The 144,179-nt window shown below is 37.6% G+C and overlaps 1 protein-coding gene across 1 annotated transcript; it reads right to left on the bottom strand.

Moving 5' to 3' along the window:
- Window positions 1–99,500: 99,500 nt before the first annotated feature.
- On the bottom strand, window positions 99,501–143,294 carry AKR1D1 (aldo-keto reductase family 1 member D1). The gene is made up of 9 exons (XM_036079763.2): window positions 143,137–143,294; window positions 130,714–130,881; window positions 127,019–127,135; window positions 121,126–121,203; window positions 117,468–117,590; window positions 112,096–112,205; window positions 110,933–111,098; window positions 103,050–103,132; window positions 99,501–101,082 (listed from the first exon to the last, which is right to left on the bottom strand). The coding sequence occupies exons 1-9, from the start codon at window positions 143,227–143,229 to the stop codon at window positions 101,040–101,042; spliced, it is 981 nt and encodes a 326-aa protein (XP_035935656.1). The 5' UTR covers window positions 143,230–143,294; the 3' UTR covers window positions 99,501–101,039.
- Window positions 143,295–144,179: the final 885 nt, after the last annotated feature.

The following is a 144,179-nucleotide window of genomic DNA, read 5'->3' as shown; positions in this document are numbered from 1 at the left end:
TCAGACAACAAAATAAATAAAAGACATTCAAATTGGCAAAGAAGAAGTCAAACTCTCACTCTGCAGATGACATGATACTTGATGTGGAAAACCCAAAAGACCCCACCCCAAAATTGCTAGAACTCATACAGGAATTCAGCAAAGTGGCAGGATATAAAATCAATGCACAGAAATCAGTTGCATTTCTATACACTAACAATGAGACAGAAGAAAGAGAAATTAAGGAATCGATCCCATTTACAATTGCAGCAAAAACTATAAGATACCTAGAAATAAACCTAACCAAAGAGGTAAAGGGTCTGTACTCCAGAAACTACAGAACACTTATGAAAGAAATTGAGGAAGACACAGAGAAATGGAAAAACATTCCATGCTCATGGATTGGAAGAATAAATATTGTTAAAATGTCTATGCTGCCCAGAGCAATCTACACATTCAAAGCAATCCCTATCAAAATATAACCAACTTTTTTTCACAGAGCTGGATCAAATAATCCTAAAATTTGTATGGAACCAGAAAAGATCCTGAATAGTGAGAGAAATGTTGAAAAAAGGAAAGCAAAGCTGGAGGCATCACAATTCTGTACTTCAAGCTATATTGCAAAGCTGTAATCATCAAGGCAGTATGGTACTAGCACAAAAACAGACACATAGATCAATGGAACAGAATAGAAAATCCAGAAATGAGCCCACAACTATATGGTCAACTAATCTTTGACAAGCAAGAAAGAATATCCAATGAAAAAAGGACAGTCTCTTCAACAAATGGTGCTGGGAAAATTGGACAGCCACATGTAGAAGAAAGAAACTGGATCATTCTTTTACACAATACACAAAGATAAACTCAAAATGAATGAAAGACCTAAATGTGAGACCGGAATCCATCAAAATCCTAGAGGAGAACACAGGCAGAAACTTCTGTGACCTCGGCCACAGCAACTTCTTGCTAGACATGTCTCCAAAAGCAAGGGAAACAAAAGCAAAAATGAACTATTGGGACTTCATCAAGATAAAAAGCTTTTGCACAGCAAAGGAAACAGTCGACAAAACTAAAAGGCAACCTACAGAATGGGAGAAGTTATTTGCAAATGACATATCAGATAAGGGGTTAGTATCCATGATGTATAAAGAACTTTTCAAATTTGACACCCCCAAAACAAATAATCCAGTTAAGAAATGGGCAGAAGACATGAACAGATATTTCTCCAAAGAAGACATCCAAATGGCCAACAGACTCATGAAAAAATCCTCAACATCCCTTGGCATCAGGGAATACAAATCAAAACCACATGAGATACCGCACACCAGTCAGAATGGCTAAAATTAGAGTCAGGAACTGACAGATGTTGGTGAGGATTCGGAGAAAAGGGAACCCTCTTACACTGTTGGTAGGAATATAAGCTGGAACAGCCACTCTAGAAAACATTATGGAGGTTCCTCAAAAAGTTGAAAATAGAGCTACCCTATGACCCAGCAACTGCACTACTGGGTATTTACCCTAAAGATACAAATGTAGTGATCTGAAGGGGCATCTACACCCCAATATTTATAGCAGCAATGTCCGCAATAGCTGAACTATGGAAAGACCCCAGATGTCCATCAACAGATAAACAAGATGTAGTATATATATATATATACACAATGGAATATTACTCAACCATCAGAGAGGATGAATACTTACCATTTACATTGATGTGGATGGAACTAGAGGGTATTATGATGAGCAGAATCAGTCAGTCAATCAGAGAAAGAATTATCATATGGTTTTACTCATGTGTGGAATATAAGAAACAGCGCAGAGGATCATAGGGGAAGGGAGGGAAAACCGAGTGGGAAGTCATCAGAGTGGGAGAAAAACCATGAGAGACTCTTAACTATAGGAAACAAACAGGATTGCTGGAAGGGAGGTGAGTGGGGGGGGATGGGGTGCCTGGGTGATGGGCATTAAGGAGGTCATGTGATGTGATGACCACTGGGTGTTATACACAACTGATGAATTATTGAACACTACATCTGAAACTAATGATGTACTATATGTTGGCTAATTGAATTTAAATTCAAAAAAATAATAAAACACTGAAAATGAAAATGGAATATATTGAATGTATGAAGAAAGTTGAAATGATTACAATATTAATGAAGTACTTAAAAATTCTTAATTGTTGGAGCGCCTGGGTGGCTCAGTTGGTTAAGCGACTGCCTTCGGCTCAGGTCATGATCCTGGAGTCCCTGGATCGAGTCCTGCATTGGGCTCCCTGCTCGGCAGGGAGTCTGCTTCTCCCTCTGACCCTCCCCCCTCTCATGTGCTCTCTCTCATTCTCTCTCTCTCAAATAAATAAATAAAATCTTTAAAAAAAAATTCTTAATTGTTGAAACTTGTGGATTTATAAATAGCATAATAAGACTTAAAAATCTAAGCCTAAGAAAGAACTAAGTTTTGAATTTGCAAATTCAATAAAATAAATACTGAATTGAAAGCCAAAATGGCCCCTGGAATAATCTTTTTACAAAAAGCTACCTTTAAGGACACCGAAAAACTCACATTGACTTTTTATTAGAGATATTAATCTTGTCTTTTCATAGAACACATTGTTAGGTTCCCTAACATGCTGTTAGGAAGATGAGGGTTAAGATCCTTTTTCTCACTTTTTATTTTGAAACCTGACCTTCAGTTTCCTTCAAAATCTCTATTTCTGGGCTTTCCGTATGAACATGGTGATTTAAGTCACATATGTGCCCTTTTAGTCCTAAAAATAATACAAAGCAATAGGAGAATAAAACCAACCCTGCAAATTCAATTTTCAGTGACACTAGGAGACATAAAAAATCTGCATACTCCAAAATACATGTAAAGCCTTCAAAATCAATTGAGTTTGGCAGTACCCTCAGGAAAGAAAATGAAGAAGCGGAATGAATTTCAAAAGAGCCTGGGGGGTGGGGCAGATCTTAGAATATTCCAGCAATAACACCATCCTGATGCTGAGAGGCCCACTCTGAAGTACAAATATTGCATCCCTTATTTTTGGCAATGAGTGAAGCAGGTGGGATGAATAGGTGATAGAAGCCTTAGTGGAACCAGGCTGATTAGGGAGCAGAGTAGTTGAGAATACAGAGTCAATAGCCACCATATTTATATAGAGCAGTGTGTCTCTGAGGTTAAAATGGAAGAGTAAATTGGGTTATCAGTATTCAACACAGGAAGTTATTGGGGTGGCATCTTCAAAGTAACATGGCAAGAAAGCACGTAAACTAGATTTTAAATCTGATCATGTCTTTCAAGCCTAAAAGCAGAAGATGGTGTAACATGCAATAATTCAAGAAATGTTATGGCTGTCAAAACTTCCTTAAAGAAACTTCCAGAAGATAAATTTTAACCATCCAAAATGTGATTGAGGGAACTATTACAAATGAACTGACAAGAAACATTGAATCTATTCAACTCTAGAACTGAAACTAAAAGAAATATGAAGGTTAGAATTGTAGATAAGAATGTAAATAGTATACACTTTGAAAATTAGGAGGGGAAGGGAGGAGATAGAATAAATTCTGAAGTAGAGTAAGTTCAATCATTGATTACCTTATCTATGTTTACTAGGAGTCGACACATATAATTTAAGAGTGACAAATCAAATAATGAAATTATAAGCATTTTAAATAGCAGATATGCTAAAAGTATAACATTGACTAGTATCAGAAGTAGAGAAGGGATGGGAAAGAAAAAAGAAAAAAACAACAGTAAAGTCATTATTCCTCATTTTAGTATAACCATTAAACAGGAAGAAGCAACTATGATGTGTACTTAAAACTAAAGGGATGAGATAAGTATTTGAGATGAGATAATATAAATAGGTGGTCAGCCTCATTAGTTAGGAGAGAATTGCAAATTTAAATAATTGTGCAATGTGGCTACATACCCACAAGGATGGTTAAAATGAAAGAGGGAGGCAATACCTAATATTGGTGAAGATGTAGCATGATTGGAACTTTCATCATGGTTGATGGGAATGTAAACTGGTACAGCCACTTTGGTAAAACTAGCAGTACATACTAATGTTCACATAAGCACATCTGTGACTCAGCGGTGGCACTCCTGGATACATATACCCAAAAGAAATGCATACTCTGTTCACCAGGTGAAACATACAAGAATGTTTACAATAGCACTGTTCAAGGCCAAATCTGGAAACTACTCAAACGTTCATGACCAATGGAATGGGTACATGGTATATTCCCACAACACTATACTATACAGCAACTAGAATGAACAAGTTACAAATAGATACAACAATGACAAATCTTACAGGTATAAGGTTGGGCCAAGGAAGTCCCACATAAAAAAACTGTATTTTTCTATGTATATAAAATACAAAATAGGCAGAACTAATTTACGACCTTAGAAGGATAACCTTGACAGAGTGGTGACTGCAAGGGGACAAGCCAGGGGATCCTGGGGTGTCACTCATATTGTGATTCTTGACGGGGTGATAATTATATAGGAATGTGTTCACTTGAAAATTCATCAGGCTTAGGATTTTGTACTTTTCTGTATGTATGTTATACTTTATTAACAAGTATAACAACAACAAAATAGAAGGAATTTAATGCAGTAAATTGATTACATAGGTGATAGAGGAGTTAAAAACTAAACAAAGGTTGGCAACTCAGAGATCAGCAACAACACAAAGCAACTACCCCTCCAAGACTGGAGGTGCAAAGGTGATATTATTGGAGTCCAATTATGACCTTCAGTCAGACTCCTTTGAGTTCTCTTTGCCCCCCACCCCTCCTGCCCCATGTCCGGCCAGTTGAGCCCAATTTTATCAAGAATCCTGTCAAGTGAGTTCAGTGAAACCCTCCCCCCAACCCTTGATATCTGATCAAATTCCTCATTCTTCACCCTTGATATCTAAATCCTTGGTCTGACTTTAGCAAAAATCCTGTTAAACCAGTTGAGCAAGAATTCCCCCTACTCTTGATTCTAATCAAGTTCCTTTTAGTACTTTTCCATTCACTGACCCTTTCACTGCCTGTTGGCTATAAATCCCCAGCTATTTTTGCTGTACTTGGAGTTGAGCTCAGTTCTATACTGAAGTCTCTCTCCCCAGTGCAGTAGCTTGAATAAAATGTGCCCTGCTATTTTAAAGTACTGTTTGGGGTATAATTTTTCTTTTACTCTATGGACTGGGGTCATCCTGTAGAAGTGGAAACTGTAGCAGTCATGTTTGGAGACCCAGAAATGAAGCCACTGCCAGAGCTGCTGCAGTGGGGTAGAGAGAGCTGTAGCAGAGGGAAAAGAGTCTTTCTTCTACACATCTTAGGTCTTCCAGCTGGGCTCCCCCCACCTTTTTTTAAAAAGGTTTAATTAAAAAAATTTTTTTTAAATTTTTTTTTATTTTATTTTTAAGGTTTTATTTATTTATTTGAGAGAGAGAGAGATTGAGCATGTACCAGTGGGGGTGGGTGTAGGGGTAGAGGGAGAGTCGGAGAGAGAAGCAGACTCCCTGCTGAGCAGGGAGCCTGATCAGGGTTGGGGAGGGCTCGATCCCAGGACCCTGAGATTATGACCTGAGCTGAAAGCAGACACTTAACTGACTGAGCCACCCAGGCACCCTTTAAAGATTTTATTTTTAAGTAATCTCTACACCCAACATGGAGCTCAAGCTTACAACACTGAGATCAAGAGTCACGTGCTCTATGGGCTGAGCCAGCCAGGTACCCCCAGCCCTTTAAATTAGACTGGCCAAAGACAAATTAATGAAAGAAAACAAAGAAAAGTTTATTAGCATGTGCATGGTGCTTACATATGGGAGTACCCAGAGATGAGTAACTCAACAGGGTGGCTAGAACTTGGGTTTAAGTACCAATAAAAGAGAAAGAGATTTGGGATTCTGGGCAGGAGAGACAAGTTATGGGAAGGTGACCAGGAAAAGCCTGGTAACAAGAGTTGTTTAGTAAAATGTGCTAGGCAGATTTAAGTCCATGCCTTCTTCATTGATAAGACTTGTGAGTTCTCCTCTTCCTGGTATGGAAGAAGAGGCAGGCTTATAAATGGAAAATGACTTTATAAATGTAAATTTCCTTTACAAAAGAAAAACTTGTGCCTTGTTTTTAGAGCTTTTCTTGTGCCTATTGGTTTCCAATGGCCTTTAGCTCTACATAACTCATATGCCGAAGAGGCATATTTTGGGGCAGCATATTCTGGTACCCTGCACAAGGCAGGAGGCACACTCAAGCTTCCCCCTTTTGTCTCCATTTTCTGACCTCCAGTTTCCTGCCAGTGTTTCTTATGGGCTGAATCCAGAGGGAGACCAGCCAACATGGGTCTAGTAACATATTAACTTGATTTTAGCTTTCTTATCTATTCTTTCAATCTATTTTTTGTATCTTTTCCTGCTCCATTACCAATTCTACCCATGTAGACACCACTTCCTTGCCTGAAAAATCAAATTCTTTCTTCTTAGAAAGTTTAAGGGGTGGAGACATCTGAAGCGTTGTCCAAAATGTTGAAGAAAAATATCACTATTAAGAAAAAAAAAAAGCCTGTTTTTTGAAGGTCAATAGCATCAAGTTGGAAGATGACAGAAAGAAACTTGAATTCAAATCCTGTTTTACTTCTGTTTTCTATGAGGAATGTTTGTAGGAAGATGGTAGGAGAAAAGTGAAATTGAAAATGGGTAAAGAGATTATAAGAGAGAATCTTGATCTAAAATGAGTTTTCAAACCTCACTCAATTCTATTATGAATGCTTAAAAAACTTGTAATTAAATTAACAAGAAGATCTAAGATGGGAAATGTTTAAATGTTCACAATATGTGCTATGTGTTATGTATTACTTAGCAGCATTTCAATTAACCCCAAACAAGATTTAAGAACAGTTTATTTAAAAAATTATTAAACAAGAAAGTACTAGTCATTTAGATCAAACATGAGATGCCTAAAAACACGTATCAGCTTCATCTAATGCTTTACTTTGACCAGTTTATAGGCATGGTTGTAGAGAAATGAAGATTTTGCTTATGGACTTCACCTTGATTTCAGCAAGGAATTCCTTCTTTTCTTGTGAATAACTTACAGTAATATTTAAATGCTGATACATTTAGCCAGATTAGTAATTGGTTAATCAACCATACCCAGAATTTAGTGATTAGTGGTGGATATCCACCTAGAGATTTTTATCAGCCTGAAGCCAAGTTCTTTCCCTGGCCTGATAATTGGTTTCCTTTTAAAATCAATTCTTGGATAAATAGATGATGACATTATAAATTGTTTGGATGATGATACCAAGGGGTTGGGCCTAGATCTCTTTATGCCACCAGATGGAGAGCTTGTGGGGGCATGTGGGGGCTTGTGGGCATAGTGCTTGCCTGATCCTGGCCCTACAGGTGAATGTAGGAGAGCTGACAACACAGACTCCATCTTTGGCCCTCCATCTTGTTCATGACCTCCCTGGAGGCTATGTGTTCCAGGCCCTATGGAGGTTAATGTATGCCCTGATTGGAATGCAGGAAGGCTGGTTCTCATCTTCCCTAAAGTGGCACACAGAAACCTCCACTTTAGATAACTATAGAGATGACCAGTGCACAGAAGGCCCCACTTTAGATAACTACCCCAGGACCTCACCACCATGCCTCTTGCCCTATAAAAGCTGTGACTTGCAGTCCAGCTGGGGTGGAGAATAGTTGTGAAGAAAGGGGGATGGCGAGGGCCACGTGGCACCAGGATCGTCCATCGGCTCAATGCCTCCTGTTGGTAAGTTACCCTGAAAAAACTCTGTGTAAACAGTATGGAATGGCTTGCTTTGTTTTTCGGTCTTAAAGTGTCTTCTCAGTCTGGAGGATACTTTACTGACCCTCCTCTACCTTCTAACAGTGGATTGGCCTGCCTTTTGGCTTCACAGGTATGGAGCAGGTGTATAGTCAGCATGTCTGGACTTCCCTGCTGCTACTTTGAGCGTATTAGTCTGCCTGCGTGTGCCCCAGTTGTGGACTGGGGGCTGGAACAACCTGGTGCTTTGGTATGGTTGCTGATGCAGGTGAATTTGACTCTCTGTGGTGCTCTGGTTTTGGAGAAGGAGTGTGATTGCCTGTGGGGCTTTGCTGCTGCTGCTGCTGTAAACAGATTGGACCACGTGCTGATGCCTAATTGTGGAGCAGGGGCTGATATGGTTGGGGCTTTCCCCCCTTCATTTTTCCCTTCCTTCTCCTAATGTCCTCCATGCTATTCCTTATGTTCCACAAATAAGTGAAACCATATGATAATTGACTTTCTCTGCTTGACTTATTTCACTTAGCATAATCTCCTCCAGTCCCATCCATGTTGATGTAAAAGTTGGGTATTCATCCTTTCTGATGGCTGAGTGATATTCCATTGTATATATGGACCACATCTTCTTTATCCATTCATCTGTTGAAGGGCATCTCGGCTCTTTCCACAGTTTGGCTATTGCAGACATTGCAGCTATGAACATTGGGGTGCATATGGCCCTTCTTTTCACTACATCTGTGTCTTTGGGGTAAATACCCAGGAGTGCAATTGCTGGGTCATAGGGTAGCTCTATTTTTAATTTTTTGAGGCACCTGCACACTGTCTTCCAAAGTGGCTGTACCAACTTGTAGTCCCACCAACAGTGTAAGAGGGTTCCCCTTTCTCCACAACCTCTCCGACATTTGTTGTTTCTTGCCTTGTCAATTTTTGCCATTCTAATTGGTGTAAGGTGGTATCTCAATGTGGTTTTGATTTGAATTTCCCTGATGGCTAATGATGATGAACATTTTTTCATGGGTCTGTTAGCCATTTGTATGTATTCTTTGGAGAAGTGTCTGTTCATGTCTTCTGCCCATTTTTTGACTGGATTGTTTTTTGGGTGTTGAGTTTGAGAAGTTCTTGATAGATCTTGGATACCAGCCCTTTATCTGTAGTGTCATTTGCAAATATCTTCTCCCATTCTGTGGGTTGCCTCTTAGTTTTGTTGACTGTTTCCTTTGCTGTGCAGAAGCTTTTTATCTTGATGAAGTCCCAAAAGTTCATTTTTGCTTTTGTTTCATGAATCTTGAAAGAAGTTGCTGTGGCCAATGTCAAAGAGGTTACTGCCTATGTTCTCCTCTAGGATTTTGATGGATTCTTGTCTCATATTGAGGTCTTTCATCTGTTTTGAGTTTATTTTTGTGTATGGTGTTAGAGAATGGTCGAGTTTCATTCTTCTGTATATAGCTGTCCGATTTTGAGCCTGGGAATAAATCTAACAAAGATGTGCAAGTACTCCATGGGGATGATTATGAAACTTTACTGAGGGACATTAAAGAAACCTATTTGAATGAAGAGATGTGTCATGTTCATGATTTAGAATACTAAATATTGGGGGTGCCTGGCTGGCTCGGTCAGTAGAAAAGTGACTCTTGATCTCAGCGTTCTGAATTTGAGCACCACATTGAGTGTAGAGATTACTTAAAAATAAATTTAAAAATAAAAATAAAATACTTAATATTTAAAGTTCAATTTTTCCTAAATTGATCTACAGATTCAAAGCAATGTGTATATATATTGACAGTCTGATTCTAAAATTTGTGAAAATGTGGAAGTGATAAGAACAGCTAAGGCTATTTTGAATAAGAACAAAATTTGAAGTCTTATTCTGTCATCAGCTATCATTACTTATTATAAAACTATGGTCATTGTGATAGTGTGGTATTACTGCAGTGGTAGAGAACTTGAACAATGAGATAGAACGGAAAACCCAGAAACAGATTCCTGCATATATAAACACTTGATTTATGAGAAACTTGGCACTACAGAATTGGTCTGTTAAATAAATAGTACTGAAACAATTGGGTATCTATAAAAAAATGAAATAAAATTGAATCCATACACGGCACCACATCAAAATTTAATTGTAGGAGGATTATTGACCCAAACATGACAAGCAAAACTGGAAAGCTTTTAGAAGGTTATATAAAAGCAAATCTTCATGACCTCAGCATTGGGAAAGTTTTCTTAAACAGGATACACCAACCATTAATGTTAAAATTGATAAATTAAGCTACATTAAAATGAAGACCTTCTGATCATCAAACATACAATAAAGATAGTAAAAATAAAGACAATTAGATAAAATATTTGAAAACTTATAACCAACAGAAGAATTGTACTTTGAAGATATAATGGTCTCCTACAAATTAACAAGGAAAAAACAACTCAGTTAAAAATGGGTTCAATATTTGGACAATTCTTTAAGTGAAAAGAAATGCAAATGAGCAATGAACACGTGAAAAGATGCTGTCTCAATGTTAAAAAAACACAAGTTAAAACTACAAAGAGATGCTCTTACATACACATTAGATTGAAAACAGAAAATCTGGCAATAATATGTTGACCGAGAAGGTGGAGCAAGTAGAACCTTCATACACTATTGATGGGAATGTAATTTTGAATAACCACTTTGGAAAACCATTTTGCATTACCTAGTCAAGCTTAAGATGCACATATCCACTGACTCAGCAATTTCATTCTTGCATATGTACCCTGGAGAGATGTGTGCACATGTGTCCAAGTATACATAAATAACAATATTCATGGTAGAGTTCATAATGGCCCCTAAATTGGAAACAACCCAAATGCTTATTCATTGTATATTCATACAATGAAAATGAATTACAGCCACAGGAAATGTGGGTGAATCTTATAAACACAATGCTGAACAAAAGAAGCAAGACACAATTGAATACAAAGAGACTGTTTCCATTTATGTAAAGTACATCAGTTAACACTAAACCATGGATTTTGGGATGGTTACTGTGGTAGGCATAATAATGTCCCCTTCCCCCAAAGATGTTCACAATCTAATCTCAGAATTTGTGAATATGTTACTTTATACAGAAAAAGGACTATGCAGAAGTTATTAAGGTTATAGACCTTGAGATGGAAGAGATTATCCTGAATTATCCTGGTGGACTCGATATAATCACAAGCATCCTTTGCATCAAGAATTAAGAATCAGAGAAAATGTGACAATGGAATGAGGATCAGAGAGATGCTACATTACTCATTTTGAAGATGGAGGAAGGGAGCTGTAGCCAAGGAATTTGGGCAGCTACTAGAAGCTGGAAAAAACAAGGAAATGGATTCTCCCCTAGAGTCTCCAGAAAGAAACACAGCCCTTGATGTTAGCCGTGCAAGACTGGTGTTGAATTGGTAACTTACAGAACCCTAAAACAATAAATTTGTATTGTTTCAAGCTCCTGAGTTTGTGGTACTTTGTTACAGTAGCAATAGGAAACAAATTCAGGTATAAGAGTTGTAAAATTATAAATAAAGATAAGGAAATGGTTGCTGTAAGTTGTGATAGAGATCATCTCTGAGAGGGGGTTGAAAGGTGGTGTGAACAGGAAAGGGCCCTTGGAAGATGGGGGTGCTGGCAATGTTGTCTGTCTTGACTTGAGTTGTTAGTTACCTGGGACTTTGCTTTCTAACTATTCTTTATACCTTATACATTTATATTTTGTGCCCTTTTATGTCCATGGGTTATATATCACATTTGTTTTTTTTGTTTTTGTTTTTGTTTTTTTTAAAGATTTTATTTATTTATTTGACAGAGGGAGACACAGTGAGAGAGGGAACACAAGCAGGGGGAGTGGGAGAAGGAGAAGCAGGCTTCCCGCCGAGCAGGGAGCCCGATGCGGGGCTCAATCCCAGGACCTTGGGATCATGACCCGAACCGAAGGTAGGCGCTTAACGACTGAGCCACCCAGGTGCCCCTTGTTTTTGTTTTTTTTTTTTTAGAGAAGGCAAAAGAAGTTCTCTACCCTCATGGGTAAGAGATAAAGTTCTTTAAAAGCGATGACTTCTGAGGGCCCCTGGGTGGCTCAGTCTGTTAAGCATCTGACTTCTGCTCAGGTCATGATCTCTGGGTCCTGGAATCAAGCCCCAAGTGGGGCTCTGCACTCAGCCAGGAGTTTGTTTGTCCCTCTGCCTCTCCCCACCACTTATGTACTCTCTCTCTCTCTCAAATAAATAAAATAAGATCTTAAAAAAATAAAAATAAAACGACTTCTGATACTGAAAATCTTGAGGACCCTTTCCAGGGGACAACTGGGAAGCCAGACATGGGCATTCTCTATGCTCCTAGGGAGAAGGACAAGTGAAGGCCATCAATCAGTTTACCCAAGTGGGTTCCTCAGCTTCTCCAATATCCAATTCCTGCTCAGTGTTTCTTGTTCTGTAAACCCTCTGGCCAGCATTTCAGCATATATAGGGTTGATGCCACCATCTGGCTGAACATAGCTCAGAATGGTCCTATTCCCACTTCTTTAAATAGTGTTTTATCTGGTCCTCATGATTGCAACCCATTTTTAGTTTAAACAGATTCCAGTTTGCTAGCTGCTTAGCTTACATAATGGTCTGCACCAATAGTTAAAATTCATTCATTCATTCCAATAACCTTTTCTTTAGTATCATGATTGCAACCCATTTTTAGTTTAAACAGATTCCAGTTTGCTAGCTGCTTAGTTTACATAATGGTCTGCACCAATAGTTAAAATTCATTCATTCATTCCAATAACCTTTCCTTTAGTATCCTGTCTGTTCCAGGTACCATGCTAGGCTCTGGGATGCAGAGACAAATAAATTATAGTATTTCCCTCATGGGAATTCTTGAGTCATAGGGAAAGGTATAAGAGTAGATAAATGGCCATGTGAAAATTACCCCATGATCAAGACCCTAAGGGAACACAGGAAGAAACGACTAATGTTACCAGGGAGATTAAGAAAGCCTTTCTGTAGGAGATAAATGGAATTAAAGAGTCAGTGTGGGTTGACTAAGTTGGCTTAGTAGGGAAGAAGTTTCAGGCAAAGAGAGAGCTTGTGACAAGTCAGTGATGTAAGTAGGATCATGGGCCATTTAGGGACTCGCTTTAATTCTGTTGGTTAGCTGGGACTGAAAGGCGTGGAGGAGACTGCAGAATGCACATGCAAAGTCTGGGCATCAGGTTAGAAATCAAGGTGTCTGTGCCAAAACACTAGCCACTAGGGCATGCTGGTTATAAGGAGAAGCCAGGAGCATATTATAGGAATCTAAAGTCAACAATAGAGATGTTGCCAGCAGAATTTATATCAATATCAGGGTCAAATAACTGGTTAGACATAGTGTTTTCCTCAGTGGTGATTTTCTGGCTATTCATTTAGTTCCCTTTAGTTTTCCCTTAGTTTATTCATTCAACAAATATTTATTGAATGCTGCGTATACATTAGGCACTAGGTAGTGGGTAAACAGTGGTGAATGAAGTATCCAGAGTGTACTATTGGAGCTTGCTTTTCATTTTGTGAAGGTGTGGGAGTTTCCACTCAGCAGAAAAGGCTGGTGATGGGTTTGAGCCCTGAGGATGGGGTAGGTGTGCCAAATCTTCTACTTCTCTGGTCCAGACCATACCATTTCTTGCTTGACTGCTATTTTCTCTGCTTCTCCTCTTGCCTGGTCCCCTAACTAGAGTAATTTATTCAACCATTGAGTCAAGTCCCATTATTTCTCTACTCAAAACCCTCCTACATGGTCTTACATAAATTTAGAACTCCTTCACCTTTCTGATTTCATCTGCTGCTTTGCTTCAGTGGTAGCAACTTCCTGGCTGCACATCAGATCCCATCATTTTCTTGCTTGCAGCTTTCGATAACTTAATAACTTACTATGACACACTGTATGAGTCAGCCTGGGCTGCCATAACGAAGTACCATAGACTGGGTGGCTTAAACAACAGAAATTTATTTTCTCACAGTTCTGGAGGCTAGAATTCCCAGATCAAGGTGCCAGCTGATCCACTTCCTGGTCAGAGCTCTCTTCTTGGCTTGCAGATGGCCGCCTTCTTGCCAAATCCTCACATGGCCTTTCTTCTGTAGTGTGGAGAGTGAGCTGGAGAGGGAGAGATCTCTTTCCATTCTTAGAAGACCAGCAGTCCTATTGGATTGGGGCCCCACCCTTAGACCTCATTCACCCTTACTTACATCCTAATTACTCTATCTCTAAATATAGTCATACTGAGAATTAGAGCTTCGACATGAATTTGGAGGGGGACACAATTCAGTCCATAGCATGTGTGCAGAATAAAATCAAGCCTAGAAGCCTGGGAGCCTTGCATGATCTGGTTCCTGCTTGCATCTCCAATTCGATCTCTTACCTCTCCCCCACTGTTACTTCACTGTAGGTACACAGGGGCAATTCATGGCACATGCTAGAACCCTCACCAAGATGTTGTATCTGCATCAGTTCAATTTAGATCTTCCCCTGAAGGAGCTCCAGTCACAGTGATAGCATCCGACACCTCCAATAACACTTGAAGGACAACCTGTCCTCAGATACAGATGGAACTTAGTATGGCCTGGTGGTGCTTTCTGTCCTTGGCAGCTATTCCTGCTAAATGTACAACTGAGCCAGAGAATGCCTTGCCAACAGAAGGGTCTCCCGGGAGTGACAAATAATTTCAACAGTGCCCTATATTCCAGTAGGGGTTACATATCAAGAGCCATAAATATATTCATGCACTCTGACCCACTTTGGTAATTCCACAACTGGAGTTTTGTCTAAGTAATTTAAAATAAGAAAAAAGAGGTATATGTATGAAGATGTTGATAGCACATAATTTGAAACTGCCAAAAATGAAAACATGTTAAACTCTAAATACCCTAAATTTTAAGGAACGGAGAAATGCATATAAATTATAAAATATCAATATGTTGGAATATTTTAGTCATTAAAATAAAAAAACGGTTGTCATGGAACACATGGAAAACAGTTTTGAAACAAGTTTAGATAAATAAAAAATTTAGAACTCAAGATTAACCTGCATTATAATTCGACTGTATAAAAACTTTGTGTACATTCATAGTGGACAATAATTTTTACTAGCTGCACTTTGTTGAGTGTTTCCCAGAAGCCATTCTAAGCCCTTACCTCATCTTTTATCCTTACAAAAATATTTCAAAATAGACATTATTGTCTCCAAATAACAAATAAGAGGCTCAGTTAACAGAGGTTAATTTAATAAGCAAGTGGGAGAACAGATTTTGAATCCAGATTTGTCTGATTTAAAATCTTATGCATTTTCCCTTCCCAAAGGTACTTTTCCAAAGTTGGAAAGGACGAACAAAGAAAAAACAAGAACAGGAAGAATCTAGTTATCATATAAAGGTAGCGTGATTATAAGACAAAATTTTATTTTTGTATTTTATTGTATTTTTATTACATTTTGAAATTGGTTTAATACTTTTTGTAAAAGGAACTCACTATGCAGTCTGGGTCCTCACACAAAACAGTAAGAGTGGTATCTATGAATTGCCTGAAACATTCCAGGTACAATGTGTGTTTTCCTCAACTCCATTTACATTTGAATTCACATTCACCAACCAGTGACCAAGAGCAGTAGGTTATAGGCATTATTGTAGGAGTACAAATCCTTTTCTGAAGACAAACCAGGCTATGGTCCTAAGTTCTGTCATGCAAACTTCTAACAGAGATAGTCTCTGAGGATCTTTTCCTACATATCAAGCCAGAAGAAGGAAGGATTACTAACGCTGCTTCAGGCCAACAGAAGAGAGCTTCAGCAACATTACTTGGAAAAATTAGGGATCTCTACACGAAGGGGAAAAGGACATTTCCTTCTCCTGCCTGATGACTCATAAACTGCAAAAACTCATGGACTCAGCCTGGTGAAGCCTGGTGTAGATTGGTGAGAAGGTTCTTGGGAGAGTTTGATCTGTGTGCCCTGGAATCTGGGAGCATCTGTGAGCCTAGAAACTGGTGCTTCATTCTCGACTAGAGAACGGAAGGCATGGGGAGCTGCCTACATAGTGACCACCTTGCATTGCAAGTTTACATGTGTTGCCCTTAGGTTAAATGGACATCAAAGAATGATAACTGGGTTTGTGGTGATCTTGTAAGTAGCCTGTCCCAGAGGGAAGCCTGCTAGGGTGAGGGGACCTCAGCAAAAGGAGACTGTGAGTCCCACCACCATGGGCAGTTGTTAAGGGGGAGCAGCATTAGAAGGGTATAGGCAGAAGGTATGTTGCACATGTCAGGGTCTGAGCAGAGCCTCTTAAAGAACTCATAACCTGCATCCTAACAAGAGAGCCAGTATTTGGGATGCACTGCCAGCCAAATTACAATAGCACCAATTAGGTAAGTAATTAGTCCCATCTTCTCTGATTCTTCCTCATCTAACTTGACCCTGAAGAAGCCAGAAGCAGCAAAGGAAATAAAGTGGATGTATGACTGGTTCAGGGTCTCTCATGATGTTTCAGTCTAGGTGTTGGTTAGGGTTGCAGATATCTGAAGGCTTGACTGGGGCTGAAGAATCTGCTTCCTGGGTGACTCACTCATGTGCCTGGTGAGTTGGTGCTGGCTGTTGGCAGGAGGCCTCAGTTCTTCACCACATGGAACTCTCCATAAGGCTGCCTCAGGGTATTTAAGACATGATTGCTGGTGTCCCCAGAGCAAGCAAATCAAGAGAGCATGTCAGAAGCCAAAATATGTTCTACAACCTGACCTTGAAAGTTGTATGCCATCATTTCTGCAATACCCTTATACAAGTCAGACATAATTTGTGTGGGAGGGGATTGCACAAGTGTGTGAATACTGGGAGGTGAGAATCAATGAAGGGAGAGATAGTGTTAGGACAGAGCTAGAGTTAGGAAAAGGAGAGAGGCTTTGAATAGGACACATGATTGAATGTGTAATTTAGACCACACTGGACTTTTTAATACCCGGAAGTGAACATACTTACGGAAATGGACTTATAATGGAAAAATTATGGAAAGAATTACAACTAGTGTTAGGTCATTTTCTAAAACTAGAAGTACTAGCACTTTGACATTTGCCTCCTGGATATGTGTGGGATCTCCTCCAGGTATCACAGTAACTTTATCTAACATATAAATGACATGGTAATGCTGTGTAATATTTGCTACCAAGTTATGCAATTTAAACTACTAATATGTTACACTTGAGAGTGTTTCTAGGTTTCATATATGATATGGCTACAGTCCTCTAAAGTTCAGCACCTGTAAATAGAGAATATGGACTCCTGTTGTCTGGATTGGGACGTTTATGGAGACCTCTCTGTTATATGATTATTGCCTGGATGGGCAGTGTGGGATGTCAGGACAAGAAGGCCTTTTGAATACTGAGAACTAGTCAGTGAAAGAAAGGACCATTCCAAAGCTAAGAGTTATCAGCAAAGTAGGAAGTTAAGCATTCAGTTGGCCAAGCCTATTGTAGGTTGTCCCCTGTACGCTGGATGATTTCCTTAGCCCCCAGCTTGTGCTTGTGATTATACTTCCATTGGAATCTTGATCCTCTTTTCTGCAAACCTCAGGAACATGTGCACTCCAAGGAAATAGCCTTTTACATTATTAAACATTTACCATCTCTAACCAAAGAACAAAGTAGGGATACATGCCTTACATTTGTGTAACTATAGGAAATGCGTCAGCTTATCTATTTGGCTCCACCTCAGAAATAAATCAAGATTCAACACCTCTCACCTCTCTTGGGCTCCCATTCTGGGTGAGCTATGATTTTCCTGTGTGGACTTCTGGGATGGGTCTGGAGGCTTCCCTTTCGGTCCCGAGTCTCATCTCCTTACAAAGCCAGAGGGGTCCTTCTAAAACACATCAGAATCATGTCACCGCCTTGCTCAAACCCCTCCAATGGCTTTCCTTCTTCCTTAGTAAAATCTAATCTTTAAAATACCATTCTTTGATCTGGAAATTCCATTTTGGGGCATATACTTAAAAGATTTGACAGTAAAGACTCAAATATTTGTACATCCATGTTCATAGAAGCATTATTCACAATAGCCAAAAGGTGGAAGCAACCAAGTACCATTGACAGATGAATGAATAAACAAAATGTGCTATTACAGATATAACAAAATATTATCCAGCCTTAAAAAGGAAGGAAATTCTGGCATATGCTACAGCATGGATAAACTTTGAAGACATTATGCTAAGTGAAATAAGCTAGGCAAAAAAGGAAAATAAATAACCATTCTTTAGCCAGGAAAAAAGAAATCATCTTACCAAGTACCTCACTATACAAACCTCTGTAAACAGCTTCCAAGAAGCCAACCAAATGTTGGAAGAAAATATTTTGTTAACATGTGGCTTATTTGGTTACAGTGTCTCTCCAATGTTCAGGAATATCTAAAACTTGGAAATTGGGCAGAAAGCTGCATGACATTTTAACGAACAAGCCACTGAAGTGTCCTCAGCCTCTGAGAATATAATGCAAGTTGACTTGGAATCTTTTTCTACAATTCTATCAAGTTAAAGTTTAACTTATAAAAAAAAACAATAAGAGGAGGTGTTATTCTTTGTATTTACAGAAAACATTACCCTAAAGGTTTGGGTTTATTGCCTTGTAGTTCATTAATCAATTTTGTATCCAATTTGTCAATCTTATTTTTAGAATTCCTCTTCCGCTTATTAATCCACTTTCTCATATCCTCCCAGAACCTGCATTGTCACCCAGCTGGTTCCCTCATTATTGAATTGATTAAAACATTGACATGGGTTTACTATTTGTATGAAGGTATGTTTATAGCATCTTTTCTAATACATAATTTTAATTTCATGTTTATTCAAAGAGCTCTCAGATTTCTTTAGGCATAGCTTTTTATTATATATCACAAAAGGGAAATATAAGTGAAAGCAATTAGTTAAAGAATTTCTAAATCCTCTTTATATTCACAGGTTAACTCTTCTAATACACTTTCCAACTCAGAGTCATCAATGTTTGTGTTTTTCCACAGGTAGTGGTGATAGTAACATTTCTTAAAATTATGCTTCTGAATTGAGTCATTTCCTGAATACTGCAATTCAGCAAGTTTTAAAGCTTGCATTTTTTGGTTTTGCATGTGATTAGTAATTTTTCTTCAAATATTTTAGTAATGAAGTATAATACAGCTTTATCTACAAGATCTTTTCCCACATATCCTATAAAACATTATATTATTGCTTTGCAGGACAGTGTGGAATTGTGGTCATTCTATTTCTCCAGGGAAAATACTTACTTCATTACTATTGAATTAATGTCCTCACCTTTTATTTTTGTGCTTTTCTCTATATACATTAACTTTGTGTATCTAATAACTTTACTGGGGTTTAATTAACATACACAAACCTGCATAGGTTTAAAGTGTACAATTTGGTAAGATTTGACACATATGTATGCCTACGAAACTATCACCAGAATCAGATAATGAATGTATTCGTCATCCCCCCAAAGTTTCTATGGTGTATTTATCACATTTTGAGCATTACACTTTGACACTAATATGAAGAAGCTTTCAATATAAATTGTAAATAAATAATGAGTAAACTGTGAAAGAAATTCCATAGCTACCATCTTAAAGAGGGAAGAAGGATCTTGTATTAGTTTCCTTGTTATTGCTGTAACAAATTATCACTAACTTAGTGGCTTAAAACAACAGAACTTATTTTCTTACAGTTCTGGACATCAGAGGTTCAAAATCGGTTTCACTGACCTAAAGCCAAGATGTCGGCAGAGCTGTTGGAGCCTCTGAGGAGAGAATCTCTTTCCTTGCCTTTATCAGCTTCTAGTGATCACCTACATTCCTTGGCTTGTGGCCCCTTCCCCATCACTGCAATCTCTGCGTCTACCATTATGTCACTTTCTGACTCGGACTCTCCTTCCTCCCTCCTATAAGGATAACTGTGATTACATTGGACTCACACTGATAATTCAGGATAATCTTCCCAACTCAAGATCCTGAGCTCAATCACATCAGCTAAGTCCCTTTTTTGAAGTAAGGTAATGTTCACAGGTTCTGGGAATTAGTATATGGACATCTTTGGTGGTGGTGGTGGTGGGGGGGGATGTTGCATTATTCAGTTCACCACAGATCTCAAGGAGTTAGTTAAGCCCATCTCTATCCTCTACCACCCATGCCTCCATGTAGGAGCACCCCCTCAACATTCTGCTGTCTGTCCAGGACTCCTATTGGGCTTATGAGAAACCTAAAGTGTCTCTAAGAGTGCAAGAGGCAGTGGGGCAAAACCTCTCTGTCCAGGTGGAGTTTCTCTAGTTGGTGACTAGTTCTTAGGGTATAGATATTGAGGGCAAGAAGTTTCTTCTCCCATGGAAGACTCAACTCTACTTCTGGGTGAAGCTGGTAAGAACATGTGTCCTTGTAGTGTTCTTTCTCTTGGCATGCTCTGTGATCACTCCACTAGTTCTCTTTTCCCTTGTCCTCCATCTACTTCTTTCTATCCCCCTCATCACCTCCATGTCCTGTATGGTGCTACCCACTCTTTCTTTGTTCTCAAGAAAAAACTCCTTGCCCTTATTTTCTTTCTTAATAGCTCTCAGGAAGAGCCTAAATCTTTAGCATGGAAAAGATATTTCCTTTTCTTCAAGGGCAGGGAAGATTCTACCAATTTGTATAATCCATCCAAGAGAAGAGAGAGGTTTCCCCTCCATCCTGGAGAATAGTTCTGAATGATTCTACTAAAGAAAACAAAAGAGCAAAGCAAATATTTTACATACTCAAAAACAGTGGAATAATAATAAGTGCAATCTTGAAAACTCAAACAGGAGGGAGCATAATAAAAGTTTTTTTTTGGTGACTGTTAAGTCATGTTAAAAATAGAAATGCAGAGGGGGAGATTCTTCCGGTATGTTTCCAACATTTGAATAGCATCAAATGAGGATGTATCCCAACTTCATTTCCAGAATTCCAGTCCCACATATCCAACACCTTATGGAGCATTTTCACTTGTATTCATTGTAAGGGTTAAATTTTCTTTTTCTTTTTTTTTTGAAGAGGGAAGCCACCTCACTCTCCCCTCCTTGGAGTGTCTCCTTGAACACATAATAAGCTCCATAAGAGGCCCTTATCTTTGGGTTTTATAATGCAAGATCAGGACCTTGTGATCCTTGGAGCTGTAAAAACCTACCTCTGAAATTGATTCAGAAATCTCTCAGGAGGGAAGAGGAGATACTCACAGGCACATCCATTTATCTCCTAAGGAGATAAGAGACTTTTTTTTTTTTTTAGATTTTATATATTCATTTTGAGAGAGAGAGAGAGGCAGAGAGAGAGCATGAGCGGGGGGAGAGGCAGGGGTAGAGGGAGAAGCAGACTCCCCGCTGGGCTGGGAGTCTGACGTAGGGCTTGATCTCAGGATCTGGAGATCATGACCTGAGTCGAAGGCAGATACTTAACCATCTGAGCCACCCAGGCACCTCTTTTCATTGTTCTTTCTTCTATGGTGCTGTATAAAATTGTGTGATATTCGAGCCAGGCTTTGTAATCATTTTCATGTTACCTTCCATGTGTGTAAATCTAATCATGCTTAGTAATCAATTGTTTCTCTGTTTCTTCTATCTTGGTACTGTTAAAGTAAACAGATTGGGCCCAAGAGGCACTCATGCTAAGCCCCATGTCAGCAAACCAAAACTTAACTAAGTTTTTATACTGGCTCTCCCAGAAAAGGAAGGCCCAGATCAATCAATCAGCATTTGCCTGCTCAACACAAGGTACCTGACTTGGCCATGAGCCTTCCCTTTACTTTATATGAGGGGAGTAACTCTGCTTTAGTCAATCAGCAAATGCCCAAAGTAACTTCCTTGTTCCTGTTCACTTTGGTCTATAAAAATCTCTCACCTTGTACAGCTCTTCAGAACCCCTTTCTATCTGCTAGGTTGAATGCTCCTCAATTCATGAATGCTGAATAAAGCCAATAAGATCTTTAAAATTTGCTCAGTAGAATTACGTTCTTTAACAGTACAGAGAGCTGTTTATTGGCAGGTGTTGAGGAGGAAAATTTTTTCTCTATTATTTTAGGTTCTGGTTCTTTTGGCTGGTCTATTAATTAAGTTGACATAAGACAGATTAATGGGAGAAAAACAAATTTAATTACCTATGTATGGGAGCCACATAAGAATATGAGATCCACAGGCAGTCAGGCAATTGAGGTTTACATGCCAACCATTCTGAGCTAAGGAGAAAGGGGTAGGGGTCTGTGGCTCCAAAGGGGATGAAGACAGTTCACAGGAAGATGGGAAGAGCAAATATTTGGTAAACAAATGTTCACCATGCCATACACAGACAATGGGACACAAAAGAATTTGGTCTCCAGACCTGCTGAGCTTCCCCCCAGCTTATCACACTAACCCCATATTCTTTGTAGTTATCTGTGGTGATAGTTCTCTTCCTGGACCAGGCCCTTTATCTAAATTCTATTAAGCAGTTAAGGGGGAGGTAAAAGCTCTGTCTGAGTCTCTTGGGTCTTGACTGACTTCAACCTGAAGTTATCCACAAGCCCAAATCACACATTTTGGGGTAGCTCATTCTGAACCCCTTCACAGGACTGTTCTGTTCCCTTAAAATGTGTCAAACACCTCAAACTCAATGTGCTCAAACCAGAATTTACCAATTTCCTACTTCCTCTGACCCAAACTTCCTCTTTTTTTTTTTTTTAAAGATTTTATTTATTTATTTGAGAGAGAGAATGAGAGATAGAGAGCACGAGAGGGAAGAGGGTCAGAGGGAGAAGCAGACTCCCTGCTGAGCAGGGAGCCCGATGTGGGACTCGATCCCAGGACTCCAGGATCATGACCTGAGCCGAAGGCAGTCGCTTAACCAACTGAGCCACCCAGGCGCCCCCTGCCCCAAACTTCCTCTTACTCAAACTTCCTCTTAGGCCTAAAATTAGCAGTCTGATAAGAGGTTTTAAAAGGCTTCCTGAATCTCCTCACACTGCAGCTAGTGGTCTTTCCGTGCTTTCTTCCTCTTCCTCCACTATGTCCTCTCCTTTCTCTTCCTTCTATTTCTTCTTAATGAAAAGAACTTGGCTGATTGTTCTGCTTCTAAAAATGCTGTGTGCTTATTATAACAAATTCAAACAGAATGGACAAATTTTTTTTTAAGTAAAAGTTGAATGAAATCTCCTGGGTAACAGTTTGGTACATCTTACTAGTATTTTGGTAAATACAGAGAGGGTTCTCAGAATACAAATCTACTTGTCTACTCCTTGAGTTGAAGCCCTTTAATACCTTTTCATTTTCCTTTGGATAAAATTCATACCCTCTATATTGAGTTCTTTCTCTTCATTACTTCTCCATCCTGCTCTCTTTCCAGACCCCCAGTGCTCCATTGTCTCTCACCCAGCTAAGACTTCCCTGTAGCCACTCAGAACCTCTGCACCTGATTTAGCATCCTTGTTTAATATCCAGCCCTCCCTGTGGACTGAGAGCTTGGGCAAGAGAGAGTCTTGTTTGCCTTAGAACCCCAGCACCTAGCCCCCTGCAAGGTACATAAGAGGCACAATCAATATTTTTGAATGAATGTATGAGAGAGCTTTGATTCTAGGTAACCCATTCAAGACACATTTAAGTGTCAACTGGATGACAGAGTCTTTCTGTTATCATGAAGATAAAAAATCCATAAGACAAGGCTCTCCTCAAGGTTTTCATACTCTCCTGCTAGTCCTTCAGCCAGAAATGTCTCTAAACTAGAGAGAGACAGTTCTTTGGGCTGTGTCAGTTTGATACCAATCCCCTTTAAAGATATCACCCGTAGCTGTAATTCTGGGATTCTAAACACTTTTACGATCTGCTATTTTGTCTATATCCACTTCAAGATAAATTAGTGCAATGAGGCTATCCTCCCCATTCTTTTTATCATGGTAAAATGTATATAACATTAAATTTGCCTTTTTAACCATTTTAAGTGTACAATTCAGTGGCATTGATTACATTCTCAATGTTGTGCAACCACCACCAACACCATCTATTTCCAAAACTTTTCATCACCCCAAACAGAAACTCTGTACCCATTAAGCAATAACTCCCCACTCTCCTTCCCTTCAGCCCCTGGTAACCTCTAATCTACTTTCTGTCTTCGTGAATTTGTCTGTTCTAGCAATTTCACATAAGTGGAATCATGCAATATTTGTCCTTTGCTGTCTGGTTTATTTCAATCAGCATAATGCTTTCAAGGTTGCAATGAATCTTTTTATTTTCATTTTCACTTTTTTTTTTAATATGGGGGAAATGTTTGGTCTACTACCCATATAGAAATAAATCAGAGAGGGGCGCCTGGGTGGCTCAGTCGTTAAGCGTCTGCCTTCAGCTCAGGTCATGATCCTAGGGTCCTGGGATCGAGCCCCGCATCAGGCTCCCTGCTCAGCAGGAAGCCTGCTTTTCCCTCTCTCCCTCCCCCTGCTTGTGTTCCCTCTCTCACTGTCTCTCTCTCTGTCAAATAAATGAATAAAATCTTTAAAAAAAAATAAATCGGAGAAACAATGTTTTCTACTTTCATTTTGCTTGGACTATCTTTTATTACAAGGAGTAAATTCTTATAAACCCTATTAGTTTTTTTTCCTTCTTCTTTTGGAGAAAATTTAATTGGTTTTTGGCTCACATATTTACAGTATATTCTCTCTTCATGGGAGTTATTCTACCTCACACCCCCACTCCACAATTTTCCTGCTCCTGTGGAGATTTGCTAACACTAACCAGAGTACAAGAGTTCTTGACCATAGGCTGATGGAACAGATGACATTACTTATTAGTATCTTGTTCCTTCTCTCCAAATCTGAGAAGGGAATATTTTGAAGTTGGGGCTAAGAAAAAATTTTGGTTTGCCTGCTGTTCCTTGCCCTCTAGTTGCATTTCATTTTCAGTCATAATTTTTCTATCAGTGGTCAAGGCCATGATTGTGACCATCTCTTTAGGTTCTTCAGTTGCCTTTTTAACCATTCTAAGTGTTTTATTATCAGTTTTCTTAAGCCTGGCCACAGCTGGCTAGCATAGAAAAAGCTAAGATTCCTCCACTGTGTCTTCTTAGCTGGCTTACTCTGGCCTCTACTTTAACTCTTTATCTCTTTTGGCAACATCAACAAAATAATACTAGTGATACTTGTATAGGAAAGGAAAAATAATTTCCCCTGTACCCTTCATTGTTTTTGGCCAAGATCTTTCCATCCCGTATTAAAGGATGGGTTAACAAGAGAAAAACAAAAAGTTTAATAACATATACTTCATGTATATGTGGGAGATACCTAGGAAAACGGAGTCAGAGTCCCCAAAATGACCCACACCACTACCTTAAATGTCATCTTCAGCTAAAGACAAAAGAAAGATGTTGGGAAGGGGGACAGTCTAGTTATGGGAAATTTCCAGGAAAGCACAGTGAAAAAGGATAAGGTTTGTTGTGAAGATTTAAGTGGGTGCCTCCTCCATTGACAAGATTCTCCTGTGATTTAGAATCATTCTTCTTTTGCTGGTACAGAGAGAGAGAGAGAGAGAGAGAGAGAGAAAGACATGTACAGAAGGAGATTTCCTTTATAAATTTTCTTTACAAAAGGGTAACTTTTATGTTTTTGGATTCTCCTCCGTCTCTCTTTTCTCAGAAATAATCAGCTCAAAATAATCCATATGCCAGAGAGACATATTTTGGGGTGACATATTCTGCTACCCTTCACTTGGCTTTATAGTGTTTTACATTTTCTTTTTTTTAGTCTTTTAAAAAAAAAAGATTTGCTTATTTATTTTGGACAAAGAGCATGCATAGGATGAAGAGGCTCAGAAGGAGAGGGAGAATCTCAAGCAGACTCTGTGCTGAGTGCGGAGCCCAATGGGGGGCTCGATCTCACCACCCTGAGATCAGGACCTGAGCTGAAACCAAGAGTTGGGCACTTAACTGACTGTCCCACCGAGGCACCCCAGTGTTTTACATTTGCAATGTGATTTCCTATGAAGTTGGGGAGGAAAATATTTCCTTCTACTCTTTCAGGTTCTGTAGCCAGGTTGCAGGGGTGCAAGAGTACCTGGCTTTGGGGGTCCGAAACAGACCAGATTTGACCACTTGCTGACAAAATCCAAAGGTAGAAAAATGAGTGGTAGTGAAATAAGAAAGGAATTCATTTCAGTGAGGCCAACACAGGGAAGAGAGCAGACTAGTGTCTCAAAGACTATTTCCAAAGTGCTGAAAATACTTCAAGGTTTATATAAAAAAAAATGTGAGGCAAAGTTGAGTGGGTACACACAGGTGGGCAGTGAAAGTCAAATTGATCATTGTCTTGGAGTCAATCATGGGCAGGGCCTTGCTGGCTCAGGGAAGTCTTTATGCTTGAGGGGGTAGTTTCACTTCCTATCAGGGGATGCTTTGCCCTCAGGGTCTTCTGCCTGAGTCAAGAGACAAGCTGGAAAGAAGAACCCAACTGGAAAGTTTGAGGTCAAAATGAAGGCAGCTGAAGTCTTCTTTCAGTTCTGTAGTTGCTAAAAGAATTAAATTGACATAAGACAGATTAAACAGGAGAAAAAAAACCCCAATTTTAATTATGTATATACACACTGGGGCGCCACAAAGATATAAGCCACTGCCAAAGGTGACCAGGTGATGGAAACTTCTATACATACCATCCTGAACTAAGAAAAGAGATAGAAGTTTGGGGCTTTTAGGTGGGGGGAGGCAATTCACAGGAAGGTGAGAGGAGAAAATGTATGGTAAACAAAGTATGCTTATTATAACAAATTCAAACAGAATGGACAAATTTTTTTAAGTAAAAGTTGAATGAAATCTCCTGGGTAACAGTTTGGTACATCTTACTAGTAAATACAGCGAGGGTTCTCTGTAGGTAAGTCTCAAAGGTGAAAAAGTTATTTCTGCTAGTAGCTCTCTTCCTGGTACCCAGGGAGAAACACTGTTAGAATGGAGATTTCCTTTGTAAATGGAGATTTCCTTTACAAATAGAAATTTCCCCTACAAAGGGTAACTTTTACTCTGTTTTCAGAGCTTCTCCCTCGTCTGCTTTTTTCAAAATAATATTTCAAAGTAATCCTTATGATAAAGACGCATATTTTGGGATGGCATACTCTGGTACTCTTCACTACGCATCTATTTTATCCTGGAAACAGTCTCACAAAGGACGTAAGGTGGGGTTTATTTTTCTCCCTTTACAAATGAAGAGACTTTAAATATAGAGAATTTAGGTGATCTGCACAAATTCATGCAGCTAATAAGTGGCAGAGCATGAATGGCAACTGTGATTTGTAGTTGGTTGCCAGGCCCTGTCTCAGTCAGACAAAGAGAGCACTCAATAAATATTTGTTGAATGAATGAATGATGTGCTTGCATTTGCTCTTGTCTGACTGACCATTCTGTTGGCAGCCTCTACAAAAAGCCCCCTGTTTCTTCCAGTAAGCAGAGCTTTCCCACTCCAACTTACTTCCCAGTGTCTCTGTAATACTGTTATTCAGACAAACTTTTAGATGGATAGTTTACCTTTCCAAGCACCAGAATATCATTAACTTATAAAAATTCTCAGAAAATTGTTATAGGAGAATAACATGTGAGAAAGTGGAGGACTTGGTTCACTATTCATTCATAAAACACTTATAATTAAGAACATATAACCAACACATTAGAATAGGAAGGAAAGGGGCTAAGGGAGTTGAATTTGGACCAAAAGGAGAAAATATATTTATAATTAAATAGAAGAAAGCTACTCATGGATCTATGGTGATAATGAACTATGAACTGAAGAATATGGTAAACTTTGTACCTGAGATCCAAAAGGAAAAAAAACACTCTACATATTTCTTTCACTCCTCTCCTCCAGGCAATAATGGAAGGGAAAAAATTAAAAATATATGTCCATCTAAAGCAGTGTTGTTTTTGAATGTCACTTTTATTTTGTAAGTAGCATCCTTTTGGAGAAGTGCAATCTCCAAAGCGAGAGCTGCACTTCGAAAATGCAAGCCATTTCTGCCAGTTGCTTGCAGATCTTCTCTGCCACCTGGGGAGTTGCTCTCAATTTTATTGACTTTCTGTGACCTTCCTTTATCATGCAAACCAAGGCAGTCTAATTGACTGAGCTGGGTCCTCCCCAATCCCCAGCAGATGGTCATTACTCATAGCAAGTGAATGGTAGGATTACTGTTGGGCTCCAGCTCTCCCTACCACTCTGTAAACCAGTAAACAGGTTCAAGGTCCCAAGATTAGACAGATATTTACAATGGCTGATGTTCTATCATTCTTTCTGGAATAGATTTCTATTCTGAAAGCTTTAAATTTTCTGAATCCCAGGTGAAGAATGATGCAAAATATTATATACAACTTGGTCTAAATTTTTAAATCATTTATGTGTAACAGTAAAAACAAAATGCTATTTCAATATTGGTCATGAAAGAAAATAGAAGACAGACTTAAAAAATTCTTTATTTTGAAAGCTTTTATGAAAAACTGTTTTAACACAGATAACATGTTTTCTGATTCTAAGATACCTTCTCTGTAAAAAACTGGAAAACAGGAATCACAAATAAAAAAAATCTGAGAATCACATCATCCAGAGAAAAATAACCTTTAGTTGAATTGTATTTCTTTCCAATTTCTTGTCTTTACACTTGTGTTTTTATTAAATTAGAATTTACTAAATATTCATTTTTTATTTTTGCTTTATTTCCCTGAATATTATGAATCATTAGCATTTTTCATATTACTAATAACGTCATTCACTGTTTTTGAGTACTGCTTTATGGTTTATTGTGTGGATATGCCATTAAAAAAAGATCAAGTTATTAAGTGTTAAAAGAAAAGTTCCCACAGACAATGTACTGATATAGTAGGCTTTTATTCAGTGTTTCCTGAATTGGGCCATATCCAATCTAGCAGATAGAAAGGAGCTCCAAGAGCTGCACAAGGCAAGAGATTTTTATAACCCAAAGTGAACAGGAGTAAGGGATATTTCTGGACACCATTAAGGACTTTATTCAGTTGGAGTAGGTAAACAGAGTTTGATGGTGGTACATGTTTATTTGGTCTAATTTCAGTTAAACACTTACGACTTAGTTTAAATTCTTTTAAAAGATTGACACAAGTACAGAGAACCATATAACCAATATATTTTTATCCATTACTCAGAATTAACCAATGCTTATGTTTTGTCATTTTTCTCCAAAAATTTTAATAAAAGAAATGGGCTATTACAGAGATAGTTGAATTCTACTTTATTTTCCCCTACATCTCTTCATTATAAATCTGATGTAGAGTTAATCCATCTTTTTACACTTTCTGTAGATATATATTGTATTTTCTGATTTAAAAATTACATAATGGTATCACAGCACGCATGTGCTTCTGCAACCTGCATCTATCCCTCAGTATTATCTTTTGAGAACTACTCATAGTACATAGATTGTTTCATTGAAATGGTAATCCATATAGAATTCTACTCTATAAATATGCCACAATTTGTCCATCTGCCAACTGACAGATAATGAGTTGTTTGAAAATTGTTTTCCTTGTTACAAATAATAGAGCATATTTAAGTCTCCTTGTATAGATGTGCCAGAGACACTAAAAAAGTGAAATTTCTTGGTCATAGGGTGTGCTAATTTCAATGTAATAGCTATTACTACAGGAATTTTTTAAACAGGTCCTAGCAATTTATGTTTCCCCTTCCTTGCATCCTTGTAAACACTTAATATTATAAGACTTTTTAAATTTTATCACTCTGATAGATATAAAATATTTCTATGTGTTTCATTTTGTACTTCCTTTGTTACTAACAAGGTTGAAGATCTTTCTATATGTCTATTGGTTATTCTTCATTTGTGAACTGCCTGCTCAATTCTTTGTCTTTAAGGAAAAAAAAAACCAATAATGTCCACTGTCTCTTTGTCTCTTTTCATTGATTGTTCTTTTAATATTCTGAATACTAATCCTTTGTGGCTTGTCTTGTAACAACGCTTATGACATTGATTTTGTTTGGAAGTTTCAATCTTGATGTACCAAAATTTATACATTTTTTTTCTTTATGATCTCTGTTTTTAAAAACTTTATTTTGTTATTAAGAAATCCTTTATTACTCCAAAGCTATAAACATAGTTTTTTCTTCTGAAATTATTAAATAATTATTTTTACAATTAAGTCCATAAATCTTCTGGAGTTTTTATCCTACCCGTGGTATGAAAGGAAAATCTTTCAATGTTTCCCATTTGGAAATCCAGTTGACTCAGGACCATTTTTTGACTTGTCCGTTATTTTTCTAGTTATTTGTAGTGACATCTCTTTAACATTTGAAGGCCTCATATGTGACTGGGCTTGTTCCTGAGGTCTTTTATATATTTATTGGTTCCTATATCATACTGTCTTTATTTATATGACTCTATAGTAAATTTAGGTATTCTACCTTTTAGTTTCCAGGATTATTTTAGACTCTTATTCTTGCATATGAATTTACCAACCCATTGATATTGCCTTCTATTTCTACTTTGCTGAGTTTTTATCATGAATGAATATTGAGTTTTACTGAGTGCTTTCATCTCAATCTGTTGAAAAGATTATATCGACTTTTTTGTTTTTAAATTTAACACGGTAAATTATATTGATAGTTTCATGTTGACCATCATTATATCGATGAAACTTTACCTGATTATGATATGTTTTGTACCTACACACACCATATTTATATTATACATACAGTTAATTCTCATTACCCATTGCAGTTACAGTCTATATAGTTGCTATAAACACTGAATAAGTATATACTGAATCATTGTTCCTAGAAGAAATACACAGTTAGGTTCCTCCAGGACTCTGGAGACCTTTAAGTCAACAGAACAATATATAATCTTATTGTATGTGTGTTTTGTCTAAAGACACCTTATTTAATGTATATTCTTAATTCATTAACATTGAACTCATGGCCAATAATACTATAACTCATGCCCAAATAATGCCTATCTAGCTCATGTATTTTCTCTGTAAGTCACATCACAACCCTTTGTGCCAAGAACACTAGATAGTACTTTAGTGCTAGGCTATTTTAAGCAGCAAAATCACCAACAAAAAGCACAAAAATGTGAAAAATGTGGCACTAAATAGACCACAAAAAGTGGTCTACTTGTTTACTGCAAAATTACTAAAACAGAAGGCAGAATATTGCCTTATTTAACCTTAGCTGGGAACATGTGAGTCATGCAACTCAAATTTTTTGCAACTCTGCACATTTCTGTGAATGACCATGAAAGCACTTTGAGTATTGATTTTGGTGTTACAAATACATTTTGACAAGTAGGTGAATTCATAAATATGGAATCTACAAATAATGAGGATTGGGTATACTACAGAATTTGATTTGTTATTTTTGCATCTGTGTTCATAAGTGAAATTATATAGTCCATGTTCTTTTTGACGTCAATGTAAATTGAACTTGGTGATTTTTCCTCTATTTTCTCTGAAACATGTTGTATGAAATAGGGATTATGTATTTTTCTTGATAAAACATACATTTTCACCTTGAAAAATTGTTTTTTGGAACAGGGAGGGGAACTTTTGACAACTTTTTAACTTCTTTATGTTTATTAGTTTATTCATCTTCTGTTTTCAATCAAATTTGTTAACTTGTATTTTAAAATTTTTTTTGTTTTTTAGAAAATTGTCCATTGTATCTAAGGTTTAAAATGTATTGGTTAAAACTTTTGGTCAATTTTTTAAAGTATTTCATTATAGGGGTGCCTGGGTGGCTCAGTCTGTTAAGCATCTGCCTTCTGGCTTGGGTCATGATCTCAGGGTCCTGGGGTTGAGCCCCGCATTGGGATCCCTGCTCAGCAGGGAGTCTGCTTCTGCTTCTCCCTTTCCCTCTGTGCTCACTCTCTCTCAAATAAATAAATAAAATCTTAAAAAAACATTTGATTATATGCTAAAGATAATGACAACTAAATGCAATACCTACCTCTAAACTGGATGCTGTGCTGGAGGGAAAAAAGTGCTATAAAGGATATTATTAGATCAACTGACAAAATTTGAATATAGACAGTAAAGTATCAATATAAGAATTTATAAAGTTGGTAACTGTATGGGGGTACTATGAGAGAATATTCTTATTTTTAGGAAATATACATTGAGGTATTTAAGGGTTAATGACCACAGTGTATGTAACTTATACTCCAAAGATTCAGGAAAAAATTTATACACACATACACACAGAAAATGATAAAACAAATGGTAAAATGTTAACAATAGGTGAATCTGAGTAGAAGCTATACAGATGTTCTTTGTACTATTTCTATTTTTTCATATCTAACTTTCTGCATATTTAAAATATTTCCAAATAAAAAGTTTTAAAAAGTGTTTTATGGTTCCTCAAAAAGAATGTGCATTTTCTGTTGGGTGTAGTATTTTGTATGTAGCAGATGAATCTTCTTAGCTATGTTATTCACATCTTCTGTACCCTTAATAACGGTCCTCTTGGTCTGCTTCATCCATCAGATTCAGAGAGTTACATAAAAAAAAAAAAATCCCAATAGCTTTATATGATTTGAGCTCCTAGTTAGGTTTTGCTTTATACATTTTGAAAATATATTGCTAGAAACATCATTATTTTTCTCTTTATTTTGAACTTTTATGTAATTTCACCTACTATAAAAGCAAACAGAAAACAAGGGACACCCACTGGCCAAATCTGGAATAAGTTGCATAGCAAAGTAAATAATAATAGATCATAACTTGGGTGCCTGGGTGGCTCAGTTGTTGGGCGTCTGCCTTCGGCTCAGGTCATGGTCCCGGGGTCCTGGGATCGAGCCCCGCATCGGGCTCCCTGCTCAGTGGGAAGCCTGCTTCTCCCTCTCCCACTCCCCATGCTTGTGTTCCTGCTCTCCCTGTCTCTCTCTCTGTCAAATAAATAAATAAAATCTTTAAAATAATAATAATAATAATAGATCATAAGGAATAAAGAATCCATGAGTCCCTGGTGATTTAGATAAATAATGAAATAAACAATTAGGAGAGAGGGGAAAGGTCATCTTCACATTAAAATGTCAACTAATTAATGTAGAACAGATGATTCAGTTAGAAATGGTCATTTGGCAGCCACCATAGAACAATTATATTAGGGAAGAATCATCAAGGGAGGCTAAAGTGAATGGGTGAGTTTGATGACAAACAGGATATTTACATAATCTCAAAGTTTATCTCCCTGTAAGTATGTATTAATTACAAAGGGAACATAGTAACTTCATAGTGGAGAAACTTGATAGACACCATCTTGACTATATGATCAAGTTAAGTTCACTAGAAATGGGATAAATCAGTATTTTGCCATCTAGGTCATGAAACATCTCCAATTTATACTTAGAGGCGTGTATCCATTACATGATATTTTCCCATGGGCTGTGCACATAAATCCATAGATTCCTGGTTTATTAATCATAAGAAATCCAACAAACCAGGTTCATCCTGTTAAAAGCATTCCAAAGATAAGGCCTTCCCTGTTAGCAAATACTTTTAACTCTTTCACTAGGATATTCATTAGCATTTTCACAAGGAGATTAGGCCTAGACATCTGCCTTATTTCTGCCCCCACTCTTTTCTCCCAATAAAAGGAGAGGAAAAAAACTGTAGACCTACTGCTTAACCCTTTTCTTCCTATAGACAACAAAAATATATGCACATATTCTCCTTTATAATTTTACTCCTGGTGTCCCTCATTGAATAGAAATCCTTGGTCTTGATATAATTGTATTCAACAACAGTTTCCTCTATGGCTTGTATTTTTTAATTGTTTATGAAATTGCTCCCCACCTCGGTCACAAAGATATTCTCCTTTATATTCTTCTCTCAACTTTATTGGATAATGTTTCCAAATCTTTATTTCAGAGTTGGTGCAGCCGTCCCAATCTCCTGGCTTAATGCACATGGCCCTGGTCCAGCTCCCTGTGCACAGGGTGTGGGTTGCCCTCTCCTTCCTGAGCAGGTGCCCTCCCTCAAGGCCCAGCATTTAAGGTTCTATTTGCTCTAAGAACTCCATTTTGGCTTCCATGTCTTTGTGCTGCTTAGCCTTAAATTTCACTCTCTTTGGCACCTTGGGTTTTTACTTTAAGCTAGGCTATGTTTTTCCCTTCTCCCTATTTTTTTTTTTTAAGTAAAATTTTTGCAGCATTTCTATGCATGCAGCCATGGTGATAAGCAATCTTTCCACATAAACCTTGCCTTTAGTATATATTAATTAAGCAGTTACAATTTTTTTCCCCTTGTAACATCATAGGAAAGAAACCCAGTACCTTTGAGGATAAGAAACTTTGTGGGAAATAACAGAAATATCTAAGGAATTTTATCAAGTTTTGGTCTACTGTGATATATGATGTGACTTTTCTTCAATGGATCTCCCCCAATCTTCAGGAAAATATTCTCTTTTCTTCAGTGCCTTTCATCAGTAGCCTGAACTTGCATGTGGGTAAGGACAGAAGCTGTTCGTAGAATTCATCAAGTTACAGTTTGAGGGGCGCCTGGGTGGCTCAGTTGTTAAGCATCTGCCTTTGGCTCAGGTCATGATCCCAGGGTCCTGGCATCGAGCCCCTCATCGGGCTCCCTGCTCAGCGGGAAGCCTGCTGCTTCTTCCTCCCCCACTCCTCCTGCTTGTGTTCCCTCTCTCGCTGTCTCTCTCTCTGTCAAATAAATAAATAAAATCTTAAAAAAAAGTTACAGTTTGAGGTTCAGGGGCGCCTGGGTGGCTCAGTCGGTTAAGCGTCTCCCTTCAGCTCAGGTCATGATCCCAGGGTCCTGGGATTGAGCCCTGCTTTGGGCTCCCTGCTCAGCAATATGCCTACTTCTGCGCTCTCTCTCTCTCTCTCTCTGTGTCAAATAAATAAATCTTAAAAAAACAAACAAACAAACAACAACAAAAAAAACAATTGAGGTTCAAATTCCACTTCTATTAATAGCTGTGTGACCTTGGACAAATTATGTAACTTCTCAGTCTTAGTTTCCTTATTGCTTTCATCAGGACAATAATATGCACCTCGTAAGATTTTTTTGTGTTCAATGAGGAAGGTCATATACATGCCTTTCTCCCCTCTCACCCCCCAACTGAGCAAAAGCAGAATAGTAGGATGGAAAGATTTCAGGGAAGGTCTGATTTGTTACTAACTCACATTACAGCTTTGTCAGCCTCAACCTACCAGTTTCGCCATATACAAAATAGTCTCTAAGATTTTTTCCAAATTAAAAAGTCCATGACTTAAGGTTTTACAATTGCATTTAAGATAAAAGCCTAGCAGGGGCGCCTGGGTGGCTCAGTCATTAAGCGTCTGCCTTCGGCTCAGGTCAGGATCCCAGGGTCCTGGGATTGAGCCCCACATCAGGCTCCCTGCTCGGTGGGAGGCCTGCTTCTCCCTCTCCCACTCCCCCTGCTTGTGTTCCCTCTCTCGCTGTGTCTCTCTCTCTGTCAAATAAATAAATAAAATCTTAAAAAAAAAAAAGATAAAAGCCTGGCAAAGCTCCTGTGTAGTTCAATTTTTCTTTGCAAATATTTATATTTATAAATATATTTATATTTATTATTATATTTATATTTGGAGAAGTGATTTGATTTATGAGCTTAATGTCTCACGAGGTAGCATATTTGAGTTTTCTGCTTCATCCCTGTACACAGGTATGTTGTAACCAATTGCAAGAGGTATGTCAGATAATTTGTTCCTAAAATTACTAATTAAAGTGATCAGTACAATGGAAGGAAAAAGGAGAGCCAGGATCAGAAATGCTGAATAGATATTTGGATGGGCAGGGGGACATTGACTAAAATCTGCTTTTACTTTGTTGGAAGTTTATTTAAACATTTAGTCCTTAAAAGACAACAATGAAACTAATTTAAGTCTTCTGGTTTTAATTTGCCCAGTTTGATGATCACTGAAAGTTCTGGTTACCAGCAGAAACCAGTTTTTCCTTCTAGCTCCCAATGACAAAGAACTGAGTGAGATAGAATGGATAAGGGCTCTGTGTGTATTTTTACTCTTTTACAAGTCATCAATCTTCAACGAGATTCGTTTTCCTACAGGCAATCTAAATTGATCCATGGTGATTGGAAAATAACAGGCTATTCTTAAATAACTGTGAACAGGAGGCTCAGAAGTAGCTCCTGTTGGAAACAGTTGCAGAATGTTCAAGAAATATGCACATGCACACACACAAAGAGGCCTCTTCCAGAAATGGAGGAGCAGCTAGACTGCATTGCTGCAGAAGGCCATCGATCACATTTATTACACTGCAGACAGCAGCAATTTTAAGTGAGGCTGGGTTTCCCAAATGAATTCCAATAATTCAAGTTATGATTCCTAAACTGTGTGTCAGACTAATTCAATATTACTTGTGTGCCAAAAAAAAAAAAAAAAGTTTAAAGTATTAGTCATATAATATGGGTAAAAGAACTTAATTTTATTACCTTACTCATTAATAAAGATATTACAAACTATTTGGTGATTTTTAAAAAAATAAAATAATGAGAGAAATTGTGCAAACCCTAGGAACTATATCACAATTGCATAAATGGTCAGGTATTTTTTTGTTTGTTTTACATCAGAAATAGATTTACTTTGGAGTAGACTTTGAACTTTGAGGAACACTTTTTTTTTTTTTTGAGGTTTTTGTTTTTGTTTTGTTTTGTTTCCAAAATGGAAATGTTTTCATTGTTTTTGTGGATTCTAAAAGTAACTCATGGTCATGAAAAAGAAAAGAATACAAGGTACATAAAGTGAAATTTTCCCCAGATAACACCATTTTTGGATATGTAATTTTTTTCAAAAAGGTGTATGTTTTCCAGATTTTTAACATAGATCTTTTCGCCCATCCATCCATCCATCCATTGATGCATCTTTCCATATTGAAAAGTAGAGAGTTGGGGAGAAGGCAGGACAGAGGGGTTCCCTTTCCCATGGAGTGAAAGACTCACACATCTCACGTAATCAGGGCACTACTCAGGATCCCCTGTGAACGAGAAAGGCAGCCCTGCTATGGGGTATACAGAGCTGTGTGTTGGGAGTTTGGGTCTCCATGTCCTCATTTCTGCTTGGTTTCCAACTAGTGTGCAACCTCATTATAAAATGTACGTTCTTTGCATGTTAGTCCACCTTCAATTATTTTCTGCTTTATAACTGGGTTTTGAGAAAGGGATCGTTAATTCTTTTTAACCAATGTGGGGCTTGAACTCACGACCCTGAGATCAAGAGTCTCACGCTCTAGCGGCTGAGCCAGCCAGGCACCCGGGATCACTAATTTTTTATGAAAGATGATTTTTATTTATAGGATTGATCATTTGGTGGGTGCTCTGAAATACTCTAACCAGTTAAAGAATAAAAACCTCAAAATGACTACTCAACTAGCCTCCTTTAAGGTAGGCTTAAAACACTTGATGTTTTTGAGGAATAGAGTGAAACAGATGCCCCTGTTGGTTCTGAGAAAATGCTTCAAAAAATTGATCATGTCTGGTCATTGATAAGATGATAGTAGCATTAGGATTAGTAACACAGACAAGGGTTTGGGAGTGGTTGTCTATGCAGGCTGAATTTCAAAGATGTGGTTTTCAGGAATACAGAGGGTTTTGTATAGAGCTGAATGAACCTTCCACAGTCTGAAAGCTCATCTTTGGGAAACAAATATCTGGTTGCCATGGAGACACTCAAGGTGGATGAAGGATGGATTAATCAAAATACAGTAAATCCTTTTTACGAGCTTCCTAAGAAATCTAGTGTGACATGAACCTTCTGGTCTGTCTCCTCCTGTTCTTCCCTCCATCACACAGGAAATCCACTATGGAAGGACAATGACACACATTTATTGTACTGAGTTCTCTGTACATACTAGTGAATGACACCCTCTCTTGCTTGGAAGGCATCATCATCCAAGCACAAGTGTTTCTCAAACATTTATTTTTCAAAATAATTTTTGAAATTTCAGGAAAAAATTTATCTTGCCCTCTCTGCGACAAAAAGAAGAGTGGTTAAAAATAGCCTCTGAAAATTGTGATTATTTATTAACTGAGCTATATTCTCTGGAGAATAAAGAATATGAAACAATTTGTACTGAGATAGAAGCGGCATTCAGCTTGAGTCTAAAAAGACTCCTAATCTGATCATTTTAACTGTTTAATTTAGTCCAAAGCAAGTTATCTCAGTCTAAATATTAGTTAAGTAAATAAATGAATGAATCTAAATAAATTATTAAGTTGAATAAATTAAGTGAATAAATAAATTAAATGACTATTCCCGTCCTTCCCAACAAACTGACGGGTCAAATTAATCAAAATAGTTAATCCAGTTGTGGGAGACATTTCCAGAAGCCTCCAGTAAATCATTCTTGGGCAGCCAATTCGATTTTAACCTCTGGTCTTGGATAGCCACTGCATCCAGTAGATTGGATGAGCTAGCACACAGAATCAAGCTGATGTAAGTAGGTTCTGGACACCCTCCAACAACGGATAAAGGCTCGCAGTGAGGATGCTGGTTACTGCAGGCACGGAGCTGACGGGAAGTCCAGAGGGACCCAGGAGAGTATGCAGGCGGGGAGGTTTTCCACATCAGCACGCCGAATCTGAGATACCATGTGTTCTCACAGACTGAAAGGCAGACAGGGGGATGCAAATTGCAAAGGAATGTAGCATAGGGTGAAACAGTGGTTCTCAGCTAGAGACGATTTTGTCATGACTGGGGGTAGGGAAGGCCGGGAGTGAGCGCTACGCATCTAGTGAATAGAAGCCAGAGATGCTGCTGAACATCCTACAGTGCACAGGACAGCCTCCTGGGGAAAAAAAAAGTCAATGGTGCTGAGATTAAGAAATCCTGCAGTAGAAGAAATAGTCAACAGATTCCAAGCAGTACTTTAGATGGAGCACCAATTCATAGATTTACATGAGCAGGACAAAAGGGCTATAGCTTCTGAGTCGAGCAATAAGTAATCAGCTCTGGACTTGGAATTTGAGGACCTGGATCTCTATCTAAGCCTTGCTATTTATTATTACCTATAACATGTCAGCCTCTTTGAGGCTCACTTGCTTAATTTGTTAAATGGTTATAGTAATATCGGCCTACCTTCTCATACTGAGTGAGATAACATGTGTGAAAGCATGGAATACAGAGTCAGTGTTCAAGAAATAATGACTGGAAACAAGCCAGTTTATCTTATCCTTATTTTAAAAAATTATTATTTTTCATTTTAATTTAACTTTATTTTGAGGCAAAGCTAGTCAATTTTTTCTAAAAGATTTTATTTATTTCTTTGACAGAGAGAAAGCGAGCACAAGCAGGGGAAGCAGCAGAGGGAGAGGGAGAAGCAGGCTCCCTGCTGAGCAGGTAGCCTGATGCAAGACCCCAGGATCATGACCTGAGCCGAAGGCAGACCCTTAACTGACTGAGCCACCAAGGCACCCCAAGGCCAGTCAGTTTTGACCAATGGTGACAAAAAGAAAAAAATGATTTAAAATTCATTTTTTATTTTGGATCTTAATGTATTGTAGGGGAGGAAAAAGTTTTCTTCAACCCTCTTGGGTCCCTGGCTGGATCTGAAAATTAAACTGATATAAAACAAATTAACAGGAGAAACACATACACATTTCATTGGATATTTACATGTACATGGGAGCCTTCACAAGAGAATGAAGATCCAAAGCAGTGACTAGAGTAGGGAGCTTTAAACCTTCAGACAAAGAAATAATGGATCTGTGAGGAATTGACAAGACTTGGGCTAGGGGTGGTCAATGGTGAAGTAACTAGGAAGATAAGGGTTAGTTTAACAAGGTTTATTTATCAGATTTCTCAGCCCCCATTTCCCTGTCTCTGGTGATAAGCATGTCTTCCTCCCTCCTGGTACAGGGAGGGGACCTTTCACTTGGGAGATTTATGACCTGTTTCAGGGAAAAAGGGGAAGTGGGGGAGGTCAGAGTGACCTTCTTGCTTCTGAGGTTTTCTCAGACTCCTTCACTTTAAGATATCCAATGTGCCAAGGTGCCATATTTTGGGGTGGCATGTCTTGAACCCATCAGTATGAAATACCATTTTTTTGCTTAGAGGCTGCTTGGTGTGAGGCTTCAACACTGCAGAAGGCTGTATTTCTTTGCATTAGGAAAAAGAAGATAGGGAAAGTGTGTGGGAAGGCTGGATAGGAGCGTGGGGTGTGGGTATTTACTGGGATCTCAAAGATGATTTGCTGTGGGATATGCAGTGTAACCCTCTCCTCCACGTCACTGCAAAATCATCAGTAAAGTCTTCTTTACTCCTTTGTGATTCGTGGGTTAAAATTTGTTTTGTTTTGTTTTTGATATCACCAGTGCTGAATCCTGCTTCATTGTGAATATACAGGGCTATCATTAGCCCATGTGAAGAAAAATTATCCCAAACTTGGAAATAAATCAAAAGGTGATTAATGTCATGTTAAGAACATTTTTAAACAAGCCCACCTAAGGGTCATCTCTCTCTGGGAACTTAAGCTTGTTCATACAATTCATTAGAACCCAGAGATTTTAAAATTCTGAAAGCTGATTTGGGGTCATGATTTTCTTTTTTGTTTGGTAGGAAGGATAAACCTGAAGGTTATGGTTTTATTACCCTGTAGGATTTTAACCACTGTATACCTTTGTCTAAATTAACAATTTTATTTCAACATGACTTTTCTCCCCACTTATTGTAAAAATCCCAGTTTCTTAAACTCTCCTTTGAACTGTTTTTGTCATCCTGTTGGTTTCCTTATTAATAGGTTTAATAAATCTTTGATATGGGCTTATTATCTATTTATATAAGAATTATGTTTTTAACATTTTGAGACTATGCTTTGGTACCCATATGCAGCCTTTGTGTGAATTAGGAAAAAAGTGTCCTTTCCTTAAATACAGTTAGTTTCTTTTCCTCAAGTACAATTTTTAGAAGATAGTATATTATTTATTTTTTAATAATAAAATTTACAGTAAGTCTGAGTTCATTCTATATAAATTATACAAATTAAATTATTGAACACACAATAAAGGAAGTACAAATTTTTAATCATAATAATAACTCACTAGAATACTTAAGAAACCAGTAGGATTTAATCATTAGTTATAAAATAGTTTTACATCTTGCTTTCACAGAGATAAAATTCTTTATGACAGTTTCAGTGCCTATTGGCTTTAGTGTCTTGTTTTCTAAAGAAATGAAATAGTTTTTCTCATGACATTGTATACATTTAATAAATTTTATTTTCACGAAGCCATAAAATTGTCCATTGGCAATTGCAACTGCAACGTGAAATTTATCCTGGGAGCTACAAAACATTATTGGAAATGTGTCATATAAATCATTGTTGCAAATATATTGCGATACTTCAACTAGAGTGTTCTAAGTGTAGATTTTAGAAATCAACTTAGGATTTTAGCTTCCTATACGTTGAATTCCCATCAGTATCATTTCCCTTATTTGGTTCACCAGGCAATTTCAACTATTAGTCAATAGCTCCTATTCATTGGAATCTGTAACACTGAGAGGCCATTATATTCTTTCAGCATTTTAAGACTTTCCTTTGAAGAAAATATTGTTATAGCTAGTTTAGAAAAAAGAAAATTAAATTTGGAATTGAATTTTGGAGTGTAGATGGAATTCTTTTTTTTTTTTTTAAGATTTTGTTTATTTGTAGATGGACTTCTAAGTTGACACTTCTTACTCCTTTTTTGGTAGTGCTTATGCTGGGAGAGTTGCCATCAATGTCAAGAGATTCTGCAGTTTGTTCAGTATCAATATATTTTTCATAAACATTATTGCTTTGTCTTCAAAATATGTATAATTCTTTTGATGCTTACAAATGCATCACGTACACTGAATTTTTCCTGTGTCATTTTGCATTTAACATCAAATTTTACCCAAACTATTATGCCAAATCAGTACTGAGCAAAGAAATGTAAAACTGGTTATTTTCAAGACCAACTTTTATTTGTGTTGCCGAAATATGTAACAATTAATGTCACAAAAATTTCTTTTTTAAAAAATTTAAAAGATTTTATTTATTTATTTGAGAGAGAGAGAGAGCGTGTGTGAGAGGGGGCACAAGCAGAGGGAGCAGCAGAAGTAGAGGTAGAAGCAGGCTCCTGGCTGAGCAGAGAAGCCATCTCGGGGCTCAATCCCAGGACCCTGGGATCATGACCTGAGCCCAAGGCAGACGCTTAACCCACTGAGCCACCCAGGTGCCCTATCACAATAATTTCTAACAGAGCATTGCCTTCTTCCCTTAAGTGAGTTTCTTTACTTCTTCTTTTTTTTTTTTTTTTAAGATTTATTTATTTTTTGGGTGGGGGGTGGAGGGGCAGAAGGATAGGGAGAGAAATCTTCAAGCAGACTTCTCACCAAGTGCAGAGGCTGATGCAGGGCTCAATCCCAGGACCCTGAGATCATGACCTGAGCTAAAATCAAGAGTAGGACACTTAACTGACTGAGCCACTCAGGCGCCCCCACCTTAATTGAGTTTTTAGTGTCATGATAGCTTCAGCTTGACTTTCTCAGCATTTTTTCAAAAATGGCTTCAAATTTCAATCAACACTAACACAGAAGCCAAAAAAGTTGTTGCATGTTTTCTATCAAGTTTAAATAAAACAAGGAATATAGAATGTTTTGTAAATTTTCTTCATGATTTGCTGCTGTAATCCCTTATGTTTCCCATGTATATTTGTGGCATTGTCATATCCCCTAGTCATTCATATTATTTTGTCTAAATTCAGTTTTTGTAGACATTCTGCTGAGAACCGATATTATCTGTGTCAACATAACATAACTGTTTTTCTCCAAGAAATCCTAGCCTAGGAAGATAAGATTGAATACCAATAAATAACTAACTTCATCATTTGCTTCAGGAAATTCCTGCAAACCAATTTATCAAGGCAAACAGTTGTCTCATTGTGGCAAAGAGCTAGTCTTATCAAAAAAACTGTGTGCTCACCTGCACAAACAGCTTCCTTATCAGGACAAGAATTTGTTTATCCAGACTTGTTTTAAGACCTGCTGTGTCAACCAATCCTAAAGTATTACATCACAGACTTTGGCCAATCTTCATTTCCCTGCCTTAAAGGACTTGCCTTAAATTACCTGAGCCCAGACCCAAAAGCATTCCCCTGCTGAGACACTAAGACTGTTAAGATGGTGCTCTCCCTTGCTGTCTTAAGCCTAATACACTTGATTTTGCTTGACCAACAGGTTAGTCTGGAAGTTTCTGTAGGGCGGCAGCAGTCAACATTATTAAAAATACATACAGTCTTTTCTATTCATGTCATTACTGAACAAACTCCCACAAAATATTCACCTACAGACTGTCTTGCCTTTTTGGAATCCAAAAATCTGGTAATAATTATAATCTGCTCTACATAGCTTGTAGAGCTATGTAGTTGTATCTAAAATAGGTGAGAAATATTTAACACTTCTTACCTAATTCAAATGATATATGATTTGCTGCTGATGTTTGGATTCTAAGAAAATGTTCTGCCTCCAATGTTATTATTTGTTTTGGTTCCTGTCAGATGAAGAAAATTCCCATCATTATGCTCACAAAATTCTTGGATGATCTGAATACGAGCATTGCTGCACCAAAAATGAATCATTTCCCTTTCACGAAGATGGTGCTAAAGGCAAAGAAGGAAGCCCCTGTTCCTTCCAAGCCAAAGCTAAAGCAAAGGCTTTGAAGGCCAAGAAAGTGGTGCTAAAAGATGTCTAGTCAAAAAAATAAAGAAGATCCACAAGTCACCTACCTTCCAAGATACTGTTTTCGAAGGCAGCCCAGATATCTTCAAAAGAGCACCCCAGGAGAAACAAGCTTGACCACTATGCCATCATCAAGTTCCCCCTGACTCCTAAGTCAGCCATGAAGAAAACAGAAGACAACACACTTGTGTTCTTTGTGGATGTCAAGGCCAATAAGCACTAGATCAAACAGGCTGTGGAGAAGCTCTACGACATTGATGTGGCCAAGGTCAACACCCTGATCAGTCCTGATGGAGAGAAGAAGGCATATGTTTGACTGGCTCCTGACTATGATTCTTTGGATGTTGCCAACAAAATTGGGATCATCTAAGTTGAGTCCAGCTGGCTAAATATAAATATAAATATAAATATAAATTTTTTCACCATAAAAAAAGAATCATCTATATTATGTTTAACAATTGCACATATTTGATCTTACTTTCAAATAGTTTGTTTTGTAGCATTAATAATTATAGCTATATTTTAAAATCATAGTTCAATTTTAAATACCTAACACTCTTTTTTTTTATTTTAAAGATTTTATTTATTTATTTGAGAGAGAATGAGAGAGAGAGAGCACATGAAAGGGGGGAGGGTCAGAGGGAGAAGCAGACTCCCTGCTGAGCAGGGAGCCCAATGCGGGACTCAATCCTGGGACTCCAGGATCATGACCTGAGCCGAAGGCAGTCACATAACCAACTGAGCCACCCAGGTGCCCGCCTAACACTCTTTTTGATATGCATTTAATTTTCTTCATCTTTAGTAAGAGCATGTGATAAGTGTTGCCAATCTTTGTACTATTGTCAAACTCCAGTTGATTTTTTTCTACTCCTAACGACTTTGACATAGAGACAAAATACAAACTCCTTTGAAGTAAAAAGTTTTAGCACTATTTTTTTGTCATTTGGAAGAATTTGTATGTAATGTTCCTCAAAACTTGTTATCTGTGTTTGAGGTGGATAATTATTACCCAGTCCTCTGAATACTGAAGTTATATGGATGTGTAATTGCAATCATAGAAAGTACATTAGGTTTAATGGAGTCTTGGGTTTTTCTCTTCAAGTTTAAATGGCAATTCGATTGACATGGAGATAGAAAGTAAATTCAGATTCTGTCCAATCAGTGACATTTCAATGTTACATTCTGCTGAAACTATTAATTCTGGATCTTTTTCTTTTTTCCTCCTGCATCTCATCTATTTTCTCCAAAGAGTTGTTCAATTATACAAATAAATTTTCTTAATTTTATCTAACGGATTTCTATTTTCTTATCCTTGGTAATTAAAAAAAATTATTTTTGACACCTGGGAAGAAGTTGTGGATAGTTTAATATTTTATCTTAGAATGTGAAACACTTAAAAATAATAGCTTTGGGGAAAATATAACTTTACAGTGTAGAAACCTGAAAGACACTACCTCAACCGAGTGATCAAGGTTAACATCTCAGTAATGAGACATCTGTGTCATGTGCCTCCTGACATGATGTACTGAGAAGGGCTCAACATCACTTCTCTGGTAATCTTACAAAAAATCATAACCTAAATTTATCATGAGGAGACATCAGATAACCCTGCATGTCATTTTCCAAGACCAATTTTGTGACACCAGCTGTGTGTCTTACAATTCAATTCAATTCTGACACTAACTACCTGGAGTTAACATGGACCCCATAGGTTTTAAGGGGCTCAGTCTAGAACGGCTCGTAGAACTCAGGAAAGTGCTGTACTTAACAATTATAGTTTTATATAAGGGATACAACTCAAGAAGCACCAAATGGAAGAAATGAATAGGGTAAGTTCTGAGGGGTGGGTGGGTGGGAGGAGTGCAGAGCTTCCGTGCCCTCTCTAGGTATGGCCCTCTCTAGGTATGCCACTTTCCCAGCACATTGATGTGTTCACCAACCCAGAAGCTCCCAGAACATTGTTATTCAAAAGGTTTTTGTCAAGGCTTCATTATGTAGGCATGGTTAATTAAATCATTGGCTATTGGTGATTAATTTCTGTCTCCAGATCTTCTCCCCTCCACGGAGGCTGAAAGTTCTAACCCTCTAATCACAAGGTTGGTTTTTGTTTTTGTTTTCTTTTTTTTTAAAGATTTTATTTGTTTATTTGACAGAGACATAGCAAGAGAGGGAACACAAGCAGGGGGAGTGGGAGAGGGAGAAGCAGGCTTCCCACCGAGCAGGGAGCCTGATGCGGGGCTCGATGCAGGGCTCGATCCCAGGACCCTGGGATCATGACCTGAGCCGAAGGCAGCTGCTTAATGACTGAGCCACCCAGGCGCCCCATGTTTTTGTTTTTGTTTTCTTTGGCAACCAGCCCCATCCTAGGGTTAGAAGTAACCACATTAACATAACAAAGACATTGCTATCACTCAAGAAATCCAAAGACTTTAGGAGTACAATGGCAGGAACAGGGGACGAAGACCAAACATATATATATTTTTTATTATAACACAACCTCAAATTATGGGACATTCCACAAAGTAAATGGCCTATGCTTTTAAAAATTGTCAGAGTCATGGAAAAAAAAAATCAATAAAACAAAGCAAAACAAAACTGTTCTGTATTGAGAGACTCAGGAGTCATGATAACCAAATGCAGTGTAGAATCCTGGATTGGATCGTTTTTTCTGGACCAGGAAAACACATTACTAGGATAACTGGTAATATTTGAATAAGGTCTCTAGTTAATAGTACTGTATCAGTGTTAGTTTCCTGTTTTTGATCATTTATGTTGGTTATGTAAGATGTTAACATTAGGGAAAGGTGGTGAAGTGTATGCAGAAAATTTTTATACCATTTATAATGTTTAAATACCATTTATTTAAAAATAAAACTAAGTTCAAAATAATATACTTGTTACTCTAAATTTTAATAGGGGTTATTTTTATAATGATGAATTTCCATAATGAACACTTCCTATAAAATATACAGTGAATAATCATTTAGTGACCTAAAATTTATGTCTATGAAGTACTACTTTGTGAATTTTTCATGGCAAGTGAATATTAGTTATTACAAAATGATTTATTTCATAATGAAAGAACTTAAACATTGTTGAAAAAACAAAATTCAACTGAATAAATTTAAAGATCTTATTGGCTTTATTCAGTGATTCATGAATTGGGCAGGATTCCATTCAGCAGATAGAAAGAAGCTCCCAGAAACTGTATGAAATGGAAGGCTTATAGGCGGGAGAAGGGAGGACAAGAAAGTTACCAGCAAAGAATGGATTATTTCAGGCAAGGTCACCTTCCTTTAGGGGACAGGAGGGATCTATCAAATGGATTACCTCAATAGCGCTGATCCGGAAATTCCAGACTGACTGGTTAAGATTACATTCCTGGGAGAGGCTGAAACTGTAATTAGGTTAGGTAGTAAGTCTTGGTTAAGTGATATGGGCCTTAGCACAAGTGACTCTTTTTGGGACCTGCTGTCTTTTCTTTTTTTCACAAGATCTAAATTAGAAATGCAACAATGCTTTTCTAATACAATAAGCAAATAGCTGATGATATGAACTACAATTCAAAATGTCAACTTTAGCCAGTGCCCTAGCTAAATTTTATACTTTGAATTTTATGATACTTCCCAATCAACATATGAGTTGGCAAAGTATATTAAAACTGTACTCTAGAACAATCAATTCAAACAATTTTAGCCATTAAAATTTGTTGCAGGCCTGCATGACAAACAGCAAACAATCAAAGATCAAAGAAATGTTCTTTGATAATCAATTATAAATCATTCTACCTGAATATTATATTTCTGCCATGGCAAATTTAAGCCATCACTTTCAAGCTACTGTTTTCCAGTTAGTGGGTCTAATGCAGTTTTTCAATTATCAGGTCCAAAGGCAAACTGGTCCTTTAAATTAATTTTCCAGTAGCCCTGGGCCCCTAGATTATCTGGAGAGTTCTTTGGTGAGGCAGCTTGGGTTTGGTGACAGACTAGGCTGGGACATTGAGGTATGGTCTCTGAGGATGCGTAGTTGTGACATCAGAGCTTATTGGGAAGTGTTGGGCACTGAGGTTAAAAATTAATGCCACTGGAAAATCTGCAGCCTGTCTTCAGAGCAGCTTGGAGAGGTTTATGGCAGGGATTTCCCTGACAACTGCCAGAGGTCTTCTATCTCCTTGTGCAAAAACAACTCAGACAGGTCTGCTCTTCCTCACACTCACTAACTACACTCTGGACCCCTGGGTTACAGCTTTTCACCAGTGACATGCTTCTTTCCAGTGGGGCCAGTGTTCTTGGGCAGCTGGTGGATGTGGGAGCACCATCTGGGAAACCAGACCATTCAATAGGTTCTCTTTTAAGGGGCTGACTCTATTACTGGCAAAAATAGTGTGAAATATCCACACTCAGGTATTTCAGAGTGAGCATGAGAGAGGCATGAGGAGAATGTACCCTAACATCAGAGCTACAGTGGAAGAGGAAACACTGGGTTATATCCTAATCACCCCAAACTGGAAACAACACAAATATCCATCCTGAATAGAATATAGACACTGAGGTATATTTATATACAAGGAAATACCATATATCAATGAAAATGAATGAATTATAGGCAGAGGCAAATTTAATTTAAGATTAAGACAGCATCACAAGATTATTCAGTAAATAGCACTGAGAAGACTCTTTTGGAGAGAGCGCATACACATGCATGAGCGGGTGGGGGCATGGTGGGAGGGAGAGGGAAAGGGAGAGAGAGAATTTCCAGCAGGCTCCACACCCAGCTCAGGAGCCCAACATGGACTCGATCCCATGACCCTGAGATCATGGCCTGAGCCAAAATCAAGAGTCAACGCTTAACCAACTGAGCCACCCAGGTATCCTGAGAAGACCCTTTTTAAAAAATTATAATCCATATGTCTAATAAAATTCCATGTTACACACTCTGAAGTACAAGATACTGAAATAGGACACAATTGTTACTTTAACTACTTTCATTTTGACCTCAGTCTGTACTTTTCTAACTAATTAAGTTCTTTCCAACTCATCTCTTAACTCAGGCAAAAGACCTTGCAGGCAAAGCATTCCATGATGGGAAACGAAACTGCCCCCTCAAGCAATAAGGACTGCCCTGAGCCAGCAAGACCCTACATGATTGACCCCAAGATAATGATCAACCTGACCTTTATTGCCCAGCTGCACATACCCACCAACCTTTGTTCCACATTCTCCTTATGTAAACCTGGAAGTATTTTCAGCATTTTGGAGACAACCTTTGGGACACTAGTCCACTATCTTCTGGGTTGTGGCCTCAATGAAATAAATTCCTTTCTTGTTTCACCACCACTCATCTCTCTGCCTTTGGATTCTGTCAATGATGAGTGGCTGAACCTGGTCTGTTTGGACCCCCGAGATCAGGGTGCTCTTGTACCTTTGGGCCCTGGTTACAATACTGCTAATAGATTTTGTATATACATAAACTCCTTGGATGGATTGCAAACTCCTTGGGGACAGGCAATGAATATTATACTTATTTAATTTTCAAATAGGTGTTTCAGTCAATTATTTGAGTTAATTATTTGAGTCAATGAATGAATGAGAAGGAATGAACAAAGGAATGATTGAATGAATGTTAAAAGTGGTGGGGGGAGTTCTGTGTCATCCTCCTCGCTTTTTTTTTTTTTTAAATCATCCTGGTCTATTCGGAGTCTTTTTAGTTTGTCTGGTCAATGTCTGGCATGTACACAGGAACCAGAGTGAGATGAGAGACCCTACTGTTTTGCTGAGCTGTTGGCTGAAGTCTAGAGAGGGGCTGGGGCTTCTAGGGAAGTTTTACTAGATCTAAGCCCTATTTAGTGTAAACTATAAACATAATGGCGTTGATGAAAGTAGACTTCAATGACCTCCATTTTGACCTCAGTCTGTACTTTCTAATTAAGTTCTTTCCAGCTTATCTCTTAAGTTGGAAAAAGACCCTGTGTTGGGAACCGAAACTACCCCCCTCAAGCAATAAGGACTGTCCTGAGTCAGCAAGACCATGTGTGACTGACCCCAGGACAATGATCCACCTGACCTATACTGACTGCCCACCTGCAGGTACCCACTGAACTTTGTCCCCCATTTTTCTTATGTAAACCTGGAAGTATTTTTGGCACTTTGGAGACAGTCTTTGAGATGTCAGTCCCCTGTCTTTCCGGTGTTGGCCTCATGAAATAAATCCCTTTGTTTCAACACCACTCATCTCTCTGCCTTTGGATTTTGTCAGTGGTGAGTGGCTGAACCTGGTCTGTTTGGGACCCCTGGAGCCAGGTGCTCGGGGACCCCTGCTGCCCTGGCTACATTGAAACACAGATTAAGTGATGAAGGGAGAAAACAAAGACACTCAGGAGTATAAGTAAAAGACTTTGTTTCTCTTTCCGGGCAGCCCATTTAAGGGACAAGTGGCAAATGGTCGATCACTTACTTTCCCTGAGGCTTTGTTTCTGCATCTGTCAAATGGGGTCAATAATACAATAATTATGAGAATCGCCAAGACAGCATGTGTGGAATGAACGGTTAATCAAATACCTGCAAAGGATTTCACGCGTATTGGCATTTTCAATCTCATGGCCACTTTAACGATTGGAAAAACAAAAGACCTCTTCTCAGAAAGTTAATACAAACAGACCGTTTATAATTACTGGCCAGTAGAGCATGATTTACCACATTTTCTAGATTCTGGCCTGAGAGGTCAGAGATGGTTTCTGGGGCATTTCTGCAACACTACCAACCCCCACAGATATGCCACCAGATTATGTGTCTCCCTTGTCAGAAAGAAAACCACAGGCCCAAAATGAAGTCACTTATGCTAGGCCATGTCACCAAACTGGGGCTTAACACCTAACATAATTACAGTTTCAACCTCCCTCAGAAATGTAGTTGTAACTGGTCAGTCAGGAATTTTCTGATCAGCACCAATAAAGAAATCTGTCACATGGACTCTCTCTATCCCTCAAAGCAAGATGAGGTAATCCACCTAGTAAGACCCTTCTGTCATCATGGGAAGGTGACCTCACCCAAAATAATGCTTTTCTGTGTTTGTTGATGGCTTCCTTGTTCTGCCTTTAAAACCTTTTTCCTTTCTGTAGCCCTTCGGAGCTCCCCTCTACTTGCTAGATGGGATGTTGTAGTTGGATTCATAAATCATGAACGTAATTAGGGCCGCTACCAAACCAAGAGCTGAAATTAGCTGGCTGATGTGTCCTGAACCAGGCTGGTAGCCACTATAGGCCGTAGGATCCACGTGTGGCAAGATTCAGAACTGGGCACATACCTCTGGTCTCCTCTAGTGGAAGCAGAGGCCAAGGATGCATTGGTTATGTGTGACTCCTGTCAAAAACACAAAAAAGTTTCTTAAGTATCCTGGTACAGATGAGCGCAATTTTCTCAGGGAATGTATGTCCAGGCATGGACTTGGGTCACCACATGGGTCTCCATTTTTTTTTTCTTTTATCTTTTTACTCTAATAGTTAAATGTGAAGACCTGAGCATGATTTTGGTGGGCTTTTAACACTGAATTACATAAGAAGGAAAAAGATTATTTTCTTCCTTTAAAGCCATGAAGACACAGGAGGAGGATTAAGATCCAGGGCAATGATGGGACAGAGGGCAGAGTGGTGGGGAGCAATGGGAAAATAGGCTAGAAACCTGGGTGCTCACTTGATTCCATAGCCCACCCACTGTGACCCGGGACACACCACCCCATCTCTCTGTGCCTGTTTTCTCATCACCAAGCTCCCTTCCAACTTAAACATCCTATGATTGAGAGCAAGGTAACTAATAGCAATTTTTATCTCCTTAAACCTTATTCTAAACATATGTTAACAATTTATTGTTCTCATTAAAATTTTAAAATGCTTACCATGGGTGCAGCTTGTGTATTCCTTGGGTGTGGTCCCGGTTCCTGTTTTGTGAAACAGTTGTGGGGACCAGCCACTCTTCACAGCCCAGGAAAAAGCCCAATGAAGGAGAAGAGCAGTGATCATATTAATTTGAAAGTGGCAGGATATTGCAGGAGGTCATTGAGAGGACATGGCCACTGGGTGACCTGCAAGCTAGACCCAGAGAATTGGAGGTTCTTCATCGTCCCCTGTCCTTGGAATGTGCTTTCGACCATTGTTCCCACAGTGGGAGCCATTTTCAAGGGCTTAGGTCATCTTGAGAGAGCAAGGATTCTGAGGCCTGAATATATGACTGAGCCTCGTTAAGGCCTCTATATAAACTTTTGAGATCCTGTCGAGTGGCTATGAAGGTCTACTCCTCTTGCGGGGCCCAAGACAAGCCTCCTAAGTAAGTTCTCTTGGGGTGCTCTGCATCTTCAGTCTCTCCTTGTCCTCTTGCATGCAGGGTCAGTTTGTGAGCCAACACAGGACGAGATGGTTCTGTGGTACCAACCAAAATTAGGAGGCATATAACTTGAAGTAAGCTAGTGTGATATTGTGATTTAGAGTAAGAAACGTGTATTTGATATTTGTCCCCATTTCTGCCAGAAAAAGCCTAAAACCCTTGGATTTTCTAGATGAGCTCTATAAAGTGTCTTTGTTATGTTAATGAGGTGACCCTTGGAAAGCTCCTAAGTCACCAAGGGATGGGGGCTGGTTGCTGGGGGGGAGACCAACCTTGTGGTTAGAGGGTTGGAACTTTCAGCCCACTCACCTGACCTCTGGGGAGGGGAGAGGGGCTAGATATTGAGTTTAATTACCAGTGGACAGTAACTTAATCAACCATGCTTATGTAATGGAGCCTCCACAAAAACCCAAAACAATGGGGTTCAGAGAGCTTCTGGGTTGGTGAACACATGGAAATTGGGGGAGATTGGTGCACTCAGAGGGCATGGAAGCTCTGTGCCCTTTCTGTATACCGTGCCCTATGCATCTGTTTCATCTGGATGTTCCTGAGTTATATCTTTTTATAATAAACAGGTAATCTAGTAAGTAAACTGAGCTTACAGTTCCTGAGCTCCATGAGCCACTCTAGCACATTAACTGAACCTGAGGAGTGGGCCACTGGAACATCTGATCTATAGCCAGTCTGTCAGAAGCACAAGCAACAGCCTGGACTTGCAATTGGCATCTGAAGCAAGGGGCGGCATCTTGTAGGGGTCTTGTGGGATCCAAAGCCAATTCCAGGTACGTAGGGTCAGAATTGAGTTGAATTATAGGACACCCAGCTGGTGTCAGAGACTTGCTCTTTGGTATAGAAACCTCCCCCCACCACCTCTCCTCAAAGCACACACACACACACACAAACAAGAATTGAGTGCAGAATCATTAACTAGTTAACAGGTATTGAGAATGATACAGGTTGTCACTGAGACAGATTGATGGGAACAATCCATATAAAGGACTCACTTGTCCCATTGAAAACGCTGGATATTAGGAAGCTGTGTCTCACAACAGGCAGGAGATGTGGGCTACAAAGAAGGCCTTATAACTCCAGACTATGCTCCCTCAGATGACACGCACTCATCTTCCTACGACATCCTTACTACTCCAGACTAATTTTCTTTAGTCATTCATCCTCCCACTCCCTGTTCCTTTAATATACAGAGAGAAACTGGTATAGGGACACAGACATAGTGTCTCCTCTCCCATCCCCCCCCACTTTTTTTTTTTAACTAAATGCCCAATGTTATGCTTTGAACAAATGGAGATGTGTAGGAAAACACTGGACACTAAAACCAAAATACCCTGCTTTGTCCATTAGTGGTGTCTCACTTAACTTTCTCCTTCATATTTCACTAAGCTATTTTGTAATCACTGTTTAACAAAATAATGTTAGCAATAATCCTTGGGAACCTTGTTTGATGGAAAATTTAAATATATTTTTAAAAAGATTTATTTATTAGAGAGAGAGGGGGTGGGGGGGCGGGGGAAAGGGGTAAAGGGGAAGGGAGAGAAGCAGACAGCCCACTAAGCGTGGAGCACAATATGGGGCTTCATCCCATGACCCTGAGTCATGACCTGAGCTGAAACCGAGAGTCGGGCACTCAGCCAACTGAGCCACCTAGACACCCCTAAATATTTTTTATTGATTACTATAAGACTTTTTTTTTTTAAAGATTTTATTTATTTATTTGACAGAGAGAGAGACAGCAAGAGAGGAAACACAAGCAAGGGGAGTGTGAGAGGCAGAAGCAGCCTTCCCGCGGAGCAGGGAGCCCGATGCGGGGCTCGATCCCAGGACCCCGGGATCATGACCTGAGCCGAAGGCAGACACTTAATGACTGAGCCACCCAGGTGCCCCTTTATTGATTACTATAAAACCAAGGACAATGTTATTAATTTCTTTTGGTATTTAGCTGCTATATGCCAAGGAATCTGCCTCTAAAGGAGGGAAAGATTAAAAGAAAGGAACCCTATATTTCTCTTTAGGTCAGTTGTCATGTTACTTAATTACACCTCTTGTCTAAAAAAAATTCTTATACAGAAACAATGAAAATGTGAATTGATGTATTAAACCTTTTTCCTTAAAGTTGTTTTATCTGTCTCAAGAAAGATGTCCATTTTTGTGGTTTGACATTTGAATGGGAAAAACATCCAGTTCATCTTATTCAAGTTAATCCTTAACAGATACCTGATTGTCACTCTGTCACATCCCAAATCTTTCACCCGAGGCCCCTTCAAAGCAACAAATGTAAGAAGAAATAATTACCTTTTGTGTGTTAGTTACAAATCCAAACTGTGACTGCAGAGCCCCTGGGTCAAGTTCAGTGCATCTGATTTTGACCTGGATTTGCTGATTTTTAGGAGCTAAGTCCTTGAAAGTTTTGGCATCAAAGATTTGTGGTATTACCCCATGCAGTGGTTCTGTCTAGAAGTACAATCCATTTACATGAATAATCTCAGGTGTAATTTTTGAAGATAAAATTTATGTATTTATTATTAGGATAGGTTGAGAAAAAAATGGCAATTTATCATTAATATTGGGCTTAAATTCTGGTCAAAAATTTTTGTTCGAAACACACGTGAGGCATAATCATTCTGAAGCAAAATTTTAAAAAAGCAAGATTTTCTTTCAGTGCAATTAGGCTTTATTAATTGCTCTTTTCTATGTTTAGAAAGGAAAGGTGGGCATCACTACCCAAGTGCAGATGGAGTAACAATAATGGTGGGCCTACAAAGGAGGGGGAGGATTTGCCTTAGCCTTTTTAAGGTCACAGGGGCTTTGCAAGTATGCTGACCAGACCTCCTTGAATCTTGGTGGAGTCTCTGAGAAATAAATATTCTGTGGCTCTGAAAACATTTCTAAGGTGGATCAAGCATGACCTAATCATAACACAATGGATTCTTTTTGTGAACATTAGGAGAAAACACTCCATGCTAAAATGAATGCCTTGGACTATTTACTCCCATTTAAATTTGAAAGCCTGAGAAATTCGCTCCCCAGCATGTATGACTCACCCACTAACCAAAATAGCATGAAGCACATGCTGGGTGCAGCCAAGGTCTTTCCATTCATCTTTAGGGAAGCTCTCAGAGAGATTCTGCCTTTGGGATTTTTCTCTGTGTATTTGTTTAACAATCGTTAAAGCAGATATCGTGGACACTGTATTTTGCTATTTCCTCTTCCTGTTCCTTTTCGTTCTTTCTCTTCCCTTTCCTCCTCTTCCCCTCAGAAGCTTCCAATTCAATGATGTTACTGCATTCAGGCAATCTAAGACTGTCTAGCCACGAAATGATGGGAAGAACATTATATTAAAATTTAGAAGGTCTGGGTTGCTCCTGTATTTTTAAGTATCTATATTTGAATTGGAGTTCAGACTTTCTGATTTTACACCCTGTACTCTTTCAATTACACTATTGTTTCTTCTATTTTTATGCTGGGATCTTTGTATCATTTGCATATCAAATCCAATAGGCAACTATTAAGTACTGTGGGGCTTCCACTTGGAGGAACTAGGTCAGCCCAATGGAGTGGACAATTTCCTGGGGCAGATGGGTTGGGGTGGATTCAGAAGAGGTATTTGTTGAATCAGTTGTATTACTAAGAGAAGCCTAGTTTGGCTTCAGAGAAGCTGGGGCCAGGGGAAGTCTTCGGGAAAAGAGAAAGAAAAAAACTTCAGAATCAACAACAAGATTAGCTAGGGCAGTATTGTGGATTGAAAAGATATGTTTGAGTCCTAAGCCTGGTACCTTGGAATGTCATCTTATTTGGAAATAGAGTCTACAGATGCAATCAAGATAAAATGAGGTCATACTGAATTAGGGTGAAGCCAAATCAGTGACTGGCGTCCTTGTAATGAGAGGGAAATTTAGACATAGAGAGAGACCCACACACACAGCACCATGTGCTGATGAAGGCAGAGATTGGATTGATGCATTTCAAGCCAAGGAGTGCCAGCAACTACCAGAAACTAGTAAGAGGTGAGGAAAGATCCTCCCCTAGAGCCTTGCTGACACCTTGATTTCGTTAGGGCTTATAGCCTCCTTGTCTGTGAGACAATACATATCTATTGTTTTAAGCTACCCAGTTTGTAGTACTTAGTTACAGCAGCTCTAGGAAACTAGTATAGAGAGTTAGAGTAGAATGAAAAAAGTCCATGGGAGGGGTTGGATGAAATGATGCAGAACTGTGAAAGAATGAGGCTTTGCCCCGTGTTTGTATTTGGATCTGTCACATACGGTTCTTTCTTTTTCCTAGCTTTATTGAGATATAATTGCACATGACATTGTGTGTTTAAAGTGTACAAGTTTATTATTTTTTTTAATGAAACTACTCTTTTTTAAAAAATATTTTATTTATTTATTTGACAGAGAGAGACTCAGCGAGAGAGGGAACATAAGCAGGGGGAGTGGGAGAGGGAGAAGCAGGCTTCCCGCTGAGCAGAGAGCCCGATGTGGGGCTTGATCCCAGGACCCTGGGATCATGATCTGAGCCGAAGGCAGATGCTTAATGACTGAGCCACCCAGGCGCCCCTAAAGTGTACAAATTTAAAGTGTACAACATGATGATTTGATGTACATATATATTACAAAATGATCACCATAGCAAAGTTAGTTAACACATCCATCACCTCACATAGTTACCATTTTTTTGTGTGTGTGGTGAGAACTTTTAAGACCTACTCTCCTAGCAATTTTCAAGCATACAAAACAGTATTGGTAACTATAGTCACATGCTGTACATTAGAGCCCCAGAACTTACACACCTATAATGGAATTTATACCCTTTGACTATCAACACCCATTTCTCTCACCCCTCTCCTCACCCTCAGATACATTTCTTTACTGACATACCTTGCAAACCACCTACATCAATTCTCAATAACTATCAGTAAACATAGGAAGAGGATTTTGTATCTAAGGAAACAGAACATGCAAATATTAATCTTTAAAAAATATTTTATTTATGTGTTTTCCAGAGAGAGAGAGAGAGCGAGCACGTGAGAGATCACACAAGCAGGGGGAATGCAGGCAGAGGGAGAAGCAGATTTCCTGCTGAGCAGGGAGCCTGATGTGGGACTCGATCCCAGGACTCTGGGATCATGACCTGAGCAGAAGGCAGCTGCTTAACCGACTGAGCCACCCAGGTGTCCCGCAAATATTAATCTTTAAAAAGGATTTTTTTTAATCACTCCACTTTTAAATCTCTTAATGAAACATGGTCATTCTCAGCTTTATTTCTGCTCTCTCTCTAATTTCCATTCTTAAGAGGAAGCCATTTTCAACTCATTCAGTTATTGTTTAATGTTTTTTCCCCACATTTTAAAATAACAGGGAATAATGCTATTTCTTGACTTAGGATTTTTAGATATTATTTTTTTTTAAAGATTTTATTTATTTATTTGAGAGAGAGCAAGAGAGCACAAGCACGGAGAGCAGCAGAGGGAGAGGGAGAAGCAGACTCCCCGTTGAGCAGGGAGCCCGATGTGGGACTCAATCCCAGAACCCTGGGATCATGACCTGAGCTGAAGGCAGATGCTTAACCATCTGAGCCACCCAAGTCCCCCTGATTTTTAGGTATTATTTATTGACCTCCTATTGTGGAAAAGCCCTTGGAACCCTTCCACCTTTGTGCCCCACATAACCTTCTTTCTCTCTATCCAAATAATATTGTTTAGTTTCCAAACTCTTTGTCAGAAGAATAGATCTCTCAATACATTCATACACAGAAAAGTCAATGAGAAAAAAGTGACTCAATAGAAATAAGGGCAGGGGCGCCTGGGTGGCTCAGTCGATAAGCGTCTGCCTTCGGCTCAGGTCATGATCCTAGGGTCCTGGGATCGAGCCCCGCATCGGGCTCCCTGCTCCGCGGGAGGCCTGCTTCTCCCTCTCCCACTCCCCCTGCTTGTGTTCCCTCTCTCGCTCTGTCTCTCTCTGTCAAATAAAAAAAAAAAAAAAAAAAAAAAAGAAATAAGGGCAAAGGACAGGAAAAGTTACTTCACAGAAAAGAAATATAAATGTGAAAATATTTATGAAAAGATGGTAAATATAATTTATAGTTTGATAAATGCAAATTAAAGCTGAATATACCATTTTCACTTCTCAGAGCAGCAAAAATCTAAAAGTGTTACAATGCATGCTGTTGGCAAATTTGTGGGGAAATAGGCACTTTTAGACATTGTTAGTGTGATTGCAAAATGTTAAAATATCTATGCAGGGCAATTTGGCAATATCTATCAACATTATAAATGCATTTATTCCCTGACCTGGAACTCCTACTCATAAGAACTTATCCTGGAGATTTATATAGTGTGACATATATAAAATTCTTCATTATATAAAGGAATATTGAAAGGACGTGCAAGAAACCAATAAAAATAGTTATGTATATGAAAGGGGTGGTCAGGGTGGATGAGTTCATCTGCTTTTTTTTTTGAATCATATGAATGTGCTACCTATTATAATTCATAACAATATATATACGAATGCAGAGCTTATCCTTTAAAATAAAACTTGATAAATATCAATTAGCTTACCAGCTTTTCTCTTTCTCTTGCCCTTGCTCTGTCTCCAACCATCCATCCAACCATCCATCATTCATCTATACATCCTGTTGGAGACATTGCAGGTGTTTTGCCTGAATCCACCATTTTCCTTCCTCCTTTTCCATTCTGCGTGACTTATTTTCTCTCTTGTTTCATAGTTATTTTAGGAGGTCTCTTCATCATCATTTTCAGAATTTTCATTGTCTCTCTTCTGGGCTGGATTCTCTGTTTATGAAACCCTAAGTCTTATTTTCAGTAGTATTCTCTGTTTGGATGGATTTCTCTAGTCACTTCAAGATTTGGCATGTAAAAAAAGTTTTTATTATTTACCTTCATACATATTTTTTTTTTTTGTGCCTGTGGGTTGCAAATCATTTCTCCTAAGAATTTCTGAAGTCATTGCTTCATTGTTTTCTGGCTTTCAGTGTTCCTATTGAAGTCTGGTGCCATCGTGATTCCTGATCCTTTGTATTTGAGACTTTTTCTTTCCTTCCTCTGGAAGCTTTAGGATCTTCTTTTTATCCCTGGTACTCTGAAATGTCATGACAATGACACTTGATGTGATTTTTAAAAATTTCTCCCCCCAATTCATTGTGCAGGTCTCTAGGAGGTCACTTTCAAGCCAAAAACTTACTTGCTTTGGTTGGAAGAAAACTTGCTGTTGTTTCAATATCACCTCCTCATGTTAAAACTTATTTCCTTTCTCTGGAATTCCTATTACTTGGCTTACCTCCTAGGCCAATCATTTAATTTTGTTGTTGCTGTTGTTGTTTTCCATCTCTACCTTTTGTTCTATCTTAGGGGAGATTTCCTTTCTTTCTGTTGAAATATTATTTCCACTATCATATTCTTAATTTCCAAGATTTTCTGAATGTTTCTTTTTATACCATCTGGGAAGAAAAAGGGTTAGCAGCTGGTCTGTTACTTATCCAATCTTCCTTAGGAATGCCAGAGGAAAGGGGAAAAAAATGACCATGTCAAATCTTGTGAACAAGCCAATGGGATGGTATTGATAAGCAGAAAGAATGATCATTTTTGGAAAGTTTTTTACCAGGATGTACCTTGTCTGGCTAGGTTGCTTTTGGTAAGCAATTCTAGAATATTTGGGTATATGGGGGCATAGCCTGCTTGAAAATGTCAGCGTCTGGAATGAAATTGTCAGCATATAAAAAGGAGATTTTTTTGTGAATAAAATAACTTTTTTTGTGGTAACTGATGCTTTGTATATAAAACTTGGGAACTTATATGTTAAATCTGGGTAAAGCATGTCCTAAAGTGGCAAGAAGAATCTGAAGACCTGCACTGGACACTTCAAACTTTTCCATGTTTTGCCTGCATGTCATAATTATCTGCATCCTTTGAATCATTAGTAAATCTTGATATTGGCTAAAATCTGTGATTCTTTTGAGATCTTAAGATCTCTGATTTGATAAGATGATCATTTGTGCCACTTCAGCATCCCATTTCATAGATTCAATATTTTATCTCTTTGAGGATATCAATTATGTTTGTTTTAAAATGAATTTTATCTCTGCATAGTCTCCATTTCCTTCAAATTCCTTCTTTCTGTATATTTGTTAGAATCTTTTTCATGTTAAAAGCTTTTCCCAAGGGTCTAATGATCCTTACCTATCCATTAATATTCAGATTTAGGAACTGCATGGCTGAGTGTGGCTTTTTAAGGGAGGCAGTTCACTATAGGATGATCAAGCAAGGCCCTTGGCTATTTTTTAGGAGACTCCAAAATGTCAGTAGGTATAAAAATTTCCCCTTGGACTGGTCAGCTTTTCAAGAGAAGAAGTCTACACTTTCTGGAAAGGGGACTGTATTTGTTTTCTGTTGCTCTTGTAACAAATTACCTCAAATGTCAGTCTTAAAGCAATATATATTTATAACTTATAATTCTGGAGATCAGAAGTCTGACAAGAGTCTCACTGGGCTAAAATCAAGGTGTCAGCAAGGCTGTGTTCCTTTCTGGAGGCTCTAGGGAAGAATCTTTTTTCTGGCTTTTTGTAGCTTCTTCTTTTTTTATTTTTTTCAAAGATTGATTTATTAATTTTAGAGACAGTGACAGTGAGAGTGGTGGAAGGAGAGAGAATCTGAGGCAGATGCTGCACTGAGTGCAGAGCCCGGCGTTGGGGCTCAATCCCATGACCCTGGGATCATGACCTGAGCTGAAACCAAGAGTCAGTTGCTTAGCTGACTGCACCACCCAGGCGCCCCTTCTTCTTTAAAATGGAGTTGTCCTGCATTCCTTGGCTATGGCCCCCTTCCACCTTCAAAGACACAAAGGCCAGTTGAGTCTTTCTCATATTGCATCTCTCATTATCCTGATACTTCTGCCAACCTCATTCACTTATTAGGACCCTTCCATTACATTGGTCCCACCCAAATAATCCAGGTTTATTAGCAACCTTAGCTTTCCCTTACCATGTAACATAACATATTCACAGGTTCTGTGGATTAGGAGGCAGACATCTTTGGGGGGCCATTATTCTGCTGCTACGGGGGCATATTTCTGGTTACTATTATTCTGTAGAACATGTAGGAGAAGGGGTTTGGGAAGTAGAACAGAAAAGTGGTGTGTAGATTATTAGTTTCCCTTTTTCTATAGCACCCTCAGCTATGCTTATTGTCCTGAGTCCAGAGTTCAAGGCAACATCCAGAGAATAAATTTCTAGTCTTCTGCCAGGGTGGAGGAGGGATGATGTCCTACCTTTGTGTGTATGGGCAGTGGGGAGGGACATGTAGAGACCCAAATACTTTTTCACTTTCATCTAGTTCAAAATACTTAAAATTTTCTTGACATTGCTCCGACCCATGTATTATTTAGAGGTGTGTTGTTTAATGTCTAAATATTATGGGATTTTGCAGTTACTTCTCTGTTACTGATTTCTAGTTTAATTTCATTGTGATCTGAGAGCATACTTTGTATGATTTCTATTCTTTAAATTTGTTGAATTATATTTAATGGCCCAGAATGTAGTCATTATTTGTGAATATTCTATGTGAGCTTGAGAAGAATGTATTGTCTGCTGTTGTTGGATGAAGTAGTCTATAAATGTCAATTAGATCCAGTTGATTGATGGTGTTATTCACTTCAACTATATTCTTACTGATTTTCTGTCAGTTCCTGATACACAGGGGTGTTGAAGTCTCCAACTATAATAGTGAATTTGTCTATTTCACCTTGTAGCTCTATCAGGTTTTATCTCACATATTTTGATGCTCTGTTGTTAAGTACATACACATAAAGGATTGCCATGTCTTCTTGGAGAACTGACCCCTTTATCATTAGGTAATGCCTTTCCTTATCCCTGATAATTTTTCTTTTTCTGGAATCTGCTTTGTCTGAAATTAATATAGCTACTCCAGCTTTATTTTGATTGGTGTTAGCAAGGTGTGTATTTCCCTTTTCTTTCCTTTTAATTTCTTTGTGTCTCTGTATTTAAAGTGGTTTTCTTGTATATAACATGTGGTTGGGTCTGTCAGTCTCTGTCTTTTCTACATATCTACTCTGTTAGTCTCTGTCTTTTCATTGGTATATTTAGACTATTCACATTTAAAAGAGTTATTGATACAGTTGATATAGCTACCATACTTAAAACTGTTCTGTATTCATTGTACTTTTTCTTTGTTTCTTTTTGTCTTCCCCTGTTTTTCTGTCTTTTCTGGCTTTAAATTATCTTTTTATGATTCCATTTTTTGTCCTTTCTTAGAAAATCAATTATGCTTCTTCTTTTAAAAAAATTTTCGGGGTTTGCCCTGGAGTTTACACAATACATTTACAATCAGTCTAAGGCCACTCTCAGATAACACTATACCACTTCATAAGTGATATATGTACCACTTTATCCCTCCTTTCTCTTATAACATTGCTGTTATTCTTTTCACTTATCCACACACTATGATCACCTAATACATTGTTGTTATTATTATTTTAAATGAACAGTGATCTATCAGATTAGTAAGAATAAGAAAAAGATTTTATTTTCTCATTTATTCCTTCTCTACTGTTCTTCCTTTATTTATGTAAATCTGGGTTTATGACATAAATAATATTCCTTTTCTCTGAAGAACTCCTTTTAACATTTTTTGAAGGGCAGGTCTACAGGCAACAAATTCCTTGTTTTTGTTTGAGAAAATATTTCTCCTTCACTTTTGAAGGATAATTTTTCTGGATACAGAACTGTAAGCTGTTGAGGTTTTTTTTTTTGTTCTTTCAATAATTTAGATATTCATTCTACTCTCTTTTTATCTGCATGGTTTCTGGAGAGAAGTTGATCCAATTCTTAACCTTGTTTCCCTATAGGTAAGACATTTTGTTTTCTGGTTTCTTTCAAGATTTGTTTTCCCTTTGTCTTGTTTTCTGTAGTTTAAATAGTATGCCTAAATATAGCTTTTTGGTATTTATCCTGTTTGGTGTTCACTGAGATTTCTGGGTCTGTGGTTTGGAAATTGTCATTAATTTTTGAAAAATTTCAGATATTATTACAAGTATTTTCTTCTGCTCCTTTCTCTCTCTCTTTTCCTTTTGGTATTTCCATTTTATATATGCTACACCTTTTGTAATTGTTCCACATTTCTTGGATTTTCTGTTCTATTTTTTCCCCATTTTTTTTTTCTCTTTGCATTTTTAGTTTTGGAAATTTGTTTTCACATCTTTAAGCTCACTTTCCTTGGCTGTGTCCAATCGACCAGTGAGCTCATCAAAGGCAATCTTCTTTCTGTTACATTTTTAAAAAATTTCTAACATGGATTTTTGGTTCTTTTTTAGAGGTTCCATTTCTCTGCTTACATTATCCTTCATGCATGTTGTTCACTTTTTCCATTAGAACATATGAGTCATAATTATTTTCAATTTCTGCCTAGTAATTCCAAAATATCTATCATATGTGAATCTGGTTCTAATGCTTGCTTTGTCTCTTTAGACTGTATTTTCTTGCCTTTACCATGCCTTGTAATTTTTTTGTTGAAAACTGGACATGATGTATTGGGTAATAGGAACTGAGATAAATGGATCTTTAGTGTGAAGTTTTATGTTTATCTGGCTAGGAGTTAGGTTGTGTTTAATGTCTGCTGTTACTGTAGGTGCCAGAGACTTCAATTTTCTCTAATGTCCTTGCTTATGTCTACCCTGTTGTGTTTGGGCTTCCTTAGAAACTCCTTCTTAAATAGAGGCTGCTTTTTGCAGCTCTGTCATTTGTAATTCACTATTGTTATAATAGAATTGTGTTGATATGGTGGCAAAGTATCGTAGAAGGGAAGCATTCTATAATCTTATAATTGAATCTCAGGTTTTTAAAAATGGGACTGTGTCCCTGGGTTGTGACCTTCAGAAGTTTTATTTTAGCCTTTCCTCCTCCTTTCATGTGAGACAGGAAAGCTAGAGGGGAATGTTTTGTCTAATTGCCCTTCCCCTGAGTCAGATTAGACTCTGGTAAAGTAGTTTCTCTGAGGGCAGACATTTTTTGTGGAGAACAAAACTCTCTGGGTGCATTTCATAGTGGTTACTTTTCTCCTGCCCTAAGCATGAGGACGTTTTTCTATGATTTTCATCATGAGAACCTGATGGAGCTCTTGGAAGTAAACTCATGAAAGTATCAGGGTCCATCCTAGGACTGGGCCCCAAGGAGTTTTTAACTCTCATGCTAGTCCTTATTCAATTTCCAGGAACTAGTCAATAACATTTTAAGTGTTCTTCAGGCTTCATCTCCAGTGGCTTCTGCTCTTTGTAAGCAGTGATCCACCTGTCTCTCTATTTTTTAGAGTGGGAATTTGCCCTGTGATCTCAATTTTGTGATGGTTCTAAGAAGAATTATTGATTTCGTGCAGTCTTTTTCTTGTTCTGAGGATGGGAGTGATGACTTCCAAGCTCTTTACATATTGGAACAGAAACCAGACAGGCTTGTATTTTTTTGGTCATAAAATCTTCCTATCAATTTCCTTTTGAGGACACCTTTTGCAGGGCTTGGGCTCAGAGAGTATCTGTGAGTGGTTTTCCAAGACTCTCTTCATTCATAAGTAGCTCAAAGTGGGAGTTTAGGGCTCTTTCCATCTCCAGGTAGCTCTCTGCCAGATAGTAGGTATCTCCTAGGTTGCTCTGAGCCATGATTGCATTGCAGCTAACAACTGAGGCAAGCTCCACATGTGTAGCTGTGTACCAACAGCCTGCTGTGTAGGCTGCTACTTCACTTTGGGCTCTCTTGCTTTTACCCAGCTACTTTTATTTATTAATTAAAAAAAATTTATTTCCCCCAACTACTTTTAAAACAGACTTTCAACTAATCCTCTTGTTTTTAGACCCACCTTAAAAGGGGGGGGGGGTCCTGTTGCCACAGATTCCTGGGACTCTCTGGGCTTCAGCATTGTGAATCAGCTTTCTTATTAGCTTCCTCTCCATTTCCATATACCCACATGCATTCCTTTTTGGCATTTTGATTTCAGTGCTCTTTGGTCTGGAAGCCAGTTACCAATCTTTCATCTTCATTCCACCTCCCAAAGCTTGATTGGCATCTTCCCCCTGCCTCCCAACTTTCCTATTCCCCTTGTTCTTTCTGATTTATGACTTGTACTCCTTTACTATTATCTTCAATGAAGTGTCTAGATAAGGAAAGGCAAACATGTATTCAATTTACATATTCAATTGGAAATGTTTCTCCCTTACCTAGTACCAAAGAAAAAAATGATTCATGGCACATGTGTTGAAAGAAACTGAGGCATATTGATTTTTTTATAGTTTATTTGAACAAAAATCAATTAGATTCAGGCAATGCCAAAACCAGAAGTGGTCAGGAGCACTCCAACAACAGGAGTTGGGGAAAAACTTTTTTTTTTTTTACGATTTTATTTATTTATTTGAGAGAGAGAGTGAGAGAGAGAGCATACAAGCTGGGGAGGGGGGAGAAGCAGAGGGAGAAGCAGGCTCCCCACTGAGCAGGGAGCCTGATGCGGAGCTCGAGCTCAGGACCCTGGAATCTTGACCCAAGCCGAAGGTAGACACCCAACCACCTGAGCCACCCAGGCCCCCTGGGAAAAATTTTTATAGGGAAGAGGTGGAAGCAAAGCAAGGAAATTATCTGATTGGTTATAGCTTAAGTGTTTATTTTATTTGGAAAACCTAGTTGGCTGTTTGTGACTGGTTGTCCTTAAGTTTTGATTTCTTAACCTTCAGGCATTTTAGGATTAGGTTTTGGTTTGCTTATTGTAGGAGTGTTAGCAACACTGACTCCATCTTTGGCCCTCCAACTTGTTCATGCCTGCACAATGACCTCCCTCGGAGCTATGTGTCCCAGGCCCTGTGGAGGTTAATGTATGCCCTGACCAGAATCCAAGAAGGCTTGTTTTGATCTTCCCTAAAATGGTGCACAGAAGGCTCCACTTTAGGTAACTAGTAAAGATGACTGGCACACAGGTGGTGCCACTTTAGATAACTATCTGTGACCTCACCACAATGCCCCTCCCTCTATAAAAGCTGTGGCTTGAGGGCTGGACTGGGTGGGGAAGAGTGATCGAGAATAGCTGGGTAGCTCTGGATCCTCTGTCCAATCTCCTGGTCAGTAAGTTTCCATGAATAAAACTTGGTGTGAGTGGTATGGAGAGGCTTGCTTCCTCTGTCAGTCTTGGAAGTGCCTTCTCAGTCTGGAGGATACATTACTGACCCTCTTCTAACACTTGTGTAAGCTACAAATCCATTAAAACTGTAAACGAACTAATGTGAGTTCACTCATCGGTGAGTTACAGATAGAAACTACACCAGGGGCAGTTGTCACACAGAAAAATTTTATTGGCAGCAAATAAGGAGATCACAGGGAATAACTTCCAAAGCTATCACTCTCTGAGCAAGGGTGAATTTAGGGTTAGGGTGAATATTTAGAAAAGGGAGCCTTGTCATCTTGTGTAGAGGTGGGCATAGGTGGTGCATGAGCCTTAAGGAAACATGCCTATACATACATTGTATGTTACGTTTATGAAGATTGTGCTCCTCCTTGGCAGAAATTTTAGTATTATAATGAGGTAAAGGCAACTATCTGCCACTCTATGGTCCATCTGCATAGGTATGAGTTGGTAGTTGAGCTCATACTAGTTTGGGCTGCCAGAGCATTTCATCAGGGCAGTCGTTATTGCTTGAGGGTAGTTTTGGTTTTCACCACAGGATGCTATGGCTATCAGGTCTTTTGCCCAAATTAAGAGATAAGCTGGAAGGAAGAGCTTAAGGAAAAATGTGGGACAAAGGTCAGTGGGTAGAAGCAGGTGGGCAGTAAAGGTCAGGTCTTTGGGTCTAGCTGGTGACAAAACCACCTCAGTCTAATGGCCTCCTTGTTGACCTAATTTAACACTTGTTACAGACACTAAGGCAGGACTATCATAATAGGTACAGGGGCTACTGTAATGGGGTTTTGCATCCAAGAAATGGATGGGGTGAGGGGGTCTGTAGATGGAAAATTACTAACAGAGAGGGTAATTCACCCCAAAACTGACCTAGCAGGATTCTTACTGAAGGCAGGCTAGGGTGATAAGATATTCCCCAGTGTGGGGATGGGAAGGGGAGGTGGCGGGGGGGGGGGGGGTTGAAGGAGAATGAGGAATTTGATCAGATACAGAATAATTAGATATCAAGGGTGGGAGATTCTGCCCAACTGACTTCACAGGATTCTTGCGAAAATTAGGCAATTCAAAGACAGACAAATAAGTCTAAGTTCAGCAGGTGTAACTACAGAGGGCTCAGAGAAGTCTCACCAAGTTCAGCCAAGGAGAGAATCTTTGTCTCTCCTCCTCCACCTTCTTCTGTTTAATGATTATGACCAGAAGGTAAATAATATTTAGCCAATTTTTTCTCATTTATACTGTACTGTCAACCCAGCAACCTTATTAAATATAACTGTAACTTATGCCTATCATTATTGTCAGTCTAAGAAAATCAAAGCTAATACTTTCTGATTTCTGCAGACCTCTGTCATTATCTGGTGTTTCTTGAAGCCTAAAGCTCTCCTTTTATAATATATCTGATGGTTGCCTGTGAGAGAAACAGGAGAGTTTTTAGGTAAAGGTGGCTCTGTTATTAGGTGCTAGAGGAAGGGGCTAAAGAACCTCATAAATTCTTCGGTAGAAAGCTGCAGGCTGAGTCCCTGCTGCCTTTGTTTGGAATTTAAAACTATTCCCAAGGTATGTGTGAGCATTGCTCTCTGTTCACAACCCCTCCCCCATAACATGGTGATCTCTCCAATCCATTATCTGTTTGCTTTTGATAAAAGTGTGTATGTGTGTGTGTGTGTGTTATTACTTTGATTTTGCTTCTGCTCTGTTTGTTCTGATTTCTTTGGTAACTGCCTGCTTTTCTTTCACCTTTATCATCTCTTTATTTTATTTCAGCTCTTGTGTGTTTTGTTATATTATTTCTCTTATGAAAGTCTATTCTGGCTTAATAAAGGAAAGCATTGCTTCCTTTACCTCACTGAGAATAAACTGCATATATTTTATTAAGAAATCTTATGCTTTATGAAGGAACTCTATTTGAGGTGGAGTTGCATGAGATTTTCACAGGAGCCTTTGTTATCTTGCTCTTCTATTGCTTGTAATTCTGTGTTATTTTTGTTTGTAATACTAGATTAATTTGTTTTTCATCCTATGCTTTTATTTGTTTATTTTTGTTGAAATTATCTGGATCCTTTTTCTGGGAGAGAGGGAGTGCTGGTTTTAAGGCTGGTGACTTAAAGCCTGTTTGACCATAGAGTCATCCAGAGACAATATTAGAAAAAACTTGGCATTGAAAATTTTGCTTTTGAGTTTCCATTCACTTTGGAGCTCTCCTCTTTTTAAAAGTAGAGGTGAGATTATCATAAGGAGTGCCTCCACAGTGTCTTCTATAGGACTAGTAGCCATTCAGTATGTCTTAGTTCCCTTTGTAGATGCAAATTATCAGTTCAAATCATCTAAGCAAAGAAAAAAGACCTCTTCAAATTTAATCTGAGAAGAAAATCTTGGGAGTGAAGTCCCAGTTCAGAGAACAAAGGAAGAGTAGACCAGAGGCTTATTTACCTTTCACTGCTTCAGGGATTCAGAGTCCAGCAAGCATACAGATGCAAAAGAAAGCTTAGGGCAAGACATTCTTTTTTTGACTCTTTCTTTTTTGTGTGAGATGCAATAGTCAGACCTGCCCGGGGGCAAGGGAGCTAAGGAGTTTCTAAACCTGGGCTGAAGGCAATGTGATGGAGGACTGCAAAGGCCTTTGTTATTAGGGTCAAGGGGATGGTAAAATATTGAATGCAGAGAGGAACCCCGTGAAAATGTAGTCTAAGAGGGTGGGGCTTGGGAAAACAATAGCAGTTTTCCCTCCTCGGAGGATTACCAGGATGGAGAGATCTTTTCTTTAGGATTTCTGACAAACCAAACTTGGAGGGGATCCTTCCCTAATATCCCACCTCCTCTTGAGAATCTTGGACTATATTGAGGAGGGTGTTGTTTATAAGACAAAAAAGGACTTGGGCTCCCTAGTGATCCCCAGGCCTTAAGAAGATGCCCTTCTTAAAGGCAGGTAATGGGCCTCATCTTCTGTAGTGACTGGGTTGCTTTAAGTCAGACTGGGAAATATAAAACAAAAAAGAAAAATGAGCATTTGTGATTAGATTATCTTTACACTTAAAGAAAGGGGTGAAGGGGCTCAGGACAGGTCTCCCCAAAATATGCCACTTTGGCAAAGGTTATTTTGAGTTAAAAACAATAAAAATCCAACAATTTGAGGGAAATCTCTTTACCTCTCCCTCACCTGCCTAAGTTTACATTGGAAAGCAGGGCCTGTACCAGGATGCGAGCTATTACCTTTTTACTTAAGAAACTTATCTGTATAACACGGCAAGCTTTGTTTTTTTAAATATCTCCTCTTCTTCCTATGAATAGCCTTTTTCCCTTTTGTATCCCCAGGCCCCTATACCTCTTCGTACATTTTGCTTTGGCTGTCTTTGGAATCTTTCATGTTTCTGTGAATTACCCATAGTACATAATTAAACTTTGGTTTTGTTTTATCCTGTTAATCTGTTAACCTGTCTTATGTCAATTTAATTTTTAAAACAGCCAGAAGAATCTTGAAGGGTAAGAGGAAAATTTTTTCTCCCCAACACTAGTCTTTTGTGTCCTGGTCAGTTTTATTTTCTTCTTAGGAATGGTTACTTGACATCTGAAGATTCCTAGTTAGGAAAACACATTCCAGGCATGGCAGGTTAGCCTTTGAAATTTTCAATTCAGAAGCCACATTCCAGAGGGGTTATGTTATGGCTTCAGCCATCTTTATCTTTTATTTATCCCAGGGGGTTTGTTATGATCATAATGAGATTAGAAAGGATTTCTCATTGGTCAAATGAGTTGCAATTTATGTGGATTAGAAAAAAAAATGTTTTTAGGGATACTTTAGTCCTTATATAATGGTAAAAAAAAAAAAAAAAAAAAAAGCCAGACTAACAGAGTATATGTTTTGGATTATCTCTCCATTCTTGAAATGTTATAATGTGTCTAGGGCTGTAACAGGAGGATTTTTTTACTCTGACTTGAGCATTAGCTCAGTCCTGCCCCAAACCTGGAACATTCCTACCTCTAATGTCTGTAGGGTGCAGTTGGAGCATCTTAAGGCCAAAAAGCCAAGACTTCATCAAGCTCACTAAACCATTTATTTGACTATTTTGGGGCCTGATTATTAAATATTTATACATGTGTCAGAATGAGATCTGAGACTGCTTTCATTATAACATACCATCTGGAAGTGAGGACCCTGTATTTGTCACCTGCCTCTAATTATTGGAAGCCATGGATATCTATCAAAAAACAACTGATCACTGTGCATGACCAAACTGGCTTAGGTACTTTGAAACAGCACCACAACTCCTTCATTATAACGTTTATGGTGTTTGACCACAAATGCATGCAATAACCAGATGAATATCTGCAATATTTGCATTTGTTTTAAAGATAATTTCTTCTTTCTCATATTATTCCCTTATAGCACCAACTAGAATTTAAATATATGTATCTGATTCACAGAATCTGGTAGAATTAGAGAAAGAACAAAATCCAGAGAAGATCTAAGAAAATAATAATATTATAACGATGGTATAGGGGAGGGGTTCTGTGGCTGGTATAAGAATTTACATAAGACAGATTAAAAGGAGGGGAAAAAAAAAACCCAAACCAAATAACATATGTATGTGTAAGAGGCACACAAAGATCTGAGACTCCAAAAGTGGTCAGAGGAATGAGACTTTTATACCATCCTTAGCTAAGGAAAGGGATAAGAATGGGGCTGGAGGGAGTATGAAATTCATGAGAAGGTGAGAGGAAGGAATGTATGGTAAACAAAGGTTACCCTGTCAGGCATTTCAGTCTCTCAGGTGAAAAAAATTTATGTCTGATGGTAGCTCTTTTTCTGGTACAGGTTCTCTTTCAAATGGAAGTTTCCTTTATTAATGTAGATTTCCCCCACAAATGGGGAAATTTCTTTTAGGCAATTAAGGGGGAGGTAAGAGCTTCTTCTGAGTCATGCTGGCTCTTGATTGCCTTTAGCTCAAAATAATCCACTTGCCAAAGTTGCATATTTTGGGGTGGCATGTTCTATACCCTTCATCAATAATAATAGCTTTTTCCTTATTGCAAAATTAACTCTACCTCTCAGCATATACAAAAATACATTCTTCATGTACTGAAGAAATAGACATAAACAATTTAAAAAATCATAGAAGAAACTAGTAGTATTTTAATAATCTTGGAAGCATGAAGCCTTCTGAAATATGACCCAGAATAAAAAAAAAAACAAAAACAGAAGATTGAGAGATTTAATTAGATAAAAGTGAAACACTGAGGTATGACAAAAGATATCAGGAAAAATGTTAAAAAGCAACAATCTGGCAGAAAATATTTTCAACGTGTAAAAAAATCAGAAAATAATTAATTACTTGCAATTGCACTAATTAAATGATGACAGAGATGATGGTTCTTAATGACTTGGAGGGCGTGTCTATCTGTCATCTTTTTCAATATCATAATTTTTCCTCACTTAATGAGATAATTTGAATATATTTCCATATTATTAAGTATGCTTCTAGAACATAATTGTTAACAGCCCAACAGAATTCCACTGTGCTGTGTATGGTATAGAAGTTGCAGCTACTGCAACAGCACTGCTTTGGGGGAGACTAAGTTGAACGCTGTCATCAGAGACCCTCCTCTATCCTTCTCCCAGTCAGTGATACACACTGGCTCTTGTAGATAAATGCTGGACGAATATTGAACCTGCCTGGTGTGCCTGTGTCTCATGATCCAGTATTGCCTACCTCTCATGGTTCAGACTCAACAAAACCTTTCTTCTTTTTCTTCCTTTTAAGCACAAGGTGAAAAAACATGCAATAGCATGAAGCCAGTAAATGTGTGAAAACTCCATGATGAATTTTCTCAAATTATAAGCAGGTTTCTCAATAAATACAGATATCATCCTTCTCATCAATAGATATTTTCATAAAATAATAGAAACTGAGTTTCACATATAATCAAATACAATAACTCCTCTCTCCTGATACCCTTAAATAGTCCTTTAATTCAGAGAGGTATCAGATAAGACTCAATTTAAGAGTAGTTTCTTATTGACAGATTTTGCAATTTTTTTTCCCTTAGAGAAAACATAGTATAATTTATCTAATTAAAATGAATTAAAAGTTTGTTTGGGAAGTTCAAATGATTTTTCAAATAATTTTTTTTCAAAATGTTAAAAGCTTTATGTTTAACATGTTACATTCATGTAACAAGTTAAATAAAAACAGTGAGATTGTTTTAATGAAATTAAAATATATTCTAAAGTACAGTATTTTAATGTTTTTATAAATTTATAACATAGTAATAAATTCTCCTGATTAAAAGCTAAAAAAGCATAAATGTGAAAAAATAGAAAAAAATCTATTCAAAATCTCATAACTGTTAACATTTATTGTACTGTTTTCATTTTCTAAGCAGAGGTCTCTCTCCTCTTTCCTCCATGGATATTATTACATTACACATACAATGTGAATTCTTCATTTTTCATGTGACATAAAACGAATTTTAACAGAACTTTAATTCTATGAAAAGGATCTTTCATCCAAATAATGCACATTTGAGATATGGGCCTTCTATCTAACAGCCAGAAAGAACACCATGCTAAAATAGATATGTCCATAAGTGAGTCCCTGTTCTGTACAGAACCTTTTTAGAATTTACGGAAGATACTTGGATAACATTCCTCATGTCAGCTTTCTTCCCAATGGCAAAGAGAATGGCTTTTGGCAGCTCAGCTTATGATATACTGCCAATCACCAGAGGCAATGCCTGACAATTAACTTAGAGAATCTCATTGCTTTTGACTAATAAAGGAAAGGGATAGTTTCCAATTTATAAATATTTGGTTTATTATTTCATGGCAGACATGAAACACATTTTGTGAAAAGTTACTGTTTATGTCAAATATATGCTTCCAATAGGTTGGCAAACAGACATCTCCTGTCTACAGATCAGTGATAGTTATAGCAGACATCCCTTAGGTACAGGCAGCTCTGAGGGTCATTGTACCTACAACCATTTCAAGCATTGAGCTGGGCTTTTACATTTGTTCTTATCCTGGGTCCAGAGAGGAGACACTCACTCCATTATGCATTTCCCTTCAATGAAGTCTAGCCTCCCTAAAGAAAGCCTGCTGTGGAAGGCGTGGTCTTCTCAAATATCACTTACATAGATTGTTTTATGTAGAGGAAATAAATAATGCACAGAAAATAAAATTAATGCAACTGACCGGAGGTATTTTATTTATTTCTGACACCGGAATTCCCATCCTAGAAGTAGAAACCCTGATTGTATGAGGAATGAAAAGCACATAGTACAACCATTTCAAAGCAAAACCCCCAGTGTGCACAAAACACAGCTTTGGATAAAAGATGGCAGCTGCAGAGCTGGAATGGTAGCTGGTTGCCATGGTTACCAAGGCTCTGATTCAGCCACCATATGCCACCTGGTGTTCTTAGCCTGAAAAAGCAGGTCTGTGGTGTCCTAGATTGGAGATGGAGCTATCATGGCCATAGTTCTTGAGAGAAACAGTACTGGCCTGGTGTTTGTGCTATTTTACCCATTGACAGAAGATTTTGGGGCTACAGAATTACCATTTAAGGCAGGGGTTCAGTTGGGGAAAACACAAACACACGCCCTCTTAAAAAAATCATTCTCACATGGAAACACTGCTATATGTACATTCGTTCTCAAAGATCAATCTTTGTCCTCTTTTCAGAGCAAATTTGCTACCCAAATCTGCTTGGTCATACAATATTGCAATAGCAACAAACTCAAAATGTTGGGTACAATGGTTGTTGAGTATTAGAGTATACCAATTCTCAGGCATCCAGAATCTTTAGTACTCTTATCTCCTTCTAAAAGTGCTTGCTGTATGGCAAAGAACAACGGTTTGACTTCATTTTAATGTTGAATTGTGTCCAAATTTTATTTATTTATATAAAATATAGAATTTTATATCATTATTTTATATACTATATTTTAATATATAAATATAAATTATACATCAATTATAATACAATATCTATATACATTTTTATATTGTTCCACGATGGAAGATAGAGGTTCTGGGCACTTGTCTTGGAATTCCTTGAGAGTGTTCACAGTCATTAGGTTTTTGTTATGAAATAATAGGGAAATAATACAGCATACTCTACAATGATAATATCATCTAAAAATTTCAGCTCTTACTGTAAGTTTTGGGGACTTCATGTTTGATTTTTGTATTTGTGATAAAGACACCAAGCAGATTTAGATTTTGCTAGTGATTCAACTTTGAAATAGACATTTCAGGTTACCTTTCTCTCCAGTTGTGAGAGCTATTAAAAAAGTGATTACTGATTTCACATTAACAATTTAAGCATTCAAAATTATATATGTTATTTTGGTGTCATTTTTACCAGTGCTGAGGAAGCAATTATTCCTCATAACATAATAAATAAGATGGTTAAAATATAAGAAAAATATAACTCTTAGTTTTTACTACTACTCCTCTATTGTGTCAAGAATTTTAATACTATGAAATTAAAAACAAGAAAAAGTTTGTTCTAGAGATTGCTATAACATTTAGTATCTTTTTCAATTTTGGTGTTCATCAAAACAGCCTCATTGTTTTAATTAACTGACTTTATAATAAGTCAATCTTATAAATTTGAATTTGTAAACTGCATTATGTCAATTGAAAATAGCTTTTATTTCTTTATATATTGGGGTCCCAAATACAATTTTTTCCCCAAAATGGAATGCTGCTAAAAAGAATGAAAATCACTAGAATTGATGATGTCAGGACCATAGTCAAATACCTTTTTTGAGGAGATTTGACCCAGTCTCAGTAGACAAATCAGTTGAGAGAATTTCAGGGAATTTGGCTTCTATTCTGACCCAGTTAGAAATATGAGTCATTTTAATCACCCCCAAAAGAAACTCCATTAGTAGTCACTTTCCTTTCCCCCTAAATCCCCCAGCCCTAGGCAACCACTAATCTACTTACTATTTTTATGGATTTGCCTATTTGGGACATTTCATATAAATGAAATTATATAATATATGGCCTTTGGTGCCTAGATTATTATTTTTTAAAAACATTTATTTATTTATTTTTGAGAGAGACTAGGTGGGGGAAGGGGCATAGGAGAGGGAGAGAATCTCAAGCAGACTTCCCACCGAGCATGGAGCCTGTCTCAGGTCTTAATCCCATGACTCTGAGATCATGACCTGAGCCAAAACCAAGAGTTGAGCGCTCAAACAACTGAGCCACCCACGTGCCCCAATGCCTAGATTATTAACATACCATTTTTCATGTCCATGTCAAAGCATGACTCAATCATTCCTTTTTTTATGGCTGCATAATATTCCATTGTGAAGCTATGCCACATTTATCCATTATCTATCGATGGATACTGAGATTGTGTGATGATCAGTTGTGGGAGGTTTCTCTGAGAAAGAACAATGTTAGCTTCTGCCTGAGAATTTGTAATCTGTCCTTCCTCACAGCCTCCCCAGTGGCTTTTGTACTTTCCCAGCCAGCCCCACCATCGAGTAGGCCAATTCCTTGCCATAAATTGCCTCATAAACATCCATGTATACATACTGGTTGTTTCTCTGGTGGAATTCTGACTTATACAGATTTTCCCAAACTTTTTGGCTATTATAATGGTTGCTATGAACATTCATGTATGAGTCTTTCTGTGGACATATGTTTTCATTTCTCTTGTATGTATACCTAGGAATAGAATTGCTGGATCATGTAGTAAGTCTGTGTTTGACATTTTAAGGAACTGCTAGGCTGCATGAGGGTTCTATTTTCTTCACATCCTTGTCAACACTTGTTATTTTCTCTCTTTTGGAGACAGCCATTTTAGTGGGTATGAAGTGTATCTCATGGTTTTGATTTGCATTTCCCTGATGACTATTGATGTTGAGAATATTTTCATGAACTTCTTGGCAATTTGTACATTTTTTGGGGGGGAAATGTTTATTCAGATCATTTACCCATTAAAATTAGATTATTTGTCTTTTTTATTAATGGCTTATAATAGTTTTCTATATTCTAGATACAAGTCCCTTATCAGATATGATTTGCAAAGTTTTTTCTCCCATTCGGTGGGTTATGTTTTCACTTTCTTGATGGGGTCTTTTAAAGCACAATAGTTGTGAATTTTGATGATGTCCAACTGATTAATCTTTTATTGCTTGTGCTTTAGGTTTTATATCTAAAAAACCATTGTCTTTCCTGACCTCTTGCCCTATGGATTTTGGACTTGTATAGCCAGCCAGTCCCCACAATCCAAGCCAACCCCTGAATACGAGGTAATGAAGATTTATGTCTGTGTTTTCTTCTGTGTGTTTAATAGATTTTGCTCTTACATTTAGGTCGTTGATCCATTTTGAGTTAATTTTTGTGGCTAATGTGCGGTAGGGGTCCAGATTCATTCTTTTGCATGTGGATATTCAGTTGTCTTAACACTGTGTTGAAAAGACATGTTCCGCCATTGAATTGTCTTGACATCTTGTAGAAAATCAATTGGCCATCGATGGATAGGTTTCTTTTTTGACTCTCAATTCTATCCCACCGATCTGCTTGTCTATCTTTATGCCAGTACCACACTCTTGTGATTATTGTAGCTTTTCAGTATGTCTTGAAGTCAGGAATTATGAGCCCTCCAAAAAGAACAGTTCTTCTTTTTCAAGACTGTTTTGGCTATTCTGTATCCCTTACATTTCCATATGAATTTTAAAATCAGCTTGTCAATTTCTTCAAAGAAACTAAAATAAGATTTTTAAACAGAGTTCTACTGAGGCTCCATGCATTTGAACTTTCCTGACTCTGTTTAACTCCTCTGGGAATATATTTTGATAAAAAAACATGAATGGATATAGACATACTGGCAGGTTCTGAAATGTACAAATTTCATTTACCACAGTTTAGCACCATTACCCGCAACGACATGGTCCAAATTTCAGTTACCACAATAAACTAACTGTGAATGATTGCATTAAGTACAAACTTCACTGCTAGCTCTTCAGTCCACAAATCATTACATAGATAACAGACATGTACCATTATCAATAATTAATCATTATCAGCCAGTCCGTGATGAGTTATGTGCATCTTTTTTCCCATCACACACACCCAGCAAAACATGTAGTTGTATTGCCTCCTTGCTTCCTAGTGGTAAACCCATGCAACATTTTACAAAATTGGAAAATTAAAATAGGGAACTGGCCAACAAAGATGAATGGAGAAAATAAACCAACAACCAAACAAAAAGTGATAATGAAGAAGTGAAGTTTGAATCAAATATAAATGGAGTTATAAAAGAGATCACTGACAATGGGAATGTTACCACTGTCACTATGTGAGAGCTTCTAGACATGCAGCTGGAGGATCTTAGTGAAGGCAAATTTATTGACATAAATCTGGAAAGTGGTTGTGAGGAAAAGTCTGAAGAATACCCCAGAGGAAGTGAAGCTAGCAAAAAACTTCACATTGAAGGAATTCTCGGATACCTCATGATGTTGAAATCACAAAGGATAGAGTGTTGGTATCTGATACAAACTTAAAAAGGGAATATGACAGTTTTCCAAAGTACAGAAAAGATGTTTGTTCTGTATAAGTTAGGTGTGAAAACTGTTAGTCAATAAATTAGGTAAAACCTGTTCAAAGTACTCTTGATAAGTTTTTCACAAAGAAATGAAACTCTTTAATTCTCAAAGTTTCTAAAATTTTAAATTTTGGCATAGTAAATAAATATTAGTTGTCCTTTTTCAAATTTCATGATACATTTATAATCAAGAGTAGTGTTTTGACAAAAATTGTGAACATCAGAGTCAATTGTAATTTTTTCTGTTGATTATTAAGATTGCTGTGCAGTTTCAGCTTGCGTGGTCTAAAGTCCCACATGCAAAGGGAGGATTGCCTACAGTTGATATAATGTTTTTTATTGGTATAAATTTATGTGCACTTATCTTATTGAAACTAATTTAATATTATCAATGCTTCTCTACATTAAACTTCAACATTTTCTATTGTGCCTGGCTCATGGAAGTTGCTTAATTTTACATATAGATAATTTCTTTTTCCTGAATACCTCATTTTATTTTTATATTTGTTTATATTTACTTCTGGATACAACATTTACTTTATGTATTGGTAAACTAAATGCTTTAAATTTTTCCAATTTTTAAGCAATATTGTAAGCATTCTGCTCACCTGTATGTGTGTAAAATAGAAATAGTTTGACTCTGAATTTTTTTTTTCCTGCTTACTCTGAAAAAAAAAATGAACTATCACCTTCAGATAATTGAAAACTCAAGATATTCAAAATTTGAAAAATACTATTATGCATGAAAAGATAATTTAGAATGATCTCTAGATATAAAGCTGTAAAAAAATCAATGACTTTTCTTTTTCTTTGTAATAGTATTCCAGTTAGAAATGGAAATTAAGAAAAAAATTTATAGTAGCAACAAATTTATAGATTATTCAAGAATAAATTAACTAAGAAAGGCTAAACACTTGTCTGAGAAAAACTACACAGTTTTACTGAAGGACATAAAATAAGAGCTGAACACAGAGATATACCATGATTCTGGATGGGAAGATTTCATATAATAAAACTGCCAATGTTTCTCATATATAAGGAATATATATATTTCATGCAATCCCAAACAGAATAATTACCAAGAAATTGATGAAAAAGAATAATAGTGAGGGAGGACCTAACATACTAAAATATATTATAAAGCAACAGTAATTGGTAGCTTTGCTAGAAAAATAAACAAATAGATCAGAGGAATAAAAAAGAACCCAGAAATAGACTCATGTACATATGGAAGTTAAGCATATGATAAATGAGGCATTTAAAATCAGGGAGGAAAGGATGGCTCCTTGAATAAATGGCATTGGGACAACCGGATTTCCATTAAAAAAAAAATGAAGTTAGGGCGCCTGGGTTGCTCAGATGGTTAAGCATCTGCCTTCAGCTCAGGTCATGATCCCGGGGTCCTGAGATTGAGTCCCACATCAGGCTCCTTGCTCAGCGGGGAGCCTGCTTCTCCCCCTCCTCCCCCATTTTGCCATCTCTGTATCTCTCTCTCAAATAAATAAATAAAATCTTTATAAAAAATGAAGTTATAACTATACTGCATAGCAAATACAAAAGTATTTCCAGATGACATAAAGATCTAAATGCAAAAACAAAGAAAAAAGCCAACTAGGATGATTAAAAACTAGAGATGATTTACATAATTTTAGGATAGGGTAAAAAAGTCAGAATATCTAAAGGAAAATACTAATAGTTTTGACTATATAACATTTTATTTTATATATATTATTATATATAAGTTGTACTTTACATACAGGGGGTTGAGTTAATCATATGCTTCAGTTTATGGCACATTATTATTAGTGTGGGTGAGTCTCTTCTTTTTTTAATATACATACATTTGTATTTATGTATTGTCATTTATCCCTTTTTGTCTTCTGACTCCCTCACATATATAAGCAGCCATTCTAATTACATTCTAATATTTTAAATGCATGTTCTTTTGTTTGCATTGCTCTAAATGGGTAATGCTGTTTAGGATACATGTCCCTATGCAAACTATATCATGTTTTGGATCTCATTCTGTTTCTTTTTTTCCCTCACACTTAGTACTGTGTTTTAAAGATCCATGTTGCTATATTTACAATTAGCCTGTTGCTTTTTCTGGCTGCATAGTACTCCATGGCATGCATTTTACTCACCCTCTCCAGCCATGGGCATCCAGATTACTTCTAATACCCAACTAATAACAATGGGTGGAGCAAGATGGCAGAGGAGTAGGAGACCGGGATTTCATCTGGTCCCAGGAATTCAGCTAGATAGGGATCAAACCATTCTGAACACCTACGAACTCAACAGGAGATTGAAGAAAAGAATAGCAACAACTCTCTGAAAAGAAAAGCAACCACTTTCTGGAAGGTAGGATGTGCGGAGAAGTGAATCTGAGGTGATATTTGGGAGGATAGATGGCGGGGGAGGGGGCCTCCGTCCGCCGCTTCTGGCAAGTGATAGAGCCACGGAGCACAAAATCGGAACTTTTAGAAGTCGGCTCCACTGAGGGACGTCGCTCCAGTGGCTAAGCAGGGGGTGGAACCCTCGCGGGACAGTGTGGCCTCAGGACCCTCGGGGTCACAGGAAGTCTGGGGGTGCCTGAGTGCGGCAGAGCTCCCATGTATCAGAGCGGGGAAGCCGGCTGCAGAGACAGAGCCGAGGTGCAGGCTCTCAGCTCGGGGTTGCCATAAACCGTGATCCGCGGCACAGTCGGGCCACTGCTCCTCCAGCAGGGACCCAACAAGCAGCAGATCCGGGGAGACTCCCCTTCCTGCCCCGGGAGGAGCGGCGCAGGAGCACACCACAGGGATCTGCTGGGTTTGGAGACTCCACACGGGGTCGGGTGCCAGAGACAGAAACGCTTGATCACAGGCCAGGTGAGCACGGAGTGCGGCAGGAGACTGGGGAGACGGGAGTGACTGACTGCTTTTCTCTGGGGGCTCACTGAGGAGCGGGGCCTGAGTTCTCGGCTCCTCCGGGGTGGAGATTGGGAGGCTGCCATTTTCACTCTCAGCCTCCAAAGCTGAACCGAAAGCTTGCAGGGAACAAAAGCTCCCGAGAGCAAACCCGAGCAGATTACTTAGCCCGGACCGGCAAGGGCGGGGCAATTCCGCCTCCGGCAAAGACATTTGGGAACCACAGCAACAGGCCCCTCCCCCAGAAGATCAGCGAGAACAGCCAGCCAAGACCAAGTTTACCGATCAATGAGAATGGCAGAACTCCAGTGCTAGGGGAATATTTCACATAGAATCCATGGCTTTTTTACCATGATTCTTTAGTCTTTCAAAGTGAATTTTTTTTAAACTGTCTTTTTTTTTAAATTTTTCTTTTTCCCTTTTTCAACCAACATCTTATCAATCCCTTTTTTAAAAAACATTTTTATTTTTCATTTTTAGAGTCATATTCTATCCCTTCATAGTAGTTACCCTTACTTTTGGCATATATATATAAGTTGTTCTCTCTTTAAAATTTTGAGATACAGTTTCTTCTAACAGATCAAAATATACCCTAAATCTCTAGTGTATGGCTTTGTTCTAGTCTCCCGCCTGATCACATTCTCTCCCTTTTTTTTCTTTTTTTTTAAAATCCTCTTCTTTCTTTTTTCAAACAACTTATCTTATCAATTCCTTTTATAAAATCTTTTATAATTTTCATCTTTACAGTCATATTCCATCCCTTCATCGTATTAACCCTTATTTTTGTACATATATAAGTTTTTCTTTCTTTAAAATTTTGGGAGTCACTTTCTTCTAACAGACCAAAATACACGAAAAATCTAGTGTGTGGCACGGATCTATGCACCAGCCTGATCATATTTGATCATATTCTGTTTTTTTTTTTGTTTTGTTTTGTTCTGTTTTTGTTTGTTTTTATCTTTTTCTTTTTTGTTTTTTTTCTTTTTCTTTTTTTTTTCTTTCCCTTTCTTTCCTTTTCTTTCCCTGTTAGCATTTTGTTCTCTCATTCATCTATTCTCCTCTGGATAAAATGACAAGATGGAAAAAATCACCTCAACAGAAAGAACAAGAGGCAGTACCGACTGCCAGGGACCTACTCAATATGGACATTACTATGATGTCGGAAATAGAGTTCAGAATGATGATTTTAAAGATACTAGCTGGGCTTGAAAAAAGCATGGAAGTTATTAGAGAAACCCTTTCTGGAGAAATAAAATAACTAAAATCTAACCAAGTCGAAATCAAAAAGGCTATTGATGAGGTGCAATCAAAAATGGGAGCGCTAACTGCTAGGATAAATGAGGCAGAAGAGAGAATTAGTGATATAGAGGACCAAATGATGGAAAATAAGCTGAGAAAAAGAGAGAGAAACAACTACTGGATCACGAGGGCAGAATTCGAGAGATAAGTGATACCATAAGACAAAACAACATTAGAATAATTGGGATCCCAGAAGAAGAAGAAAGAGAGAGAGGGGCAGAAGGTATATTGGAGCAAATTATAGCAGAGAACTTCCCTCATTTGGGGAAGGAAACAGGCATCAAAATGCAGGAGGCACAGAGAACCCCTCTCAAAATCAATAAAAATAGGTCAACACCCCGAAACCTAATAGTGAAACTTATGAGTCTCAGAGACAAAGAGAAAATCCTGAAAGCAGCTCCGGAGAAGAGACATGTAACCTACAATGGTAGAAACATTAGATTGGCAACAGACCTATCCACGGAGACCTGGCAGGCCAGAAAGGACTGGCATGATATATTCAGAGCAGTAAATGAGAAAAATATGCAGCCAAGAATACTATATCCAGCTAGGTTTTCATTGAAAACAGAAGGAGAGATAAAAAGCTTCCAGGACAAACAAAAACTAAAGGAATTTGCAAACACGAAACCAGCCCTACAAGAAATATTGAAAGGGGTCCTCTAAGCAAAGAGAGAGCCTAAAAGCAACATAGACCAGAAAGGAACACAGACAATATACAGTAACAGTCACCTTACAGGCAATACAATGGCACTAAATTCATATCTTTCAATAGTTACCCTGAATGTAAATGGGCTAAATGCCCCAATCAAAAGACACAGGCTACCAGATTGGATTAAAAAACAAGACCCATTGATATGCTACCTGCAAGAGACTCATTTTAGACCCAAAGACACCCCCAGATTGAAAGTGAGGGGGTGGAAAACCATTTACCATGCTAATGGACACCAAAAGAAAGCTGGAGTGGCAATCCTTATATCAGACAAATTAGATTTTAAACCAAAGACTGTAATAAGAGATGAGGAAGGACACTATATCCTACTTAAAGGGTCTATCCAACAAGAAGATCTAACAATTGTAAATATCTATGCCCCTAATGTGGGAGCAGCCAATTATATAAGCCAATTAATAACAAAAGCAAAGAAACACACTGACATCAATACAATAATAGTGGGGGACTTTAACACCCCCCCTCACTGAAATGGACAGATCATCTAAGCAAAAGATCAACAAGGAAATAAAGACTTTAAATGACACACTGGACCAAATGGACTTCACAGATATATTCAGAACATTCCATCCCAAAGCAACAGAATACACATTCTTCTCTAGTGCCCATGGAACATTCTCCAGAATAGATCACATCCTAGGTCACAAATCAGGTCTCAACCAGTACCAAAAGATTGGGATCATTTTTTCAGACATATCTGCATATTTTCAGACCACAATGCTTTGAAACTAGAACTCAATCACAAGAGGAAAGTCAGAAAGAACTCAAATACATGGAGGCTAAAGAGCATCCTACTAAAGAATGAATGGGTCAACCAGGAAATTAAAGAAGACTTAAAAAAATTCATGGAAACCAATGAAAATGAAAACACAACTGTTCAAAATCTTTGGGATACAGCAAAGGCAGTCCTAAGAGGAAAGTATATAGCAATACAAGCCTTTCTCAAGAAACAAGAAAGGTCTCAAATACACAACCTAACCCTACACCTAAAGGAGCTGGAGAAAGAACAGCAAATAAAGCCTACACCCAGCAGGAGAAGAGAAATAATAAAGATCAGAGCAGAAATCAATGAAATGGAAACCAAAAGAACAGTAGAACAGATCAACGAAACTAGGATCTGGTTCTTTGAAAGAATTAACAAGATTGATAAACCCCTGGCCAGACTTATCAAAAAGAAAAATGACCCAAATCAACAAAATCATGAATGAAAGAGGAGAGATCACAACCAACACCAAAGAAATAAAAACAATTATAAGAACATATTATGAGCAACTATATGCCAGCAATTAGATAACCTGGAAGAAATGGATGCATTCCTAGAGATGTATCAACTACCAAAAGTGAACCAGGAAGAAATAGAAAACCTGAACAGACCTAGAACCACTAAGGAAATTGAAGTAGTAATCAAAAATCTCCCAACAAGCAAAGGCCCAGGGCCAGATGGTTTCCCAGGGGAATTCTACCAAACATTTAAAGAAGAATTAATACCTATTCTTCTGAAACTGTTCCAAAAAATAGAAATGGAAGGAAAACTTCCAAACTCATTTTATGAGTCCACCATTACCTTGATCCCAAAACCAGACAAAGACCCCATCACAAAGGAGAATTACAGACCAATATCATTGATGAACATGGATGCAAAAATTCTCACCAAAATACTAGCCAAGAGGATCCAACAGTACATTAAGAGGATTATTCACCACGACCAAGTGGGATTTATCCCTGGGCTGCAAGGTGGGTTCAACATCCACAAATCAATCAATGTGATACAATACATTAACAAAAGAAAGAACAAGAATCATATGATCCTCTCAATAGATGCAGAAAAAGCATTTGACAAAGTACAGCATCCTTTCTTGATCAAAACTCTTCAGAGTATAGGGATAGAGGGTACATACCTCAATATCATAACAGCCATCTATGAAAAACCCACAGCGAATATCATTCTCAATGGGGAAAAACTGAGAGCTTTCCCCCTAAGGTCAGGAAAGCAGCAGGGATGTCCACTATCACCACTGCTATTCAACATAGTATTAGAAGTCCTAGCCACAGCAATCAGACAACAAAAAGAAATCAAAGGCATCCAAATTGGCAAAGAAGAAGTCAAACTCTCACTGTTTGCAGATGATATGATACTTTATGTGGAAAACCCAAAAGACTCCACCCCAAAACTGCTAGAACTCATACAGGAATTCAGTAAAGTGGCAGGATAGAAAATCAATGCACAGAAATCAGTGGCATTCCTATACACCAACAACAAGACAGAAGAAAGAGAAATTAAGGAGTCGGTCTCATTTACAATTGCACCCAAAACCATAAGATACCTAGGAATAAATCTAACCAAAGAGGCAAAGAATCTGTACTCAGAAAACTATAAAATACTCATGCAAGAAATTGAGGAAGACACAAAGAAATGGAAAAACCTTCCATGCTCATGGATTGGAAGAACAAATATTGTGAAGATGTCAATGCTACCTAGAGCAATCTACACATTCAATGCAATCCCCATCAAAATACCATCCACTTTTTTCAAAGAAATGGAACAAATAATCCTAAAATTTGTATGGAACCAGAAAAGACCCCGCATAGCCAGAGGAATGTTGAAAAAGAAAAGCAAAGCTGGTGGCATCACAATTCCGGACTTCCAGCACTATTACAAAGCTGTCATCATCAAGACAGTATGGTACTGGCACAAAAACAGACACATAGATCAATGGAACAGAATAGAGAGCCCAGAAATGGACCCTCAACTCTATGGTCAACTAATCTTTGACAAAGCAGGAAAGAATGTCCAATGGAAAAAAGACAGTCTCTTCAACAAATGGTGTTGGGAAAATTGGACAGCCACATGCAGAAGAATGAAACTGGACCATTTCCTTACACCATACACAAAAATAGACTCCAAATGGTTGAAAGACCTAAATGTGAGACAGGAGTCCATCCAAATCCTAAAGGAGAACCCAGGCAGCAACCTCTTCGACCTCAGCCGCAGCAACTTCTTCCTAGAAACATTGCCAAAGGCAAGGGAAGCAAGGGCAAAAATGAACTATTGGGACTTCATCAAGATAAAAAGCTTTTGCAGAGCAAAAGAAACAGTCAAGAAAACCAAAAGACAACTGACAGAATGGGAGAAGATATTTGCAAATGACATATCAGATAAAGGGCTAGTATCCAAAATTTATAAAGAACTTCTTAAACTCAACACCCAAAGAACAAATGATCCAATCAAGAAATGGGCAGAAGACATGAACAGACATTTTTCCAAAGATGACATCCAAATGGCCAACAGACACATGAGAAAGTGCTCAACATCGCTCAGCATCAGGGAAATCCAAATCAAAACCTCAATGATATACCACCTCACACCAGTCAGAATGGCTAAAATTAACAAGTCAGGAAATGACAGATGTTGGCGGGGATGCGGAGAAAGGGGAACCTTCCTACACTGTTGGTGGGAATGCAAGCTGGTGCAGCCACTCTGGAAAACAGTATGGAGTTTCTTCAAAAAGTTGAAAATAGAGCTACCATATGATCCAGCAATTGCACTACTGGGTATTTACCCCAAAGGTACAAATGTAGGGATCCAAAGGGGTACGTGCACCCCGATGTTTATAGCAGCAATGTCCACAATAGCCAAACTGTGGAAAGAGCCAAGATGTCCATCGACAGATGAATGGCTAAAGAAGAAGTGGTATATATATACAATGGAATATTATGCAGCCATCAAAAGGAATGAGATCTTGCCATTTGCAACGACGTGGATGGAACTGGAGGGTGTTATGCTGAGCGAAATAAGTCAATCAGAGAAAGACATGTATCATATGACCTCACTGATATGAGGAATTCTTAATCTCAGGAAACAAACTGAGGGTTGCTGGAGTGGTGGAGGGTGGGAGGGATGGGGCGGCTGGGTGATAGATGTTGGGGAGGGTATGTGCTATGGTGAGTGCTGTGAATTGTGTAAGACTGTTGAATCACAGATCTGTACCTCTGAAACAAATAATACAATATATGTTAAAAAAAAAAGAAGAAGAAGATAGCAGGAGGGGAAGAATGAAGGGGGGGAAATCAGAGGGGGAGATGAGCCATGAGAGACGATGGACTCTGAAAAACAAACTGAGGATTCTAGAGGGGAGCGGGGTGGGAGGATGGGTTAGCCTGGTGATGGGTATTAAAGAGAGCACGTTCTGCATGGAGCACTGGGTGTTATACACAAACAATGAATCATGGAACACTACATCAAAAACTAATGATGTAATGTATGGTGATTAACATAACAATAAAAATTTAAAAAAAATGTCACTGCAAAAAAAAAATACCCAACTAATAACAAACAATGCTTCCACAAATATCCTTGTGGATGCAACCTTATGGACATGGGTGGGAATTTCTTTTGGATAAATACTCAGATGTGGAATAGATGGATCATAGGGTACGCATAGACTTAATTTGGTTAAGTGCCAGATCGCTCTCCAGAATGACTGTGCTGGTAGAATACACTTGAATCAGCAGTTCATGAAGACCAATGTTCCCCAATTTTTCTAATTTAACAGGTATAAAGTGAACTCATTGTTTTGTTTTCTAATTTATATTTAAAGTGAGTCTCCTGCAGATAGCATATAGTTGGGTCTTATATTTTTCTTTAGTTGACAATCTCTGCCTTTTAATTTGAATTCTCAAATTATATTAGATGTAATTCTGAATATTGACCAGGTTTGTGTCTCCCATCTTGTTATAAGCTTTCTAATTGTTCCATATGTTCTTTGATCCCTTTTTCTTCTTTTTCTGCCTTCTTTTGGATTAACTGAATTTTTTTATAATTCCATTTATCTCCACTATTAACTTATTAGCTCTTTTTTTTAAATGGTTGCTCTAGAGTCTCCCTGATGTATGTTTAACTCAAAGCAGGCTATTGTCAAATAACGTCATATTCCAAATATTATTATGAAATCCTTCCATTTTTCCATCAGGTAGCTATTTGGCAGCTAGTCTATGGGTCAGTCTGGGTATTTTGTCCTTGAGAAGGCCAACTATTGGTATCTAGTAACTTCATTGGTTTATGGATTCTCCAGAAGAATTTGGGAGTTTACGTACAACAGCTGTTTCTATGTAATGTCTGCTTGGGTCATTCCGTTAGCTCTACTCTTAGTTAGGTCAGGGAGGTACCACTTTGCTCAGAAGAATTTCTCAACTCCCACGTTTGGTCAAATAAGTTCCAAATGGAGCAGTTTTGGCCAGAGGGGTTAGTCTCTTCTTGACACATTCTTATGAATGTCAGTTTGGGATAATGGAATGGCTGTGGAGTAACATCCTTGGTCATCAGGCAGTGGGGAAGGACACAAAAGTATGAGGACAACCATAAATATTAAGAGAAAGTCAGGAACCTAAGGTTTGGCAAGAAAAGTAGCTTCCCTAAGTTTAAGTAAGCCATTTTCTGTGTGCCTTAATGGAATAGTTTTTATTTGGTTTATCATCAGAACTAACTTATGGATCAGCATTTGAAACTTCTCATCAGAGTGGAATTTTTGTAGAAATCAGTAAAATCTAATGTCTTAGATCCTTTTTGGTAAGTTTTAATGTTAGGCTTTGTCTTAAATCCTCAGGAAGGCTGAAAATAAATTCAACGATTGGAAATTTATAGTAGTGCCCGTGCTAAAAAGGGAAGGAAGGAAGGAAAAAAGGGAGTTGAGATAACAAATAAAACATAAGCTCAAATGTGAATCTTGTATTCTGATTATGAATCTTGATTTGAAGGCCTTGGCAGGATGCTGTCATCTTGATTAACATATTCTTGAATTACAGAATTCACAGGAAGCTGTCTCTTTTGCTGGTGGTCTGTTTCTGGGGCCTTTTAGTTGGCCTTGGGGTCACGTCTCTAGCCAGTTTGTATGGCCAGGTTGTAGAATCTTAAGTTCTTCTCTCTCCTTCTCCTCTCTGTGGTATATATAACATGAAATTTATCATTTTAACCATTTTTATGTGTACTTTTCAGTGGCATTAAGTACAGTCACATTGTTGGGCAACCATCTCTACCATCTGTCTCCAAAACTTTTTCATCTTTCCATACTGAAACTCCATACCCATTAAATGCTAACTCCCCATCCTCTCATTCCTCCCCAGTGCCTTGCAACCACCATTCTACTTTCTGCTTCTGTGAATTTGACTACACTAGGAACCTCCTATAAATGGAATCATATAGTATTTGTCTTTTGTGACTAGCTTATTTCACTTAGCAGAATGTCCTCAAGGTTCATCCAAGCTGTAGTACTTCTAGACTAGCTAGTCTGTAGAGGTGTATTGCTGGTGTCCCTTTTGGATATGTGGCTGGCACTTGCTGTATATAATGAACTACATAAATAAGTTAAATAATAATACTCAATGAGATCAAGATATCTCAAGGTGCCTTTTTCTTCTTAGAGCTTTAGGAATGATGTGGGCTTTTCAGTTTAATGAGTCCTTTGCATACATTAAAAAAATTATCTATAAAGTAAGTTTTCACCATTATTGATATATTAAAGATATTTCTGGGCAGGAAAACAAAATCCATTAAGTTTTTGTATCAGCATTTAAGTCTTTTGGTAAGAGACTACTTCAATTCAACCAGAATATTTATTGATAAATAATGATTAAAAGATATATCAAAGCTTGAAATAATAAAATGAAATTTGTGAATGTTCAAGTGATTCTTTAGGTAGGTTTCAGTTCTTGCTTACAGCTTCAGTTTTTTAGGGGTTTATAAAAATTATGAATAAGGCAAGATTCTGACAATAATTAAGGTTTTTTTTTTTCTTCTTACAGAATCTAGATTAAGTAACTGCCTTTCTATTGACTATAAAGCTTTAGTTTCTGTTTGGTACAAACTAGTAGGAGATAATGCATTTTCTTCATTGGTTTTAAGCTTAAAAATGAGATTTTTTGGCGATGGTGGATTATCTTCAATAATTTTATTTGATTTCACAAAGAAATTGGGAAAATCCTTGATTTTCATAGCATGGCAACTTCATATACAACTTTGAAGGCACAATATCTACTATTAAGTATAGATGTTAATTCTTAAGACTCTGATCATGTGGCATGCATGAGTATCGGATAACTGTATCTGAACAGAAGTGTTTATGAATAGTGAAAGAGGTTTAGCATCGTTACAAATTGTCAGAGGTTGGGGGTTGCGGTAATATCTGTCAAGGAAGGGAAAGATCTATTTAGGATCTGACTTCCAAGAGAGGGCTTTTGAAATCTTCATTTATAGCAACCAACTTCTGTATCCTTCTGAGAGAGAGAAGATTAAAAGGCAGAGAAGTGAGACCTATCTAGTTATGTTTGTCCATGAGTACTAATTATCTGTCATCTTACCAAATTTATCTCGGCAAAAATAGACCTCATTATCATTTAAAGGCATTTTCATCCTTTAATCTGCTAATTGATGACCATTCTATAGTTTTTGTAAAAAAAGAAGGGGAAATTAAAATGATGTTTAGTGACCCATGTGTTACACTTTATCTTAGGTTACAAAACACAAAATTCGAAATTTTAAAGATTTTATTGGCTTTATTCAACTATTCTTGAGTCAGGCAGCATCCAATCTAGCAGAGAGCCGAGTAGCTGCACAAGACGAAAAAACTTTTATAGGCAGGAGGGAACAGGAACAGGAAAGTTGTACTAGGCAAAAAAGTGGATTGGTTGGGGATGGCAGGGGTGTGTGAGGCCGATTACCTAACTAGTGCTGATCAGATGATTTTCTTTTTTTTTAGATTTTATTTATTTATTTGCTAGAGAGAGCATAGGCAAGAGAGAGTGAGCGAGAGTACAAGCAGGGGGAGCTGCAGGCAGAGGGAGAGGCAGGCTCCCTGCTGAGCAAGGAGCCCTATGGGGGACTCAGTCCCAGGACCCTGGGATCATGACCTGAGCTGAAGGCAGCCGCTTAACTGACTGAGCCACCCAGGTGTCGTCCCTGATCAGATGATTCTTGATTGACCAGTTTAAGATTTCATTTCTGAGAGAGCTAAAACTATAATTAAGTTTTGTTTTAGTGAGGTGAGTCTTGGCATCAGAGACTCCATTTTGGGCCGGTTGTCTTGATTTTAACACTTACTTGGAAAATGTCTGGGTATTCAAAGATAATTCAATAATTAACTCAATTTAATATTAGTTTAAGGTTTTACAAGTAAGCATTTGGGTATTACAACTTATGCTGGCATATTCTGTGTGATTTATAGCATTGTAAGGATCCTTCTTATAAAGAATTATCTATTATAGTTTAATCTAGTTTGACACATAATTTTTAATATTTTATAATCTTATATGAATTAGCTTATTTGACCATTAAAATCAGTAGAGGAAATTTAGAAAGCTCAAATTAATTATCCTTTTTATTAGAAAATAAATCCAAGAAAAAATGCTAAATTAATTTTGTACTAGTAAAATCAGAAAAAAGATAGGTATTTCTGAGCCAAAAGTATTAAACCAGTCTAATTTATCCAAGGAATCATCTTGATTATTATATAAAACTTTTCCTTATATAACTATGTGTCAGATATTAAAATTTTTAAGTTGCTTAAAAATAATTTTTGCTTTTGACATGTTTCCAAGTAACCAACTAGTTAACTGTTGAACTCATAGTTAGACTTTTTTTTTTTTTAATGTTTTTTTTAATTTATTTATTCGTGAGAGTCAGAGAGAGAGAGAGAGAGGCAGAGGCAGAGGGAGAAGCAGGGTCCCCGCCTAGCAGGGAGCCCGATGCGGGACTCGATCCCAGGACCCCGGGATCATGACCTGAGCCAAAGGCAGACGCTTAACCATCTGAGCCACCCAGGTGCCCCTCTCATAGTTAGACTTTTGAAAAACTTTTCCTGTTATTGCTTTATCAAAATATTTGTTTCTTAGACTCAGTTCATTTAAAGCATAAAAAAGAAAAAAAAATCTCTGGAAATCTTTGAGTTTCTCTTGATGTTTATATAAATATTTCATATATTAATATTGTTTCTATTGGATAACTAGAATAAGAACTTGCTCCATTAAATTTTAATAAATCTTATAATTTGATTTATTTTTCCTAGAGGTAGTTAAGATATGTATTTGCCTGAAAAAAAAATTGCATTTATAAAACGGGAAATTTTATCAACTCTTGTGCAAGTTGCGATGGTGATAAAGCAGCAGAATAGAAACAGAGATGTTGGTATTTATAAGAATATTGATCCATTGAAGAAACAAAGACATGTGATTATAGATCATCAGGACCCTCAGGGAAAAATTATTCTTGACATGTAAGTAATTTTATGAGTTTCTTCTGAATATAGCAGCATAATCTGTCCTTTTTTCAGTCTTTATGGCCCTTACAATAACAATCTCCTTTCTTTCGTGTCTTGTGTAGGACAGCACCACAACAAAAGGGTCCAGGTAATTACAGCAGGAATAATGGTCCTTCCTGCTACTGTGGAGCTGCTGCTCTGCTTCTGCTAAGCCGCTCTTTAGCCTGCAGCTGTGCCTTGATGAGATGAGACAGCCTCATGCCTCATCAGAACCTGGGAGGAGATAAGACACTGCCTCATTTCAGCCTCCTTGGTAGATAGGGAGGTGAGTGACAAATGGCCTTATAGCAGTTCCTCACAAGCCTCCTATGCACTCACGTTTTAGGAGGATCCCGGATGTTCAGCCAAGACTTGGATCAGCTGCGGTTCAGGCTTTGTCTCTGTGGCCTATGTGGATACATGCAAGGTCAATGGGTATCAGCACTCAGCTGTTCTTTTACATTACATAGTAAAAAAACTGTCTTCGGGGACTTCTTCTGAGGGATATATGAAGTATTCCAAAGGGCTACTACCAGGTTAGAATGCAGTTTCCTGTTAAAAGAGTCTGGGAATAGAGGTGGAAAGTGATGGTGCTAATATACTCAGATACAGCTGTGACATCTGTGCATAAGGGCAGACCTCTTCATTCCACAAACTTCTGAAGAATGCTCCTAGAATTCTGGATGTCATCTGTGCATTTGGAGTCTCTATTCCTTTGGTTCTGCCTCTTAGACTCTCAAGCACCCAAGGCCATTGTTGCTGTCTTCCTTACAGTTGGCTAGTAGAATCTATGTGCTGTTCTTGTTTCTTAGCCTTCTATAGTTGGTCCTGGTGTTTAAATTTCCTTTCAGAGCTCCTTGCCCAGATGGTCCAGAGTTGGCAAGAGATGTGGTTTATGGTTTCGATGATGACATTCACATATTTGGCTTCTTTGTCTCTCCCAGGGAGATGTTAGAGGATAATATTAGTTTATACATGACATAGTCGTATATGGGAAGAAAAATCTCTTCCTCTACCCACCTTAGATTCTCTGGCCAGGGCATGCAAACTGGACAAAGGACAGAATAACAAGAAAAAAATGAACAGAAGTTTATTCATGTGTATTGTGCAAGTAACACATGGGAGTACCCAGAGATAAGCAACGCAAAGGCTTGGTTAGAATTGGGGCTTATATTGCTTCTTTGCAAAGGAACAATACATTTTTAGAGAAGTGACATGACAAAGGGAAAGAATCTTGAGTCTCTGGGGGGCAGCAAATTGTGGAACGGCAAATATATGGGAGACTAATGGAAGGTAAAGGCTAGTTAGTAAGTGTTATGTGGATTCCTCTGGTGCCATCTCCAGGCTGATAAGGGTCTAAAGTTGTCTCTAGTGATTAACTCTGGGTTTTTTTTGGTAGAGAGGGAGGACACATTCCTAAATTGATGTCTCCCTTTAGGGAGCGGGAGGGCAGAGAGTTTTCCTTGTATCTGTTTCTTCTCAGTTGCCTTCAGCTCAAAATAATTCTTAGTCAAAGTGGCATCCTTTGGAGTAACAAATTCTGGTGTCCTAGAGTCATAATACACTGGTCCTTATAGAGCCATGGAACCCCTTTAATCTTGATATGTCCTCCTATTTCCTCCTTCTATTGTCAACTTCTCCTCCCCTGCCCCACTCCATAGTTTTATCCTGGAAGTAAATGCCGGCATTGGCTTTGTGCTTTTCTTTCTTTCTTTCTTTTTAATCCTATCTATTGTGTGGTTCTTTGAAGTTACCCCAGGCTGTGATCGGGTTTCTCTCTCTGGTCTCAATATTGTGTTACTATCTGCCCTTTCCTGGAATAGTATTCACTTTGATTAGAAAGAAGGGGGTTTCAGCGTGAAGAACAAACATAGCTATTGTCTGCCCCTCAGAACCATGTGTTTGGAGGGAATGGCTCTAATGGAATGTGAGGTCATTGGAACCTCCAGATTGTTGTTTTGTTTTGTTTTGTTTTATTGACTCTAAGTTTGAAGCATATCTGAAATTGCTGTTATTTTTTGCAGCAGTTGCTTTGTGCAAGTACTTTGGGCTACAGTTTTCTGTTCTTATTTCTTTGTCAATCCAACTACTTTTGCTTTCTCTCCTTAAGGATTTTTCCTTTACTGATGGTACTGTGTCTTTATTCTAGGGATGCTGTGGATTTGGTCTATCTAACTGGCTCTCTGCTTAGTTATTTCAATAAATTTGGGGCAGGAAGGAAATTAGATTACTGGTTTAATCTAATCTTTCAGTTTGCTTCTATTTCTTAATAGCAGTCTGTTATTTATCAGAACAAATTTCTCTTGACTCATGCTGTGGAAATAATTTAAAATTTCTGTTTCCTGCATTAACTCATTTTCATTGGGATTCATTTCCCCCATGTGCCCTAAACTAAAATACTAAAAGCATGAAACCTGTTACCAGTTTAACAATCTGAGGGAAGATAAAATGCAAAAGAAAAAGTATGGATGAACTGTCAAGATGGGTGGTTTACTTTAAGTGCTATAAAAAATGAGCCTAAATGGATTAGTTTTAATTCATGTACAATGAGCTGAAATTATGGCATTAGGAATAAGCACATCGTAACATCTAGCAAGAAAGACTCTTGTATTAGCAGGGTTCCTCAACCTTGGCACTACTGACATTTTAGCTCAAGTAATTCTTTGTTGTGGGGTTGTCCTACCCATTGTAGGATTTTTAGCAGCATCCTTAGCCTCCACCTACTAAATAGTTATCACCTCCATTCACCTCCTACTAGTTGTGAGAACTATAAATGTCTCCAGATGCTCCCTAGGGGGAGGATGGGATGAAACTGCCTCCAGTTATGAACCTCTGTGTTAAAAGAAAGAACTACTATTCAAAATACATTTTCTAATACCAGGTGATAAAAATGTGTAATACAGAATTGTATGTCCATTATATCCAACTCAGTACATTAAAATAGAATGTATCTTGTCACAATCCCATGAAATATTTAAAACATTGATTGATGATAACTGAGCTCAGCACGATTAAAAGTGGAATATAAAAGCTAGGGGAAAAAAGCTCTAACACTAGAAATTAAAATAAGACAGGAACTCTTATAAACCAGGATAAATCAAAGAAGAAAGCAAAACCAAAATTCAGAACGTCTAGAAAAATAGCAAAATTGATTTATCAAATTCTAACTAAGGCAGTTGCTCAGAGTAAAATTCATTATATTTAATGTTTATATTACTAACCAAGATAAACTAAAAAAAAAAAAATCAATGAAATAGGTATTCAACTTAAGAAGTTAGAAGTGTATGGACAAGGTAAGAAAAATAGACAAGAGATCAGTAAAAAAAAAAAAAAAGAGATTAATGAATTAAGAAACTGAAAAAGAGCAGAACTAATTAATGAATTTTCTTTTCCTTTGGGAGATTTGCTCTAAGTGAAATCCAGAAGAAAGCAGAAATAACTTGATAGACTACTAATTAGGTAATAGGAAAAGTAAAAAAAGATAGACATACAAAATAAGAATGGAAAGGGGGAAGTAAGCACAGGTTTTGGAAAGCTAAAGGGATTGGAAGAGTCCAAGAGTGTAAAGGCAGAGAGTTCAGGGACTTTTGTTTACTGATGTATCCCAGCTGCCTAGGATGGAGCCCAAAGAGTGGCACACAAAAACCTTTGTTGACTAAATGAACAAATATATTTACACTTGCTAAATTATATGACACTGATAAATTTTGAGAAGACGAATTTGCAGTTGATCCTAGAAGAAATAGAAAATGTTCAGTCTCTTTATTGACAGAGCTGAAATTCTCAGGTAAATTCCACCAACACTTGAGGAACAAATAATTTTTTTATTTCTATTTTTATTTATTTTTTAAAGTTTTATTTAAATCCTAGTTAGTTAACATAGTGTTATCTTAGTTTCAGGTGTACAATATAAGTGATTCAACACTTCCATACAACACCTAGTGCTCATCACAACAAGGGCCCTCCTTCATCCCCATCACCTTTTTCACCCATCCCCCCACTCACCTCCCCTCTGGTAACCATCAGGTTGTTCTCTATAATTAAGAGTCTGTTTCTTGGTTTGTCTCTCTTTTTCCCTTTGCTCATTTGTTTTGTTTCTTAAATTCCACATGAGTGAAATCACATGGTATTTGTATTTCTCTAACTTATTTCACTTAGCATTATACTCTCTAGCTCCATCCATGTTTTGGCAAATGGCAAGATTTCATTCTTTGAATAATAGTCCATTGTATATGTATACCACATCTCTATCTGTTCATCAACTGATGGACACTACAACTGCTTCCATATCTTGGCTATTGTAATAATGCTTCTATAAACATAGGGGTGCATGTATCCATTTGAATTAGTGTTTTTGTGTTCTTTGGGTAAATACCTAGTAGTGGGATTGCTGGATTGTAGGGTAGTTCTATTTTTAACTTTCTGAGGAAACTCCATACTATTTTCCACAGTGGCTGTCCCAATTTGTATTTATTTAAATTCCAATTAGTTAATACACAGTGTCACATTAGTTTCAGGTATAGAATTTAGTGATTCATCACTTACATACAACACCCAGTGCTCATCACAAGTGCCCTCCTTAATACCCATCACCCATTTAACCCATCCCCCTACCATCTCCCCTCCATTAACCCTATTTGTTCTCTAGAGTTAAAAGTGTTTCCTGGTTTGCCTTTCTCCCCCCCCCCCCCGCCATGTTCATTTGTTTTGTTTCTTAAATTCCACATATAAGTGAAATCATATAGTACTTGTTTTCTCTGACTGACTTATTTCTCTTAGAATACTTTCTAGTTCAATCTATGTTGTTGCAAATGGCAAGATTTCATTCCTTTTTATGGCTGAGAAATATTCCATTGTATATATATATGTGTAAATATATATACACACATATATATACACACACACACACACACCACATCTTCTTTTACCATTCATCATTTGATGGACGTTCGGGCTCTCCATAATTTGGTTATTGCTTTTTTTGGGGGGGGGAGTTGGCTATTGTTGATAATGCTGCAATAAATATGGCCTTTATGATATTGAGGTGTGTTCCCTCTAGCCCTACTTTGTTGAGGGTTTTTATCCAGAATGGATGCTGTACTTTATCACATGCTTTTTCTGCATCTATTAAGAGGATCGTATGGTTCTTATCCTTCCTTTTATTAATGTGGTGTATCATTTTGATTGATTTGCGAATATTCAACTACACTTGCAGCCCAGGAATAAATCCCACTCAACTGTGGTGAATGATTCTTTTAATGTACTGTTGGATTCAATTTGCTAGTATTTTATTGAGAATTTTTGCATTCATGTTCATCAGGGATATTGGCCTGTAGTTCTCTTTTTTAGTGGAGTCTTTGGTTTTGGAATCAGGATAATGTTGGCCTCATAGAATGAATTTGGAAGTTTTCCTTCCATTTCTTTTTTTTTTTTTTTTTAAAGATTTTATTTATTTGCGAGAGAGAGAATGAGAGACAGAGAGCATGAGAGGGAGGAGGGTCAAAGGGAGAAGCAGACTCCATGCTGAGCAGGGAGCCTGATGTGGGACTCGATCCCGTGACTCCGGGATCACGACCTGAGCCGAAGGCAGTCGCTTAACCAACTGAGCCACCCAGGCGCCCGTTTTCCTTCCATTTCTATATTTTGGAATGCTTTGAGAATGATAGATATTAACTCTTTTTTACATGTTTGATAGAATTCCCCTGTGAAGCCATCTGATACTGGACTTCGGTTTGTTGCGAGATTTTTGATTACTGATTCAATTTCTTTGCTGGTTATCAATCCGTTCAAGTTTTCTATTTCTTCCTGTTTCAGTTTTGGTAGTTTATATGTTTCTAGGAATTTATCCATTTCTTCCAGGTTGTTTAATTTGTTGGCAGATAATTTTCATAACATTTTCTTTTTTTTAAAGATTTTATTTATTAGAGAGAGAGCATGCACAAACAGGTGGAGACACAGGCAGAGGGAGAGGTAGAGGTAGAAGCAGCATCCTGGCTAAGCAGGGAGCTTGTCTTGGGGCTCCTACTGAGCCACCCACATTCCCCAGTTTTCATAATGTTATCTTATAATTATTTGTACTTCTGTGGTGTTGGTTGTTATTTCTCCTCTCTCATTTGTGGTTTTATTTATTTGGGTACCTTCTCTTTTTTATTGATTAGTCTGGCTAGGAGTATATAAATTTTACTAATTTTTCCAAAGAACCAGCTCTTGGTTTCATTGATCTGTTCTACTGGTTTTTTATTTGTTTGTTTCTGTATCATTTTTTTTTCCTGCTCGAATCTTTATTATTTCCCTTCTGCTGGCTTTAGTCTTAGTTTGCTTTTCTTTTTCTAGCTTCTTTAGGTGTAAAGTTAGGTTGTTTATATGAGATTTTTCTTGCTTCTTGAGGTAGGCCTGTATTGCCATATACTTCCCTCTTAGGACTGCTTTTGCTGCTTTCCAAAGGTTTTGGACCATCATGTTCCTGTTTTCATTTGTTTCCATGTATTTTTTTTTTAATTTTCTTTAATTTCCTAGTTGACTCATTCATTCTTAGTAGGATGTTCTTTAACCTCCAAGTATTTGTGGTCTTTCCAAATTTTTTCTTGTGGTTGACTTCAAATTTCATAGTGTTGTGGTCAGAAAAGTTGCATGGTATGATCTTAATCTTTTTGTACTTGTTAAGACCTGATTTGTGACCTAGTACATGACCTATTCTGGAGAATGTCCCATGTGCACGTGAAAAGAATGTGTATTTTGCTGCTTTAGGAGAGAGTGTTCTAAATATATCTGTTAAGCCTATTTGGTCCAGTGTGTCATTCAAAGCCATTGTTTCCTTGCTGATTGTCTGCTTAGATGATCTGTCCATTGATGTAAATGGTGTGTTAAAGTCTCCTACTGTTATTGTATTATTATCAATGAGTTCTTTTATGTTTGTTATTGTTTTATATAAGGAACAAATAATTTAAAGCATCACTCTGATCTCTGTCTTGATCTGTACATGGTGTTCTCCCTATATGTTGTTAGTGTCCAAATTTCCCCTTTTTATAAGGCACCAGTCTTACTGGATTAGGAACCACCCTACTCCATTATGACCTCATCTTAACGAATTATATATGCAATGACCTGCAATGACCCTATTTCCAAATAAGGTCACATTCTGAGGTGCTAGGGGCTAGGACTTTAAGGTTTGAATTTGGGGGGGGGAGGACATAATTCATCCCAAAATAGATGGGAAGCTTGTGAGGGGTGTGAGCAGAGGGAGAGGTGAAATGCAGAAGCTCATATCAGACTGTCACTCTTTCCTGGACTTCCTGTTTTCTGTCTTCAACTCTTTCCCCCTCATCTCTGTATAACTAAGATAGGGTTCCCCTCCTCTAATCTTTAGAAATATTCTTCCCCTTAAAAATGGTAGGACTCTTTCCCAATGACTGTCTTTTAAAAATGGTTTGAAATGTATGGTCCCTCCTCCACACCAGCCCCCTGAAATACGTTGAAGAAGTTTGATAACAGGAACAGGGCTTAAGTTTCTGTTCTTGTACTATGATACCCCCTTTTCTTCCCTTTTACCAGTGCTAAATGTACAGTAAGAACTTAATCAAAAGTCTTTTAATTGAATTGAATTCAGATTATTCTTCCCCTCCCCCTACCTTTAGCAACAAAGTGGAGATTCAAGTGGTTCAATAAATCATCACATTTTATTATTTCTTGTAAACAAAATATTTTCCAGAGAACAGCATTACATTGGCATCAGTGCATACAGTGAGATCAAATTTTCTTAAAGTGCTGATTTCTCAGAAATGTATGTTTTCAGGTCATTGAAGATTATCTGTAAGCAATTGGTCTTGGAAAGACATAATTTTTGAAGAACTCTCTTGCGCAATGAAAATGACTTAATATGAATGAAAAAAAATACATTGCTCCAGTTGAATTGACAATTGGTATATCTCTACTGAATAATTCTAATAATGTTCTTACTTAAAAATTAAAAATATACATATAGTAATATTACCAGTGTTCTTTCAAACTTGCTACTTTCTTGAAATTCACATAGTTATCCCAATAACACTTTCAAAGTCCTAAGTATAATAATTTTATGAAGGCTCTTTTTAATTTTAATTTTATTTTTTTTTAAAGATTTTATTTTTAAGTAATCTCTACACCCAGCATGAGGCTTGAACTCACAATCCCGAGATTAAGAGTCACATGCTCCACCAAGTTAGCCAACTAGGGACCCCTAAAGCCTCCTTTTTAAATGCCTTCTTTTAAAATAGTCATCTTTGGGGGCACCTGGGTGGCTCAGTCAGTTAAACATCTGACTTGATTTCAGCTCAGTTCTTGATCTCAGGGTCATGAGTTCTGGTTTCCCAGCATGGAGCCTACTTAAAAAAATAGTCATCTTTGGATTACTTTATGATTCAGGGTTTGTGTCTGTTGATTGTCTCAAGCTACTTCACATAATGGTGGATGTATGATGAGTAGGGCAAGAGTGATAGGCAGTGTAAGAATGGATCACCAGTTATGTTCATTCTCAGGCCCTTGAAAGCATGCAAGAGAGAACCAGCAATTAGCCATCCCTCAAACTAGGTAAAAGCTAAATGAACCCACATTGGATGGAAACAAACAACAACCAAATCATTATGTCTTTGCTGACCACTGTGGTGTTTAATTAGCTCTATTTTAAGACTTTTCTATGCTTAGCCCTTTCTCTTTACACAAGGTGCAGCAAATCACTTCCTTATTAATAATGCATGTGTGGATCTTATCTTGGCTGTGTCTGTGTCACAGTCAATGGTCCAAATCATCAAAGTCACTGCCAACACTGGCATGCACTAGCTCACCACCCTCTTTGTTGCCCTGTTAACTGCTAAAGTAAGGAACTCAGACTACCAATGGCAGTGAGTTATTTATCTTCATATACTGCCTTTGCAGTCTTTTCTAAAGCCTAATGTTTGTCTGTCTGGGACCCAAAAGACCTTGATCCAATAAAATATTAGCTTATAGTTTCCAAACAATTATTTCAACAGATTTAAACATATTTTTTTTCTTCATATACCTAAGCCAAAGTCATTTATACTGCACAAAACTTAAGCGTGTTAACATCACCAATTTATCTAAAGACAGTAAAACTTTTTAAATTTCTTCCTCTGGGGGAACCACCCAGCCCAAGGTTCTGGCATGCATGGGAGGGAAAAATCAGTTCAGGAGCATTATGAAGTCAGTATTCATCATGAAATGGGTATTCGGGATGATCACACCACCTGTGAAAACAATTCCCCAAAGGGAAAAATTTCACTGCAAATGTTGCACAGCTGTACGTATTACTAGCCTCCTTCAACAATTTCACTGATCCCTCCCTCTCTCCCTTATTCATTCCCTCTCTGTTTCTCACCCAATCTCTTCTGTTTTCCCTCAAGCCAGCATCTGTTACTGAAGCCCTGGACAGCACCCTCGGGTAAGTGTGTGTGTGTGTGTGTGTGTGTGTGTGTGTGTGTGTTGGAAGGTCTCTCTGCCAACATTTTGCTCAGAACAAAAGCACATGAGGTGAGAGCAATGCCTGTGTGGTTTTTCATGCCCTGTCTCAATTCCTTCCTCCCCTCTGCTGTTTTGACACAGGCTGCCTTCCATGTCAACGATCCACATAAGCATTTCTCTTCACATTTCTATTACCCATCATTATCACTCTCTTCTCAGAGTTTTTACCTGCCCTTCTCACTGGACCTCCTGCGAATTGAAAGTTTGAGATCTAGAAAGGTGATCAGTGAAGTTAAGTTTCCACAATAATGATGATGATAATGAACCTATCCCTTAAACAACAGTGATGGAACAGTCAATAAGAAAGGATTGGTGTGTCTTGTACCTGCCATGGACCATGTCTAAGATTCAGTTCTCTGCAAGTATTAATGAGCTTTAAATTAAAATACAAAATAAATAAAGGCTCTTCAATGTCAAAGATCAACTGGATGAAAAACAGAGAATGGTACATTTTTTTTTTTTTTTGATAAATGAAGCCTACTGTTTGTTTCTCCTTGCTGATTTTTCTAGTTATTTCCTATGAGTTATTTTTCCAGTGTTGTGGGAATTAGGTATTAAATATGTCAAATTTCAAACTAAATATTGTCACCAACTAACTGTAAAAAAAATCAGTACATTAGTGGTTTGACTGTCTCTTACTATCTCTTCTTAATTTAATGATATTTATTCAATAGTAATAGTTCATCTTCAAGAGCTATTAATTAACCAGTAAGTGTTGGTTAGGTCTGTGTTTGTGTTTACCTTTTTGTTTCCAAGGCTGGGTAATACCTTTTGATATCAAATAATGTTTTGCCCTGGAAAATTCACATAAGGAGGCTGTTGTATTAATTCAGAAATTGATTTAGTAATTCAATATTAGCATAGTCAGTGTGCTTTTTGACTCATGAGAAATAGTGGGAACAATAAAATAAGTGTTCAAACTATATTAACTACCCTAATGAGCATTTTCCAAATGCTCTCTTAGAGAGATTACAAACAGATTACTATCCAGGTGATTTCAAGAACTGGAAATAGTAATGAATAAAAAGAAAAAATGTGTATATATACATATATATATATATATGAGAACCATATATATATATATATGAGAACCATATATATATGAACTGTAGTCTTTTGTTATTTTAAAGGCCCCATACTATTTAGAGAATAAAGGGCTACTTCAATTGATTAGCCGAATTTAGCAACATTTTGAAGGAGTGTAAGGAATTTTGCTTGTGGGAAGTCAGCTAATGGGTGAAGTTAGAAGCTCCACATCTTACAGGCAAGCATTTGCCTATAACCCTAGGTTCTTAGCTTCTAATGTGGTACTCTTTCTACTATGTCCCCATGTCTCTTTCTTTTTTGTTAATAACTTTGCTCGAAATTGTGCAGCACTTTGAATTTTAGGAAAAAATAAATAGGTTAGAATATTTGTGTTGCTGTTGTATTAACATATATACACTATGACTTAATTCTCATCAGGTATTTAGCCTGCCATTCTCTAACCTAAGTCATGAGATGTCATAAATGCCAGAAATATTTTTAATAAAACTGTAGCTTGTAGGAAGTTCCTGGAATAAATGTAATTTACCCAGACCTGTTTAATACTCAGAACATGCTGCCTACTGGCCTTTACCCTTGTGATTTCTATGGACCTAGTATAATCCAATACCCCTGGGCAGTACTTGGTGAATGGTCCCCCCATACTCACATGAGCATCTCCACAAAGCGGACATTTTTATTCAAGGCCTCAATGTCCTTCATTTCTTCTTCAGTGAGAGAGAAGTCAAAGATCTGAAATAACAGAAATAAAAGACATTATTGAAGGTAGAAAATGGGTCAAGCCTGGGATCAGGGAATGGGACCAGCAGCAGGAACCCTTCAAAAATTTATGAGCATTCTTTTTTTTTATGAACATGTTTAAAAGAATTATTCACCGTGACCAAGTGGGATTTATTCCTGGGCTGCAAGGGCAGTTCAGTATTCACAAATCAATCAATGTGATGTACCACATTAATAAAAGAAAGGATAAGAACCATATGATCCTTTCAATAGATGCAGAAAAAGCATTTGACAAAGTACAGCATCCATTCTTGATAAAAACCCTCAACAAAATAGGGATGGAGGGAACATACCTCAATATCATAAAGGCCATATACAAAAAACCCACAGCTAATATCATCCTCAATGAGGAAAAACTGAGAGCTTTTCCTCTACAGTCAGGAACAAGACAGGGATGTCCACTCTCATCATTGTTATTTAACATGGTAGTGGAAGTCCTAGCCTCAGCAATCAGATAAAAGGCACCCAGACTGGCAAGGAAGATCTCAAACTTTCACCATTTACAGACAACATGACACTCTATGTAGAAAACCTGAAAGACTCCACCAAAAAATTGCTAGAACTGATACATGAATTCAGCAAAGTCACAGGATACAAAATCAATGTACAGAAATCTGTTATATTTCTTTTTTCTTTTGATTTTATTTTATTTTTAAGATTTTATTTATTTGAGAGACAGAGCATGAGTGGGGGGGGAGGAACAGAGGGAGAGGGACAAGCAGACTGCGCTGAGTGAGGAGCCTAATGCCGGCTTGATCTCAGAACCCTGAGATCACGACCTAAGCCAAAACTAAGAGTCAGGCGCTTAACCAACTGAGCCATCCAGGCGCCCCAGAAATCTGTTGCATTTTTATACACCAATAATGAAGCAGCAGAAAGAGAAATCTTTCTCCAAATCAAGGAATCAATCCCATTTACAATTGCACCCAAAACCATAAGATACCTAGGAATAAACCTAACCAAAGAGGGAAAAATCTGTAGTCTGAAAACTAGAGAACACTTAAGAAAGAAATTGAAGATGACACAAAGAAATGGGAAAACATTCTGTGCTCATGGATTGGAAGAACAAATATTATTAAAATGTTTAATCCACCCAAAGCAATCTATACATTCAATGCAATCCCTATTAATATATAATTTTCCACAGAACTAGAACAAATAATACTTAAATTTGTATGGAAACACAAAAGACCCCAAATTAAAAAAAAAAAAAGATCCTGAATAACCAAAGCAATCCTGAAAAAGAAAAGCAAAGCTGTGGTCATCACAATTCAGGAATTCAAGATATATTACAAAACTATAGTGATCAAAACAGTATGGTACTGACACAAAAACAGACACATAGATCAATGGAACAGAATAGAAAACCCAGAAATGAGCCCACAACTAATCTTCAACAAAGCAGGAAAGAATATCCAATGGAAAAAAGATCATCTCTTCAAAAAATGGTGATTTGTTGGACCACTTTCTTACACCATACACAAAATAAATTCAAAATGGATGAAAGACCTAAGTGTGAGACAGGAAACCATCAAAATCTTAGAACACAGGCAGTAACCTTTCTGACATTGGCCATAACAACTTCTTTCTAGATATGTTGCCAGAGGCAAGGGAAACAAAAGCAAAAATGAACTATTGGAACTTTATCAAGATAAAAACTTCTGCACATTGAAGGAAACAATCAATGTAACTAAAAGGCAGCCTATAAAATGGGAGAAGATATTTGCAAATGACATATCTGATAAAGGGTTAGTATCCAAAATATATAAAGGCCTCAACACCTAAACAAATAATCCAGTTAAAAAATGGGCAGAAGACAAAAACAGACATTTTTCCAAAGAAGACATAGAGATAGCCAACAGACACATGAAAAGATGCTCAACATCACTCATCATCAGGGAAATACAAATCAAAACCACAATGTGATACCACCTCACACCAGTCAGAATGGCTAAAATTAATGAGTCAGGAAACAACAGGTGTTGGCGAAGATGTGGAGAAAGGGGAACCCTCCTACACTGTTGGTGGGAATGCAAGCTGGTGCAGCCACTCTGGAAAACAGTATGGAGGTTCCTCAAAAAGTTGAAAATAGAACTACCCTATGATCCCGCAATTACACTACTAGATACTTACCTAAAAGATACAAAAATACTGATTTGAAGGGATACATGCATCCCGATGTTTATAGCAGCATTATCAACAATAGCCAAGATATGGAAGGAGCCCAAATGTCCATCAACTGATGAATGGAAAAAAAAGATGTGGTATATATATACAATGGAATATTACTCAGCCATAAGAAACAACGAAATCTCTTCTTTTGCTATAACGTGTATGGAGCTAGAGAGTATTATGCTGAGCGAAATAAGTCAGTCAGAGAAAGACAAATACCAAGTGACTTACTCATATGTGGAATTTAAGAAACAAAATAGATGAGTATAGGGGATGGAAAAGAAAAAGAGAGAGAGAAGTAAACCATAAGAGACTCTTTTCCATAGAGAACAAACTGAGGGTTGTTGGAGGGGAGATGGGTGGGGGATGGGCTAAATGGGTGATGAGCATTAAGGAGTGCACTTGTTGTAATGAACACTGAGTGTTATGAGTGATGAATCCCTAAATTCTACTCCTGAAACCAATATTACACCGTATGTTAACTAACTAGAATGTAAATAAAAAATTGATACAAAAAATAATTGTTAGTTTCTTTCAGTTCTGTCAGATATTTCCTTTTAGTTCTTCATTTATGTTGAAGCTCCATTATTAGTGACATACACATAAAAGATTTTTATGTCAAAAATTTATGAATATTAATGATGTACTATATGTTGGTTAATTGAATTTAAATACATAAATTAATTAAAAATAAAAATAAATTAAAAAATAAAATTATGAATATCTGCAAATGTGAGAGAAGTTGGGCTGGTGCTGGGGGTCACATCCCCATGCAGAGTTGGGGTTCTTCTGTTCTGCTCTTTGACTTTGAGACAATCCTGCTGGGGCCATCTTGCAGGACATTCCAAATACACTGCAACAACATATGTTCAGGACACCTAAAATTCCAAGAGTGAAGAATTTTTTATTGTGTCTGGATGAGATGCTAAACCTCTGATTTTGGACTATGGCCTTTGTGCGTTTGTTTTTAAAAATATTCCTTAGTCTCTAAATTTGCTTATGTATTTTTTTAACTTTTAATTTGCTTTGTTTTATCCTCTTAAACATTTCTCTCATCATTTTTAATGTCTTCTACCTTTTAAATCTATTACAATTTCATTATTTTTTCTTAGCTTGTACATTTTATACTCTGGTTTTATAATTGTCCTTTATTAACATTTTAATATTTTATTTTAGCTTATTTACATTTTTAACATTTGGTTTATTTATAATGATCTTCTTTTACTGTATTGTTTTAACTTGTTATCCCTTAACTTTTATTTTAGTAATTTATATTTATAAATTTTAATTATATAAGTGATACATAAATATATGCTTTTTTGTGAGAATTAAAACACTACAGAAGTATATGGACTTGCATAGAATAATAAATGAAAGGCCCTCTTGTTACCCACCACTACAGTCCTATTCTTCTTCCCAAACATTCCTTCCAAACATCCAACACACTAAGAACAAAATGCAATGTATCATATTTTTATTATTCTGCAACTTTTTTTCATTCATATAATATGTCTCGGTGATCTTTTCTGACAAAATACTGACTTTAATTTAATCACTGCATTCATAGTATAGCTGTAACACTATTTACCTAATCATTCCCCCATGGATTTTGTCCAAGTACTCTTTTCAGGGAATGCTTTTCTTTGATTATTATTCAAGTATTGAGTTTATGAGATTGTGAATCAAAACTTTGCATTACATAGAAACAGTCATGAATGACCAATCACTTATAAAATAAATCCTTACTCAAACTTTCTTTTTGCTTAACATTAGGTCCACTTTTTAAGTATTGGTGATTCATTTTCTTACTCCAGTGAATACATAATGTAAAGTGAAGTTGTAAATCTTGCCAAAAATGCAGGATTTCATGAAGTCAATGAAAGTGATCTTGGTTTGCTTTAATTATAGGCAAAATGTTTTTCAAACAGGAATCTGATGCAGTTAAAGTCTACTTCAGTAGATATATCAAAAGAGTGTGATTTGGAAAAAAAATCAAAGGATTTATAATCTTCAGATGAAGTTCTGTGAAATTTTACCAGAATTATTCTTTTTATGATCACTTAGCAAAAACTTTTGTGAAGTAGAGAACATCACATTCTGTTATCATGCAATTTTGTCAAGCGTATTTTTAAGTTTCTTCTAAGATTTAGTACACATATACAACTGTAACCTAAATTTTGTTGACTATAAAATAACTAAAATTATTTCATAATTTTCTAATTTTTTTTAAGTAGGCTCCACACCCAGCATAGAGCCCAATATAGCGCTTGAATTCATGACCCTGAGATCAAGACCTGAGCTGAGATCAAGAGTTGGATGCTCAACTGACAGAGCCACCCAGGCACCCCTTCAGTTTTAATTTTAAGGTAAACTTCCAAATTCTTCCTCCCTCCCTCCATTCTTTCTATGCAATGTTTTTCTTTATTTTATGTGGATTGATTTTCATTTTTTATGACACAAATTATCCTAAGTTATTCACTTATTCAGGATCTCACATAACTAAGTACCTGATATTCTGCCCCCCCGCCCCCCACCCCAATCTGCTTCTCTTATAGTAAAGATTTCAAGAAAGAGAAAGTGTTAACTGTATTAAATGCTGTTGAAAGATCTACTAGGACAAGGACAAAGAAGTGATTATTGGATCTAGCAAGGTGGAGGTCATTGGTGAACTTGACAAGAGCTGTGTCAGGGTGAAAGCTTAGTTTCAATGGGTTTAAGGGAGAGTGGGGGAAAGGGACTTGGAGGTAGTGAGAATAGAATTCTCTTTTAAGTGTCTGCTGTAAACAGAAAGAAAGAACTGGATAATAGCTGGAGAGGAACGTGAGTCTAGATTGGATTTTACCTTTTAAGACTGGAGGTTACAGCATATTTGTATGTTGATGGGAGTTATGTAGTAGAGAGATAATGCAGGAGAGAGAGAGGGATTTTTGAGGGGTATGAAGGAGTTATTAGGTATTAGTAACTGCAGTTTCCAAGGAATAATAATGAGAATTAGTGGATGAAATATATAGGACAAGATCATTGTGGGGGAGGAGGTTAAAGAAATATCAGGCCACGTTATTGGAAGGACTATCCATATGTATGTTGAATTCACTAAGAATTGTGACGGGAATAGTTTTGGAGAGAGGGAAAGTGAGTAACCTTCAAGGAATGGGGGTCAGTGGATGATGGCAACAAGGCAGATAGTGGGTGGTAAAATTTGATTTTTTGTTGTTTTAATGTTAAAAATATCCTGCTTTTTAATTTTCTTCATTCTTACCTTTAATTTTATATAGTTGTTTTTAATTTATGATTTAACTTTTTATTACATGATTTTTATTTCTATGACTTTTTCTTCTTTTATTGTAAACATATTTAATTTTCCCTTTACCCTTTATGTTTTGTGGACATTTCCCATTCTTTTAAAATACTTTTAAAGGTTTACTTTACCTTAGTTCTAAAAGAGAATAATTTTCTATTTTGTCAATTCTTGGTTTTAATACCCAACAAAATTTGTGGCTACAGGGCAAGTCTAAACCCTATAGAGTGGAAATTAGCTGTGATTTCCACTGCCATTTTCCTTATAGATTTATATCTCTTTCATATTTTCTTGTGGTATGTGAACCTCTGAATTCCATTTCCTTATTATCAGGACTATGGAAATATATTGACTATAACAGAAATAGTTGCAATAAAATTTTTAAGGAGAATGATAGTACCTTTACTACAAAATTGTGATTCACTAAATAACAAAGTCCAAAGGCTTTAACCTTCCATTGCACAGACTACTAGTAACCACTCTCATTTTCTGAACAGTAAAATTTTGAATCCATAAAAATATTTATCTCAGGTGCATCAAAACTTGTCTTAAATTTTGATGAACTAACACATTAGCCGTCTAGATAGCTTATTCTTTTAAGATGGCTGAAAACAGTGTGAACAAAATAAGAGGTATTTTGTTAAATGTTAAAATGCTGTCCGTAGTGGTATAACTGTTTATCATTCTTTCCTCTTTTTGCTAATAACAGAATCCCCTTTTTCCTTTTATGAACTTATCTTCCACCATCTAGGAGGGCTGTTTGTCACATGAATTCATTTCCAGCACAGGAATAGGGTTGTAGCCCAGGGGGCCAATCAAAGTATCTTACTGGATACGGTGATTAATATGGGAGTGGTGCATGACCCACAAAGGGACAATCAGGGATTGATAGAGATCCTCACAGAAGCCTTTACCTGTGATCATCTTCACTGAGTATGAGTAATAGATTAGCCTGGAGCTGTCAGGGACTGTTTGTGTCACCATGTAGAGACAGAGAAAGTTGAGGGGGGAGGGGGGAGTGTGGAGGGAGGAAGGGAACTCAGTCCTTTTATAAATCATTTGAATACCCCTGCCTGGTCATGCCTGATTTATCCATGGATGTTCCAGTTATATGGCCCAATAAATCATGTCTCTCTTTGGTAAGTTTGAGTTGCATTCTGTCACGTGGTAGCAAAAAAGCTCTGAAGATAAATTGTCTAATATCATGAATATCTTCCTGTGGCAGTACTTATATTTTCACCCTATTATTTTAAAAGGCTATATAATATTTCATTGTACAAATATAATTTGTTTTACAAGATTCTACTGAAGATTGTTTCCAGGTTTTTTCAAAAATGATAAATCATGCTCTAGTAAATATCCATATATGTGTGCATGTATGTGTAAATATAGTATCAAGATTGTTGGGTCAAATGGATATGTGGGCTTGAATTTTGATGGATCTGGAAAAGTGACATCCGCTCCTTCAAATCTTATACCAATTAATGTTTCTAACAGGAGTATATGAAAGTGCCTGTTCTTGTACATATTCAATATTCTGATTATTCTCCTATCTGAGGGGATAAATCCTGTCTCATTTTTATTAACTTACTTTTTGAGATTATTAAACTTATTAAACTACTTATTTATATATTTTCTTAAATAAAATTATTGAGACAAACAACTTACTTTTTGAGATTATTAGCTGATGAGTAATTAATTAATTTTGCATGGTACTTTTCTATGGCTGTATTTACCTAGCAGTTTAGCCTTGAGTAGTAGCAGAGTAAACTAATCACTCTTCTCACCTGTAAGTTATGATGCTGATCACAAATTATTTATAGGGGAAATAAAGGCAATTAGCATTCATGAAGTCTAATGATCCTCTTCAATAATTTCCAAATTTGTTCCTAACTTTTACCAGAGACATTAAGGAGGCAGAAAGTTTGCTATTATCAATTTCAAATTTTATACCTTCCATTCCTGCTGTTCTGTTGGAGAAGTGAGTAGGTGGTGCCAAGAGTCAACAGGTAAGGAAACAGAAGAAATAAGGGAGCTGGGTTAGGTACAAGCAGTAAGGCAATCCCCCAAATGCTGGGAACTGTCTCAAATTCAGATATACAGAAAATTCAGATTTACATTCAAATATACAGAGTGTGGGTTGGGAAGCAGGTATAAAATAAAATATGAAGGCATTGCAAGTTTCTTATTAATCTGAACCGGAAGTTCTCCAAACAAACAAACAAACAAACAAACAAACAAAACAACTCTACTTTTTACATTTCCAGAAGCAGTTCTCTTACTTGAAAGTTTTCTTTGATCCTTTCAGGGTTAAAGCTTTTAGGAATAACAACCACTCCTCTCTGGATGTTGAAACGCAAAACAACTTGAGCTGCTGTCTTCTTGTACTTTTCCCCCAGTGCGTTTAGAAGTTCATCCCTTAGCAAAGGTGGGGAAGATAGACTCACCCTTAAAAAAAAAAAAAAAAATCAAAACCTGCATCATATTTAGCTCAAGTAATAAGAACAGATGGTTAGTCAATCACCCTCCTCCTCTGTCTCCCCATCCACCTGGTCACCTACCAGGACACTTGAGGTCCCCTGTAACCAATTTCTCAGAGTGCAGAGCACTCAGTGAAGAATTGCTTTTAGCATGAAAAGATCAAGATTTTATATGTCAGTTACATTTCAATAAAATGAATAAATGGATAAATAAAAAGAAAAGATCAAGAGAGGGAAATTGAAGGGGTGCCTGGGTGGCTCAGTTGTTAAGCGTCTGCCTTTGGCTCAGGTCATGATCCCAGAGTCCTGGGATCGAGCCCCGCATCGGGCTCCCTGCTCAGCGGGAAGCCTGCTTCTCCCTCTCCCACTCCCCTTGCTTGTGTTCCCTCTCTCACTGTGTCTCTCTCTGTCAAATAAATAAAATCTTTAAAAAAAAAAAGAGAGGCAAATTGATAGAGCTTCCTCTTTCAGAGGGTAAATAATATTTCTTTGCGGGTTTCAGAGAGAGAACTGAGTTGGAAGTAGGCATGCAGGGAAAGGCAGGAAAACCAAAGTGGAAGAAACAGAGGCACAACTCTTAGAGTCATCTTCATGTAGAAAAATTTCTACCTAAGTCTGTGGAACACATCACAGCAGAAGTGAATACAGAGATAAAAAAATTCTAAATTTTCAGGATATGGTCATGGAGACTCTTTGTCAAATATACCTAAACTAACATTTATTGAGCATTTCCTATGTTTCAGGCACTGTTAGGTAATTTATACATACAGTATAATCAATTCTTATACCACCTTTGTGAGGAAGGTTTCATTAGCTCCAACTTGTATATATAGAGAATGGCTCGAAAAGATTGTTACTTTCTTAAAATCACAGAGCCATGTAGTCATGCCAATGAAGTAACTCACATTAGTCTCATACTCTATACCAAAGGAAACACTGCTGAAGAGACATACAGCATTGCTTACCAGTTTGGATTCCTAGAGGTCCCCAAAGGGCTGTATGCAATAATGACAATGTCATGTTGTTGGCAAAATTTCAAGAGTTTTGGCTGGGTGAAATATGGATGGCACTCAACCTACATGGTTGCATTGGAGAGCAGAGCACAAAATTAAAGCCTTGTAGGGAATGCAGTTTTTACACAGATTTTAAAAAGTTTTTTGATAAAACCCATTTACAAGTATTATGGATAATGAGGCAAATGCTAAATACTGTTCCTAACAAGGAAGTTTTCATTGTTTATTGGTGAGATTAATTAAAACAAGGTTAGTGAGGTCACCATCTGTGGAGTAATTCTAAAATAAGTGGGGAGCAAATTCAATTTCGTAAAGTTATCATAGTTTAAAACTTCGAGGGAACAAACTTAATTATTTACAGTCACCATTCCAGCGAATACAATTTTCTATAACAAAAAAACAGTCTCAAGGTTCAGATTACAGTCTTCGTAAATAGAAATGACATGTTGCAGAAGCTCTCTCTCTGTAGCTATCAAGTATCTAAGAATAATTTCACAAGGGGTAGAGCATGTATAACATGAAATCTAAAGATGAATTTTGTCGTTTTGGCCGAGAGTTCTTTACACCACCCGGTGCAGGCCTACGTTCATCTTTAGTATCTTATAACTGGCAAGATTCCTGCACTAAAAATACTTGTGTCACAAAGTTCTTCTCAAAGTTTCTTCTTAATCACTATGGTAATTTTTGACCTATGCTTTTCTTACCTTTTTAAATTAAAATCAACCAAGGCTGAATTAAAATAATTGAAACATATATTTATTATCCCATTGTCTGGAATAGTGAGTATTTGATGAGTTTTGTTTCTAGAAGGCACAAGGATATGCTACTGATGAAGTGGCGAAGGTAAACTGAGCCTCTTCATGGTGGGTCTTCTTTCTGTTCTCTAATTTGACATACTTTTTTTTCCCTGATATAATCTTGTTCCCTTACCCTAAGAAACACTTGTGGGATTTCTTCCCCTTGGAACATTTCTTAAATAATTCTAGAAAGTAACACACAGACTAAAATAAGGCAGGAATCACACTTCTTAGTGTTTCCTTCCTTTACCCTCTCCAACTTCCAACATCGCTCTCTACTTTTTCAATTCCAATCTTGTCTATTATTGGTAGACGAGTCTCTCCAAAACATGTATTTTATCACGTCATTCCACTGCTTAGAAACTAAGTATGAATTCCTTACTTTAATGCCCTCCTGTTCATTCCAAACACAACATTTCATTTTCCCACAAGGGCTCCTTTCTAATCAGATTGGCGTGCTGTTGCTTGTCTCTGGCCTATTAAATATGTAGAAGTATGTATGTATATATCTGTATGTATATATGTGCGTGTTTATATACACATCAAACAGTTTTATAACCTACCCTTTGAAAAAGGACTTCATATGGCTTGTGACAAAAGGTATGAGTAATAAGGCTATTACAATTAGAAATAAAACAAATAAATATGCACATATCTGTGACTGAAATTTAGGACTATATAGAGAGTTGCCCTGGGCAACATACTAGAAACATCTGCTCGACAAAAGCTTTTGAGTTAACATATAAACTCAACAACATAACTTAAAATAATATAATATAAATCTTTGCTTAGACAGTTGTTGGGTAAAAATTCCAGGGCATATCACTAAAGGGACAACCAGTGAGGGAAATTCTGGGGGTGGGAGTGGATAAGCTAATAAGATCCAAATGCATATGAACTCACAGAGAACCATATTCCTTCTTTTCAGAGCATTTATCTCAGTTTCTAATTATCAATAGATTTTGTGATTGTTTGATTAATGTGTGCTCCCCACTAGACAGCTAGTGCTCCAAGAGGAAGGGTTGTGTCTGTCTTTAGTCACGTATGCATGCCTAGAACCTAGCAAAGTGCCTGGCATAAGGCAGGTGCTCAATGACTGTTGAATGAAAACATAATGATACAGAGAGGACAAAGTCAGCGTCTTAGGAAGCATTACTGATGCTGCAGACTGTTACAGGAGGGGTTTTATAAGGACTGCAGCCTGGTGGGGTCATTTCAGGCTAGTGAATGATCTTTGTTTGGTATGCTGGCACCGGATGCTCAGTTTAAGGTGGAAGGTAGCGATGGTTTCTGTTGTCACAGTACCTTGATGTCATCTTGCCCAGGAACTTGCTAATTTCCCAGGAGAAGCATATCTAAGCACGCTTGCTTCCTTTTTTGCTAGGGACTGGTTATAGCCCTTTGTGGATGGGCCAGTGGAGATGTAGTCTTTACTTTTTCTTGTTTACTATGTAAAATTGACATCATTGACAGTGTCTTGACATGTCTGGGGCTTTTACAACACTATTTGGTAGTGCAGAACTTCAGATATCAAAATCTCACAAGGTGAAGTTAAGCTGGACAGAACCTGTGAAGGAAGACATTAACCCCATCCTGTGTCTTTCTGTAAAAAACGTGTTGAATTTTCACTGCATTAAATCAAACTCAAAAAATATGTATTGATTCCTAAATCAGGACACCTGGGATTTAGGCATAGTGAATAGGGTTAGGAAAAACTGAAGAATTTGAAAATCTTTCCTTTCTCCCCACCTCCCTCCCTTCATTTGTTAGTAGAGTTAGGTGTGTGAGATTAAATAGCCTGAGGTAGATCCACAGTCTCCTTTGAATTAGGAATGGAAAACACTGCTTGACAAATTGCCCACCAGGAAGGCTTTCAGAGAGATTAAGCCAGGGATGGAGCCTGGAGACACATTTGTTTAGATAGACATCATGGATAGTACTAAGGAAGCTTGGAATGCTCAGGCTCTGAGAATGAGTATAGAGTGCCCTTGTTCATAAAGTCTATGTGCCCTTGTTCATAAAGTTTATGTGCCCTTGTTCATAAAGTCTATGAAAAAATATAAAAATCTGCAAATTATACTTTAGATTTATTCTAATGGGAAAATTAGTTTTTAAATATGTGAATTTTGAATTTTGCAAGGTCTTCAGGTATGTATTCCTTATATATAAAATATGCCCACCCTCTATAAGGCCCACAATATGTCATCATGTTCCTGGACTGAAAGCTGTTTGAATGTGGGCACGGAAAGCTGCTCATTTTGTGTCTCTGGAGTAGAGGTAGTCCTACCCAGGGCACAGGGTAATGGCTGGTGGCCAGTAGACCTGCACTTGGATCTGTACCATCTCTAGAATATTGGTATATTCACCATGAAGTAAATGAACAAGCTTGGGATATGATTTTCCGATATGTCTTGTTTCCCTTGCAGGGTACATTTGTGAAGCTATTCATGATTCTTGTGCCAACATATCAGGGTATTTCCTCCTTGGCATGAGGAGACACACTGTCAAATTCGTATTCCATTTTTCATTCTGAGGTCAAAAATCTCCATCCTCCTTTGTATATTTGAAAGAAGAAACATGTGTCATTTTAACTTTTTATAACAAAATATTATTCTTGGGGGTGCAGGAGAAGGACGTGCTGGTGAGGTTAGAGTAGGAATAAAGGGATAGATTGAGATCAGTTAGGAAGTCAAGGGTTGTTGCTATCTGCTCCTTAGAGCATATGGTATAGTGTTGGCTTAGGTGTCAATTAGGAAGTAATACTTCAAATATATAGCAACACATTTATTTTAGCTGGCTATTGTCATGATAGGTAATAATTCATTCTTTCTGTTATGAACTCAAGACAGTTTTGAGTTACTAAAAACAATGAATCAAGCAAACAAATCAACCATAACTCCAATACGTGAATATTTACCCTAAGAATATTTTTTTTAATGTAGCTTCTTAGTGTTTTATGAAGTAGGGTGAAGAGAGTATCATTATCCCCATTTAACAAGGTGGGTAACAGTATTTTGTTGTGATTATAAAAGTAACATATGCTCGTTACAGAAGATTTGGAAAATACAGGAAAGCATAAAGAAGAAAACAAAATTCACTTGTCATTCATAGCCAGAGATAGCCACAGTTAGTATTTTGATATATTTCTTTCTAATATTTTTTCTATGCATGTTTTAAAATAATACATTCACATCAATACTGAATTACATTTTGTATCCTGGTTTTTCCCCTTAATATCATGGCCATTGCTCTTTTGCTCAAAAATGATACAAGAACATCTTTTATTAAGATTTTACATTACATGAGTTTTATAATTTATTTAAATATTCCCCCAATTTTTCATATTTGTGTTGTTTCCTTTCCATTTTTTTTGGCCTTTATAAACAGTACTGTGATAAATACACATAAAGGCTTTCAGATTTTTTTTTTTTTCACAAGGATAAATTCTTAGGAATATAAGACTGTGAACATTTTTTAAGGCTCTTGACACTTATTGCCAAATTGCTTTCCAGTAAGGCTGAACAAATTTGTACTTTCCAGCACTTTATCACTTGCTTATATGGAACATTATATTAAAAAATAAAACAAAAGCTTTGCTAATTTGATATACAGTGCGAAATAATACTTAAATTTAAATTTCTGTAATTACTAGTGCAGTTGAACATTTTTCATATGTTTACTAGTCTTGCAATTTGTCTTCTCGAATTTCTGTTCACAGTTCTTTTGCTCACTTTTCTGTTGAGCCTTAGTGTTTTATCTTTGAATTTTTCATTAATTTTTATTAGGCTTTTAATTCATAAGGATATGATCCCCCTCTTCTATTATATTTAAACTATAATTATCCATTTTTTGCTCTTTGTTTCTAATATTTTAGAATTTAATGTTTTTATGCTATTAAATATGTCAATTTCTTTTGTAATTTTCCCATGGCTTCATTTTCTATCTATAGCTCTAGAAAACTAAAATCATTTTGTAGTATGCACAAGGGACTTCCTCTTTCTTCTTTAACCCCTGATTGAAGAGATACTAGGAGTAGGACATGAGGCAAAGATCTGTATTTGTTTCTACATAACTAGCCATTTCCTCCACACTATTTACTGAAAAATTCATCCCTTTGCCATTAGTTTGTGTTATTGTTTCTACATTAAGTTTTTATTACACTTGGGCCTGTTTCTAAGATATTTCTTATTTTCTATTAATTTGTATGTTGGTTCTTACACTAATCTTACATAATTTTAAGTGCTCTGTATATCTTAATATCTGGCAGATCTAGTTCCTCCTCATTATTTTTCTTCAAAAAATTTTTTGGATTATTTTTGCTTGGATTTGAACTTGCAAATCTTTTTTTAAGAGACATAAATTGAGAGGTGTCAAAAGACTTGTTCTCAGGGTCTTATAATGAGATATATGTAGAGTGACCACAAGATTTCTGACTCCTAGTCCAGGGTTCTCCTGTTAAGTAAATATTGGAATCTCCCCCTCCCCTCACAATCCCCCTCTCACCTCCCACCTCCCATCAAACTGTACCTGGTTGCTGACTGGCTTATATTTGAGTCCTGGTTTGTTCAAGATGAGCTCTAGCTGCCTGCGGTTAAAATTGGATACTCCAAGAGATTTCACCAAGCCAGCATCTTTGCAAGCTTCTAAAGCCTGTTGAGGAAAGGTCAAGGGGTTAAGAAAAAAGCCTCAAAACAAATGATAATGTTTATGAGGGTGACTATGAATCTTTAAGAAGGAAAGTCCTTGGTATATTAATAGGCATTCTGTGAAGAAAAAAAAAGTGAGAGAGGCAAGAATTCTATAATTGAATTAGTGTGGGAAATATTGTACAGCGTATCTTCCCCTAGCATTTTCACAATGTATACCAGTCCCTTAAGAATGATTTTATTTCTTGAAATCTGTTGAGATTTGCTTTATAGCATGGTACCTGATCCATTTTTATAAATGTCTGGGGTGTGTGAATATGTATATTTCCTTTTATTAGATATAAATCTCTCCTCTTGCTCTGTACCTCTCTCTCATGCATATATATATGTATATATATGTACATACATATATAAACACACACACATTATATGCAAAATTAGGTCTAGCTTTTCCTGGCTTCTCAATAATTTAAAGGACTATGTCAGAAATTTCCCACTATATTAGAAGACTTTATCAATGTCTTCTTATAGTTTATTGACTTTTGCTTTATATATTTTGAAGATATTTTATATGGTACATATGTGTTTAAAATTGGTGTATTTTCTTGGTAATTTGAATCTTTTATCATTATGCTATTTATTCTTCCCTATAAATTTTAGAATCAGCTTTTCAATTTCTTTTGGTATTTTGACTGGGATTCTATTGAGTCTTTCAATCAGTTTGGGGAAAATTAACAACTTAATGTATTCAGTCTTTCTATCAAAGAACATGATATATCTCTCAACTTATTTAAAGTTTGAAAAATTGCTCTCAGTAGTGGTACCTGGCTGGCTTGGTAGAGCATGTAACTCTTGATCTTGGGGCTGTGAGTTCAAGCCCCACATTGAGCATAGAGATTACTTAAAAATAAATTGTTCTCAGTAATGTATCACATAGTTTTTACTGTTTAAATCTTGCACTGATTTTGTTAAATTTATCTCTAAATACTTAATATCATTTTTAAAAAATTCAATTTCCAATTGTGTGTTGCTAACATATACTTTATATATAAATACAATTTTTATTTCTTGTCCTATGGGTTATTTACATGTATGCTTTTTAGTTTCCAAATATTTGATGGTTTATCAGATTGATTTTTGTTATTGACTTCAAATTTAATTCTAATTTTATCAGACAGACTTTGCATAAAGAATATTATTAAATGTATTGAGTTTTTTTTCATGTCTCAGGCAATGGACTATTTTGTTAAATGTTCTATGTGCACTTGAAAAATAGCATTTTGTTATAGTTTGTGAAGTATCTATAAATGTCAATTATCAAGCTGGTTGGTAACGTTCATATCTCTTCTATAGATTTCCATCTACTTATCTCAATTATTGAGAGAGAGGTTTTGAAATCTTTGACTATAATTGTAGATTATTCTCTTTCTCTTTTCAGTTCTCTTCATTTAAGCTTCATGTATTTTGGAGTTCTGTTATTAAGTGCATAGATGTTTAGGATTGATCTCTTCATTATTATAAAATTTTGCTCTGAAATCTTTGCTGATATTAAAATAGCTACTCCAGCTTTCTTTTGATTACCATCAGCCTAGTATATCTTTTTTATCCTTTAAATTTTTTTTCTTAACCTTTTACTTCTAGCCTATTTGTGTCTTTTTATTTAAAATGGATTTCTTTAATATATATAGTGGCATTTTGCTTTTTATCTATTCTCATAACCTCTGCCTTTTAACTGAGTTGTTTAGACTATTTACATATATTGTGATTATTAATATAACTGAGTTTAAATCTCTTATCTTGCTCTTTGTTTTCTATTTTTCCCATCTATTCATTTTCCCTCTTCTTTTCCTGTCTTTTTCCTGATTTATTATTGTTTCTTCAATTTTTTTTCTTTATTGTCTTGTTTGCTATACTCAGGAAGTTTTAACATTTTCTCTGTAGTTTGATATTCTGAAATTTCACTGTAATGTATCTAGATAAGGGTTTTCTTTTCTCTTTGGTAATCCATGCCCTTTATCTCTTTTTTTTTCTTCAAATATTACCTCTTTTTCTTTTTTTTTCTGAGACTCCTATTGTATGAATACTAGAAATTCTAATTTTATCCTTTACATCTCTTAGCTTTTCTTTCATATTTAAAAAATTTTCTTGTCCTTTCCTTCTTCATATTGGGTGGTGGGGTTGCTCATCCTGATCTTTCAGTCTGATAGTTTTTCTTTGTCTATTTCCATTCTATTTTTATCCCATTGATTTCACTGTTTTACATTTTTCTAATTATTATTTTTGCTTGTTTTTTAAATAATGTACTCTTGTTCTTGTTTCATATCACTAACACCTTATCTCCTTGAATATATTAATTGGCTAAAAAAGTTAAAAATTCTTGGTCCTCTATTCTGTTTATGCTTGGATCTCTAATTAAGATATGATGTTTCTTTGTAAAATAAATGCCTTGTAATTTGGGGCTGTGAACACATTTTTTTCCCTGGGGATACAGGCTATGCTATAGGGCAATCCCTTGGAAAGGAACCCCAGACTCCAAACCTAGTCATCTACAATGAGGTCAGGAATGAGTGTATGGTCTCTTGGGTGGAGAGCCCCAGGCATCAGAAAACCCAATCAATGCTTCCTCACCCCTCAAAACAACTCCACAATTCAGATAATCAGCTATAACTACAAGGGGGATGTCCATTAGAAAGAGGTACTTGTTAGAATGTAATTTCCCAGCCTTTGGAGTTTGGAATGGGAGAGGGAGGGAAACAACTGCCAGAGGTCAGATAGTAACTCATGTTTTTCTCAGCCTCTCACAAGTGCAGGATTTCAGTGCTACTCTGATTTGATTCCTGAAGACATCTGAACATGAGTCTTACATTTCTGCATGTGTGGAGCAGACAATATTTGTTCCAAGGCTATAGCAGGAGAGAAGAAAAAGCCAAAAGAACTCTAAGGTCCTCTCCTATGTTATCCTCTTATAGCTTATTAGGCTGCCTTCTACTCTAGGTAAAAGCGGCCATATTACCTCATAAAGAAACCAGTTCAAAATATCTGTACCCCTCACCCCCAACATGAATCCATACAGGTTTTCTCATTACTTCCCCAACGCTTTCCTAATCTTATGATCTTGGGGAAGGAGCCAACAGCTTGCTCAAAATTGGAACCAGAATTATTGTTTCAGTTTTTCATGTATCATTTTGTTTCTTTTAAACATCATATTAATGATTTTTATAAATTCAATTTGAGAAACTTCAAAAATTTGTGAATTTGTCACATTTATATATTTTTATTTACAGTTACATTAGAATTTATTTCCTTTCTTTTTCTTTCTACACTTCTTTCTCCTTTGGCATTCTTCTTTTCCATCAAAACAAAATCAAGAATTTTTCAGTGCAGAGAAGTCGGAATTTTACACATCTTTGCTTATGGTTAAAAATACCTGTTTCGAAATACCTTTCCATTAGGAGTAAAGGCCGCATCTTTCCATAAACTGAACAGGAAAAACAGTTTAAAAATACAGTCTTCAAGAAAAGAGGCCCATTTAAACTTACCTCCCAAGTGGCACACAGATTTGACTTGTGATATAACCATTTGCCATTCTCATCTTTAGGATAGATTTCATCTCCAGGCTACAAAAGAAAATGAACATAACTTATTTTATTTATATCTGGGAATTAAAATTATGGAATTTGAGTTGTCATTATGCCATATACCCTGGCCCTGGGAAAGCAATTCAATTTTAATTATTTATATATTTACATATAATAAATATGACACATTAATCTCATTATCTCATCCTGGCATTCATTTTCCTTTATTTATTGACAGATTATTATTGTTCTTAAACCATGAAGTTCTGTCATAATGAAAGGAATCTGTTCAACAGCCCCCCACCCCGACCCCAGCCATACTTAGACACAAAACTCACAGGTGTCTGTACTTTGCCCTAACTCTGTTTTTCTAGGTCATTTTTGGAAAGTAGACCCCAACTACAAAACATATTCTTCTCTAGCCTGACCACAACCCACATCCTGGAAGAGCCCTGGACAGAGCCCCTTGAAAAACCTGCCATCTCTTGTTCTACCTGGCCAAGAGTCGACCCCCTCCCCACCCTCCCACCCCCACCCATGGGTACAGCTATAACCCTCTCACATCCTTCAAAACCCCTTAAAAGGCCCAGCCTAACAGAAACTCGGGGCTGACACTTCTCTGGATATCTGGCCCCTCTCCTCCATTGGAGATTGAATAAACACTGTCCTGTTTATTGCTCTACTCTTTGCACAATTCTTTGCCACCCTCATCACCAGCCACTCTAACAATAACAAAATCACTCATAAATAAACAGTAGAAGTTGAGAATTAGGACTTTTAGGTTCAGTGTTTTGACCTAACCCTAACCCTTGCCAAAGTTGAGAACAGCAAATTTCTTACTCTGATAAGAAACCAAAGATCATCATTAAGGGTGAGAGGAAGTTCTCCAGCTAAGAAAAGTGTAGCTAATGAATGGAACACTTCCTAAGTATAAGGGAAAACTCAGCACATTACTTCTTAGTTCTGACTAATCTGCTCTGTGGTTCTCTTCTTTCCCTTTCCAGCCCTCCAGGAGTTTAGCATCTGTTTTTCTACTTCACAAATTGTTTCAGTATCAAACCTAGTTTTTGGGTGATCCTTTTCCAACTAAGACTGACCATTGGTTTTCAGATTTTTCCTTTCTCACTATATCTAAAAATGGGACCCATCTGTTACGGGCTTGGAGATGGCGGGATAGAGAGAAATAAAGATGATTTCTAGGCTCCTTGGTTGGCTGGTGGTGATCATTCCCTGAGTTTAGGCTAGCCATCAAGAGTTTTGTTTTGAATATTTTGAGACTGAAATGGCAATTAGACATTCACTGGGTATGTGAGGAGGCAATTAACAGAGAAGTCTGAGAGAGGCTCAGAGAGCTTGACTGCAGACAAATTTGGGAGTCCTCAGCATATAAAGTGGTATTCAATCCATGCAACTGATCACATTTAGAGAAGGTGCGGCCCAGTAAGACAATATTGAGGATAGAGTACTGGGCATTATGACATTTGGAGGTTGACAGGGAAGAAGCTGTCAAAGATCTTGAGAGGGTGATATCATAGAACCATGAGCTGAAAATGTTTAAAGAAAAAGGTAGTAGTCACCTGTATTGAAAGAGATCAAATAATATGGGGACAAAGTGTCTTTTAGATTTGGATGACAGGATGGAAGTCTGTAGGCCTTGATAATAGGAATTCTTTGTTGAAAATTAAGCAACTGGACAAAATCACTTATACTCTTAAAAATTTAAAAAATTTTTCCTTCTGTCATCTCACTTGAATGAAACTTCTTCCTGGTGATAATATTTTCTCCATTGTCCTTTTTAGTGCAAACAATTTCTTCTCAATTCCTCCTATCTCACTGAGAATAGGAAAAGGGCTCCTTTCTCCTCAATGCCCCATAATCATTCATGTTAATTACCCTTTCTATCTCTGATTTCTAAGCTCTTTGACCTTCTCAACACTTATGACCCACATTTTCACTCCAGTCTTTCTCTATATTTCTTACCTTTTGTATTTCCTAGTTTTACTTCTGTTCTGAAGTGCCTTTATGCCTCCATTATGAACTCTGTTAAATAATTTTTACTTCTCCAGATTTTAATTAAGTCCTTATCAAGTCTGCACCCATGTTAAATATTTCTATGATGCCTCCCTTAAGCTTCTGCTGTGTCTACTTTACTAATCCATTCATTCTGATAAACCCATTGTCTTTGTCCTCTATTCCTGCTCCTTACTGTAATACCTTGCTAGAAAAATAATCCAACCCTCTAGAAACCCATGCTATTGACTCTCATTCCTGCTCAGCAGTAACTTCATTCATCTTTTAAAAATGTCTTATTGTGGGGCGCTTGGGTGGTGGAGTCGGTCAAATGTCAGACTCTTGGTTTCAGCTCAGGTCATGATCACAGGGTCCTGGGATGGAGCCCCGAGTCCAGTTCCACATGGAGTCTGCTTGAGATTCTCTCTCCTTCTCCCTCTGTTCCCCCCCACAACTCATGCTCTCTGTCTCTCTCAAATAAATAAATCTTTTAAAAAATTCCTTAAATATGTTTTATTGTGATTTTTTGTATTTTGTTGTTCTAAAATTGTGTCTGCTTGTTAACTTGACATTTAAAAAAATATTTCAGTGCTAAAATATTTTAGCAAGAAAGATTTCTTGTTAAAAAAAATCATGAGATTCAAAAAGCATGTGATATTTTGGCTTCAAAGATTGATTTCTCAATTATAGGAATTATAGGTTCATGTGTGAAGTAATGTCATTAGAGTGTGTCATTTCTCACCGTTAAAAGTTTTACTGTCTCTCTGCATCCTTGAGCCTTGATTCCACCCAAGAATAGGAGTGGAAATTCTCTGTTTACCTTTCCCAAAAAGATTTTACAAATCATTGGTCAGTCACAGAGAAGTAAATTTCATTTTCTCACTTTTAGATATAGGCTCTTTCCAAATCTTTAAGACTTAGCTTAGAAATCTACCATTGGAACACGAGTGAAGTTAGTTGTGTGAGGATGAGGGCTGAGGTTATAACTCCCAAGAACCTGAAATATAAAAAATCACTATAGTTTACAGGGTATTGGGATTGCTAGGTTTGGGAGGACAAGTATGGGGGTTGGCATCTGGGAACCCACCATCTGGTCCCATTCTAATGGAATTTAAATCTGAGTGAGTTACTTCCTTGTTTGGGTCCTCAACTTTCTCTTCTGTGAAATTAGGTTATTGGGATATCTTATTACTAAGGTTCCCTTCCACCTAAACATTTCAGAATATTATCTTTCATTTATTATCTATAAAATGTTAGACTGTGCCAGTAATGTCACATATGTAATTTTATGAGTCCTCACAACAAGGTAGTTGCTATTGTCTCCATTTTACTGATCATGAAATTGAAGTCCAGAAAGAACCAAAAAAAAAAAAAAAAAGAAAAAGAAAAGAAAAGAAAGATCAAAGTGACTATTGCTAGTAAGCAATAAAGCTGAAAGTCAGTTCCTCTTCTGTGTGACTCCAAAGCCCATACAGACTTTTTCCACTGCACCATGTTTAGGTGATATGGAAAGAGATCAGGTAATAACCTGACCAGGTCATCTGGCTTGTATGTGACACAGCTGGGACTCAAACTAGGCAGCTTGCCTCTGGAGCCCATGCTCCTTACCACTATGCTTAGTGGCCTCTAATCAATTACAGTAGAAATCTGTTATTTTGTTTTCTATCATACCTATGCTGTCTCCTCTGGAGGAGCTCTTTCCATGTTGTTTGGGTGGGCTGACCCAGCTCTTATTCTTGGTCATAGATGTCAGTCAGTCACCCATTTGGCCCTGAGCAAAGATTAGTTGGGAATAGGTACAAGACCAAAGGAAGGCTAGTCAGTATTTCTCCAGAGGTTTAATACATGGTCTCTCTTTGAATTCTCATGTTGTGTTGACAGTGTAGGCTTGGCATGTCAATGGCCATTTTGCCATCATATAGAGAAGGATTTTTGAGAAGGAAGCCAACCAAAACAGAGATAAAGGGCCAGTTTCATTGTTTGACCTTCTGGATCCAGCTGTGCCTGAATTAGATAGCCCTTGGAATTCTTAACTCCCTTTCTAGTTAACAACAATTTGAGTTGGATTTCTGCCATTTATAACAAGTTCTGACTAATACAAAGATGTTGGGGTATGGCGAGTAATGGGTCAAAAATGGGAAATTGGTTAGGTCAATATGGGATTGTGGACAGTGAGAAGTATCCTGCCTCCAGCTGAGAATTGGCAATCCTTGGTCTGCAATAGCATAGAATAGAATAGCATAGAATTTTTGCTTTGTTCTGTCTTGAGACTCAGACAAATGGGCCTACTAATGTTGGAGCTTTAGGGGACTTAGTAGAAAACCACCGGGTATTAGAATTTGTTGGCCATTTTTGCAGTCATCAGGTAGGTCTTGAAGAAAGATGTGTTTGTTGCTACTGCGCTTGTAAGATGAGAGATAAGATGCTATTTTGCTAAAATGGGTACTCTGTACTTTTGGATGTCATCCAAGATGACAGAAGTTCAGATCTAAGCCTTCTGGAGATAGAAAAGTTAGTGATAGCCAAGGCAAGAAGGTAAAAATCCTAGAAGGAAGTAATATTGGACTTTGGGAGAATTCTGGTTGTGTCTGAAGACAAGATCTCAGACCACAGATGCCCTACTGGACAAAGGTGCACCATCCAATGAGATGCAGACTGGGTACAAGGAACACATTAGCTGTGCCTGCCTGTTTTATATTATTTCAAGTCAGATGGAGGTCAGTAAGCTGAAGATGGAGCAGATGAGTAAAACAAGGAAGTTCTTTACTAAGAGACAGAAACCATAGGCCACAGGTTAGATATAGGAAATGTGACCCTATTAGATTTCTAGTTTTAATTACTCATTCATGGACCTGACTGAACGTGAATTTACCGAAAGCCTATTACATTTTAAGGGATATTGCCTTATCCATGAAATCTCAATCTGACCATAAAAGCCTATGATTACCAAGGCCATTGTGAAGCCCCCAAACCTATATCTACATGAAGTAGGAGGCAAAAGGGCAATCTTTCCCAAAGTCCATCTTGGATGTGACCACAGAGGAGAGCCAACAAGGAAAGTGTTTCCAGAGAACAGAACAGGGGAAGCCAGGTTGGCTGCATAAAAGAATTCTGGCCACTGTATAATGGCAGAGTCTTTGTTCTTCATGACTAGCAGCGGGATCTGATTTACCTTGTGGACAAGTGGCCAATTTTATTTTTCAGTCTCTCCTACCCTCAATGAAATTTTAAAACAGTGACTGTTCTCTAGCAGCGTATATACAGGTGTGTTCTGGGTGGTTAAATGAACAAGTCCACAGACTGAGAAAGTTCAAAGAAGGAGTGAATTTGAACTAGAGGAATAGATATCACATAGATGCCCTGATCTTGGATCTGGCTCCAAAAACCCGACTATTCTTTGGGTTATTTCTTTTTGGAGGAGGTGGAGGGTGAGTAAGTTTTCAGTTGGTATATATTATGTTGCATTATGTTCTGCAGGGACATTTTCATGACTGTGTGAACAGGAAGAAGGGTTTGTCTGAATGCCAGGTAACTAAAATGTAGAGTACAGGTAGGGAACTACATGGCGGTTTGATGGAGAGACAACTATAGTTGTAAAGACCAGACATAATAGCAGGTGCATTGGATTATGAATCAAGAAGCTAGGGTTCCAGGCCTGAGTCTGTTACACATAATCTTTATAGACATTTGTTGGGGTTGGTCAGTACTATCTGATTTATAGCAACAAAACACCTTAACACTCTATGGTGATAAGTAATAAACTAGCTTCATAGCTTCACATGCACAGCTACAGGCTCATGGTTGACAAAGAGCAGAGACCTAACCTTTAGGCATCTGAACTTACCTTGAAAGCCATGGGTATTTCAATGATGTAAAGATCCACATAATCTAGCTGAAGGGTATTAAGTGTCTTCTCCAGGGTTGGACGGACCATCTCTGGGTCATGCCTTGTAGCCCACAGCTGAAAGAATAAAAAGGTGATAGTTAACTAACATCTACACTTTTTTTTTTTTTATAATAATGAAGCCCTTTATTCTTAACAAAGCACTCATATACATTATTCACTCATTTCATTTTACAAAAATATCTTTATGCTGCAGTGTCATCTGGGTATAGGATGAGCTCATATAACTCTTGACACCTGGAGTATACTTTATCCAAAAATAGTACCAGAGACTTGCAGATCCACTTGAAGCACAGAGTACCTAGGTCGGTGACAAAGTCTTGCCCTGCTCCCTGATAACTTCTGAACTGACCCTCAGCACTTTCACTTCTCCTCATTGTGTAGATAGGGAACATGTATCTGACTAGCTGGTTGGGCTTAGTGCTTTATTTTCATGACACTCTGATAAAAGATGTGCTTTAGTGGAACAAGAAATATGGTTGTGGGAGTGAATTCACTGGATCCTTCACCTTGTGACAGGGGGTGCAGAAGTTGGTGAAACTTTAAATTATTGCAAATGTTTAGATTTTCTGTTCCTTTGTTCTCATTTGGTCCTACTCAGACCCCAGGGAAATTCTGTCAGTTTTTACTAAGAAATTACTGGCTATCTGGCTAAACTGGTAATGTCACCAAAATAGTGGTGTGGAAGACACAGTCTGGTCCTCTCCAATAAAGGTCAATAATTTGACAGCTATCCACAGATGAAAATGGGGAGATGGTCAAACAGTACAAACTTTCAGTGATAAGATGAATAAATTCTGGGGATCTAATATAAAACATGGTGATTATAGTTAACACTACTATATCATATATTTGAAAGTTGCTAAGAGAATAGATCTTAAATGTCCTCACCACAAAAAGGAAATGGTAATTATGTGATATGATGGAGGTGTTAGCTAACACTATGGTGGTGATCATTTTGCAATCCATAAGTGTATCAAATCAACATGGTGCACACCTTAAGTTTACAAAATGTTATATGTCAATTATACCTCAATGAAGCTGGAAAAAATAAAATAAACTTGGCTTAACAAAAAAAAAAAACAGAAAGAAAATGAAATTACTCAATCTGTAAAGTGTTAGGTAATGAAAAATTAAGGCTTAGGTTGTCGGACTAGAGCATGTGTACCCTCAAGGTCTCTAAAGCATAGGGTACTGAGGGATCCTCAGAACTTTGGGATAAGTTAATACATCTTCTTGGAGCATCAAATTTGTTCAAAGTGTTTTTGGGGAAAAAGTTTACATTTCTGTACCCTTTTTGTCACAAGGGCAAGCAAAATTGGTAAAATTTGATTTTTCTCTATGTTGGACAATAATTTTTTTTCTTGCCTTAAATTCAAAAAGAATAGACAACAATGTGGAAAGAGTGTGGAAAAATGTGTTTTTGTCATTACTGTGGGACCCTTTGGTGTGTTATTGCTGCCATCCCATCTAGCTGAAAATTCTGTTTTATACATTTTAATTTATTTTTATTCAACAAACACATATAGTCCTGGCTCTGTGCCAGGTACTATGTTTAAGTGCTTTGTAAATGTTAACTCATAGCAACTTTATGAAATAGATGACTTAATTTGGTTCCATTTTTCCAATATGATAGATATTGCAACAGTGTTAACTGTTTACCAGGGGAGATAAGAAAAGTTTTTTGGTTTGTTTTTCTTCGTGGTAACTTAAAAACCCAATTTTTACATTGAAACAAAATGAAACAAATGAGAATATATTATGGGGGGGAAATGTAAAAGTCTGAAAAAATTTTAGGATAAGACATAAATCTTTAAAAATATTTCTCGCTTCAGGCAGGCTGCTTTGGCCTACGTTCTCAGGATCTGAGTTCAAGATTATTCTTCACCAGAAACATTTTGGGAGCACCAGGTTAAGGTTTGGTGTTTACTCTAAGGAGAGACTGTAATAATAAAATCTTAAGGAATAAAAATTGTAAAGCTATAATAAAGTAAAAATCTTCAGGCTGATATTTTGGGGTAGTGGTTATATGTGGCCCCTTGGAATCATAATCCATAAGTGGCTGGAGACCTGGGGAACCACAAACTCCTAGGGAGCTTGGCAAGGAGCCTGAGTGGGGAGCTGGGAGGAGGGGGGTGCCTGGGGGAGTGAATGAAGTCAGAAACAGTATCTTGGTCTCTTTTAGAACACTCAGGAGAATTGTATTACACGTTCTCCAAAGTTGTACAGCTTTATTTCTGCAAAGCTGTCTGTAAATATGCATCCTGTATTTCCACTGGCTTGCATTTTAATCATGATGCTTTATCTTTCTGATTGCTCTTTAGTGGATAGTGATTTCTAATGTTGGAAATTTCATATGCTCAAAAGTAGAGATATAAACAAAATGTCATATATCCACACAATAGAGTATTATTTGGCCATAAAAAAAGAAATGAAATTCTCATATATGCTATAACATTAATGAACCAAGAAAATGTTATACTAAGTGAAAGGAGCTAGATACAAAAGGCCACATGTCATATGATTCGATTTTTCTGAAATGTCCAAAATAAAAAACTATAAAGACAGAAAGCAGATCAGTAGTTGCCAGTGATGGGGGTGGGGGGAGAGAAGGAAAAATGGGAAAAATTGGAGTGATGGAAATATTCTGGAATTAGGTAGTAGTGATGGTTGTGCCACTTTGTGGATACATGAAAAGCCACTGATTTAAACTGATGAATTTTATGGTATGTGAACTGCAGCTCAATAAAAAAATTAGCGATCTGTGGACAAATAGGCATAGAAAAAAAAAAGAAGGCTGCCCTTTTAAAGAAAGCGTTGGCAAATGCTTATGTAATATGAACCACCTCCATCCACCCTCTCTTGCCTCTACTCCCCAATTTTTCTGCTTTGTAGATTTGGCTCTTCCCATATTGTCTTTTTTTTTTTTTAATTTTTTTATTGTTATGTTAATCCCCATACATTACATCATTAGTTTTAGATATAGTGTTCCATGATTCATTGTTTGTGCATAACACCCAGTGCTCCATGCAGAACGTGCCCTCCTCAATACCCATCACCAGGCTAACCCATCCTCCCACCCCCCTCCCCTCTAGAACCCTCAGTTTGTTTTTCAGAGTCCATCGTCTCTCATGGTTCTTCTCCCCCTCCGATTTCCCCCCCTTCATTCTTCCCCTCCTGCTACATTCTTCTTCTTCTTTTTTTCTTTCTTAACATATATTGCATTATTTGTTTCAGAGGTACAGATCTGAGATTCAACAGTCTTGCACAATTCACAGCGCTTACCAGATCACATACCCTCCCCAGTGTCCATCACCCAGTCACCCCATCCCTCCCACCCCACCCCCCACTCCAGCAACCCTCAGTTTGTTTCCTGAGATTAAGAATTCCTCATATCAGTGAGGTCATATGAACTTCCCATATTGTCTTAAATCAATGCCCATGTATGAAGAAGGAGCTTTGCCCTAACTTTCAACAGGCTAATTAATCAGTCCCTGAATTCTGGGCAAGAATGAGGAATTTGGGAGTTGAGAACTCGCTTGGTGAGAACTCTTGGTGAGCCCAACATTCTTTAACAAAGTGATATAAGATCCATTATTAATATAAGGAGTTGGAGGGTGAAGGGATGATCTTACCTTTCCACAGTAGAAAATATCCTCCCTCCGCACCTTTCCTTCTGCTATCTTCTCCCTGATGGCCTCCCCCACTTCGTGCTCATTCTGGTAGATGTAGGCCCCGTCAATGTGCCGGTACCCTGAATCAATGGCGATCTTCACTGACTTCGCACAGGTCCCCTTAGGGGTCTGAAATGGCAAAGGGGTTGTTGTAGGGAAGAGAAGAAGTGGATCTTTCCTTAATCATTCTTTTATTTTTATGTTTTTAATTTTTTAAAAGATTTTATTTATTTATTTGACAGAGAGAGACACAGCGAGAGAGGGAACACAAGCAGGGGGAGTGGGAGAGGGAGAAGCAGGCTTCCCGCGGAGCAGGGAGCCCGATGTGGGGCTTGATCCTAGGACCCTGGGATCATGACCTGAGCTGAAGGCAGATGCTTAACCAACTGAGCCACCCAGGCACCCCTCCTTTACTTTTTTTTTTTTTAAAGATTTTATTTATTTATTTGAGAGAGAGAGAACAAGAGAGAGAGAGCACATGAGAGGGGGGAGGGTCAGAGGGAGAAGCAGACTCCCTGCTGAGCAGGGAGCCCGGTGCGGGACTCGATCCTGGGACCCCAGGATCATGACCTGAGCTGAAGGCAGTCGTTTAAGCAACTGAGCCACCCAGGCGCCCCCAGGCACCCCTCCTTTAATCATTATTCATCAGGATACTCTGCACATAGACATTGTTTTGCAACAAAAATGACAAATTCCCAATTACATGCTGTTGTGATTGGAAGATGATGTCTGAAGGCTGAGGACACTGACCTCACAGAGAGTTTCCTTCACACCCTCAGTGGGGGACTCCTTGCATACCAAGTCTGCCCTAGCTTTGTGGCCTCAGAAACATAACTTGATCAGTTTTACCAGTGACAAGAGATTTCATAACAGCTATGTTATAGGAAGGCACAAGTTCATTGAAGAAGACTCCATTATAAATCAAAGTTTTGGAAAAACAGAGATACATCCACAGAATGGAATATCATTCAGTAATAAAAAGATGTAAAAACTGTAACTTTTTTGTTATGTAAATGTAAATGTAAAAAATACATGAAGTACTGCTATAGCCACATGGGTGAATATCAAGACAATTATACTAAGTGAAAAAAGCCAGATGAAAAATATATTATGATTCCATTTATATAAAATGCCAGAAAATGGAAACTAATGTATAGTCCAGATGCAGGTCAGTGATTACCTGGGGTGGGGGACAGAACGGGCATGGAGGCAGGGATTACGAAAGAACACAAGGAAACTTCTGCAGTGATGGATATGTTCACCATCTTGATTATAGTGATGGCTTCATGGGTGTACATATGAGTCAAACTCAACCAAAATGAATACTTTAAATATGTACAGTTTATTGTATGTCAACTATTCCTCAATAAATTGGGAAAGAAGAGTGTTGGGGGGGCGTGTTAGATTTTCAAGATATATTTTTATCAAATTTGTTAGCCAAATCTTTGTTTTATTAACTTACCTGAAGCATAAGAATAACATCTCCCCTGGACATTGACAGAACCAAAAGACCTGACAAACTCTTGACACTGGAAGTATAAGTTATCCATTCTTCAGATTGCACATAAATTGCTGCTCTTTAGTTATGATGACATTTTAAATACACATGAGTGTGTCTCACACTTGATGGATATTTCCATCAAGACAAGCATCTAGTCTCGCTGAATAAAATGTGCAAATTATCTTTTAGGTTGTGTGTGGAGGAGAGGATTAATCTTATTTGTAGATTTTAATTGACCTCATATTCAGATGGTGACCATTCTGATCTTGTTCACAAATGTTGAGAACTACTTGTGCTTGCTTCTATATCTTCGGTGTTCTAACCAAATGCTTGACAAATCTCAACAGACCTGTGAATTCTGGCCCATAGAAATTGATTTATTGAGAATGAGTGAGACAAGAAATCTCTTGCATTTCTAGTGACTTTATAGTCCAGGGCTGGAAATAAAAAGCACTAGAAGCATAAATTATATTTTCTTTCCCTACTTCAGTTGAAAGTCATCACTATTGAGAAGAGGATATGAAAAATGAACAAATTGGCTACACAGATGTTATTAGAAAATAGGATTCATAGTCACAAATATCAAATAGCTAGGAAAAGAGACACACATTCCAGGAATGTCAGAAATACCTCTTTGGTTTCTTAATTGACAACATGATTAATAGAGCTTGAATAGAAATTGAGGCCAAAAAGCCCCACAAAACACCCTGTAAAATGAGATGTTACGGACAACAGCAAGTGTGACAACAAAGGTATACTGGAAGAGGAGGCTTGGGGTAGAATCCAGAAATTTAAGGGAAAAAAATAAAAATACTACTTCCATTATCAGGTATATACATAGTATTAATGAAAAAAATAAAGCTTCATATGAAATGGTAAAACATAACCTCAGAAATAGCACTGAGATTTTGTGAATCTGGAATTGATAAATGTAAGTATAGAACTCAAATAGGTTTAATACAAGGGGAAAACCCCAAAACAATGCATATTAAAGTATATACTTATATTTTCAAAGATCAACCCAAGACAAGAGACACAGAGGAGAGCATTTAGGATAAAGAAGATGAGAAAGACAAACACTAAATTAGGAGTGTGGTACTGACCCTTAGCCTGAAGTAACATATGAATGATGCTTTATTTCATAAAGACATGGCACAGAAGCAAGTTATAGTAGTGAGTCTTCTATTATTCAGCTACCATTAAAGAGCCTTTTCTAAAAGCTGAATATCTGATACAGTCTTTGCTTGCTAAAAATATTTTCCCTCAGATGGCAGAAGCAGCAATGAGGTGAATTACTATTTTGGACTTAATTCTAATCAATATGGAGGAACTAGCTGGAAATGTGGATGTGAGAAAAATACTTCTTTATAATTCTTAAATGTAGCATAAGAGAACTGTATGTACATTCTGACAGATTCTTTAAGAAAATTCACTTTAAGGAAAACTCAGAAAGATAAAAAAAATACCATATTTGGAGACTTAAATAAATGATATGATAGTAGAATCTTAAATGCAAAATTTTGACTCCACCATTAGGGATGATATCAGTGAAATAAAGAATTTTGTTTCCAAAAATAGTCAACAGCACCCTTCCTCTACTTAAGAAAGGGGAGAGTCCTATGAGGATGTGGTGCCATCTTCCAGGATGTAACACATACCCTAGGTCAACATCCATTATATGGTGTTGTGTCCCCAATAAGTCAAATACACAAGTCTGAAAACGCAGTAGGAGTGGTTCAGCTTAGCGTTACTCCCTTTGACTCACTTAGAAAATGAGTACTTCTCATCCCTGAATTTGAGGCTCTGTGGATCCTGGTTCCTAGCCTTAGTTCCCAGGGGAACCCAGACTCCTTATTTCAAGAGTTCAGTATTTGAAGAAAGATGTTGCCATACTGTCAGGGGTAAGTGACTTTATCCCAGGAGGAGATAGGGTTCCTTCACTGTTACATGATGAGCCAGGGAGGAAAACATTGGGCACCTAGGCCATCCAATGATATACCCCTTCCCACTTTTGCTGGTTAATGGATAAGAGTAGCAGCCATGATCTGAGAAGGATAAGTGGACCAGAGACTCAGACAACTTGAGAGATGAGGATCTAGGTTATAATATTTCATAAGCCACCTAGATCAGAAGAGATGTTGGTTAAGGGTGAAAGAAATCTAGAATGGGTAGTCCAGGAGGGAGATAAGTTGCAACTTGAATATAGCTTTAGTGGCAGGAGCCATTTCATCCTGTTAACCTACCCCTTTAAAAACTTTACCAGGAGAGAGACCAAACAAAATTCTGGAAGAGTTTTCCCAGGGGTGAACTTAGAATACAAAGCCAGTAGGTTCAGTTGGCACCAGGGGTAAACTGTAGTGGCTGTCATGATGTACCACAGGATAGAGGCACTCATTTGCTCAGCTGCCACCAGTATTGGCTGCTGGTTACTCACATCTGATCCCCTCTATGAATGATACAGGGCATAACAGCCTGGCTCCCTCACCTCAACTCAGCACAACTCTGTAGCACCATTCCAGAGCTCCCCGTGGGACTAATGAGCACCTGGATCACAGTGCAATTCTCCACACTGAACAAACCTACTTTTCTTACTTCCCTAAAGGTCTGATTCCTGGGAGTACTCCCCACTAAGCCTCCTGCATGCAAATCTTGTTCTCAGAGGCTGTTCTCCAGAGTGGCCAACCTAAGACACCAGGGTAAAGAAGGATTTCTTAAGCTACAGAAGTACTAATCTAATGATACATTAAGAGTGATAAACGTGACCACGTTAAAATCAAGAAACTCCATTCATCAAGACACCATTAAAAGTGTAAAAAGACAAATAGGAGGAGATATTTTCACATAGATATAACTGACAAAGGACTCATCCCAGATCTTTTACAAATCCACTATCGATAAGAGAAATCCAATAAAGAAAAATGCACAGATGGCATAGTCACTTCGCAAAAGATATCAAAATGTTTAATAAAAATATGAAAAACTGGCCAATTTTATCTAGAGTAAAGGAAATGGAAATTTAACCACAATAAGAGATTATTCCACACTTACTAGAACTGCATAAATTAAAAAGACACCAAGTGTTGGTGAGAATGTGGAGCAGGGGTACTCTCATACATTGTTGGAAGGAGTGCAAATTATATGAATACCTTGGAAATTATTTATATGGACATCATGTCCTAAAATTGAAGATACTGTACTGGATGGGAGAACAGTCCCACTCCTATGTGTATATCTTAGAGAAACTCATACATATGTACAATAAGACCTATGTAGGACTTTGAGCAATAGTGTCTGCAAAGTCCCAAACTAGAAGCAATTCAAATGCCCATCAACAGTAAAATGGTTACCGGCATGTTCTTATAATTAAGCAATCACAGAGTAATAAAAATGGTCAAAGACCATGATTAATAACATGGGTGAATTTTACAACATTATATTTAGAAAAAGAAGCAGAAAAAATGCATCCAGTGTTTCTATTCATATAAAGTTCAATAATTGTATAGAAATGTATGTTAGAGTTGTATAACTCTTAGAAAAGAGCAAGAAAATCATCACCATAAAGTTAGAAGAGCAATCCCCTCTTGAGGGAGGAAGGCTTTCAGGTTGAGAAAGGCACACACAGAGTTTCTGGGGTTTGGTATGTTCTAGTTTTGGATCTTATAGCTAACAGATGTTCACTATAAAAGTATTTGTCCCTCCTTAAGTCCCTTGTCTTCCAAAATTTTAACTGTTAAAAAAAGAAAAGGAGGTAGATCAAAAATAAGAGGTAAGTGACTCAATAAGTTTCAAAGCCTTAGATTTGAAGAACTTGGGACTAAAGCCTCATTTTTGGCCTTGGATCGACCATCTGCTCTCCTTAGCCTAGATCCAATTGGTTGCCAGCTTTGTAGAGCTTCCCTCAATGATGTGTGGTCTTCAGCCAAGTTACTTCCTTCCTAGGCTTCAGCCAAATTAGTTTCCTCACAGCTATCAACCGCATTCAAGTCTTTGTTCTTTTTTGCCTGATTTATTTGTAGAAGCCTTCTCACCTGATCTATATGTGTTGTCTCTTCTCATTTTAATTCATTGTAATTTGGGCAGGTTAATATTTTTGAAAATAAACCTATGTTTTACTCCCTGGTATTTTTTTTTACCCCCAACTGCCCTCCCTCCCCACACCATTTTTTTGCAGGTTGATGTGCAGCACTAATTGCTTCTGGAGAGGAATGGGGTATATACATATATATATATATATTGCACCCCATATATATATGGAAGGGGTGCAATATATATATATGTATTTATATATGGTATATATATATATGCTATATATATATATACAATGGTATGCATATATACACCATATTCCATATATATATGGAAGGAGTGCTATATATATATATGTGTGTGTGTATATATATATATATATATATATATATAAAACAAAATGCAGAGGTCATTTCTTTGTGTTTGATTTTTGAAAGCCAAGGCTTCTGTGGCAGGTGTGTGAGGGTGAGGGGATCACAGGTACTGGAAAGAACTCAGGATATATACTATACTAATAGTAAAAATAAACACCAACTGAATTCTTGACCTTCAGAATATTAGCCCACAGAGCATTTTACAAAACTATAAATGAGTTGCTATTACTGGAAATTAATAATTACTTATAATATTTTCTGAAAACTGTTAGAAAATCAGGCCATGCTGGACTCTGGCTTATGCATACAATCGGCTGTAATGGAGAAAGTTGCTATCCTTGGACTGGTCAGTGGGATCTCTGGTTCTGCTTATTCTTGCACTCATGCCTGCTATCAGAATGGGAAAGCAGGACAAAATGGAGAAATAGACTTAGCTCCCCAGGACACTTAATTGTGCTTCCTGCCTGGTTCCTGGTCTCTTTAAGTAGAGGCTATAGAACCACCATCACCTCTGACAAAGATTTTTTGCCTTTGCCTCATCCAACTTCAGCAAGAATCCTAATAAGTCAGTTTAGCAACAACCCCCCCACCCTCCATATCTGATCCCCCTCCCTGTCTAATCAGGTTCCTCATCTGCCACCATCGCCCAGGCGATGTCTAGTTGGCTAGCAAGAATCCCCCCTTATCCCTGATGTTTCCTCTCAGTAATTTTCCATCCACTGACCTTGGCTATAAATTCCCACTTGCCCATGCTGTATTCAGAGTGGGAGCTCAACCTCTCTGCCCCCCACCCCCTGCAAAATCCCAACGCAGTGGTTCCTAGACCTTTCACAACAGCACTTGCCCGTGAATAAAGTTCCCCTTATCATGCTTTAACAAGGGTCATTGCATTATTCTTTTCCTTTAACCTGCTGTCCCCATTGTGTAATAAACATGCCTGGTATAAAAACAAGGCGAAACAAGGTTCCTTGGGTTGAGAGGAGGAGGGGGATTCGATGGGCATTGAGGAGAAAGCAAGGGATATTTAAAGGATGGCAAAATCCTGAGAAGGAGTCCTAAGCCTGTGCTCTCCATCCCCTTTGAGCTCAGGGGCAGAATGGACTTGATGTTTCAGGCTCCCCCTTGGTACTCATCAAAGGTTTGGACTTCACCTCTCTGTTGCCCCAGATTCAAAGCCTTTGGCTCACTCTCCAGACTGTAAAAACTGCTTGCAGCTACAGAAATCTCAACGAGGACCACCCAGGAAGGAATACTGGATCATTTATGACCCCCAATTTACTTCTTAGACCACTCCTTCCCCATAACTTGATGTTTCTTGATCTACCGCATAACTGGATTTGCTCATTACTACTTTAACTTTGAACCAGTGTCATCTCTCTTAAAGCACTTGAGCTTTTCCTTACATTTTAGTTATATGTGTCTCTTTTTCTGTCCTCCGTCACTCTACTTAAATCCCTTGTTTCTAGACCATTGTTTCAATCCCTGTGTTACCTAGAAAAATGCCCCACATATGGTAGGCACACAATGAATATTTATCAAACTAAATTATCGCCCATTTTCCAAAATATTTACCATTGGTCCTGGATTTGTGTCATTTGCACATTTGGTAACATTTTTGAGTTTTACTTGCAGTTTTTGATAAATATGGGCTATTAACTCCATGGGCTGATGTTCATAAAAAGAGAATTGACTTCTATCAAAACTGAAGAAAAGGAATAAGACCCAAACTGTCACCTGTCAGAAATTCCCAGATGGAGCTGTAGGGAAATCTGTCGGGAAGCTATTATAGACTATTGCACCCCTGTATGAAAACATTCTGGGAAGCTTTCAAAAGGAAAAAAGTCACCTGGATAATTTGCACGTGTTAGTTTTCATTAATTATCATCAGGTGGGGTAATGCACAGAGTGTTTGGTGATACTAAGTCTTGGTTCCATCTCAAATTCCCTGAGTCCATAGGCATAAAACACCTTTATAAGAGATTTGGGCCCACTTAAGAGAAAGAAAAATCTTTGAAAGCCAGGAGAAGCTGGGCTGGGGGCCCTCACACAACTTCATAGTACTGTTCCTCCAAGTTGCTTTCCCAGTTCTTTTTTAAAGATTTTTATTTATTTATTTGACAGAGAGAGACACAGTGAGAGAGGGAACACAAGCAGGGGCAGAGGGAGAGGGAGAAGCAGGCTTCCTGCTGAGCAGGGAGCCCGATGCGGGGCTCGATCCCAGGACCCTGGGATCATGACCTGAGCCGAAGGCAGATGCTTAACGACTGAGCCACCCAGGCGCCCCTGCTTTCCCAGTTCTTGTCTCCACATGCTCTGGTGGAATCTAAACGGGGCAGAGGTCAGAGGAGGTATTATTAGCCTTCCTTACTTTGGCCTTTCATGTCTGCTCCCATCCTTCTCCCCCTGAAGATTTGCCTAGATCTTTCCCTGGCACTCTCCTGCTCTCTAACTTCTGTGTAAAAAGTGAACAGGATCCCAGGACAGATACTGACTGACATGACCACATACACAAAACACAAATGAATTTCAGTTAAAGAGTTACCTCAGCCTGGCATTCACCTTCTACCCCTTGTTGTGGAGTGAAGATTTGAAAATAATCTCAGGCAACCCAAGTAGAGAAGACTAAATTTTGGCATTAGATTTTTGCCTTGATTCTGATTCTGAAGTTAAATCTAATTGAGGACTTTTATTTCATGGTGGCTGACTTGGGCACGGGTAGTTCTAGCCTATGCCTCATCAGTCCTGGGAAGATGATAAAGGAGTTATCAGTTGCATAGCTTGGAATAGAAAGCCATGAATCTGCTTTTTTTTTTTTTTTTTTTTAAAGATTTTATTTATATATTTGAGAGAGAGAGAATGAGAGACAGAGCATGAGAGGGGGCAGGGTCAGAGGGAGAAGCAGACTCCCCGCTGAGCAGGGAGCCCGATGCGGGACTCGATCCCGGGACTCCAGGATCATGACCTGAGCCGAAGGCAGTCGCTTAACCAACTGAGCCACCCAGGTGCCATGAATCTGCTTTATATGAGATACTCCATTCTTCCCACTCCTCATCTCCCTCTGCAGCCCAACAAACCTTCCAGATAAATGTGGTATATTTTTCTTTACATTAGAGTTTCTGATTTGTGAGACATACCCAATAACTCCATTTATTACTTTACAACTGGTAATATTTCTGATCACAAATGTAGTTGGTGTATGCGTGATCTTCATTTCTCATAGTATTCTTCTGTCATATTGTCTAATTGGTGTATGTCTTATCTTCTGAAGTGAATTATAACTCTTTTGGGGAAATAACACATGACTGATTTTGAATGTCTCTAACCTATAGCATTTAATATTACTAGATACATTGCAGGTACTTAATAGTACTTATTATTAGGCACAGCACTTTGAGCCTAACTGAGTTTCAGGATACACACACACACACACACACACACACATTCTACATACTTTCAGGATGTATATTCCTAGGTTCTTTCATAAATAGAAATACACATAGAAAGTCATAGTTAGAAATACACAGTTTCATTGACATTAGATATATTCTCAACAGGCAATAGAGTATAGGGATTAGAACATTGGATTTGGGGGGCATCTGGATGGCTCAGTCAGTTGAGCATCTGCCTTCAGCTCAGGTCATGATGCCAGGGTCCTGGGAGAGAGCCCTGCTTGGGGTTTCCTGCTCCCCTGGGAGGCTGCTTCTCCCTCTCCCTCTGCTTGCCACCCCCCCTGCTTGTGCACTCACTTTCTCTCTGTTAAATGAATAAATAAAATCTTCAAAAAAAAAAAAACAACATTGGATCTGGACCCAAAGTACATTGGTTCAAATCCAAGCTCTGTTCTCTAGCATTATAAGTTTGGGACAATTTTTTATCTCTCTATACTTAAGTTTTATCATCTATAAATGGGGTTAAATGGTATATCTTTCATAATGTCTTGAGGATTAAATTAGAAAATACATGTAATGTGAAGCACTTAAAGGAGTTCCTGGCACATGTTAAGTGTCCCCAAAATGTTAGCTGTTATTATCGTATCTATTTACATCTCCCTAGCCTCTGATGCTCACAAACATAGAGATCCCCTTATTATAAACTAATTAATTTGAAAGCATCAGCTGAATACCCATTACATACTAGATACTATCCTGGAAATACAGAGCTGAACAAGACATTCTCTTTCATAATGAATTTCACAGTCTTGTGGGGCAGATTACAGAGAAACAAGGATTACAATACAGCGTGATAAGAGCTACAGTAGAGTCAAGTAAAAGGGACCATGTGAACATGCAAGAGGGGCAAGTTGTGGTGGCTGGAGGGATGGGATTCTAAGGAGCGGTGTCCTTGGGCTGAGTCTTGAAGGTTGAGCAGAAGTTGGCTAACTGAACAAACCAAGAGAAAGGGTGTTCCAGGTAGAAGGCAGCATGTTCACAAGCATGCAGATGGGAGAGTTGTTCAAGGAACTTAGGCAGTTATGTTTTACACACAGAGGGAAAGGTGGAAGAGTGGTGGTAGATTCTGCTGGACAGATGGGTCTTGACTGAACCTTGAAAGCTCAGTGTGCAAGGTAAGGAATGTGGACCCTACCCTATAATTGATAGAGAGCCATTGAAATAATTAAGCACAGGAGTGACATGATCAGATTTGGGTCCAAGGAAGATCCTGACAGCCCCAGTTTGGATCATTAATTGGAGGGGACAAAATTGGAAGAATAGCTTAACAATAAATTAAGAACCTAAACTAAGGCAGTGACAAAGGAGATAAAGAGGAGGGTGTGAATTGAAAACCCATTTTTGAGATAAATTGAACAGCGATCATTTGGATATAATGTAGACAAGGGGAGATATGAGGAAGAGGGCAGAATGAAGAAATATACTCAGACTTCTGGCTTGGAGGGCTCAGAATGGTAGTGTTATTTACTAGGAGGAGAAGTATTTTGGGGGGTGGGGAAGGGGAAATGGATAGTGTAGTTTTGTCATATTGAGTAAGAGGTGTCTGTGGAAGACAGGGTACATACTGTCTGTCCAACAGAATTATCCAAAGAGCTTGTTAAATGCAGCCTCTGCACCTAAAGATCCAGATTCAGGAGACCAGAGGTGAGGCCTAAGGACCTGTATTTTTTTTTAAAAATTCCCAAGTGGTTCTGATATAGCCAGTCCACAGTTGTATGGGGATATGTAACAAAAAAAAAAAAAAAAAAAAGGAAATAGAGATTTAGGTGTCTCTGCATGGATGTGGTTGGAGCCAAGATTGTGAATGAGGTCATAGACAGACAATGGGCAAAGTAAGAAGAGGAAGGGGCCAATGACTCAGACACTTGTAATTGTTCCAACAGTGATTTTCCTTTGCATTATCAAAAACAAGGGGACTGGGCAGTTGCAGTGGAATGTGGGATTGTGCTATGAGAGTTAACTACTCTTGGCTTATTTTTCTTTTTTCTGCCTTCCATTCTTTATGCTGCCCCAGAGTTATCTTTCAGAAGCACTGATCTCATGATGCTTTTCCTCTGTTTCCAAACTTCACATAATTCCTCCTTTTATACAGAGTGAAGTTCCAACTCCTTGGCATGGTATTCAAGGTCCTTTATGATCTAGTCTCAACCTGCATTTCCAGAGCCAGCTGCTGTTGCCTCCACCACTAATTCCTTGTGCCAGCCACTGTGGGCTTGGCCTTTGCCAGAAAGATCATTTATCTTTGTGCCTCTATACTTCCCCTTTGCCCCAAACGTCCTGCCTCGCTCTCCCCCTCTGCCTTCTAACTCACAGTTAGCTTTCCAAAGGTCATTCCTATGCAATCACACAAATCTGCTAGCATTTCTACACATACCACTGTTTATTCTGGTAATCAGCATTAAATTTGAATTACAATGAGGAAAGCAGAAAGATATTTTTCTTATAAGTAGAAACTGTGTTTAAATGGAAACCCACTCAGTCTTGAAGGTCAAATTTAACTATTCCCTTGTCTGTGTTTTCAGAGAGATGGTTATAGTTCTAGGAGAGCATTTACTCTTAACTTCATTGTTCTACAATTAGCTATTAAAGAGTCTGCTTCCTCTATTTGATTTTTAATCCCTAGATAGCACAGACACTGTTCTCTTCATATTTAAGCTTCTATAGTCTAGTGCTTCATACCTCGGAGGTTTTTACGAAATGTTTGTTAGACTGAACTGGAAATTCTCAAATCTAAGTTTAAAAACCCCACAAGTTGTAAACTCAGTTCATTCTAATAATCCGCATTCAGCTAAATTTCAGCAAAGGAAGAAGAAATGTCCCATCTTCTAATCCAAGATAATTTTAAATTATAAACTGATACAGTTTTAACCTCTGGCTCAGTACTCAGGATGCCAAATAGTAGTCCTTGGAGATTACTCTCATTATTATAAAAAGTAAGTCAATGAAATCCACTCAAAATGAATTAAAGATTATGCTCTAGGAAAGTTTCAAAAACATTAAAATAAAAGAGAAAGAGAGAGAGAGAGAAATTTACCAGTTTAGGTTCTGAGTAGGTCCCAAGACCGATGATAGGAATGCTGTTTCCATCACTTAGAGGAATGCGGTGGTTTGTAGTGCTCAGGTACATCCTGGAGAGAGTCTGGGTTTCCAGTTTTTAGGAGTGATTCTGAATGCCTCTAGAGAAGTCTTTTTGAAAAGATCTAGGGCCCCGTTAATCAAAGAAAGGAGAGCCAGAGGGAGGAGCAGTGGGAGGGAAGAGAGATTAGCAGATGTATTTCTCAACCTGTTTTTTTCCAGGTTGTTTTGAAAAGCCTGAGCTTGTCCTTTGAACTTTATCAGAGGCCTGTAAATAACATAACCCATTGAGAGCTGTTGCTTAGTTCTCTATAAAGGAAAGAGGGAAAACCCAAAAAGAAACAAATCTAGCTGGCTTCTACCAGTTAGGATGCTTTCATTGGCAAGTAACTGGCTGATCTCAAATTCTCTTAAATTATAAAGGACATTTATTGGTTCATATTTCTGAAAGCTTCGACATAAGGGCTAGTTTCAGGTGAGAATACAGCAGTTTCCCAGGACTTGCCTGGGGATTCTGATGCAGCAGAAATGAGAAGAGGTCTGGGATTTTATTACCTTGTTAAGTTTGAGAAATACTGGGTCAGAGGAACAAGCGATGTGGCCTGGAACCAGTTTCTTACCTTCCAGTACATGTCTCTGCCTCCTCGCTCTCTCAGCAGACTGGTTCCACCCTTATTGTTAAAGGATGGTGACCGGTCCTTGGAGTGACATGGTTCCAGATACAAACTCAACAAAAAAGAGATTTTTATTTACTCCACTGCTCACACAGCAACCTAGAAATGGTCTTTTTGGTCTCCACTGCCTTTCTTGCTTCATGGATGCATCACTAAGCCAATCATGATGGTCAAAGCAGAAATATAAGATTGATCACCTGCAGACAACTAGAAGCCATGTCTAAATTTAGAGTTGGGGTTAATCTCATCTGGGCAGAATCTGGAGATTGTTAAGGAAAAGGAAAGCAGTAGTGGGTAGAGAAACAACTAACAAATGTTTATTATAATT

This window comes from Halichoerus grypus, chromosome 12 (genome assembly GCF_964656455.1).
Source record: "Halichoerus grypus chromosome 12, mHalGry1.hap1.1, whole genome shotgun sequence".
NCBI lineage: Eukaryota > Metazoa > Chordata > Mammalia > Carnivora > Phocidae > Halichoerus > Halichoerus grypus.
Note: the sequence above shows the minus strand (reverse complement) of the source record. Positions and strands in the feature narration are given on the sequence as shown.

What these genes read in the sequence shown, in the direction of transcription:
- AKR1D1 (XM_036079763.2), bottom strand. Translation starts at nt 143,229, where the DNA reads ATGTACCTGAGCACTACAAACCACCGCATTCCTCTAAGTGATGGAAAC. An exon ending in ATATTTTCTACTGTGGAAAG is followed by an intron (nt 127,136 to 130,713) that starts GTAAGATCATCC and finishes TTATTCTTTCAG; the next exon opens with CTGTGGGCTACAAGGCATGA. An exon ending in ATCTGTGTGCCACTTGGGAG is followed by an intron (nt 117,591 to 121,125) that starts GTAAGTTTAAAT and finishes TTTCCTCAACAG; the next exon opens with GCTTTAGAAGCTTGCAAAGA.